General features: G+C 36.5%; 20 protein-coding genes, 1 long non-coding RNA gene and 1 other non-coding gene across 51 annotated transcripts; 9 read left to right on the top strand and 13 right to left on the bottom strand.

The window, feature by feature from the left end:
* The first annotated feature begins 2,315 nt into the window (after positions 1 to 2,315).
* On the top strand, positions 2,316 to 12,274 carry LOC106427725 (NADPH-dependent aldo-keto reductase, chloroplastic-like). 23 transcript variants are annotated; one of them, XM_022699064.2, is made up of 13 exons: positions 2,617 to 2,867; positions 3,368 to 3,501; positions 3,866 to 4,071; positions 4,163 to 4,279; positions 4,368 to 4,422; positions 4,715 to 5,280; positions 9,189 to 9,265; positions 9,358 to 9,445; positions 9,711 to 9,986; positions 10,071 to 10,273; positions 10,875 to 10,999; positions 11,153 to 11,934; positions 12,024 to 12,274. In XM_022699064.2, the coding sequence occupies exons 6-12, from the start codon at positions 5,239 to 5,241 to the stop codon at positions 11,170 to 11,172; spliced, it is 831 nt and encodes a 276-aa protein (XP_022554785.1). In that variant the 5' UTR covers positions 2,617 to 2,867; positions 3,368 to 3,501; positions 3,866 to 4,071; positions 4,163 to 4,279; positions 4,368 to 4,422; positions 4,715 to 5,238; the 3' UTR covers positions 11,173 to 11,934; positions 12,024 to 12,274. The 23 variants fall into 23 exon arrangements, 22 of the variants coding, with proteins under 22 accessions (XP_048608501.1, XP_048608492.1, XP_048608493.1 ...); XM_022699065.2 differs by having other exon boundaries at positions 4,925 to 5,280; XM_048752545.1 differs by having other exon boundaries at positions 3,866 to 4,279.
* A 907-nt stretch (positions 12,275 to 13,181) lies between these two features.
* On the bottom strand, positions 13,182 to 13,883 carry BNAC03G72070D. The gene has a single exon (XM_013868441.1). It carries the CDS (start codon positions 13,881 to 13,883, stop codon positions 13,182 to 13,184), a length of 702 nt encoding a protein of 233 aa, XP_013723895.1.
* Positions 13,884 to 14,077: 194 nt separating this feature from the next.
* On the bottom strand, positions 14,078 to 15,842 carry LOC125584280. The gene has a single exon (XM_048752549.1). The coding sequence runs from the start codon at positions 14,868 to 14,870 to the stop codon at positions 14,118 to 14,120; it is 753 nt and encodes a 250-aa protein (XP_048608506.1). The 5' UTR covers positions 14,871 to 15,842; the 3' UTR covers positions 14,078 to 14,117.
* Positions 15,843 to 19,820: 3,978 nt separating this feature from the next.
* On the top strand, positions 19,821 to 23,815 carry LOC106427759 (serine/threonine-protein kinase ATG1c). Of its 4 annotated transcripts, none has more exons than XM_013868478.3 (13): positions 19,821 to 20,298; positions 20,405 to 20,522; positions 20,598 to 20,656; positions 20,899 to 20,963; positions 21,189 to 21,282; positions 21,351 to 21,431; positions 21,517 to 21,625; positions 21,792 to 21,864; positions 21,941 to 22,302; positions 22,382 to 22,728; positions 22,811 to 23,087; positions 23,182 to 23,252; positions 23,367 to 23,815. In XM_013868478.3, the coding sequence occupies exons 1-13, from the start codon at positions 20,053 to 20,055 to the stop codon at positions 23,625 to 23,627; spliced, it is 2,163 nt and encodes a 720-aa protein (XP_013723932.1). In that variant the 5' UTR covers positions 19,821 to 20,052; the 3' UTR covers positions 23,628 to 23,815. The 4 variants fall into 4 exon arrangements, with proteins under 4 accessions (XP_013723932.1, XP_013723931.1, XP_022554788.1 ...); XM_013868477.3 differs by having other exon boundaries at positions 19,824 to 20,298; positions 22,379 to 22,728; XM_022699067.2 differs by lacking the exons at positions 19,821 to 20,298; positions 20,405 to 20,522; positions 20,598 to 20,656 and having other exon boundaries at positions 20,899 to 21,083; positions 22,379 to 22,728.
* A 223-nt stretch (positions 23,816 to 24,038) lies between these two features.
* On the top strand, positions 24,039 to 26,488 carry LOC106427760 (protein RETICULATA, chloroplastic). The gene is made up of 8 exons (XM_013868482.3): positions 24,039 to 24,244; positions 24,388 to 25,065; positions 25,150 to 25,248; positions 25,338 to 25,558; positions 25,652 to 25,721; positions 25,798 to 25,877; positions 25,964 to 26,028; positions 26,112 to 26,488. The coding sequence occupies exons 2-8, from the start codon at positions 24,535 to 24,537 to the stop codon at positions 26,303 to 26,305; spliced, it is 1,260 nt and encodes a 419-aa protein (XP_013723936.1). The 5' UTR covers positions 24,039 to 24,244; positions 24,388 to 24,534; the 3' UTR covers positions 26,306 to 26,488.
* An 810-nt stretch (positions 26,489 to 27,298) lies between these two features.
* Positions 27,299 to 28,932, top strand: LOC106438181 (protein MIZU-KUSSEI 1-like). Its single transcript, XM_048752550.1, has one exon. The coding sequence runs from the start codon at positions 27,957 to 27,959 to the stop codon at positions 28,689 to 28,691; it is 735 nt and encodes a 244-aa protein (XP_048608507.1). The 5' UTR covers positions 27,299 to 27,956; the 3' UTR covers positions 28,692 to 28,932.
* Positions 28,888 to 31,236, bottom strand: LOC106427714 (mitochondrial substrate carrier family protein B). Its single transcript, XM_013868433.3, has 7 exons — positions 30,788 to 31,236; positions 30,252 to 30,428; positions 29,912 to 30,061; positions 29,720 to 29,821; positions 29,572 to 29,642; positions 29,427 to 29,494; positions 28,888 to 29,298 (listed from the first exon to the last, which is right to left on the bottom strand). The coding sequence occupies exons 1-7, from the start codon at positions 31,004 to 31,006 to the stop codon at positions 29,063 to 29,065; spliced, it is 1,023 nt and encodes a 340-aa protein (XP_013723887.2). The 5' UTR covers positions 31,007 to 31,236; the 3' UTR covers positions 28,888 to 29,062.
* Positions 31,237 to 31,468: 232 nt separating this feature from the next.
* On the top strand, positions 31,469 to 33,113 carry LOC125584281. Its single transcript, XR_007321264.1, has 3 exons — positions 31,469 to 32,418; positions 32,809 to 32,923; positions 32,997 to 33,113. It is a non-coding gene; the product is annotated as an uncharacterized LOC125584281 (long non-coding RNA).
* A 93-nt stretch (positions 33,114 to 33,206) lies between these two features.
* LOC106427746 lies at positions 33,207 to 34,817 on the top strand. Its single transcript, XM_048752551.1, has 4 exons — positions 33,207 to 33,290; positions 33,385 to 33,725; positions 33,799 to 33,919; positions 34,009 to 34,817. The coding sequence occupies exons 2-4, from the start codon at positions 33,682 to 33,684 to the stop codon at positions 34,345 to 34,347; spliced, it is 504 nt and encodes a 167-aa protein (XP_048608508.1). The 5' UTR covers positions 33,207 to 33,290; positions 33,385 to 33,681; the 3' UTR covers positions 34,348 to 34,817.
* Positions 34,818 to 38,669: 3,852 nt separating this feature from the next.
* Positions 38,670 to 41,758, bottom strand: LOC106427705 (protein NRT1/ PTR FAMILY 5.6). Of its 2 annotated transcripts, XM_013868424.3 has the most exons (5): positions 41,391 to 41,758; positions 41,034 to 41,251; positions 40,405 to 40,949; positions 39,307 to 40,181; positions 38,670 to 39,035 (listed from the first exon to the last, which is right to left on the bottom strand). In XM_013868424.3, the coding sequence occupies exons 1-4, from the start codon at positions 41,533 to 41,535 to the stop codon at positions 39,335 to 39,337; spliced, it is 1,755 nt and encodes a 584-aa protein (XP_013723878.1). In that variant the 5' UTR covers positions 41,536 to 41,758; the 3' UTR covers positions 38,670 to 39,035; positions 39,307 to 39,334. The 2 variants fall into 2 exon arrangements, with proteins under 2 accessions (XP_013723878.1, XP_022554790.1); XM_022699069.2 differs by having other exon boundaries at positions 38,670 to 40,181.
* Positions 41,759 to 45,420: 3,662 nt separating this feature from the next.
* On the bottom strand, positions 45,421 to 46,381 carry LOC106427763 (putative DEAD-box ATP-dependent RNA helicase 33). Its single transcript, XM_013868486.3, has one exon. The coding sequence runs from the start codon at positions 46,331 to 46,333 to the stop codon at positions 45,560 to 45,562; it is 774 nt and encodes a 257-aa protein (XP_013723940.1). The 5' UTR covers positions 46,334 to 46,381; the 3' UTR covers positions 45,421 to 45,559.
* A 3,548-nt stretch (positions 46,382 to 49,929) lies between these two features.
* Positions 49,930 to 52,440, top strand: LOC106427712 (phosphatidylinositol:ceramide inositolphosphotransferase 2). Its single transcript, XM_013868429.3, has 12 exons — positions 49,930 to 50,357; positions 50,428 to 50,517; positions 50,683 to 50,769; positions 50,837 to 50,905; positions 50,990 to 51,070; positions 51,139 to 51,210; positions 51,300 to 51,360; positions 51,430 to 51,529; positions 51,628 to 51,723; positions 51,810 to 51,856; positions 51,936 to 52,048; positions 52,129 to 52,440. Exons 1-12 carry the CDS (start codon positions 50,325 to 50,327, stop codon positions 52,201 to 52,203), a joined length of 924 nt encoding a protein of 307 aa, XP_013723883.1. The 5' UTR covers positions 49,930 to 50,324; the 3' UTR covers positions 52,204 to 52,440.
* Positions 52,431 to 54,214, bottom strand: BNACNNG61870D. The gene is made up of 2 exons (XM_013868432.3): positions 53,569 to 54,214; positions 52,431 to 52,788 (listed from the first exon to the last, which is right to left on the bottom strand). The coding sequence occupies exons 1-2, from the start codon at positions 53,946 to 53,948 to the stop codon at positions 52,548 to 52,550; spliced, it is 621 nt and encodes a 206-aa protein (XP_013723886.1). The 5' UTR covers positions 53,949 to 54,214; the 3' UTR covers positions 52,431 to 52,547.
* Positions 54,215 to 60,324: 6,110 nt separating this feature from the next.
* On the top strand, positions 60,325 to 61,045 carry LOC106427772 (heme-binding-like protein At3g10130, chloroplastic). Its single transcript, XM_013868500.2, has one exon. The coding sequence runs from the start codon at positions 60,325 to 60,327 to the stop codon at positions 60,928 to 60,930; it is 606 nt and encodes a 201-aa protein (XP_013723954.1). The 3' UTR covers positions 60,931 to 61,045.
* LOC106427773 (immediate early response 3-interacting protein 1) lies at positions 61,015 to 61,349 on the bottom strand. Its single transcript, XM_048752553.1, has one exon. The coding sequence runs from the start codon at positions 61,347 to 61,349 to the stop codon at positions 61,113 to 61,115; it is 237 nt and encodes a 78-aa protein (XP_048608510.1). The 3' UTR covers positions 61,015 to 61,112.
* On the bottom strand, positions 61,015 to 66,615 carry LOC106427747 (O-fucosyltransferase 19). The gene is made up of 7 exons (XM_048752552.1): positions 65,733 to 66,615; positions 64,766 to 64,838; positions 64,608 to 64,678; positions 64,427 to 64,515; positions 63,505 to 64,347; positions 62,294 to 63,249; positions 61,015 to 61,358 (listed from the first exon to the last, which is right to left on the bottom strand). Exons 1-6 carry the CDS (start codon positions 66,276 to 66,278, stop codon positions 62,991 to 62,993), a joined length of 1,881 nt encoding a protein of 626 aa, XP_048608509.1. The 5' UTR covers positions 66,279 to 66,615; the 3' UTR covers positions 61,015 to 61,358; positions 62,294 to 62,990.
* Positions 66,616 to 76,000: 9,385 nt separating this feature from the next.
* On the bottom strand, positions 76,001 to 76,107 carry LOC125584660. The gene has a single exon (XR_007321570.1). It is a non-coding gene; the product is annotated as a small nucleolar RNA R71 (small nucleolar RNA).
* Positions 76,108 to 83,350: 7,243 nt separating this feature from the next.
* LOC106427710 (ribosome biogenesis regulatory protein homolog) lies at positions 83,351 to 102,825 on the top strand. 2 transcript variants are annotated; one of them, XM_022699071.2, is made up of 9 exons: positions 83,351 to 83,553; positions 84,018 to 84,168; positions 84,319 to 84,370; positions 84,507 to 84,635; positions 84,772 to 84,889; positions 84,963 to 85,146; positions 85,210 to 85,323; positions 85,437 to 85,445; positions 102,586 to 102,825. In XM_022699071.2, exons 1-9 carry the CDS (start codon positions 83,459 to 83,461, stop codon positions 102,688 to 102,690), a joined length of 957 nt encoding a protein of 318 aa, XP_022554792.1. In that variant the 5' UTR covers positions 83,351 to 83,458; the 3' UTR covers positions 102,691 to 102,825. The 2 variants fall into 2 exon arrangements, with proteins under 2 accessions (XP_022554792.1, XP_013723881.1); XM_013868427.3 differs by lacking the exon at positions 102,586 to 102,825 and having other exon boundaries at positions 85,437 to 85,713.
* LOC125584282 lies at positions 95,173 to 98,756 on the bottom strand. Its single transcript, XM_048752554.1, has 4 exons — positions 98,515 to 98,756; positions 98,138 to 98,418; positions 97,747 to 97,804; positions 95,173 to 96,630 (listed from the first exon to the last, which is right to left on the bottom strand). The coding sequence occupies exon 4, from the start codon at positions 96,628 to 96,630 to the stop codon at positions 95,173 to 95,175; it is 1,458 nt and encodes a 485-aa protein (XP_048608511.1). The 5' UTR covers positions 97,747 to 97,804; positions 98,138 to 98,418; positions 98,515 to 98,756.
* A 729-nt stretch (positions 102,826 to 103,554) lies between the features above and the next one.
* On the bottom strand, positions 103,555 to 105,399 carry LOC125582925. Its single transcript, XM_048749385.1, has 5 exons — positions 105,085 to 105,399; positions 104,895 to 105,000; positions 104,629 to 104,757; positions 103,947 to 104,032; positions 103,555 to 103,878 (listed from the first exon to the last, which is right to left on the bottom strand). The coding sequence occupies exons 1-5, from the start codon at positions 105,397 to 105,399 to the stop codon at positions 103,555 to 103,557; spliced, it is 960 nt and encodes a 319-aa protein (XP_048605342.1).
* A 1,039-nt stretch (positions 105,400 to 106,438) lies between these two features.
* Positions 106,439 to 107,116, bottom strand: LOC111203600 (glutathione S-transferase T3-like). The gene has a single exon (XM_022697501.2). The coding sequence runs from the start codon at positions 107,114 to 107,116 to the stop codon at positions 106,439 to 106,441; it is 678 nt and encodes a 225-aa protein (XP_022553222.2).
* A 4,885-nt stretch (positions 107,117 to 112,001) lies between these two features.
* On the bottom strand, positions 112,002 to 116,787 carry LOC106427750 (protein VACUOLELESS1). Of its 3 annotated transcripts, none has more exons than XM_048752555.1 (16): positions 116,665 to 116,787; positions 115,299 to 116,157; positions 114,937 to 115,227; positions 114,710 to 114,849; positions 114,532 to 114,637; positions 114,348 to 114,440; positions 114,156 to 114,245; positions 113,941 to 114,054; positions 113,706 to 113,813; positions 113,523 to 113,596; positions 113,363 to 113,417; positions 113,064 to 113,245; positions 112,811 to 112,940; positions 112,617 to 112,719; positions 112,400 to 112,497; positions 112,002 to 112,300 (listed from the first exon to the last, which is right to left on the bottom strand). In XM_048752555.1, exons 2-16 carry the CDS (start codon positions 116,139 to 116,141, stop codon positions 112,151 to 112,153), a joined length of 2,577 nt encoding a protein of 858 aa, XP_048608512.1. In that variant the 5' UTR covers positions 116,142 to 116,157; positions 116,665 to 116,787; the 3' UTR covers positions 112,002 to 112,150. The 3 variants fall into 3 exon arrangements, with proteins under 3 accessions (XP_048608512.1, XP_048608513.1, XP_048608514.1); XM_048752556.1 differs by lacking the exon at positions 116,665 to 116,787 and adding an exon at positions 116,322 to 116,653; XM_048752557.1 differs by lacking the exon at positions 116,665 to 116,787 and adding an exon at positions 116,609 to 116,625.
* Positions 116,788 to 118,166: the final 1,379 nt, after the last annotated feature.

Here is a 118,166-nt window from a genome sequence, read left to right on the forward strand (position 1 = left end):
TATTTATTAGAATCCTAAATTTCACATTCCAAAAATCCTACTCCACCCCTCAACTTAAAACCCTAAGTCTAGATTAGTTAACCTAGGGGTATAAGTGTCTTTTACCCTTCATTAAAAGTGAGGGTAAAAGTGATTAGCGTAAACATGAAAATTTGTATTATGAATGTGATATTTGTGGCAATTTTCCATAAATCAAGGGAAGTTACCATAAATACCACATTCATAGTACCACTTTTCATGTTTACACTAACCACTTTTACTTTCATTTTTAATAAGGGATAAAAGATACTTATACCCCTAGGGTTAATTAATCTAGCCTTATGGTTTAAAGTTGAGGGGTGGAGTAGGATTTTTGGATTGTGAAATTTAGAATTCTAATAAATATATAAATAAATACTTAAAAATATTAAAAACAAAATTTAAAAATAGTTTCAAACATAATTTTCGATTTTTAAAAATAAATTTTGAAAAAATATAAAAAAAATTATAAGAAATTTCGAATTTGAAAAAGTATAATTCGAAAACAAAAAAAAAATTAATTTTTATTTTTTATTTATTTAAATAATTATTTATTATATATATAGAGAACAAGTGTATTAGAGTCTTTTACCACTTAATGAATAATGTATTTTTGAAAATGTCTATTTAGTAGTGGTAAAAATGAAAAGTGGTACCATGAAAGTGGTAAACATGAAATTTCCTCATGTAACTTCCTATTGATCATCGCTTTATTTTATAATATTTTTAAAAACATCAACGTATAACTTGAGAAATTTTATGAAAATACATGCACATTTAAACGATAAATAAATTTGATTTGATTTGACTTAATTATAATAAAAATAATTATACTTCATTTTGAATTTGAAAGAATATAAGTAACTCAATATACTAACAACATGAGTGACTCGACTAATCCAACTTATATATAAAATCATAGATTTAACTACGATAAGAATATATAATTTTATAAGAATAGTAATTTATTTTATAAATATAAATCATAGGACAACTCAAAATATATTAAAAATAAAAATAAAATATTAACTAACTGTTACAATTTAGTTCTTTTGTAAAATGTATATATATGCACGAGACTTCAGAATATTATCGTTATCTTAATTTATGTAATTTGGAATCAGACACTTTAATTTATTTTTTCTATCTAAGCACAATATATCTTAAGTTATACATAATCTTCATAAAATATATTTACATATCTAAGACAACCACCTAAATGCAAATAAGAAATTAATCAAAACTTTAATATATAGAATATAAAATATTATAGTTGAATTGAGAGATGCAATCCAATTTATTGAAATGATAACTAAATCGACTTTAAAAACAATAAAATCGATTAGATATAACATATATAAAATCATATGTATAATTAAAGTAATAGATATTATTAATATAAATGATGCATACAAATTATAAATTAATTTAACATTAAAAATAAATGATAATCAATTATTATAGTATATTTATTTTACAAATATTTATATCCGTGCGCACGCGGGATAATCAACTAGTACACCATAAGCATCAACACAAACGTATACCATGAGATAACTTTTGTATCGAAACGAGACATTTATCTTTTCAGAAAAAAAGACGAGACAATTTGATATGACTGTCAAGAAATAGCGTGACGGTTATCTTCAAATGGAATGCCAGTAGGACCGTCAATTTTGGGTAACGTGACGGAAATAGCGGCTAAATATATTATCGTAATTCACAGGTGTACACAATTAAATACAGGACAAGGAATTCCAACAATGGGTGGAATACGATAACTTATGAAATAAAGTCAATATTAAAACGAATATTTCAAAGATTTCGGCTATTTTGTGAAATTTGGATAACTTTTTCTTCAAAAAGTTCTACAAATACTGCGATTTTTTTTTTTGCAACTAAAAAAAAAAAAAAAAAAAAAAAAAAATGGTGTGATTTGTTATTAGGTTTTATATCAATGTGTTTCATATTGTTCAAATATTAGATATAACACAGGAAATACAACAATTACGATCAAAAAAAGATAATTAGAGCTACTCTATAAGGAAAAAAAAACTAGAGTTCAACACGGAAGTAAACTCGTGAAATGGTGTTCACATTTAGTTTTATTTCATTTCAAATATGTTTTTTTCATTTCGAAAATTTAATTTTTATGATTTTTTTACTTTAAAAGTGAGGATATTTTAAAATTTTAAATTCACAAAGGTTAACGATATGTATGGATATCTAATTTTTCTCTTTTCCATATGGACGAAATAAAAATAAATAAAAAATATTTTTTAAATATATAGTAGAAAATGAATGAAGCCAGTTAAGTTTTAACTTAAGTAATAGAATAAATAAATATGTAAAAGATCGAAACCTTGTAAATGAATAATGGTCTCTCGTATTTGAGAAAAAGAAAGAAACAGTAACTAGAAGTCAGCTCGCTCAACATCGATTACGAATTACGGCCGCCCAAATAAATGTGTGGACGGAAAAACGTCACTTAAACGATCACAGTGGGGATATCAAAGAGGATATCTAATCGAACGATAAGACACGCCCACGTAATAAACTGTCAATATCTGACTTGGTTATACTAAACATTTACCAAAATACTCAATTTCCCTTTAAATCTCCCCTCTCACCACCTTTCAGTGCTTTCACTGTCTCATCCTTTGACAAATGCTGTGTGCGTCAAACCAAAACCAGAGCTCTTAAACTCTTTAATCGCCAAATCTCTGATAATGGCTAACCCAATCAAAGTCTTTGAGCTAAATACCGGTGCTAAGATCCCATCGGTGGGACTTGGAACATGGCAGGCCTCTCCTGGGGTCGTCGGTGATGCTGTCACCACCGCTGTTAAGGTTTGTGTCTTTTCATTTAGTTTCATGGTTATTTTCTCCCGAGTTTCTTACATGCTATGGTGTGATTAATGAGTTTTATTCGAAGACCATCTTCAACATATTTCTACTTTGTTTCACCTAAAAAGAAATATTTCTATTTTTTTTATAGTAGAAAAACTCTAAAATAAAAATGGATTATACTATATTTTTCTTATTAGAAGAAATATTATTTTTGTCTCTATATCACCTTCGAAACTGAAGATAATTAAGTAATCTTAACCCATGTTGGCAATCGTCATATTGATTGCGCTCAGATGTACGACAACAAAAAAGAGGTAGGTACATAGATGCTTGATCTAGACAAGCTTAGACCACCCGCAACGCGGGCTGTTAAGTGAATCCTTAACATAAATCCTTAAGCTAAAGGGATTATAATAATATTAAAAAAAAATCGGCAAGTTAAGAATGAGTCCTTAATTAAGGGAACTAAGGACCAAATCCTTGATGTGCTGGCGCTACAGGATTGGTTCGGGAAAAGGGTTGTGTTTCGTAAGAGTGAGAAAAATCATTCACTTTCGCGAGCAACTGAAAAAAAAACACGAGACGCAATAAGAAAGGGGATACAAGAGGCGATAAGAGAGCGTCTTTGTTGAAGGTAAATCCGAGCTCTTTGTTCAATTTCTTTCATTCCGGAGTGGATGCATGTTTATTTCATCAGTTTTTAGGGTTCGATTGTTGGGTTTAAATAGATTTAGGGTTTCTAATCGAATTGGGGATTTTATCGGATTAGGGTTTTCGTCTGGGTTAGCTATTTTCTTCTTCTCGATTCACTTGTTTGGTGTTTTCTTCGCGATTAAAGGTTCGGAATTGAGGTGATAATTGATTAAGGGTTTTCGTCTGGGTTTGATTATTTCTTCTTCCATGTTTTTTGAATGAAATTCGTCTAGTTTGATTATAATAGGTTATCTGTTTTGAATGGTTACAATCCAGTAAATCTTAAAAAAAAATTCTTCTCGCAGGTTGTGAAATGGAGGAAGAACTGCGAGATATGAAGGCACGCAAAGCACACTACGACATGCTCCATTTCGTTGCAGATGCGCAACAAGGGATTCCCAAATTGTGCCCCTGTGGATCAATCACGAAGGAATCCGTAGATGAAGAGGATACATATGACTACCTCCCAGGGAAAAGATACTTCATCTGCAAAGACTTCGAGATTTGAAGTGTTATGTCTCTTGCTGTTTGATCAATTGCTGTTTGAAATATTTTTTTTTTGGATCCATTGCTGTTTGACAAAGTTTATTCTTCTTTGGCAGAATGACGGGATGCATTTTAGGCAGCCATGGGTTATGGGTGTGCAACAAGAGGTGGAGAGGCTCAAAATAAGGGTTCACGAGCATGAGAAGCTTCTCAGAGAATGCGACGAAGTAAAGGTGAGTTTCTATGTTAACAGAATCAAAACTTGATAGTTGTTTGTATGTCATTTTAACCTATTGTTTTGTTTCTCTGATGTCTGTTCAGGCCCATGTGGGGATGTTGCTTAGGCGTGTGTCTGACCTTGAGAGAGTCCTCTGAGGTTAGTGTTTAAAGTTACATGTCTTCTTTAACTCTCTAGTTTAAAATTAGCAGTTAGAATTGAAACGGATAGGACTATCGGTAACTTTGTAGTTTGAAAACGGATTTGATTCCTATGCTTTGAAAACATTTACTTTGCAGTTTGTACTTTCCAACTTGGTAGTTATAAATGCACACTAAACCACCATTAAATTTACCGTAACTGCATCTTGCAAAGTAAAATTGCATTTAATTGTCTCTAATTGGAGAGATACGCGGTTTTCCTGGGATACGCGGTTTTCCTGGGATGATAGGAAGCATCGACTGTATGCATTGGGAGTGGAAAAATTGCCCAACCGCTTGGAAAGGACAATATACACGGGGATCAGGAAAGCCGACCATTGTCTTGGAGGCTGTAGCTTCACAAGATCTTTGGATATGACACGCTTTTTTTGGTCCCCCAGGTACTTTAAACGATATTAACGTCCTCGATCGGTCTCCTGTTTTTGATGACATTTTACAAGGTCGAGCTCCAAGGGTACAATACGTGGTCAACGGACACCAGTATGATTTGGCGTACTACCTCACCGACGGCATATATCCGAAATGGTCAACATTTATCCAATCAATCTCACTCCCTCAAGGTCCTAAAGCCGAGTTATTTGCTAAAGTTCAAGAAGCAACCAGAAAAGATGTGGAACGTGCTTTTGGAGTATTGCAAGCTCGATTTGCAATAGTGAAAAACCCGGCTATTTTGTGGGACAAGAGACAAAACGGGATGGCTATACTCAGTTTGATACACCTGCGTTTGAAGAAGTAGACTCGAGTAGGAGTCCACATGTGGATATGTCATATTCTACCGACATGCCTTCAAATCTCGGTAATATGCTTGGCGTACGGAATCATGTTCGTGATAGGCGTATACATGAACAATTAAAAAATGATTTGATTGACAATATTTGGAACAAATTTAGTAATGATGAAGATGTTTAATTTTGTATGTTTACATTTAATCATTTAATAAATGACAATTTATTATTTAAATGTTTTACAAAATTATTAATTTATGATTTCTAAGATTCAATTCAAAAAAAAATAAAAAAATCTAAGAACTCCAAAGTGGATAACACCATTGGACTCACAATTATGATTAGAGTCCTTAACTATTCAAAAAAAAAATTAATTTTTACTTACTAAGGACTCTAATGGTGGGTAACACCATTGGAGTTGCTCTTAGTTCTATGTTAGTGTATCTTCTCTATTAAAAGAGAAGTATCATTTTTATCTACTATTTTGAAGTCTACTAGGTCCATCTATTAAAATATCAAAAACATTTATATCTATCTTAATTACTAAATTAAACATGTGAACCATATCTCTTATATAATTACATTTAACTTAATAATAATCTATATTTACCATTGACCACTTACTCTTGCATACAAACGATTTATTAACATTATTTACTACAAACATTACCCACAAACTAAGCATCTCTCGATTGGTAAACATAAGCCAAATTTAAAAGTTTCTTGAACATGATATATCATATCATTTAGTTCTCGTGGGTCATAACATAAATTTCATCTCATATTGAGTCATCATAATATTAAGTCCCAATGATCTCGAGTTCTTTTAATTATTTTCCCTATATCAAAAGCTTATTCCTTTGTCTGTATCAGCATAGGTAGAAGACGACTGCTCTTAATTTTTAACATCGGTTTAATTGGTTTATTTTCCAATCCAACTGTTTGAAATCAAAACAAAAATGAAATATGTTTAGTCGACTGATATACCAATATATTCATAAAAACAAATGTTTGACAACCACAAATTTTACGGTAACATTCAAATATTCGAACAACTGAAACTTCATTCAAATTTTTAGGAGGAATATTCTTTAGCATCCTTTCCTGCTTCAAAAAAGATTGTCGATTTAAATTTAGGAAATCCACTTTATGATTTCTTCATGATAAGATAACTAAAAAACCAATACTTATAACTAGCTAATAAAAGTGGCAAGGTCTTCTCCTACAATCACGTAAAATTGAATATTCTTTGACAACATACCAGAGATTTTTATTAGTTACGAAAACCCTAAGCATTTTCTCTACACCTATATATATATAGAGCACATCGACATTAAGATCTACACAACTAAACCAAACAAAAATGTCTTCAAACAAGATTACAAGAGCTTCACCTTGGTCAAAAACGTGAAGCCCTATAGAGATGGTTGGCGTGTGCAGGTTAAGTTGCTTCACTCATGGAAGCAACATACCAGTTTTGGTGGTCATTCATTAGAGTTGGTCTTAGCCGATGTCATTGTTTAAGCAAACCAATACAAAGAAACAAAAAATATTCCTTGAAGATAATAACCTAAAATGAGACTGTTTCAACTCAGAAAACTGTAAAAGCAGAATAAACATGGTAATTATGATCTACCACAAAACAATTTGTTCCTAATGCAACGAGAAACAATACAAGCTCTGTAAAAGTGAACAAACAAAACAAAAGTAATGATTCACTAAAATATCACACTAAATATTACCAAAACAATTACTCAGTACAACTGTCAGCAGGCGATCAAATTATATTAACAGTATAACTAGAAGAACTGAAATATATTCAAAATAAAAAACCAATCAAAAAAAAAAATCTATAACCTAAAACGAAACTATTCATACAGAACAGAGTAATAAAAAGTTTAACCTTTGCTTTACTCTTGATTCTGGTTTTCCTCTTCTGTAAATTGATTCAGTTGGTCTTCTTTATCAATATGAAACCCATCAGACACATAGATAATAACAACGTCAATCCAATCCAAACAGCTTTGTTTGCTTTAACATCTTAAGCGAGAATAGGTTAAGCAAGAACATCAAAAGATCAAAAGAATCCGTACCTTTTTCAACCGATTTCACAATGTATAGCACCTTTGGTGACTGGTGAAAGGATTTAACAAGAGATGATTTCCTGATGGATCGTGAAGGATGAAACAACCCCTAACTGTTCCTTTGTTTCTGGTCGATGACAATTTTTTTTTAACGTAACGCTAACTGATTTTTTTTTCATGTGCTAATTAGTTGACCTTTAAAATGGGCCATGCAGTTAAATATGGAAATGGATAATCTGAGACAAAATAGCCTAATATCATTTGGTCCATTATGAGAGTATTATTTTTTTGAGCAAAATGAGAGTATTATTTGTTTCAAAAAAAGAATTTTTTTTGTTTGCTATTAAGAGAAGGATAAATGTGAATTATAAAAATAAATTAAAAAATGTATGCGGTCTGGTTAAAAAAACCTTAAGAATGCTGTAATTGTGAATATATTTGTTATATACAATAAATGGTGATATATATTCATTTGTAAAAATCTAAATTAAATTTCCAACAATATTTTTTCTTAAATATATATATTGTGATCATTTATATAACCATACTAATTTGTACCATTCATAAACAATATATACAAATGATCCATCTCATCCTTGATCCATAAATAATATAATACATCACTTATTTATATATCAAATGATAACAGAATATGAACAATTTACACAAACACAAGCAACTTAAAATTATAAATTAAGATAACACCCGCGCATCCGCACGGGTCCGAGCCTAGTCTATCTTAATTAACATTTTCTACCAGCTTTTGTAAAATACGTTAAGTTTCTGCTATGTATGTATAATTATGTTACACGTTCTGTGATCTAATTTTACAATTACATACTTAGCTTTTTCATCAAAAAATAATTACATAACTAGTTGACTAAAGATGAATTTGAATTGATACATATCTAATTTTCAGGTCTAATGAATATTTTGGTACTTCATATTAATTTTTGTTTAGTTAGTACTATTCTTCTTTTGAATGTTTATTCCTCTTGAAATTTAAAATTTTAGGTATTTGACCTATTTAAACTTTATTATAGATCATGCTAAGTTCTAATATATATGTTTAAACATCTGTTTGACAAAAGAAATTATATAAACATCTAAACTGCTTGTCTCTAGTCCCAGCGCTCTACAGTACACAGCAAGCATGCGGTCTTCAGAGCATCTTTAACCCTAAGAACTCATTAGAAGTTTTAATTTTTTTTTTGTCTGATTTATAAAAAAAACTAACCAATCGCGGGCCGCCACGTGTTAGTGGGGTCCACGAACATTAGAAGAACTCCATCAAACTCGCCTTTTGCAGAAAAAGAGGAAATGATGGATTTTAGTTTTCTGTGGAGCCCACACCCCTTAAAAACCCCTTAGAGCATCTCTAACCCAACTGCATAATTTACTGCAAAATAGAGTAAATTATGCAGTTATGAACAAACAAAAAAAGTTTTACTCCAAATATGGAGTAATGCATTTTTTGTTTGTTCATAACTGCATAATTTGCTCCATTTTACAGTAAATTATGCGGTTGGGCTGGAGATGCTCTTAAGGTGCCTTAAACTGTTTAACTAAACACATTCTTCAACATTGGGAACAATCAAAACATCCTTTTACGCTAGGTTTTACATATGTTCTTCCTTGTTCTTTTAAATATCTTTTAGCAAAGAAAAATTGATTTGCTTACCCATTTGTTAATACTTTACAAAACCTTATTATTTTCTAATGATATTCCAAAGCTTATTTGTTTTCCAAAGAGCACAATCATAATATTAATATGTGTATTGTGCTTGTCAGGGATCTGCGTTATTAATTGTTTTCCTTCTTGAAGCTTGTTGCTTCCATGTTTCTATTTGGTAGCGCCTCCAAGAAATATACTGAAACTTCCTTTTCCTATGCAGATTGGGGCAGCTTTGAAAAAACTGTTTGAAGAGGATGTAGTAAAACGCGAGGAGTTGTTCATCACCTCCAAACTCTGGTATCTTTTGATGTAGTGTAATCTAATGAATATTCCGTGATTAAAAAGCATAGCTCTCTAATCTTGCATTTTCAATTTGTTTATCATTAAAGGTGTACTGATCATGACCCTCAAGATGTGCCAATGGCGCTGAACAGAACTCTACAGAATCTGCAGCTTGACTACGTCGATCTCTATTTGGTAAGCATGCATCATTTCAATGGAAATGTTATGTGATCAAATGTGAACTAAGTCTCATGGGGGTTCGACTAAAAATCAACTAGTAATAAGTAGATTAATTAGCCCATATATTTAAAATATTACTTTAGATCTGATATAAATTCAGATGTGCTATTCCTATATAACATAAATCTTCAAGAAAGTGTTGAAAATTGTTTATAATTTTGCTTAAACCTAATATGTATGAAAGATTAGTCCGTAAAATGTATTTATGAACTTCTTGAAGATGCACTGGCCTGTACGGATGAAGAAGGGTTCTGTTGGACTTGATCCCGAGAACCTTTTGCCTGTAGACATTCCTAGAACATGGAAAGCAATGGAAGCACTCTGTGATTCGGGCAAGGCACGAGCCATAGGTGTAAGCAACTTCTCCACCAAGAAACTAGAAACTATCCTGGAGTTATCTCGTGTTCCTCCTGCTGTTAATCAGGTGGAATGTCATCCTTCTTGGAGACAAGCTAAGCTACGAGAGTTCTGTAAATCCAAAGGAGTTCACCTCAGTGTAAGCATTACTCATCTCACCAATACATGCACATTCTCTATACTTGTGTCTTACTTAATATGTTTTATTGAATATTCCTCCTAGGGATACTTCCCATTGGGTTCTCCAGGAACAACATGGTTCAAGAGCGACGTTCTAAAGAACCCTATACTAAATACTGTTGCTGAGAAGCTTGGAAAGTCTCCTGCTCAAGTTGCGCTTCGTTGGGGACTACAAAGGGGTAACAGTGTGCTTCTAAAAAGCACCAATGAAGGAAGGATCAGAGAGAACTTAGAGCAACTGCAACGGTGATTTTAGATGAGTCCTTACAGTTAATCCTTAGCATTATTTCAATATAATATTATTATTTTGGCTTAATTAGCTAGGGATCAATCCTTCAAGAGGGATTGGAAGGACTCTATCCTTAACACACGTGTCTCTCTCTATCTCTCCTCCCACGCTCTCTCTCGATCTCTCCTCGCTCCATCATCTCCCACCATGATCCTTATCGAAACCTTTTCGAAAAATCCTCTTCTCCCTTTTCGTTTTTTCCCCGTATGACTCAATCCTTAGGATTTTTAGCTACGCTATTGGGGATATCGTGTTTTGTGTGCGTTGAATTGGCAGGAGGGTACTCTGACTTTGGTTGAAATTTTCATATGTGGTCTTGTTTTGTTTTCTCTTCATAAAGTTTTGTCCTTTCTATGGTGAACGTGAAGCTCTTTTTCTGTTTTATCTGGATTCTGTTATCGGTCAAAAATCTCATGAAATGAAATTGCATAAATCTTATTAGGTGTTTGAAAAAGCTTGAATCTTTTATGTGTTGTTCCTTGGAGTTAGGTTGTTAAAGAAATTAGAATTTTTGCTAAGGTTTTTTTTTTTTTTAAATGACTTGTTTGTCTCTGGCAGGGGAAGTGAAATGGCTCTTATCAATTTGGAAGCTCATGTGTTGCTGCTCAGTGGGGGATTCGTCGTCCTCATGTTGCAGTCAAAGCTTCTTTTTATCCAACCAGATTGGAATCTCACCATGACAAGTAAGAGTCTTTAACTTTACCATTCCTTAATTTGTTGAGATTGCTTCTTCCCATTGCATATAATTGCTGTAAAGTGTTTAGTCTTACTGCTTTGTAAAGTTTCATGTATCTGAGAGGCTAATGAAGTTGTCTTTATTTTGATATAACCTTCAGCAGTTGCATCAGCCAAATAAATTGTTTGGGAGCTTCACAGTCGAGTATGTTTTCTTATGGCTCCTTGCCCTTCTTGTCACTTGTAATGGGACAGTCCCGTAATTCACATTCTTGTAGAGGAGCTCGCTTCACCATTAGGCCTTAGGTTGAGTAAACAAAATATACTTTTGAGTTTATGTCGTGGATCCCAATAACTGTCGGAACGTTACGGATGCAGTGGAAGTGAATGGAGGGGTTATTGTGTCGGTGGTGAAGGAGGAAGATTGGTTTAAGAAGCATAGGAGCCGAGTGAAAGTGATTGACTATGGCGAAGCTGTCATCATGCCTGGTCTTGTTGATGTGTAAGTTTGATCTTAAACCACATCACCAAGGACTCGGTTCTGTGTAGTTTCTGCTTCCTTCTGGAACAATGGCTGCTGCTGCTGGTAATCAAATCATGTTTCAATTACTTTGAGTTTCGGTACTTAAACATTGGCTCTTTCTTTGAAAGTTAATTTCCTAGTAAAGTTGGCTCTTTCCTTGACCAATGAAACATGAACTCTCTCTTTTTTTTTGAACTTCATGAATACAAAACGCTAAGGACTCTAATTCAAGTAACACCAATGGACTTGATTCTTTTGATTAAGTCCTTAACTATTCAAAAAAAACACCAAAAAAATTTAATGTTTTAATAATGCTAAGGACTCTAATTAGAGTAACACCATTGCATATGCTCTTAGATGTTTTCGACTGGTCAATATATACCCGATGACTTGTTTGCCAAGTTTTCTGATATTGAACAGGTACGTGTAAATCCAGACGTAAACTTTGTTGCTATGTTCTACCTCTGTTTGATCTAAAAATGAGTGTTATGTATTTGGATTACATGCAGGCTAGATTATTGGATGTTTCGTTCTTTGTTCACGAGACATTGGGCTCTTATAGGTCTCTTGAAGAATTGTGGGATGGCGAGATGTGATATTTCAAATGATCTATTTGTTTTGTCAAATGATAAGAGGTTTTTATGTATGATGAACTTGTCAGTTTATTCATGAATGTTACAGAACAGACATGTCACTACATAAACTTACAACCATATATATTTTCTTTTTGAAGTCTTAATTAAAAATATAATTAATCTAATTTTTCTTTTTGCAATGGATATTATAGTCACCTAAAGTCGAAAATGTGATATTTTGCAAATGGCTGCGACTTGTGACTTTGTGAAGCAATACCAATCAAACCCTACATTCAAGAGGTAAAAAATCCAAACGAGTTATGAAATATCGACATTTGAATCATTATTGTATTAAAACCAAAAATAACGTCAATGACAGCGATTTGCGCAATCATGCGACTATGTGAAACTGAGACACATACATATATGTCTGCATGTAGTGAAGAACAACACCGAAAAGATAGGACACGCCAAGAAGTAAAACCTTGATCAGAAAAGGTAAATAAAATATTCTTCATACGGTACACTCATTATTGGACCGTGTGTGCAAGCCCCTACATTCACATTGCATTATATATATTTACAGTTAAATTGTCTAAATGAGAAATTGAATGCGTCAGTATGCCACGAAATTGAAATTCTGAGAGGGTACTATTCTCACATTGAAAAAATAAGAATCATTAATCCTTCTCTTTTTTTCTGTAAATCTACTTGCTATGAACAAATGCGAATCAGAAGAAAGCAAATCAAGCAAAACTTATTGAGGCAAATACCCGGTTTATATATTATCATGTGAATGAATAACACTATTTTAAACTTGGAGAATTTCAAGTACCTTTACAGTTATAGGTTAACAGAGATCGTTCATTTTAGAATTCTTAGATTTACTAATATGATGTTGTAGTCGAGATCTTTACGTATAGAATATATTAAGTTTAGTGTATTACAACCAGAATCCAAATTAATAACACCGCAATTTTCAAACACTGGATTATGTAAAACTGAGACAAACACATATGTTTTTGCATGTAATGGAAAACAAAACCGAAATTAAGACACATCAACGAGAGAAACAAAATCATCAGAAGAAGATTATTCTTCATGGAAGATATATTCTTCCGCGACCGTCGTAACTACGAATTGAGCTACCACGGTACCAGTTAGAGCTGCTGCTGCCTGGACGCCTTCCAAAATCCCTCCCTTTTTCTTCTTACCCTTACTTGAATCTTTCTTAGAATCCGCTTTTGGGGAATCCATGTTCATGTACGGATGTTGACTTTGATGCTCATGTTGATGTTGAGGATGATAACCACCACCATAAGGGTATGACCCAAAGTGGTTTCCTTGATTATAATGGTGCGGCGACCACGGTGGCTGCACCGCATGAGGGTCATGCAGGCTTCTCTGCCTTGTCAGCGTTGCATCTGGATATGAGGCATGCGTTGGACCGTGTGTACAAAGCGGGTGAGATTCAAAACTGCAGTGCTTGCATTTGTAGAACATTCCTTGGATGTAAACTCGGCAAACATAGCACACACGCGCGGTCATGTGCGCTGGACTGCTCATCAGGTTGAGCTCATGATCAGGCCCGTGCCATGTGTTTCTGAGGGTTGGAAGACACGTGGCGCAATATTCGTGGAGATCATAGTCGCACTCGTTGCACCGGTAGGTCTTTCCTACGCCGTACAGTTTGCAACCATTGCACGTGTATGTGCCAACAACGTTGACTTCGGTCAAGGGATGATTATGCGTGAAATGGTTAATCGTGTGCCGTTTTGGTGTTCCTTGAGACATCCTCACCTGCCGTTTTGGCGTTTTTATGGTACGTTGAATGGTTTTGCAGTGTGATGGATCATGTTCTGGCTATATCTCATGTTGCTTATAAGTGGTGGTGATAACACTTGCTTTTTAAATTTGTTTATTACATTTTTAATATATTTAAAAAAAAAAATTGAAAAAAAAAGCAACCACACAAGAAATAGATAAAAATAAGCATATATAACGGCAGCATGTAAGAGACGTGCCATTTCAGAAGCCGCCAGTAAAGGCATCAGAGACCGGCGCAGCGACAATATTGCAGATAACCCCAACGGTTAGAGCCATTAAAATGCCAAACATTCTTCTTCCTATGCTCGGAGTGGACTCTTGAACCTGACCTTGATGGTTTGTATATCCATGATTGTAATAAGGATGATAATACTGAGAAGGGTGATAATGCGGTTGTGGCCCATAACACCTCTGCTGAATTGTTGCTACTGACGCTGCAGACGTATTAACACATTCCATGTGAACATCTAGCCCACATGGGCCACACTTGTACCGCCAAGACCTGATTGCACCGCTGCAAACCATGCACGCGCTGCTCGCTCCCCAGTGACTCAGCTCTAAATGATGGGCGGCATGAGGCACGTGTCTCACGTGCTGAGGCAGCTGTGTGCAGAGTGGATGGACGTCGAAGCCACAAGGATGGCATTGGTAAAAGAGCCCTTCGGCTGGTTCGTCGCAGATGTTGCACATACGTTTTTCATGGTGCGTTTGCTCTGGTCCTCTAAAGACTAGTTGGAGCTCGTGTTGTGGGTGCATGAAGCTGAAGAGAGTAGGGGGGCACGTAGCGCAGTGTTCGTGAAGATTGTAGTCGCACCAGGAGCAACGGTAGGTCTTCCCAAAGCCAAAAGTTTTGCAACCGCCGCATGTGAACTCGCCATATCCGTCAACCTTCGTTAATGAATGAATATGGGTGAAATGATGGACTGTATGCTGTTCTGGCCTCAACGAAGACATCTCGTAGTTCTTTTTTTTTTGTTCTTGTTCTTGAGAATCGTTTAGATTTGAGAGAATGCGAGGTGCTTTAAAAAGATCTGGTTGTTAGACTACTTGTGTATAAATTTTTGTTTAGACAATATCAAACAGATAATAGTCTTTGTTTAGTTGTGGTTACAAATTTATAAACTTTTGTTCAGTTGTCCAAGAATATTAATTCTAACTCAGTCGTTAGAAACTCTGAGATCGTGGTAGAGTAGTAGTTGACTTTGGCTACTTGACTGGCCATAGTGACCATATATTAATTTATGGTCAATGTAACCACTATTTTTGCATTTTTATATCTTAGGAGTTGTTTGATGTAAAAAAACCTAGGAGATTTGTGTAGAATCAATGTGTGTACAATCTTTTTTGAGTCGAAGACATAAACCATAGCTAAATTTGTTGTTTGGGAATCAGCTTTTACTCCATGGTTGTTCTTATATCTTCCATGTGCTTGTAATTTTGAAAGTTATGATGAAGAGTTTTCTTTTTGATACCCAAAGAACATATTTATTTTATTTTCCTAACAAAAATGTATATATTTGTAACGTTTTTATCTATGTGATAATATATAAATGATTTCTTTTAATCATTTCTATTTAATTTGAAAGCAGGTAATTTCGTTTTAGAACAAATGACTAAATCAATATTTGATTCGATCTCTTTCGTATAGATATAACGCAACTAAACCATATCAATTCTTATTTAAGTTCCCACTAATCTTAACAGCGACATTAAAGATCATTGTCAATTCATCCAAAGTATTTAATTAATACTATGATAGTGGTACGATTCATGCACTTTGCGTGGAATTAGCATAGTTTACACAACTTAATTTTATGTATTATTATTTATTATAAGTTTATTTATAAATTATAAATATATATATATATATATATATTGAATAACTGAGAAGCAAATAACTATTATATATATAATTAAATTGAAACGAGCTCATGAATCAAAAAAATATTCTTATTTATTTATAATCATTTTGTATGGTAAATAAATCAAAACAATATTTTTTATTTATTTTATATATTATATAATTAAAATTTTAAAATATTAACATAGATATATACTATATTTTAATATATAGATCTATTAAATGAAGTTTCTCAATTATATGTTTTATGATTAGTTGTATTTTATTACAAAAGTTTAAACCATTGATCAACATAATTTTTAATATGAAATTTTTAACAGTTTTAATAAATTACACTTATTTTTAAAAGTTCAAAATATAACATATATAAACATCTAAATTTTTATTATATGGTTGATGTAATAGTTTAGTTTATTTTAAGAGAAATTCTTTAAGATAACATTTTTTTAAGTTTTTGTCACAAAAATAGCTTTTAATGAGAAAAATGACCAAAAGAAATTTTATTAAATGGTAAAAGTGCATTTTTACCATACACTACAAGAAAAAAAGCTTTTCTTAGCGGACGAATAACGCTATTTACGGATACGATAGCGGTTTTTGAAGCGTTGTATCATCGTCCGTCATAGTAGCTCATGCACATTAGATAACAGTTTTTCGCGCTGCTATCTTATAGTCATATACTATAGCGTTTGTTTGTATGCAATTAAATATTCTTTAATATCGTTTTTTTGTTATTATTACACTATTGGAAAATAAAAAAAAATATTTTAAATTTTTTTAATTGAATTATTAATAAACTAAAACTGGTTTACATGTAAAAAAATAAACCAAAAGTAAACCAAACTCAAACCTAAACCTATTTGCTAACTAAACCTAATAACAAAACCACGTCGTCTTCAAGCTTCTTAACTCCGCCGCCGTCAACCACCATTTGCTGTTACGACCAAGTCCTCGTGTCTCTCTCTTCTTTCCTTCGACGCCGGAAACGGCGACGGAATCACCACGACTATTCCCACTCACTGTTAAGCTCGTCACATACACAACTGATTAACTGATCTAGACTTAGGGTTTAGAGTTAAGGGGTTGGGTTTTGGAGATAAAGTTTTAAATTTTAAAAAATAAAAAATAAATATTAAAAAATTTAAAATTAAAATGGAATATTTTGGTCATTTTCTTTTTTTGAAGGCTATTTTTGCGATAAAAATTTTAAAATTGCTATTTGAGATAATTGCTCTTATTTTAATATTATTTTTTTAATGATAGAGGATATATACATTGTTATCAAATTTTTATTATCTAATATCATTAATTGTCATATTTATTTTAAATTATATTAAGTAATTTTGTTTTTTGTTTTAAATGTGAAAGACTTTTGTGAAAATTTGATAAATAAATAGTACACTATATTATTATAACGACAGATATGTAATATTTTTATTAACTTAAATCCCTTTTAATATGGATTATGAAAAAAACTTGAGTGTTAACATTTTGAACATTTTACTGTATGTAATGTTACGATTTAAATATTTATAAACATTATTATGTTATATGAAGAAAGATAACAAGATTTGGTCACTACAAGTTTTTGGTACAAAAGTGAAACATTAAGCTTTGGATTCTTAAATTTATTCAAATTAATATATGATTATATATTTCTAAATTAGTTTTATTAATCCTTAAATACTCATGACCAATTTTGGTAACAGTGTTTTAAAATAAGACATTAAATCAATTTCACAAAAACTACAAATAATATACATGAATAATCAACAAATCTTCTGAAATCCTTTTTACAGGAATATATTTATGTACTTATATTTATGATCACAGTTTAAACAGATTAAACTGGAAATCACAGTCACATTCGATGTGATAATATTTGTTTTAAATGTGGGGAACTACACGAGTATGTTACGCATGCGATCTTTGAATGTCCTTCAACGATTTAAGCGTGGGTTCTATCAGTTACACCGTTTCATCCTCATATTTTACATGTGTCCAGCATATTCACTGACATGGATTATTTTTTTTGGTGGAAGAATAGTACCGAAGATTCAGAGATAGATATAGACCCTTGTTTATGAATAATTTGGTGTCTCTGCAAAAAAAGAAATGATAAACTATTTAGAAAGATCGATAGAAATCCGATTAAACTGATAAGATATGTAAAAAGAAAAATCGGCTTAACCCCTAACTTCAGAGCAAATAAACCAAATGCAGAGTTGGTACAACCAACTGTAAACAACATCTCAAGCCTTATGCTTGGAGAACATATGTTTGGTAAATGGATATTGGATCTATATATCGATTTTCAGTGGAAGTGGACGGATATGACTTGATAGATATATCACTTATACTGACCGGGAGCTTGTGGTCAAGTGGTAAGGGGAAGAGTTTGGGATGTCACCACATTTCAAGTTCGATCCACCTACTATGCGAAACTAAGTCACATTTTCCTGATCACTTATACGGATATAAGCTATTGCATTTCAGCCCATTTGAATACCCGGGAGAGAGTCTATCCGTGGGCTGCACTTTCTATCCGGGAGTTAGGTCTGTGTCTTTAATAGACCCGGGTTTAACCATTTTTTAGTTCAAAAAAGATATATCACTTATATAATTTATGGGCATAAAAGAACAGATTTAGAAATGTTACGACGGACAATGGATAGCATATTGCACAATTCAAAATGTCAACAATTTTGGACATACTGTAAAAACGTGATAGTGATGTTAAGAGATCCAAAGGGACGGCCGGATTTCTGAACTAAATTGGAAGAGATACAAAGACTGAATTTTTTTTTCAAGATTTTAGGATTTATCATATTCAAGAAGATAAAATGGAACTGAAGATCTTTTTAAATATAACAACAATAAAATTTCATAGAAATTGTTTAATTGGCTGTTTTATTCAAGTATAATTATTCAGACCATTTCAAGATTAAGTGATAGAATAAAGTTTGACTTAAAAAAAAACAAGGGAAATCACAATATTTTCTTGGAAAATGAATTCTAACAAAAGGTTGTTTTTGCTTCTCAAACATAAACTTCTAAATTATGATAAGAAACTAACACAGACCTCATCCATCATCACCACTGGGGGTGGACGTTCGGATACCCGTTCGGGTTCGGATCGGGTATTCGGATTTTCGGATATTTCGGTATAGGGATAGAGAACCCGTTCGGTTATTTCTGTACTTCGGATCGGGTTCGGGTATTTTAGTTCGGGTTCGGTTATTTTGAATCGGGTTCGGATATTTAGATTTTAAAAGAAAAAAATTAAAATTTTCATTTTTAAGTTTCTTGTATTTAAAAATATGGATTTCGCTTACCTGGTTTTTTTATTTTTTATAGATCGAATGATCAATAGGTTTGGAGATAGTATTTTAAAAACAAATAGATATTAATTTGGGTATTGTTATTAAACTTTGAATGTAACTTTTGTTAATATATTAAACAAAAAGTTTGACATGCATTTTAAATGAATATCAAATCATTTTCTCCATAAATATATATATATATATATATATATATATATTTATTTATTTATGATCTAAAGTATGTGTAACATCAATATAAATATTTTTTTAAAAAAAGAGATGTAAACTAGAAATATAAGGGTAAGTATATATATGTTCGGTTATCTTTGGATATCCATTCGGGTTCGGATATTACTCGTTCGGGTTCGGATATCCAATCTCTTCTAATTTAATACCCGTTCGGATATTTTGCTACTTCAGTTCGGGTTTTTCGGATCGGGTTTGGATGCGGCTTCGAGTATCGGGTAAAGTGCCTCCACCCCTAATCACCACCGCCACCAGAACTCCAAATTCCTCCATGGCCCTCAAATCAGCACCCCCTGTTAAACCTACAAATAATCAACCAACATTTTAACAAAATTCAGTACACATCCAAATCCTCACATAAATCCAAAACTAGTAGTATAAGCCAACAATAACACTAATCAATAATTAAAGTAATTACCCCGATCTTATCATAAATATCATAAATAAAACAGATAAACGACACTCCACGAAGATTCCTAAGAATAAACTTACATTTAATTTCCATCTCTCTCTCTCTCTCTCTCCTGATTAATCCAAACACGCCCAATCGGATCCTATTCAACCCGCCTGGATCACAAACCTCCAAAAAAAAAAGAAGATTCAATTCAATCAAACCGCAGCTTGTCTCCACCTTAATTCCAACCTGAAAATTCTCCGTCACACGATCCTCTCTAGATTCTCGGCGCCGTCGTCGTAGTAAAAAAAAATGTCCCAGTCCACGGCGAGGAGCGGGCGCGTTGTCGGCGACTACTTGGTTGGTCGGCAAATCGGGTCGGGTTCGTTCTCTGTAGTCTCCGAAGCGAGGCACCGTGTTCACGGGACCCACGTCGCAATCAAGGAGATCGCTATGGGGAGGCTTAACAAGAAGCTGCAGGAGAGTCTCATGTCTGAGATTTATATCCTGAGGAGGATCAATCACCCCAACATCATCCGTTTGATCGACATGATCGAGGTTGGTTGGTTGGTCCTTTAAAACATCCAAAGTTCGATCCTTTATGCTTCTTGCTGTTGTGTTTTAGTTCCTTGAGATTGACCCTTTGTTTGAATGTGTTGTGTAGTCACCTGGGAATGTACATTTGGTGTTGGAGTATTGTAGAGGAGGTGATTTGTCTGTGTATATTCAGAGTCATGGAAGTGTTCCTGAAGCTACTGCTAAGCATTTCATGTTGCAGTTAGGTAAACTCTAGGGCGTGTACTCTCTCTGTTTTGTTTTGTTGTTAACAATGTTCTTAACGACTTTCTATGTAACAGCCGCTGGGTTACAAGTTCTTCGTGACAATAATATTATTCACCGTGATTTAAAGCCTCAGGTGTGTTTGATTCTCATTCATTTCAGTGATCTTTTGTGCAGAATGTGTTTTTGGTTGCTGTTGTTAATTAGATTAGTGTGTTATGTGACCTCAGTGTTGATTGAACTTTGAAAGAGTTGTTCTGTTAGTTTCAAATAAAACATGTTCGCTGCTTAATCAGTGGATTATGTTTCTTTGTCCAAGTAGAGATTTCACCTTTGTTGAAATTAATAAGTGCTAAGAATCTTTCCTTCTTGAAGCAGAATCTTCTTCTATCCACAGATGGAAACGGTGCAAATCTGAAGATTGCTGATTTTGGATTTGCAAGGTATTGTAATCAGCTCTCCCTGTTACTAAGATCAAAGAGTTGTGTAATATGTGTCAATTAGAGAAGGTTTCGAATGGGCTCGAGCTGCTTTTGAATGTATATTGTCGAGTTCTAGCCTAGGTAAATTCATTCTTTTCTTACTTCTTAGGGATGTACGCATATTGTCCCCAACTCTTCAGGGCTTTTTAGTTTACATTTGAAACATTCGCACTTTCCTTAATGCAGATCGTTGCAACCAAGGAGACTTGCAGAAACATTATGCGGTTCACCATTGTACATGGCCCCAGAGATTATGCAACTTCAGAAGTATGATGCAAAGGTGAGAGACCTTTCTCTTACAAAGCTATCTAGACCTTTCTCTCTTTTACAATATATCTTTAAACACAGGCAGATCTCTGGAGTGTTGGTGCTATCTTATTTCAACTTGTGACAGGCACAACCCCTTTTACAGGAAACAGCCAGATTCAGGTTTTTTTTGCATTCTCTGTCTCTTACAGATTTCTACGTAAATGTTTTGTCTTCTGGTGTGCCTAAAACGATCTTTTGTTCACAGTTGCTCCAAAACATTTTGAGATCAACTGGATTACAATTTCCAGCGGACTGTAGAGATTTAAGTTTGGACTGTATAGATCTATGTCAGAAGTTACTGCGCATTGATCCTGGTCAGCATCAGACTACTTTCTATCTTTTGCATGAGACCCATATAATAAGCTCTATTCATCTCCTACCTCACATGTCTTATTAGTAAAGAGTAAAAGAGCTTATGGTCCTACTCTCTTTGTATCCAATGCGATTACAGTACATTCTTGAATCTCTTGTCTTTTACAGTGGAACGTTTGACATTTGAAGAGTTCTTTAATCACCCTTTTCTTTCGGACAGGCAATCATATGATTTCTCAAGGTAGATGTGACCGCCTTTTTCTCTCTCTCTCTTTATATGCAAATATTTGTAGCTGATGAGATTATCTCTCCTACAGGAGTAGATTGGGCTCAAGGACAATGGACGGTTTTCTTTCTTCTGGAAGCAGTCCGTCGAGAAACATGGAAGAAAGTTCTCAAGAAGACTGTTTACCCTTCCTCCTAGATGATGATTCCAGTGGACCTGAGGGGAGCCCTTCACATTTGAAAAGGACCTCCTCGATGAAGTCGTCCTCTGGATTTAACATTGATGCTAGAGTTGAGAGAGAGGAAATGGAATCTAGTCCTTTGAACTATAGAATCAACCAGGGAGTGGATAACAATAGATTTAGAAATGAAACACACATAAATTCTGATAGGAGAAACCATGGTGAACCTACAAGACTGACTCATTCGAGACCACTCATTCCTAAAGGAAGAGGTATTTCTATTTGCTAGGCCCTATTAAAATAGCAAAGGTTTCTTGTTTTGGTTTCTCACATATGTCAGTTCTGCAGTAGATGATTCTCAAGACTCAATGGATCAAGACTTCGTTCTCGTATCTGGACCACCAGTGGATTTGCCATCATCTTCTTCGAGTTCTTCAAAGGCTTATAATTTCCCATTCAAGTCTCAGTCTCCTCCTGTAGAGTTAACTAATAGAAGCATAAGTTCAACGGCTCCTATGCCAATAATTGGTGCTACTGGCAACAACGTTGGCCGTTTTGGAAGCCTGGACAGTCAGAGCACTTCTCATGGGTCGCTGGATCTCGGGGATGCTTTTGAACAGCCATCAACTAACAGCTTGACTAGGATCACTTCCCTGAAAAAATGTGCAGCAACAATTGCAGAACTAGTTCATGAAAGGGTAACCAAACTTCACACTGTCTATTATCACCATGGCCTCGTGAGTTTCTGAGTTTCTTTTAATGCTTTTTTTGTTTGCACAGATCAAATCTGACAAATACCTAGAAGCATTCTCGATCCAGTTGGCGATTCTGGCAATTTGGAAACAGGCACTGCACATATGCCATACTCAGGCAATCTCAGGTTTGGAAGGAAGCCCAGGCCAAGATATTTACAAACCAAGAGAAAGTAGCAGCCTAAAAAACGAGCATATCACTGATCTCAGCCATGATGGATCTGAGGAGATATCCTCTCAGATTCAGAGTCAGTTTATCCGGGAGATTGAGCTTGCTGAAGAACTTGCCAAGAGTATCGAACCTGGTATTGTTTTTCCCTTTGTAAAAAATGAAAACGCTTCTGCTCTGCTTTTGTAGTTGTCAAGATCCTAAAAAGTTTTTCACCTACTTGGTTGTAGGAAATGCAATGATGCCTGATGCAATGGAGACTATCTTTGAAGCAGCCCTTGATCTTGGAAAACTTGGGGGAGTAAGTTTTATTTTGCCTTTCCCCAAAAAGCTTGATTAGCAATTCAAATATAAAGAATAAAACAATCAATCAGTGTATGTTCATTCTCATGGTGGCTGTGGCTTTGTTCTGAAGGTTAAGGAGGTTATGGGAGAGATAGAGAAGGCTGGAAACCAGTACTCAAAAGCGGTGCGTTTGATGGTATTCCTTCTAGTGGAAGCACCAATGCTGATTCTGAACCCGCCATTGTCTCTCACAAACTCAGACAGATACCGTCTCAGAAAATATATAGATATCCTCAGCAGAAGATTAAAACATATGCAGTCGCATAGGAGAAGCTCAGGCTCTCATATGCAAGGATCATCATCATCTGCAATGATGAACAAACAATCATAGATTGGTTTCTCCTGTTTCTTGTTCTGTTTTTTTCTAAAGAGAAAAATGTATTGTATATGTACAGCAAAATCATGTATTCTTATTCTTTTGGGGATGTGGAGGGGGACTTTGGTGGATATGATGTGTGAGTTGTGATGGTTGTTGTAACATGTTCTTTGTTCTATATTTGATCTTAATCCCTTGGTTTATTTCTTAAGTAGAATTATGTATACGTTTTTTGATGAATTTTATACACCTTTTATGTATCCAACTTTCATGTTTGGCCCTTTGAAACAAGCTTTTCATGACAAGTTGAAATTGTTATTTTAAGTGCAGCAAAGAAAAACTACAATGTAGAGGCCACACACTCACATATGCCAAGTGAATCATTCAAAGTAGCTTATTCTTACTTTCTTATCTCGTACCTTTTGTTCTTACATTCTTGATTCTCTTGTATCTCTTTTAAGTAGGTTCCACACGTGTGTTTAGAAGTTTCCGCACGTGCAAGGGGCTTGAAGCGAAGTAAATTCATTCTTTGAAGCCGAAGAAAATAAGCGCCAGTGGCCCTAATCACACTCTCTCTCTGTGTCTCTTCACCTTCGCAGGGTCCATTTCTCCTGTTTCTGGCTAGATACAAGGTAAGGGTCTCATCCTCATCCTCATCGATGAAAGTTTCAAGCTTTATATGTTTGGTCTCTTCTTTTCCTCTCATTATCTCGGTTTTGTAAGAAAAAGAACAAAGCTTCTATGCTTGATACGTATTGGGTTTTGTTTATTGCAGAAGCTTGTCTGAAAGAATCTTTGAATGGTCGTTCTTTAGTTTGGGATCGCTTCTTAGCTGACTTATCATCATCAGTCTCGTACTCTCGTTTACTCTCCTCCTTTGGATTTGAGTGTAGTGTTGGTATTTGTCGAATTGTCTGAGGAAATGTCAGGATGTGCAATGAATTTTCAGCTCTCCAGTGTTGTTAAATGTCGTAATGACATCTCCTCGTTGAGGATTTGTAATCGAGACTTTGTGTTTGGAGACTTGGTTAAGGAAATGAAAGTAGCTGATTTGCGGATTAAGGGTACGCAAAGATCGAGGCTTTTGGTGGTTAACATGTCTCAGTCTCCCATTGAGCGGCAATCTGTAGTAGAAGTAGAAAGTGATGTCAACTTAGGGAAAGGCGACAATGTAAGAAACTTGGGAACTGATGAAACGGAGAAGTTTGAAAGTGATGGTAATGTTGGAGATGGGTTTAACGGTGGTGATGGTAATGGTGGGTTTAATAACGGTGGAGGAGGAGGTGATGGCGAAGAAGACTACGAGGAAAAGGAGTTTGGACCCGTTTTGAAATTTGAAGAGGTTATGAGAGAGACGGAAGCTAGAGGAGCCACGCTTCCATCTGATATGTTGGAGGCTGCTAAGACCTTTGGCATCCGCAATTTGCTTCTACTTAGGTACTTGGATTTGCAGGTAGCTACATTCTTTTCTTTCTTTCTTTCTGGAATCAACAGTTTTTAAAGAGCCTGTTTTGAGCTTTGGTTTCTCTGATTTTAGAGCTCACCTGGGGTGCTTGGGTTTGCTATAAGATCATGGTCTATGCTTCGAAACAGAATGTTGGCTGATCCATCTTTCCTCTTCAAAATAGGGACCGAGGTTGGTGAGCAAAGAACTTCATTTTTGGATTTATGTAACACTTTACTTGCAGTGTCTCATGTAAGCATTTGATATTTGCCAATTTTCAGATAGTCATTGACTCTTGTTGTGCCACTGTTGCTGAAGTTCAAAAGAGAGGGAAAGACTTCTGGGCAGAGTTTGAGTTGTATGTTGCTGATCTTCTTGTTGGAGTTGTGGTTAACGTCGCTCTTGTCGGTATGTTGGCCCCTTTTGTCCGTTTTGGTCAACCATCAGCATCTACTGGCTCCTTAGGACGCATGCTTAATGCCTATAATGCGCTTCCAAGCAGGTAAAAAACTTTCCCTCCTTTCTAGAAACATACTCAGTTCTCATATTGCAAACTCAGTTAATAAAGTTTTGAGGATGTTGAACTGATTCTCAGCGTGTTTGAAGCTGAAAGACCAGGGTGTAGCTTTTCAGCTCAACAGAGACTCGCTACATACTTCTACAAGGTAATTAGACTTCACAGTCTCTGTCTCAATCGCTCCATAAAGTTTCTAGCTGTTGGCTGATCAAATGTTTGTTCAGGGAATAATGTATGGTGCGGTTGGATTTGGATGCGGCATTGTAGGCCAAGGCATTGCTAATCTGATCATGACTGCTAAACGGTAACACATCTCTTTCCACTTGAACTCAATTAGAGTCGCATAGTTTTTGGATGTGACTTACGTTTTATTTGTGTGGACATCCTCAGAAGCATAAACAAATCAGAAGAAGACATTCCAGTACCACCACTCGTCAAGAGTGCAGCTCTCTGGGGTATATACATACGTATCTTAAGCTTTTCTTGCCTTCACTTTATTTACTCATTCATCTCCATAACAATGGTAACTTGATGGCAGGTGTGTTCCTTAGTGTTTCATCGAACACACGTTATCAGATCATCAATGGTCTAGAGAGAGTGGTTGAAGCATCTCCTTTCGCCAAGAAAGTGCCTCCTGCGGCTTTGGCATTTACTGTTGGTGTAAGGTTTGCTAATAACATCTACGGAGGGATGCAGTTTGTGGACTGGGCAAGACTGAGCGGTTGTCAGTGAAGAAGGCACTAGCGCTTCTTGATGTATGTCTAGCTTTATGAAAGCTATATATTGATGTAGGCCACTCGGTTTGATTTTGAGATGTGGTTTTACTACACATTTCTGTTGTTATTTCCAATATTACAGAATTTGCTAGGCGCTACTTGAGATGTAAAAGTAATGAATAAAATGGTTAGAAACACATCTTACCATATAGGAATGATCAAAGCATTAAAAGTGTTATACAACACAAACAGAGCAAAGAAACTTTAACAAAATAAGAAGCATGAAGTCTTGTAAGATTGTTTTTCTTGTAAACTAGTCTTGGAAGATTGTTGCAGTGGCTTTGATGGGTCTTCCTGGCTTAAGCATGTATTATGTTTTTAACGGTCTACTAGGTGTTTTCCTAAATAATTTTTTAATCTAATTTATATTTAAAAATAAATTTTATTAAATATTAAATATTTTACTATTTTCTTACTAATATTTAATATATATTTGATATATATTAAATCAATTTGTATAAAACTAATAAAAATGATATAAAATTGTATAATTATCAAAAATTTAGCCTAAACAATATTTATAAAATTTGTAGGTATATAAAAAACTAATGATCTTACGATTAGATATTTAAAATTTTAAAAAATTGTAGGAATTTTTGAAAGCTTTAGTAATACAAATTGGATAATTATACAAAAATAATAATATTTCGATATGAATATATTTATCTTATAGATGATGTATGAGCTATTACCATATTTAAAAAAAGTTTACCAAAAAGAAATATCAATATTAAATGTAATATATGAATTATTATCATATTCTAAAAGTTTGCCAAAAATATAAATCAACATTAAATGAAATTATCAATGTCATATTTTTACGGAAGTCATGTCATCAATTTCAGTAGTCATGTCATATTTGTTTTATGAAATTGATTGTAGAGAGAACATGTGGCAAAATCACTTCGCAAATATACAGGATATCTTGTTTCATTTAATTTGATTTTCTCAAATAACTATACAAATCTGAAACTTATTTTAATACAATTATAATTAAAATAGTTTTTGGTCAAATAAATCCAAAGACCATTTAACATTACCATCGGCAATACTACTAACATATAATTTTGGTCAACACTTTAGTTTATGTAGTCATCTAGCCACCAAAGAATCTCCCAAACTAATCCTTATATGTCTCTATCCTCGTTTATTTTTTACTTTATTTGGATTGTTTCTAATTTTCATAGTTATTGATAGAGAATGTTGTTTATTAAATATTCTTGTTTTTCTTGTTAAATTAAATCATTAAATCATAATAGGATTTCTTTCTTTTTTTCAAAATGAATGACAATCTACCAGTAAGCTTTCGGAAATATAACCAAAACTTTCATTTACTCAAAAGCAAAAAAAAATAATGAAAAAAAATATCGCAATAGAACATTTTCAGAAACAAAAGAAGCTCCAAGATTCACTTTCCACGCGGCAAGTAAAGAAAAATCCACGTGTAATTACAGTCAAACCAGTCAAAGCCACATCACATATTCTCTAGTCTCCCGCCTTTCTTTATAAGAAAGCACACAGCAACAAGAACACAAAAGATTCATCTCTGAAAGCTCCATCTCACCTTTTTCTCCAAAACCTTTGAGACACAAAAGAGAGCATAAAAGATGTCAAAGATCAACGCTCTCCGCCGTTGTCTCCTCCCGTGCATCACACCTCCGACGAATCCAACCACCGCATCATCCACTACCACCGGAGTCTCCAAGAAACGTCTCAGCACTTCCCTCAGAGACGACATCGACATTCAAGACTCAGCTTCTTCCTCCGCCTCTTCCTCCGAGGCCACGTCTTTCTCCGCCGCCGTCGATTCAGGTTACCTCTCCCCCGTCGCGGCGCCGCAGAGACCGTCGAGGACGATGGTGATCGGCACGCTTTTCGGGAGGAGAAAGGGACACGTGTGGTTCTGCGTCCAGCACGACCGTCTCTCCGTCAAACCGCTCCTCCTCCTCGAGCTCTCCATCACGACGAGCCAGCTAGTTCACGAGATGGACTCGGGTCTTGTCCGAGTCGCTCTCGAATGCCCGACACGACCGGAGCTAAAGTCTTGCTCGTTGAAATCCGTGCCGGTTTGGGCGATGTTCTGCAACGGGAAGAAGTCAGGTTTTGCAGTAAGGAGGAGCGCTAGTGAAGAGACAAGGGTGATGCTGAAGAGGTTGGAGTCGACCACCGTTGGTGCCGGCGTGTTGCCATGTGGATCCGGGGATCTTGATGAAGTTATGTATATGAGGGCGAGTTATGAGCATGTTGTGGGTAGCTCTGACTCGGAGTCTTTCCATCTCATTAACCCGGATGCTAACTCGGCTCAAGAACTCAGCATCTTCTTGCTTAGGACATCTTCTTAATTACCTTTTGTAGTATAATGATGATAACTTATGAATGCTTTTCATCAAGTTTGTTATCTTGTTCAGAGATTACGAAACGTTTGTTGCGTAGGGTGTAGGGTCTAGTCGTCTAGAGAGGCTTAGTGTTTTGAGTTCTCAATGAGAAAGTTTGTATGTACTACTCTCATTACACTATCATGTGTTGAGAATCTTGGCATTGTCACAAGCGTGTAAAATGATTTTTGATCAAGAAACAGAGACATTTGTCAAACAAGAACAATACAAAACTGTAATGTCATATAGTGGGAAAAAAAAATTAATGTAAATGATGATGCATTTGAATGTTAATGTTGTTCCTTTCTTCTCCTAAGCTAAAGCAAACTAAAAATGTTCTAAGGAGCAGGAGGACATAAGAGCATCTTCAAACTCTCGTATACCATGAAGGTGATGCCAACGCCAGGAACCACTTTGAAGTATTCAGGCAGTAATCCTCTGTACAGTCCTCTGATTCCTTCTGACTTGAATATGTGTTTGAATGTCCCGAAGAGTCCTGTCTTGTACACCCTCGCTCTTCCACCAGCTCCTTCTACTTGCATTCTTCTTCTCACAAGATCCAATGGGAACGTAGCTACAACGTTATGTGCACTCCAAAAATCAGACAACTTATAGATATAGTAAGTTCCAAAGCTTGAAACTATAAAGAGAGAATGGCTTGGGATCTTGTAGCTAGAGAGAAGGTCAGATGGAATAACAAACCTGTTGAAGAAGCAACTCCAGCAAGACTTCCACAACCAAGACTAATAATCAATGTTGAGTCATCTGGCCTGAAGTAACATTGTAGCATCAATAGGGGAGTGCAAAAGAAGTAACAAATAAATCATAATTAGAGATGACTTGTTACCTATGAGATAGCCAAAATGATTTGAGAGACTCATACGAAGCAAAGTTGATTGCAAGGGTTGGCCCAACACCCTGAACCAAGAAGCAGTTAACAATCAAACACAATTGGCATGGCACAAGAGAACAAAGGAAAGCAAAACAAAGCGTACCAACATGGTAGCACCAAGTCCTTTATACAGACCCAAAAACCCCTCTTCTCTGCATATGGTACGGAAAGCATGCCCAATACCCTGGTAATACATTGCATTTCTCTGCCAAGGATCAAAAGTAACGCATTCAGGACACCGACAGACAAACCAAACGCTGCTCAAATCAAGGGAAGAATAAATAATCTTTCAAACCTGTGCAGCAAGACGTGTCCTAACAAGATCGAGAGGATATGTAGCTGAGGCAGCTGTTATTCCAGCCAAGCCACCACTAACAAAGTGCACAAACGGGCTGCTTCTCGCGTTTCCTAAATAACTCTGTAACACTGGATTCGAATACAAAAACTGCAGAAACCAAAATAGTTTAAGGTCTCGCCAAGACTAACTACACCAATTACTAATCTAAGCACAACTAGAGATCAGTAACTAAGCAGTAGCAGCAGAGTTACTCAAACTTAATTTGGCCATAAAATCATCTTATACCTTCTAGCAACAGAGGATTACAATTCAAGAAAAGGACTAGACAGCAACTCACTTTATTGTATTTCTCATATGCATAGAAGTTCAACGCAGAGTAAGGAAGCCTGTGGGCTACGGTAACAAGATTCCCTTTCCAAAAGGCTCTAAAACCTTCCTCATTGAGAATACGGGAAGCTTCACGCCACAAACTTGGCTTGCCCAACACTGCAGCTTCTGACTGCATGCCTTGCAGCTAGAAAGAGACAACACAAGGCTTTTAACAAACAAAAGTAGACACTATGTCAAGACAAAACACAATGTAACTGACATCAATTACTAGTTTAAATCCCTTGTCTGAAAATTTTCACAAAACTCTTAGCTCCTTAATCAGCAAAGCTCAAAGAACATATTTTTAAAATAAAATGATTTTAGTACAGACTATGTCGAGGCAAAACACAATGTAACTGACATCAGTTACTAGTTTAAAACCCTTTTGTCTGAACATTTTCAAAACTCAGCTTAAAGAACAAATTTTTAAATAAATATCATACTATATGTGTTAAGCACACTGACCCAACTACAAAAAAATAGAAACTTGAGCTCGAAGAAGACCTGAAACAAGATGGTGAGGCGAGCTAGAGGAGCGGTACACGTCTTGCTGAAGGCGCCGGCGATACCTCCGGCGAGAAGATTCTCAACGGTGCCGAAATGCGACTGCGGCTGTTTCTGTGGTAAACTCAAGGTTCCGGCATCCACGACGCTGCTATGAACGGCGGTGGAAGGATTAAGAGCTCCATCCACCGCCGCACCGACTCTAGCCTCAATGTTCATCTCTCTCTCTACCCGTTTCTGGGTTTGCGAATTTGGAATTGAAGGTCACATGAATTGGAGGGAATTGGATTAGGATTGAGAACGGAGAAGTCGACATGGGAGAAGAGGGAAAAGAACAAAGTCTTTGTTGAAACCCTAAAACTTGCTTGGAGAAGGAGAAGGTTATTTTCGTAAAACATGTAGTATATGCGTCACAGTTTGGTTTCTCATTTTTTTCCATTAAAGCATTTTCTCACATAATTTCCACAAATTAACTAATGAAAAGAGTATAATGATAAAAATAATAATAATCTATCCTATACTAAAAGCCAAATATAAAGGGATACTAGCAGGTCCACATCATCAATTATATTTGGCCAATAAGAACATTTCATTAATCCACGCTGGCAAAAGAACTGGGTAGCAGATCTCTTTCTTTCTACGGGCTCTTATGTGATTGATGGGCTTCTCCGGATCGTATTGGGCTGTGTTACCCAGTTCGAATAAAAAAAAAACAAGGCAAGACGGATAATACGAGGCGCTACTCTTCTCCCTCTTCGTCTTCCAGCTTTCTTCACCATCGTTTCTGTTTTCCCAATCCAGAACTCCACAATCAATACTCCACTACCTCTCCATCCATCAATTCTTTCTTTATGATTTCGATTTCGTTTACCCTTACCCTCCTGCTTTATATACTGATTTTCTCTCCTCGGTGCAAACCAAACCCTAAAACTTTTTTCACCTCGATTCGCGATGAAACCGAATGGAAAATCCCCGATGATCTCCGATTATGATGAAAAGGTCATGTTCTTCCGAGATGTTACACCGGGTCCTCACGAAACCCAGCTGCGTTTCCGCTTGATTCATTTCTGGGAGGCTTGGAACCCTCTAAAGAAGACACTTGTTGGCCTTGAGATGCTTCTAATAGATGAACAGGTACTTGATTTCACCGATCGTTTTTATCTTCGTCGTTATTTAGATCAGTTTTTAGATCCCACTTATATGTAGGGTTTTTAGATCCCACCTATATTTAGAAAATTAGTATGAAAAAAAAATTCTCGAGAAACCTAATCGTGGAAATGTCAAATGATAAAATTTTATCAATTTTGTAGAAAATATATATATAAAAAAATTTGATTGGTTGTGTATTTTGTCGCAGGGATCTGTTATCCAAGAATTCGTTTCGCCTGGACGTATCGATACATATTTGCCTAAAATGAAGCCTGGGTTGGTTTACAAACTCAACAATTTTTATGGATCAAGCAAAAAATCGGTGTATCGGGTCTCTGGTCATGCCGTGACGGTGTCATTCTCATGGAACTCTGAACTGTCTGTTTTGGAAGACAGTTCCACCCTTTTTGAAGAAGACAGATTCCGATTTCATTCCTTTGAGGATTTTCAAGCTAACTGCAACCGCAAACGAGACCTCTACGGTAGTCTCTGTTATCCCTCACATGATCTCTTGGTTGCAGTGTTTGATGACTAGATGGGATCTAAATAATTCTTGCTGCTCAGATATAAATGTCGAATTTTGCTTAGAATGTGTTTTAGTTTTCTGAATAATCTTTCTCTACGTTCGTTGTCTTTGTCAGTCTCTGAAATCACTCTTCAGAACAGAGCATGAAAAATGGAATTTACTAATTGTGTTTGTCCCATTACGAAGTATTTTTTACTACAGTCGGGTCTTAGTTAATTTTTAGGGTTCTACGGTAGCATAATATGATTAGGATCTGTTAGCTGCTTCATTACTATGTCTGATTAAAATTAGTATATTACTTATTTCATATTCTTCTTACTTACACGCTTGCTAAACAATGGGATAGATGTTGTTGGCCACATGAAGGTGGTTAATGGATAGAGTCTCATTGAGACCCCAGTCCTTGACGAAGTGGAGATCGCAAGGGCGAGGCATGTGCTGGTTCATCTGCAGTCACACGAGTAAGTTTTTTGTTATTCTTAAAACACCATTTCTCTCTACTTCTATTAACCATTCATTAACGACTTCTTTCAGTGGACCTGTGATGAAGCTCTACCTTTGGGACCAGGCTGCAAGAGACTTCTGCAAGAAATTCAAATCATACGAAAACACCCCCACCGTGTTATTGGTCACGACTGTTAACACTAAGAGTCTAGGAGGTAACGTTTTCTATCTTTAATAAAGCTTTCTTACAGTTACATATCTACTCTTTGTGTTCTTAAAATGGGTTTTGTATAATACAACAGGTAATCTTGCGCTGACTTCAATGTCCTCCTCACGTGTTTTTATGGACTACGATGTCCAACCTACGATCAACTACTTCGGCTGGTAAATATACATATTTGTGTGTTTACAACTACTCTTTCGCTGGGAAACCTCATCTCAATGACTTAGTAGATCGATCCTTATTACTCTGTCTCAGGTTGGAGTCTAACCCACAGAGTGCTGAGTGTGTTAATGCAGAAGTGGTTACTAAAAGGGAAACGCTGACCATAGCAGAAATATTCGACTACATCAAGCAGGGATCTACTAAGGTACCACTAGGTCTACAGATTTCTTAATCATTGATCCAAACCTTTGAGTCTTATATAGTTTTTCGTTCCAGGAGGCTTTTTTTGAGTGCACGGCTACGATTGATGATGTGGTCCATGGCTCAACCTGGTATTACATATCATGCAGGGGGTGCCATACTAAAGCTACGAAAGGCCCAACTTCGTTGATGTGTTCGAAATGTGGGAAAGTCAACATAGATGGAAAACCACAGTACTCAGCTTTACTCTATCCCATTACTTACTCACGTTTTGAATGGTATTAGCTTCTAATTTTTTCATGACAGGTACCGTGCACAGATATCTGTCTATGACAACAGTGAGCAAGCTGTTTTTGTACTGCTTAGGGATGCTGGTTATGAGTTGACTGGGAAGCATGCAGCTGAATTAGTCAGCAGCTATTTTGAGGTAACTTTCATCATTCGGTGCTATCAGTATTAGTAGTCTCATTATTGGTCCTCGAGTTTTAATTGAACCTTTGTAAACGTGACTGTCAGGCTAATGGAAACCAAGGAGTTACACGAGAGGTTCCTATCCCGGAAGCTTTAATCAGCACGATCGGTCAGAAACATAACTTTTGTGTGAAAGTTACAAAGCACAACTTAGATGGGAAGTCTCGATCTTTAACTGTGACCAAGATTCTCCCTCTGGACACTCCACCAGTTATAGAATCTTCGGAAGGAAACCACAACACTGCAGCTGCGGAGGAAACATTTGAGACTGGAACCAGCGTGTGTGAAGCTTCCAAAATCAGTGTGGATTCTGCAGAGGGGAGTCAGAGAAGTTGTGCCATTGATGAGATGGGGGAAGCCAAACGTCCCAAGTGTGGGATGTAGAGCTGTGTTGCACTATTTTACTTTTTACAGATTATTACTCGGTTTCTTTAGAGGTTTTGGATGTGGACTTATATAAAAGAGGTCAATAATTTATGAATTTCAACATAATATGGTTTTCATATTTGGAAGTGAACCTTCATGCATGAGTACGAGGGAAGTTGATAATCACCCCTTTTTCAAAATAAGAAACGTGGTCGTCAATCAATATAAATACTCCACCTTCCAAGAACGTGTTCAACGGCATATATTTAGGAATCATGTATCAAACGAAGATAAATCAATTAAATAAAGTTTCCTTCCAATAACGTATGACCATATAATATATTATGGCAAAATCTTAAGCAGTGAATTCTTTCCAAATACTCCCTTACCAATTTAATTATTCTTCAAAATTCTACAAAAAGGGAACCCAGCTTTTATTTCCCATTTTGAGAAACGATACTGAAATCACCATTGGAGGTGTCTACCAAAGTCTAATCAACGCTAAACTCCGAACAAAACGCCTAAGTGTAAGAATTTTTTGAGCAGTCAAATAAATACATATCTTATTCTATCACTGTAACGAATTATCCGTTTCATTCTAAGGATCGAGAGATAAGAAGAATGGATAACCCAGCTCCTCCACCCCCTTCGCAAACTGCAGGTACCAAATTTTTTACTTTTTTTTTAGTCCAAAACTTATGTATTATCCTATAGAAATATTTTTCAAATCTCCATCACATAATGTTTATGTCATATTGGCCGTTAGATATATAGATATTAGTGACTCTTATACAATTTTATTATCTATGAGTTGTTTTGACCCTCATCGAAAATAGACTCTATATATATATGGCATTTGTTAATTTATTCACTTATAATTTAATCCAAGGATAAACTTAGGGATAATATAAAGAGGTTGAATCATGGTGGAATGGGGTGTAGTGCTGGCGTTATAGCTATAGATATCGCTAGGGTTATTTGTTTGAATATTGTTTTCTTTGCAGTTTATTCAATAATTCATATATATATTATTTTTTGTAAATTCTCCGTTTGCAAAAAAGCATGATTAGACTGAATAAGAAGTCTACTATAAAGATGAGGGTTATTGGGACATAAAATTGCGTAGAGTTTGTGAATTTAAACAGTTATTTGGATATGAAAATATATATGCACTGACTTAAAAATATAATCAAACTTTTGTAAATTGCTACTTCATGAATATTTTCGAATTGTTTTCAATGTGTTTCATTATGTTTCACCAATTGAAGCAAATTTTATTTTAAATTTGAAAACAATACCGATTTTTTATAACATATAATTTGAAAGCTATATAAAACTTAAAACATATAATTTTAATTATCAGTTTTCAACTATTACACGCCTTTTTGCAAAGAGGGTTTTATAATTTAAATAGTTTATTCAAGTACTTTTTATTATGTGAATTTATTGAAGATGAGATTCCGATCTTTTAAAATAACTTCTTCTTATCCAATTTCAGATCCTTTCTTTCTCATGACCCTCAACAAAACTTCTGATCTGCGAAAGACTTAATCTATTTCTTACACTATTTATTTTATTTACTACTTTTTTTGCTTTTAACCAATTGAGTGAACTCGATATAGACCAATTTTTCAGACATATACGAACATACAAAGCTTCCTTCTCAAACAAAAACATTGACTACCAACACATTTTTTAGCGTTCAAACAATCAACACCTTAATCTAATATGATATTCTACTTTAACATTTTCATAGAAAATAACCCGGGCGTAGTCCGGGAACTGACCTAGTAATAATAATATTGAGAAATTCTCGACAAATAAAGAAACTTTCTGACATTTATCGGTATATAAATAATCTAGTCTTTTGTATCTAAAAACTGGTTACATTATTACATAATATTTTTTTGAGATATTTTGGGTGAAATATCTACCAATAAATATGTTTTTACTTTCGTTCGATTTATTTTGTTTTCACTGCAAGTATATTTATGTGTTTCAAACTTCCAATGATCATTTAGAGAACTGTGATTCACATGGTTAAAGGTCTGTGAACAAGACCAAGAAGAAGAATAGTACATATGTGGCTCAAGGCATTTCATATGGCATGTTCTACTTCTAACGGTTAATGTTGGGTTACAGGTTACTAATAGTACTTATGCTTAATTTTTTAATTTTTTAATTTTTGTAAAAGTTTATGCTTAATTTCTAGTCGAAGGTAACTAAAACTTTTTATCAACATCTTTTTTAATTCATCCACGATTCAATGTTTTTACATATGAAGATAGCATATATATAGTAAAAGTTAACTCGTACGTTCCATTAGGGTTCTTACTGGGTCAGTAGTTAATTAAATTGATAATGCGACAAATATTCTTTTATCAACTAGTGATAACGTTGTACAGTAACAACAATGATGAGATACATCATTAAAGTTTGAATGTTCTCGATGGTAATGCGTTTTGATGGAACACATTAATACTGTTTTTCATACAGAGGTTAAATGATAAGAAAATCAACATTATAATGAGCCAGTTTCAAGGCTCCTCAGCGCGCCACATCAGCATTTTGTGGACTCCACCTTTTAAAAAAGTGAAAAAATGTCAAATCCATGGTTCGAATCCGAGTTATTGACGTATAAACACCAACATTTATACCACTAAACTAAAGGATACTTTGTACATTGATAGCCGGAACTAATATATATTTATGAAGGTCGGTTTAATAATGTCTCACAAATAAATAAAATGATTTACAAATCACGTTCTCTATTATTTGCTGATTGATTTGTAAGCTTATTTTTTAAACTCGCTAGCCCATCTATTACATCAGCTTATACATTTGATTAAAGTCTAAGTCTATCTTAATAAACCATAAAACTAGCCCTAAAAAGCCTGCAAGTCGTCAGCTCTTCGTCTTCGACTGAGACCTATGGTTTTCTCAATCATGCGCCTCCCCTCCAATACACAGACGCTACTGTCTAAACTTCTCCAACCAAATCCATGGAACTCTTAGTCTCCCTCTATCTCTTCATCTCCCCCTCTTTACGCACACCATCAAAAACGCTAGCGTCTCATAACTGATACGAACGGCTTCGCTATATATAGGTCATGCTAGATCCAGGAGTCCAACCTCTTATATCTACGAGCATATTTTTTTTTCAATTGTTGAGCATGTCTGTCTCTGATGCTATTGCCGTCCTCCCCACCACCTTCAACGCTCTCCGCCTTTGTCGGTCTTCTCAAGTTTGTTGTTGGCCGTCTCCTCAGCTATTGGGATCCCCGTAACATCAATAAAAATGGTTAATTTATGGGAATCACCCTCCTTTTGCTAGAAGAAAAAGTATCGCCATCTTCACTCTAACATGAATGATTTCTTCCTTCCATATTTCATAAAAACTAAAACTATTGGTCTACGTATTTAACTCTTCTTACCGACAATCTTTACGGACGGCAGCGATTGTAGATGATAGGTTTGAAGTTGTAAGATGGACAGAGGTTCGATCATCTCCAGGCTCTTGCAAACACAAACTTAGAACCCTCGATATAGTTTTATATATTACAATCAAATTTCTCCAACGCCGTACATTCATATTAGCTACTGATTCTTAATTCCATTTGTTAACTTATAGATGTTTGGCCAAAAACGTTTTCTGCTAGGCACTGACCTCAAAAACGCTTCAACAACGACTCGGCTTATGGTATGTTTTAATCTCATTGACCCAAGCCCGCTTTCACATAGTTCTCATGTTTTTATCCATTTGCTCATGCTTTAAGAAAACTTATATAATCTCATACACCAGTACGGTGGTCGTGTACTTGCTTTGTGTGACTGACGATGATGCGGCCCCTTTAGGGGTCTTATGAACTCAGATGATATAACCCAGTTTGTCATGGTGGTCACCACGGTCAGTCCAAAAAATATTTAGGGATAGTCATCTATTTTTTCTCAAGAAACATGTTGATGCTAAACAATTTCTGCTGAATATAGTACTTTCATGCATATATTTAACAGAATAACATCATCTAATATAACACACACGTACAACTGTGTTTCAGACTGCCAGCAGCAACAAAACTCCAGACGTGGATTCCCAATCTATACTACCAGCAGCAACTGTTAGCTACACGGTTCATGTGCCCAGGAGAGCCGAAGAAGTTGATGAAGCAATGTCAAGCTTTGAAAACGAAGAAAATAGGCACGTGAGTGATTGTTTCAAGTCCATCAAACCGTCATCCCCACTTAGCTTATGTGTCAATGAAATAACCATTTTCGTATGTTTTTTCCTACTTTCAACTTTGGTTGTCTTTAATTATCTGCAAACTATTTCCCACCAGGAGAAGAGTTACTTGGTTTTTAAATAAAGGGGAACGTTGGTGGGTCTTTGCATTTCGTGAAAATAAGCATGTCTTTTGCTTCATGCATGAGAACATGTTCAGATAGTTACATGGCATCGACGTTAAACAATGCAACAAAGAAACCAACTAAAATCCAATAGCCACCAAAACAAAACAAAAACTCCAGAAAAGTGACACAAGCACACCATCATATGTTCCTCGGTGGGAATTGGGATGCAGACAACTGAATACAAAAATTATATATGTATCAACTGGTCTTCGTTCACAAAGCGTCCTACACGTAATCAACAACAAACAGCTGCCTTCCTACTAATCCCACCATCTCCGACCCTCTGCTTTGCCAAATAACTGCATGCACCAACACAAGCGTAAGAACAACATAACTAACAACGCTAACACTAAGTAAAACTGAACAACAACATCATACACAAATAACCCCGCGCTTGCGCGGGGCTCGGCCTCTAGTATTTTTAAATTAAGCAGCAACCATTAACCTTTTTTCTTTCTTTTTTAGCAACCATTATCTTCGTTTCCATCAAATTAATATAATTGGATGAAGTCTACAATATGTGATGATCAATGTGAAAACCTCGAAGAAGAAGAAGAAGAGATACATTACTGGAGCATTCTTTAACAAAGTTATTTATTTAGGCAACGGACACGGACGAGTCAACAACGACTTGGTTTGGCTGCACGCTTTTGTAAGGACATCTCTTTGCCACAACAACAAAGACACATATATTAGCAGCGGTTACACCGGCTAGAAACCAGTAGAACCGGTCCAACCGGCTACTGTTCAGGTCCTTCCCGAACCAACTCTTGGCCGAGAAATCATCAGCTAGCGTATCAACCGCTGTGATCAGTAGATTATTAAGGAAGTTAGCTGCTCCCAACACGCTTAGGTAAATCGCTATACCTAAGCTTCTCATGGAATCAGGGACTTGGTCGTAGAAGTACTCTTGAAGTCCAACGAGTGTGAACGCGTCCGCAACGCCAATGACTATGAACTGAGGAGCTAGCCATATCACACTCATTGGTTCGTTGTTTTCACTACGGTCCAGTCGTTTTTTCTCAACTAGAGCTGCAATGATCATTGTGGTAAGGGAGAAAAGCATACCGGTCCCGATTCTCTGGAGAATATTGATGCCTCTTTGATTCCGTGTGACGCGTCTCAGCAAGGGAACGAAGATTTTATCATAGATGGTGAGTGAAATGATCAAGGAGAGAGCAGTGAGGGAGAACATGGAAGCGGGAGGGACTGTGAAGCTGTTGTTACCCGTGATGTGTCTGTCCATGATGGTTGCTTGTTTGATGAAGAAAGTATTAGTTTGTGTAGCACAAATGCCAAAGACTAATGTAGAGAGCCATATGGGTATCACGTTGATGATCAGCTTCGCTTCCTCTACTTTTGTTAACGTTACAAGTCTCCATGGACTCTGTTTCTGAAGATCTAGAGGAGTGTTATCTTCGATTATTGCTGCCTTGTCAAGAAATCTGCAAGAAACAAATAACCGCATTGTTATAACGGATCTGAGAAAGACATACAGATGATAAAAAACATGATAAATAAAAATACAAAAATTTAACATGGTTCACTAAATTGGCTACGTCTTTCGAACCGATTTAAAGCATATCAACACACCCCAGAATCAGTTTAGAATGCACAAAAAATCAGAAATTAACAAACATAGACATTTTTGAGTTCGTTTCTACTCACTTAAGATGCTTTGTGTGGGAGAGAAGCCGTCCAGTAGTAAACTCTGCCTTGGAAACTTCATGAAGCAGAGAAGGATCTGAAGGATAAGGTAGGTTTCTTTTGGCAATGGCCGCGACTATCACCTGTAACATAGGGGTCAAAGGGCTACCAGAAGGTGTCCGGTAACGATAAAATGGTTTTCCAATGAGGAAGATGAGAAGTGAAATAGCCATGATTGTAGTGAATATGATGCCGGCAACACCCCAACCAACCCGGTCTTCGATATAGACAAGGACAGTCACAGACGTTAGGATACCAGCACATAGACAAACGTTCCACCAGTTAAAATAAGACATCCTCATCTTTCTTTCTTCAACATGATCATCATCGAACTGGTCAGCACCAAAGCTCTCAAGGCATGGCTTATGACCTCCAGTCCCTATGGAGATCAAGTATATGGCAATGAAGAAGGCTATTTCGTGTGCTTTCCTAGGCTCAACGCACACTTCTTTATGACAAGGTTTCAAGCCCGGTATGAACCAGGACATTGTTAAAAGGACCAAACCCTGTTGATGAGACAAGAGGAAATAATTAAATATTGTTTTTGGAATCTTTTGAGCTAAAATTGGATCAAAGTAACGTTATATTACCATAAGGTAAATAGTGGTTGCAACCAAGACAGTGGTGTAACGGCCAAGATAAGCATCTGCTACAAAGCCTCCAAAAAGAGGCATCAAAGTAGTGACACCTGACCAGTAGTTCACATTTTTTACAGCCGTCTTGAGATCTTGGTGGATAATTGTTGTTAAGTAGACCACTAAGTTTGTAGCTAAACCAAAGTAACTCAATCTCTCGCTGAACTCGATTGCTGCGCAGTGAATATGGACCAAAAGACTTTAACAAAGATTTACAATTTTGAGCTATTACTATAGCATACTTTCAGTATTACAATTATGTGGTGTATATATAAAGTTTATGTATAAAAAACTAAGTGAAAGTTTTGTTACCGATGATGAAGAGGGCAGCTTTCCAAGCACCAGTTCGAGCCCGAAGAGGAACATGTCCTCTGCTGTCGAGAGAAGAATCAAGAACCCAATTGTGTTGATCATTGTACGAATCTTGAAGTTCTGACCCAATATTATTATGCTTCATCTGTTCAAAGTTAACAACACAATAAAGAGTTGATTCTTGAGGAGTGTGTGTGTGTGTGTGTGAGTGTGTGTGAGAGAGAGAGAGAACTGTGAAGTGATTTGTTTAAGTAGAAGCAAACTTGGTCCTCTATATATAAGCTTAAGCTCCCTGTTTGACTAACTATCATCGACAGTGTTTTATAGATTCTCTGCCCACATTGTCTTATTTTCAGCCACAAATAGTTTTCCATTTTCTATTTTGTTTTGCATGAACGTGGAGGAAGATACGTAAAGGCGAGGTCGTATTCATACAGATGAACTTGCAATAACTCACAAGTGTACGAGAGAATAATAAGAGAAATGTAAAACATAAGAAAGCTCTCAAATGGATTGCTTGTTCAACAACTTCGTCTATTAAAACTTATCTTAACTTCGTATTTTCATCAAATCTAAACATAAAGTGAAACTCCCAAGCTTAAAATATAATCATAAACTTGTTCTTGGACAAATTAAAACTAATTCTCCTTTTTAATATTTCTTATTTTAGAACTCCGAAGATATTCTTACTCTTTTCACAATCATATCTCCAAAAGCCAATATATACTACCATCTTCTTTAAACACTAGACTCTAAACCCACTATGATCGTAGATGCTTTTTTGATCAAAGATCATAGATGCTTTACTTCGATAAAAACAAGCAAAGACGAATACTTAGTCCAATAAGTTGAATGCTTCCTTTATTCACTTGTATGGAATTAATAGATCTCATTCTCTTAGGAAGCTTTTCATTTACTTTACTACTCATCGTATGATCATATTCATACCTAACATCCAACAGTCACAAAACATTAAACGGCAACACATCACTAGATTTCTCTCTATTATAGCTTATGAACCCCTACCTTAACCATAGCTTACATGATAATTTTACTTCACTACACGCCTGAAAATAAAAAGAATATCAGCTAATCATCAATCATCAATCATATAAAAAAGCTTTACGCTTTGTACTATGCTTAATGCTATAAACACCAGTTACTGTACATGTTGCATGACAATCGTTCTCTATCACACATTGCTGTGAAGGGTAAGGGTCAGAAATATTTGGATAAGGTTTATGTGGATGGTTTGGGACGAGAAGACTTCCCTCATAGCATAAAACCTCTAGATGAGATCGTTTTTATTATTTTGACTTTAGTACAAAGTAAAATCTAGATGCACTTGGTGTAATACAGGTTTTTTCCGATTGAATAAATTTTGCATTCATTCGAAAAAAAAAAAAAAAAAAGATAATTCTAAGGTCATGAGACCAATGCAAGATTAGCCTATGATCAGGCATGAAGAAGTTGTCACCGTTCAATGGATTTGCAATAGCTAATCAAAATCCCCACATATCTTCCAAATCTTGTTTATTTTAGACGCTCCAATAGGATTCATTTGTTTCATACTAAACAATTAACTTTTATTATCATGAGTCAACTCATATCTTGTATTGAATGGGGTTTTGTGGCTATAGCTGAGGAAAGTAGATAAACCTTTCCTCGTAGTGCTGTAAGCACTATTGACTGGATCATGTAAAAGCAATACCAACAGTAAAAAAGTAGTGAAAAGATACAGAGAATCTTTTAGCTAGACTTAGCGCAGTTTAGCGTGTAAATGGTCGGCATCTCCCAAAGAATGGTCTATTTTTCATGTGTATTTTTCACCACCTTAGCAAGAAAACGTGTGTTGCCTAGTGAAGTAGGACCACCACTTCAGTGACAGTGAGGTTAGTACTTTAACATGGTTCTCAATGGTAACAAATACTTTCAAACAATTTGAGATTTGATGGAAAATACTAACCTCCACTATGTATTCTCCTATTTCATGAGCGTTGCTCCTCATTGTAATACTAATAGTCTCTCATTGTTATGCACTGCTAAAAACAGTAGAAGTGGGTCACATGCCAACACAAATGGCTGTGAATGATAAGAAGCACCATGCATAAGGTTGATGAGTCAGAACATGTTACCGTCAAGATCTAAACAAGCTAACCAATCAGAGCAGAATACCTAAACGAATAGTAACAATTGCTTATCTTGATATTGGAGAGAAGATCCCACATTGAAAATATGAAAGAGACTTGAGTAATATATAAGGGACTTGGGTCAATCCACTAATCGCCAATTGGTTTTAAGTTGGAAGCCCAGGAAACTTTACATGGTATCAGAGCGGGTCCAATACCCTGACCCATTAATCCGGCCCGGACAGTGGTCCGATCATCCCATTAGCTGAGGGTATTGGAAAGAAGATCTCACATTGAAAATATGAAAGAGACTTGAGTAATATATGAGGGTATTGGAGAGAAGATCCCACATTGAAAATATGAAAGAGACTTGGATCAGTTAATCCACTAATCGCCAATTGATTTTAAGTTGGAAGCCCAGGAAATTTTACACTTGACACTGACTCTAATTGTCTAGCAAGTGATTATCCACCAAAAATAGTGGCGACAAAGTGAATTGAGGATCGTGCGATTATCATATAGGTTTCATCCAATTATTAAGTATGAACCATGCTGAGCGAGAATATCGAAAAAGCTTCAGTATCATGTGAGCAAAACAAGATAGTGCTTTATGGTCATAGCCAGCAATGTATTCTAGCAAGCTACCACAAAGAACAATGGTTGAAAAATAATGAGATAAATTTTCATTGTGGTATATACTTTTATGCATTATTTATGATGGACCTGCTCAGCACTGATAGGAGCCCTAGGGCAAAAAAAAAAATTTTACTCTCTAAAATTTATATACAGATAATGTTTATAATATTTTTAAAATTTAATTAGTAATATTTTGTATATTTTATAATGAAAATAAAACTACATATACATATCAAATAATTTTGGACCCTTTAACAATTTTATTTATTATATTTATAATTTATTTATATATAATAACATAGATTTATAAAAAAATTGGACCCCTTAACTACTATTATACGGGGAGTTCCCCCCCCCCCCCCCCCCCCCCCCCACCCAATGAGCCTATCCAAGTGCTTGCAAAGTCACTGTCAATTGCGAGGAAGGAGACCAAAACATGATGATGCTTCAAACCTACATTGGAAAAAAAAATCATTCACACTGACACAGTAACCTCTCTTGTTATGTAAGAAAATAATTAAGCTATCGTTTAGTCAAATTAAAGACATATTATCTCGACCAACAAAATAACACATGAGACCATTTATTCACTTTTTTACCATTTGAAACCAAATATTAGAAAGGAATTCGTAGCAGACAGCAGAAAGGCACTAGACTTGTTGATCAAACATGCAAATAGGTCAAGAAAGATGGTAGGAAACGAATCATACCTCAAAGATAGAGACATTCACTGATGTGGATAATATACTTTACAAAAGAATGACCTATTACCTGAGAGAACTTTGTTTTGTCCTCTGCATCACTTAATGTTTACTGCAGAATCATCTAAACATGATAACTTCACAATCTCAGTGGCTCAGATGTCTTTCGAAAACTATATATCCGTTCATATCAGCACAAACAAATTTCACGTCCTGGAAACTTAACATACTCGTAAGTATAGACATTTGACAACGGTTATGATTTCGATCAATGATGTCAGTCGCGCAAATGCGTGTTCCTTGAATTCCACTCTAATACAAAAAAATAATAGATAATTATATTGAATAATGACCTAGATCAAACATTCGTTTTGGTCTCTAAAATTTTAGTGGTTAATATGTAAAGATTATGCAGCTCCCAAATTGATTAAGAAAAATATTTGTATTAATCATATGACATTTAGTAAGAACCGGTCCTGGTCCTGATAAAGACTAACAACACTCTACGGTGCTACAAAACCTTATTGTCTTGCAGACACCAACCTGACCTGAGAGGAAGTACAATACTAAAACCGAATGGTTTTGATTGCAGCTCAATATGTGATGAAGGAAGCTGTTACATGTTTTACATACACGTGTTTATGTTCAGACAGACATCATCGCTAATTATAAAAAGACAGCAACAAAGAAACACTAGTTAGAACTAAGATCCAACTTCGTATCTCCCATCGTTCTGCAAAGTCATATCGTATACCTGAGATGATCTTCTTCCATTTCTCGATTTTCCGCCATTAACAACACGATTCTCCATCCTCTTACCTTCTTCTTCCTTTCTCGCCACACCATTGATCAAGACATTCTTCCTCACCCTCCGACCACGATGCGTTCCATTGTCATTGACTCCTTCGTGTTTCCGCGAACCCTCTTCTCCTTCTGACTCACCGGAGCTCGGTAAACTCCGGTACGGTTTCACACTGTGAACAGCATCTTTAGGGAAGAACCTAGCGGAAGGCAAATCATCAACGGCGTCAAACAGCTGCGGGCCATCCCTCTCCGTCCAGAGATCAAACCCGCCCGGTTTCTGAAACCGGTCCGCTAAGACCTTAACCTGCTCGTCGGCGCAAACCGAGAAGAGATTCGGCGGTTTCTGAACCGGTTCCCACGGTCGCTCAAGCTCAGCCACCGCCGCTTTTAGCTCGGCGCGTTTACGCATCTCGTAGATCTGTCGTTCACGGGATAACCTCGCTTTGAGGAGCTGTTTCTGCTTCTTCGCTTGCATCCTCTTCCATTGCCACTTTGAGACGCCGCCGGGAAAGGTTCTTGGGCCGCCGCCCATACGGATGACGGTTGATTTTCGCGGTTGCGGAGAGGGGTTGAGAGATAGGAGAGAGAGTTTTGAGTGGAGAGAGTTCGAGATTGAGGAGGAGAAGGAGATAGGTTTGTAGCCGGAGAGGTGGAATCCGATCATCGCAGCCATTGAAGTGAATTGGTGGTATCCACACCACTGAAATGGTGTTTTTGGAAAAGATAAAATAGTTTTCTAAAAAAATTTGACGATTTAAATGGGCCTGTACTAAACAGTGTGATGGATTTGGATTCAGTTAAGGCCCAAATATGCTGGATATCCCTTACCCGTCGGCCTAACCCACATTCTGAACCACCCGGTCACGAGAAATGTGAGACGGTATAACGAAAAGGCCACCTTAGCACCGGCCTGGGAAAACTACCTCGCAGTTGTAACTCCAATAAAAAGTTTGGTGGAGCAGCATGACGATCTGTTCAGCGTCTACGTTTGCGTTTGCGTTGTGTTCCATGCCGACGTTGTTTTTACTTGGCAACATCTTGTTGGAACTCGGTTTTGACGAAATGGTTTTAGACCATTTTCGATAAGTTTCTGGGCGAATACGTTCGTCGGAATAACCGTGGACACTATAAAATAGTGTAACCAAATGTCAAAAGTGGAATTCGTTTCAATGAGAAATGGAGTTCTAAAATGGGACTCAAATGTACACATTGGATATTGGGTTTGAATTTGGATTTAAATATGTTAGATAGACTTATGTCTAATAACTTATGATTTAAATTATATTCATGGTTATCTTTTATATTTGGCTAAATATAAAAATGTATACCCATAGCGAAATAAATATTAGCATTGATTTGGTCAAAGACACTAATATTATTTTTGCAAGTTACGGTCAATAGTTGAAAGAATCATTCTTCATTATGATTATTGATGACATTTAATACTCCATTCATGCATATAAGTTTTTTGGTTTTGAAAAGAAAAAATCTAAACGTTATGTTTTGTGGTACTCATCTTTTCTATATAAAGCCTCATGGCAATGTAGAATATATACGAACATGAACATGAAACAACAAAAGATTCTTCCATTATGAAATATTTATGCTTATTTTTTATTTTTTGTGTGTCAGAGTACAACACAAAATTAGGATCGATAGATTCTGTTTTTCGGTGATGGTAAACAAAAACAATGCTGCAGTTGTATCCTGGAATATGAGCGCCATGAAACCGTCACACTACGGGGCGTTTAAAGATTTAAGATTAACTATCTCGACTCTCCAATTCTTCTTTATTTTTATATTTCGATATTGAAATTTTAATTTATATTCTTATTATTTTTTACAAATATCAGTTGTGATAGGGTAGTAAAATAAGGTTCTTACACATCTTTATTTGGGGGAAATAAGAAATGGGAGGTCGTTGTCAACTTGTCATATATAGATAGAAATAGGGTCTCCCTAGTCTATCTCCCATCTGAAAGTGTTTCTTCTTTAGGGGAAAGATTGGGTTCTACATATCATATGCTATGTTCATGTTATGAAGAAAAACAAGATTTGCTTGTGGATTTTTTCTTCCACAATCTACTGTGTGTCCATTAGTAAAGTATTTTCATTTTTTTTTTGAAAAACTAAACATTAGCAAAGTATTTGGCCGTATAATTGTAATCAAAATTCGTTTTTAGATTACATTATAACATATAAACACATGTATCCGCAGATGCACATATATCGCTTACTATGTAAAGCATCTTTTATACGTAAAAGTATATTTTCTCTATTAGTAGTTTATCTTATGTATATACATGCATGTATAATTAATATTGAGGATAAACCGACAAGTACTCACTGAGCAAGTGAGGATAAAGCCCGTATTTGACAGACATGCTTCGCTGCTCTGCCCCCTCTATCCACATGCTCCTCCAGATCATATCCCACCACGTCTAATGTTAATCCTGAATTAATATTTAAGCCTTGTAATAAGTTTTTCTTTTGTAGTAGTATTTGTTAATGAAACTTTTATATTAAGTTGCAATTGGGTACTCCTAGCTCTAGTACCCGACATCACCTTCGAAATTTTAAAATAAAGCGTCAATAATGGTTGGTGGATTCTTCATCTCGTGACCATTGACTACTCTTTAGTTTTATAAAATTTTCAGTATTCAGCGATAGACTTTGTTTTCTTTCAAGGAATCTCTATTGGCCAATAGAGCTTTAATCATATATACTGGATATATAATAATTTCCTGATGGAATCATCTACAGCTAGATGTTTTTTTCTTTGAGAAATCTATAGCTAGATGTTGATTCCCATAACAAAAACTATTTTTGAGTACTAATCAACTTGTTGAAAATAGCCTCACGCATGCATGAAAAAAACACATCAAAAGGTTATGATAAGAAATACAGTATCAGTCATCAATCATTGCTAGATGTTTTTACTTTCTAGAATTGCAAGACGAGGGTGAAGAGTAACGAATAATAATGGCAACCCCAAAATGTTACGAGTTGGGTTTTACGAATCCTAATGGGACGATTGATGGATTGACTTTCAATATTGATTATTTTTATTAAGGAGACTTTTATGACTTTTCTTACATGAGTATTTTTCATTTGCTTACATATTCTTCAGTTTGGTTAAAATCCAATAATAAAAATCCTTTAAAAAGTATTTTAAACGATTTCATTTTTTTTCATAAATTTTTTAATTGATTTGGAATAATTAAAACTCCACTACTAGTGAAACCTTACAAATAAGCAATAACATGTTTTGACTTTAATAATCTAGCTATTTAAAATAAGAAAAAGATTAAAGATAAATGTGTTAATTATTGATATCTAAATTTTCCACTTTATTAAATTCCTTCATGTATTAACTAACTTATGATGATCATTACAACTTGACTAAGGTTGTAGATCAATTAAGATTTCATCAATATTAGTTATATTTATAGCCAACATGAAAATAAATCAGAGCTAAATATTTTAGCAATAATATACCATTATTTCCATTTCTTTTAGCAATCAAGCTGATAAACTCATAAATAAAATACATATATTGGAAACTGTTAAAATATGATATTTATAGTGTGCTGTGAAAAAAATATGCTGTATACCATGTACATTACATCTATAACTCGCACCTGATGGGCTAAAAATTAAAATTACATGGTAGATCATCAAGAATTAGCTTGAATGCATGCACATGAAACTGGAATAGTAAATAAAACTGCTTCTTCTTCTTCTTCTTAAAATTATTTAATGTTGCGTTGGTTTCAATTATGGGTAAACACGGAGCGGATACGTATAAAAGAAACTTTTTTTTTGGCATAAATAAAAACTTCTCAATGTCAAAAGTTAAAACCACGGGAATAACAGAAAAAATAAATTAATTTATTATTCGTATAAAAGAAACTTTTTTTTGGGTAAAATAAAAGAGAAATTATCTATGATAGTCATTTTTAAGTTTTGTCATAAAAATAGCTCTCAATAAAGAAAATGATCAAAATAAATTTTATTAAAAAGTAAAAGGTTAACTAATCTAATCTAAACTTAAATTTTAAAGTTAAGAGCTAGAGTTTTGGGATAGAGTTTCAATTTTTTAAAAATACAAAAAAGTTATTTTGGTTATTTTATTTTTTAAAAACTATTTTTGGACAAAAACTTAAAAAAAAAACTATTAGAAAGAATTGTCCCAAATAAAAATACTCCCTAATTTCTCTGGAAATTTTGAATATTATTTTGTTTTTGTTTTAAATTTAAATACAATTCAACCGTTTCTGCGTGTTGAACTAGCTTCCTTTTTAAAACTAAGGGGCTTGGTTTCCTCAGATTCTTCTTTCTTCTACTTGACAATTGACAAACTTTTAATCTTCTTTACACGTTCTTCTTCGATCACTCTCTCTCTCTCTCTCTGTAACGTTCTATTTCGTTGCATCTCTCCTTCTCAGATCTTTGATTGACCGTCTTGATCGTTGACCCACGAATCTGGGTCCGGTTAAAAACCCGACCATTCTCCGGCGAGAAGCTCCAAGACTAAGAATTTACAAAACAAAAAAAGATTGAATTTTTGTTGAGTGTTTGGTTCTGAGGTATGATGTTGACCCAATTTGCTGGGCTCTGAAGTACAATGGAACTGATTCTCACACGAAAACAAGAAGAAGAAGATGACGCTTTACATTCGTCGCGAATCTTCCAAGGTTGGTCTCCTAATTCAGCTTCTGGGTTCTTCAAATTTGTGGCCGATTCGCTACTTTTGTTTGGTAATAGCTATGGAGGAGATTTTGCTCTGAGATAACGACGGAGATAGGTCTTCTCGCTGAGAACTGGAAGTACCTTCTCGCTGGTCTTATCCTTCAGGTTCTCATCTTTAAAGTGTAGAGAGCTTTTTTCTGTTGTTGTCAAACTCTACATTGGATCGTTGTGTCTAATGCTGAGTGTTGTTAATGATGGCTCATGTTTCTTTTGGTATGCCTTTATTGCATTAGACTTTGACTTTGTAATTACACTTTGTTATGTTTGCAGTACATTCATGGGTTAGCTGCTAAAGGAGTACATTATATTCATCGCCCTGGACCCACTCTCCAGGATCTTGGCTTCTTTCTTCTTCCGGTTTGGTCTCACACATCCCACTCAATCTAATCGGATCGGAATACATGTCTTATTTGCTTTTGTGTAGGAGCTTGGTCAAGAGAGAAGCTACATAAGTGAAACCGTCTTCACTAGTGTATTTCTTTCTTTCTTCCTGGTGAGAGACTTGTGTTTTATTCGAGTAGTCTCATTAACATGATTAAATTTTGATATTGATACTCTTTGACCCTTTTTGTTGCAGTGGACTTTCCATCCATTCATCTTGAAAAGCAAAAAGATATACACCGTCTTGATATGGTGTAGAGTTCTAGCATTCTTAGTTGTAAGTGCCCCCTATTGAGGTTGCTCTGTCTTGTTAGTTTTGAAGTTTGTTGATGTTTCTCTTTCCAGGCCTGTCAGTTTCTCCGTGTTATAACTTTCTATTCAACTCAGCTTCCTGGCCCAAACTACCACTGCCGCGAGGTGAAGCAACTGAGATGTGAATACAAAAGGTCTCATGTACTCTAATCAATTAAGCTTCTAATGTGTTGTCACTTTTTTTTTTGCTACAGGGCTCTAAAGTTGCCAGGTTGCCATGGCCCAAAAGCCCTCTTGAGGTTCTCGAGATTAACCGTGAGTCTATCTACATAATTTTTTTCTTTCCCCACACACATTGTCTTTGTTCACATGTGATCTCATCAGCTCATGGGGTGATGTACGGATGTGGAGACTTGATATTCTCATCGCACATGATATTCACGCTGGTCTTTGTCCTCACTTACCACAAGTACGGCACTAAAAGGTAAAAAAAAAGAACACTTTCATCAAACTCTCCTTAGGCAATAGTTCCTTCCTACTTTTGAAAATGACATTCTCTGCATCATCACTGTTTTGTCTCAGGTTCATAAAGCTGTTCGGGTGGCTCACTGCTTTCGTGCAGAGCCTCTTGATCATCGCCTCCCGTAAACATTACACTGTAGACGTCGTTGTTGCATGGTATGAGTTTAATATCACACAAACATTGTCTAATGAACACAAAGATATACTGACTTGTTTGTTTTTTTGATTCTTTCTCCGTTTAGGTATACTGTGAACTTGGTGGTCTTCTGTTTAGACAAGAAATTACCAGGTTTTAATCTCAGAAAATGAAACTCTTATTTTTGGCAGAGACTCGGTTTCTCATTATCTTCTTGTTTCTTTGACTTCAGAACTACCAGACCGGACTACGGTGTTGCTCCCTGTAGTGTCGAAAGTCAGAATGAAAGAAGAGAACCACAAGCTGTTGTTGAATGGGAACGGTGTTGATCCTGCTGCTGACTGGGTAAGCTTCTTTTTGTTCTCCTTTCTAGTCTCTGAAGTCTGAACTAATCACATAATGTTTCTTTCCTCGGTTCTTTTTAGAGACCGAGAGCGCAAGTGAACGGGAAGATAGATAGCAACGGAGTTCACACTGATAACTCTTTGAATGGCGCATGAAACTCAGCACCGGACTTCAGACAAGATCTAATATATGAAAACAGCAACTCAGTGGCGTCACCAAGACGACATATAGGTCTGGAGGTGTGGGTAAATTTTTGTTTATGGTCATTGTTCCAGAAAAGAAGAACAAAACTCATAGATAGATGTATATTTTCCAGTTCCTTGTTTTCCAAGTAATCATCTTTTGTATCTTTGTTGGAACACGTTTTTTAATGTCAATTTTGTTACAAGAAACTGTCTTAATCTCTGAGACTGTTATGCATGTGGTCATTAACATAAATGTTTTGTTTTGTTTATATATAAAAAGAATCAAAATGTGCCTGCGAAGAGCATATAGTGATTCATGAAGAAGATGAATCATGGAAGTGGAAGAGCCATGATATGAAGAAGCCAAAAACCATGCAAGCTAACACTATATTCACCAGTCTCTGTGGCTGCCACCTGTTCTCTATCGCTCCTACGGCCGCCGTTTCCTCACCGCCTCCACCGTTTCTTAACTCTCTCTCGTCCACCACCGTTACCACTACCATTTCGTTGGCACCTCCCACGTTTCGGGCTACCGATTGGCAAATCTCGCATATTCTGTGTTCAACAAATAATATGTTAATCTTCCTATAAATTAACAAGGTTTTGGGTTTTTAAGTTATGTGCATATGATCCACCAACACAGAAAAAAAACAATAAATGCTTAAATCGGATAATAATAAGTTAAAGGAAAAAATACACGCTTAACAAACTGTTTTGGTGCTTAAAGTAATATATAATCCTTAGAATGTGAAACTTTTCTATTTCTATTGTAAAATTAATCATTAAATGAAAAGCCTATTACAGAAAATCAAAGAAACAAAACTTCTTAAATTGATTTGAGAAAAAAAAACAAATCAAGAGTAAAAAGTAAATATTAACAAAATAACTAAAAATTCTAAGACCAAATAAAATTCTAAGACCAAATATTAACAATATTAACAATATCAACAATATCAAAAATATCAAGGGTCTTTCATCATAAAGCCCTCACCAAAAAATAATAATATTTAATTAGAAAGTTTTTCAAAAACTTGAGAGTCTCATACCAAAGCTTTAAAACTTGACATGAATCTGTCAATTTTTTGAGAAATGCTCTAATTAAACATTATTATCTTTTTAGTAAGAGACTCATGTCAAAAGATTTCTAATATGGATGCACTAACAAGACTATTGATCATGTTAATAGAAAAATACTCTAACTGGAAAATTCAAGATAATTTTTTTTTTTTTTGTAACTGAATTCAAGATAAATTTTCTTAAAAAGTAATTAAGAACTCAATAAATAAAAGTAAAACCACTTAACCAAAATAAATAAGCTAAAAGTAGTATACTAACTTGTCGCCTTTGATTTTGAACCAAGTTTCGGCACATTGTCTATGAGCAACAGCCAAATCTTCCTTACACGAACATCCTAACTCTATCGCACCTCCACCGCTCGTTTCCACCACCCCTAAGTGACATATCCTACAGTCTTTCTCCGGCGGCGCCGTCGCTTCACCATCACCATCTTCCATCTCCAATGAACTACTCTTCACCGACGACACTTTCCTCGACTCTCCTCCTTCGTATTCGTACGTTCCTCCCGTCGTAGTCGAATAGAAGTAAGAGTAGCATGACGTCACATCTTCTTCTTCTCCGTCTGAATAATATATGCTGACGTCACTTCGCCGGTGATATCCGTACGCCGCTCCTTGTTCTAAATCAATCTCTGTCATTATTACTAAACTAGAAGATGTTCTTCCCTAATGCCACGGTAACTGAATCGAAAGGCTTTTAAGTAAATGTTTTTTTGGTGGATTTGGTTATTTCCTCCTAATAAGTAACAACTGCGAACATATTTTTTAATTTATGATAAAATGAGTAACGAAAATGTAAGAGGAGTGAGTGATGGTGATGGAGTAGGGAAAAAAAAAGATTGAGAAGAGAGTGAAAGTGAAAAACTGTATTTGTGAAGGAAGAAGATATGTTGTTCAAAAAAAAAAAAAATGAAGGAAGAAGATATTGTTATGGATCAAGATCAAGAATATGTTTTTTTAATAACCCCTTATACCATATTTGCGAAGTGATTTTGCCACGTGTCATTTTTATAATCAATTTCACAAAACAAATATGACATGACTACTGAAATTGATGACATGTCTTATATATTAATATGACATGGACAATTTACATTTAATGTCAATTTATATTTTTGATAAATTTTTTAAAATATGATAATAACTCATATATTACATTTAATGTCAATTTATATTTTTGGAATCTTTTTTAGAATATGAGAATAACTCATAAATCATCATTAAAATAAATATATTCAAATATGACATTATAAATTTCGAAATATAATTTAATTATATATTTTTAAATTATACAATTTTATTACTAAAATTTTCAAAAATGTATACAATTTTTTTAGAAAATTATAAAAATTTAATCATAAAATCATTATTTTCTTATATATCTACAAATTTTATAAATATTGTTTAATTTTAATTTTTGGTAATTATGCAACTTTTACAAATTTATTTAATATATTTAATTAAAATAAATAGATAGAAAATCTATCTAAGATTATAATTTCAAATATATACATGCATATTCTTAAATATAATTTTATGTTTAATTAAATCAAATTTATATTAAAATATTGATATGAAAAAGAAAATTTACAATATTAATAAATTTTATTTTAAAATATAATTTATATTTATCTATTAAAAATATTTTAAATTTTTTTAAAAAGAATAGTGACAGGTTAAAGTGAAACCAGAGAACATGTTTGTTGTGAGTAGAGAGATTCTGTACGTTGGATGGTACAATGTTTACGCGACGTGATCTTACTATGTACACCGTATCCAACGGCTCATATTGCGGGATCAGATTATCTCTTCCAGAAAGTAATTTTTCATAATTGTATCAAGAATCGAAAACCCGATGATGTCCTCGATTCTTGTTGAGAAACTAGCATAAATGGAAATTACGCAGGGGTATTTATGTCATTACGTTATGGAATTTCCAGTTTTGGATTTAATCACGGGCAGGCAGATCTCCATTAGATTGAATTGTACTTTCTACCATGGTGAAATCTACAGTGGGGTATTATGTACTCTTATCGGTTTTGAGTCATCATTTCAAAAGTAGGAGTGGTTGTGTTTCCTTATTAGGAGTCTAATTGAGTCATTAACCAAGGAAGTCATTAATTTCAATATACATTATTAGTCTCAACATCAGATGCATATTTCAATTTTGTCATATATATTTGATTAAAACAGGTTTTGAGCCGAATTATTCTCCAAACTCGAACTACACTATATAATAATTAGTTTTATTTTAAGCATCAATCAAATTTATAATTATATGATTTTTGAGTATTATAAACTTGACAATTTTGTGATATCACTCTCAGATTCTCTTTTTTTTTCTTTTTTTTTTTAAACACGATAATTAATTAATTAGACTTCCAACCAAAACTAGTTGGGGAAAGCAGAGTACATAGCAGATTTGGCTAAGGTATCAGCCATAGAGTTTTGTGATCGCGGAATGAAACTAAAAGAAATGCGAGAAAAACGATAAGATAGAGCCTCGATGTCCCGAATGATTCCGTAGATATCCGCCGAGTGATACTTCGAGGAGAGGGCATTGATGAGTGCCTGACAGTCTGACTTAATGCAGATTAAAGTGATTCCAGCGTCGAGGGCGTGGAGGAGGGTTGACCGGATGGCGAGTGCTTCAGCCATCAGAGGTGATGAGATGTGTTCAAACATACGGGTGATGAGATAGTCTTCTCAGGTGTTAGGATATACCAGCCACACCCTGCTCTGTTCGTGGACGAGTGCCAGACTGCGTCAGTGAAGCAGGCCGGTTCAGTGGTGATCGTGAGTGTCGGTGGTAAGCGAGGATTCCGTGCGATAGGAGGATCAAGGCCTGGTAGTTGCGCTGCATTCCATTCCCGGGCGTTAGCAATGGCTTTGGAGAGAATATCAGTAGGTTCAAAGTTCCTGTTCTCGAAGATAAGGTAGTTCCTTGCTGTTCAAATTGCCCAGATTCTCTTTATTCTTGTTTTTAGACACTTAATCTCATCCGCAATAACTACTTCCTCCACAAGTGGAGATTTATCACAACAACATTTTGGATGTCATATGCCACTAAGATTTTTAATAAAGTTAAAAATGTTACAATAAGAAAACAATTACACTATTACTGTTACGACCCCAGAAAACAGATTAAAATATTATTTTTATGAGGTAGAAAGATATGTCTAACAAGCAAGGAATATCTATTTATTCTTAAAGCCATAGAAATTAGACTAAAAAGAAATAGGAATCTCATTTTCCACGTCAAAATGTTGAAACACCAAAGGAATTAAAGAAACAAAGAGACAAAAAGAGTAAAAACGAAGTTTGATAGGGAAGATACAAAAGAAAAACAACAGTTTATCAAATTGGTGGGTCTGGTTCTAATGGACAAGACATACCTATTATTGTTTCATTTGAATCTTATGTTTGTAATTTTCTTCTATCACAGATATTTAAATAAGTTCATTATCTGATTTGGGAGCTCACAAAAGCATCAAGCTTTGATGATTTGTTATCTAAGGAGAGAATATTTGTCTAATTCTCATATATGATTAGTTAGCAAATTCAGAAACCACTAGACCAATATATAGTTTTCAAAGAGATTAATCATTCATAAATTTCGTTTATTCATATGTACATTTTGTAAACTAGGATGCATATATGAAGGTTAATTTGGATCCCTCGTACGAGTGCATAATGATCATAAACATTCTGCCCACTTTCTTTTATTTTATTTTTTTGACTCTTTGCGGTTTGTTCGTTAATGAAATCGAAAGGGACGGTACAAATAGTTGCTCAGTCTCAACAGTTTCACGTTCAAGCTGGCAAAGTTGTTTATACAAGACCAGAAACTGGACGTATCTAAGATGTTAAGCATAAACATTTGTTCAGCAAACATATTTGGCTGGTGGGTAATCAGTCGGTGACCCAATTCAGATGGACACATTGAAATAACTAAAAAATACTAATCAAATTAATGTTCATTAGTAATCATGTACTTGGTTCGATTTTTCCTTTAATTTTCGCTAAATTTTGTTCATCAAAAACCTATTTTAAAGTGAATCTGAATTTCTCTAAGTGACCATTTATGCTATTTTGACATTAGTTGCTTACCCCAATTAGTAATTATCTTGTGGTGATCATGTTGTTTTCTATTTATGTCAATTTTGATACATGAAAGCTGTCTTTAGCTTTGAGAACCGAGACGATGATTTTGTCCACTACAGTTTTAAGCATCTTTTCAACAACAACCTTTCGTGATCTTCATTGAGCTAGCTTTAGATCGTCGTTTTTTACTTTTAGATGTTTAAGAGGTTGTGGGACAAGATTTAATAGTTCTCCAAGAGAAATATATAACTCAAGTTAATATATGCTAGTTTTTATATATATAAAGAATTGAACTCATGGGCTAACTATATAAATTGCCAAGAGTCAGTATCCACAACTCATGGAATAAACCGGGCATCGTGGTCTGGTGGTAAAGGAACCTCGGCTGAGGTGTCCGCCATCACGACTTCGAGCCCCGGCCACAGCGGATTTAACATCCCTTCCGCTGGGGCGCTGGACCCCCTACGGAGGGATAGTTGAGACTGTGGCTGCCCAGATACCAGAGTTATCAAAAAAAAAAAAAAAAAAAAAAAAAAAACTCATGGAATAACATAGCAAGTTGTAGTTTCAATAAAATAATGTAAGAATATATTGTCAATTAAGAAAGGAGTGGGGTCTATTTACGAAGACATGTATCTGTGATGCTGCAAAGTAAACAACAATGAGAGCGTGAGAATGATCACATAAGTGTGGAGAATAAAGCTTCAAGTACTAGGTAATCGCGTCAAACACATTGTCCACTAATCAAATTTAGAATGTGATCAGCTGGTCTTGTATATTGGTTTTTAGTCCCATTTTGCTGTTGTGTCCTGGATCATCATGCTAATTCATGGCTTGTGGGCTTTGCTTGTACGATCTATATGGCAAGAACGTTACAAGTGTTCATGGTTTGTTGTTTTCTTAAATTATGACAATATTTTTAGAAATGTTATAGGAACTGGAGAAGAAGTGGGTACCCTATGGGACCAATATGCTGTAGATGAGTTCTATAAAGATGATATGTCTTGGCTAGAGGATGATGCTCTTATAGGAAGTGACAAGCTACAATACTATGGGGTTATGTGCTTGTTACTTTTGAGTTTTGACATGTCTTCACGAGTCACCAAGATAATTTGCCTTTTCGTTTTACTAGAAGTATTTCTACAGAAAGCAAATTGAATTTTGATCATGTTTTACAATACAAATACCTGTTATCAGTGACAATGAAAGAAGATCGGATGATTAGTTTATGCTTGGTTACTTGTATTATACGCCACATGAATCTTTTGATAACAGATACAATACTCAATAACATCTTTGAATACAGGACATAATACATATACGGGTTCGTCTGCTTTATGTTGAAAGCCATGAAAAATAAGGACAAGCTAAAGAAGTACTTGGCTTGATGGTAAAGCATACTAACAAAAGCAGTTGAAGATGAAATACCTCGGTTTCTCAAAAAAAAAAAATTGCTATATTAAATAATATCTTACATAGCAAAAGTAATTTAAAACTAACAAACTAAATATTTATTATAATAAGTTTAATATTTTTCTTTTTTATTCTTTCTTTTAAGCAACACAATCATAAAATTAAGATGAAACTTTGGTTCAGTACAAAGTTTGTTTGGTTATTTAACTACTAAAACAGCTAAAATGCTATCAGGTAAACCATAAGAGCATAACAATTAGCTTTCTATAATTCTCTTCATCTAAGTTCATATCCAGTTTATCTAAATCCATGTATGTAAACATATTTTATTATATTGATTAAAATAATATAATTGATAAAAAAACCTTAATTAAAGCAGTAACTAATAAAAATATGCTCTATTATTTTTTACTTTATTTTTAAAGTGGCTGTCGCCTGTCGTATGAGAAAACTTTGGTTCAGTACACAATTTGTTTGGTTATTTAACTACTAAAACAGCTAAAATGTTATCAGGTAAACCATAAGAGCATAACAATTAGCTTTCTATAAGTTTCTTCATCTAAGTCCATATCCAGTTTATCTAAATCCATATATGTAAACATATTTTATTATATTGATTAAAATAATATAATTGATAAAAAAACCTTAATTAAAGCAGTAACTAATAAAAATATGCTCTATTATTTTTTACTTTTTTTTAAAGTGGCTGTCGCCTGTCTTATATATGCGAAAACTTCATTTTGTACAACTGAGGCATGGAACTGCTTACAGAAAACAATTTATAATCACTTGTACATGTTGAACTAGTTAGAACCAACCAAAAGAGTGAAGATTGCATTCTCAAAAACTGTGATCTACATTCTACATTACTGGTAAGGCTCACAAACTATCTAGAAACGTGGTTAGGCTGACTCAAATCAGTCAACTTGGACTTTTCTGTTTGTAACCCTTGGCTGAAAAAAGAAGAAACATTGTGAAGTTAAAACATGATGAGACATGTGCTATGTCTATGTGCAGTTGTATTTAAGAAATTTGCATACATTTTCGGTTAAGTTTAGTTTTGATTTTTAAGATAAAAAAATGTTTGACAAAAAAAACAAAATAAAACGAAATAAGAGGTGTTCGGATATTGGATATTTACGTAATCTGGTTCAGTTTTTGTTTCATTTTTGGTTTTTGGTTCGGTTTAATTTTTGGTTTTGGAATAAAACTAGCCAGGTCTATAGCAACCCATCTAAGCTGCTAACTGCGTGCCGTTTTGGCTTTTCAAAATCTCCAAGACACACGTGCCCTTTTCTGAAACTACCGAGCAAGCATGGGGCCTTCGCCGTGGAAGCAGAAGCTCCACAAGAAACATTAGTGACGAAGTAATCCTCTGAACCACACATACCAGAAACGTGTCAAACTGCTTCTGTCTAAATCTTGGTCATCAAGAAATGTAGCAACAATGATAAATAGCAACCCTATCTGAATACTTTTTTTAAGTAAGACTTAAACAATGGGAATGGTTTTTGGTAAAATCGCTGTGGAGACTCCCAAACACACGGTGGTCAAATCCGGCGACGGTTATGAGATCCGTGAATATCCTCCGGCCGTCGCGGCGGAGGTCACTTACGACCCTTCTGAATTCAAGGGCGACAAAGACGGCGGCTTTATGGTGTTGGCCAAGTACATAGGCGTGTTCGGCAAACCGGAGAACCAGAAGCCGGAGAAGATCGCCATGACTGCTCCGGTGATCACCAAGGAGGGAGAGAAGATCGCCATGACTGCTCCGGTTGTGACCAAGGAAGGAGGAGGAGGGGATGAGAAGAAGACGGTGACGATGCAGTTTCTGTTGCCGGAGGTGTACAAGAAGGCGGAGGATGCGCCGCTTCCGACGGATGAGAGGGTGGTGATTAAGGAGGAAGGAGGGAGAAAATACGGCGTGGTAAAGTTCAGTGGTACTGCGGCGGAGGGTGCGGTGAGTGAGAAGGTGAATAAGCTGAGGAGTGATCTGGAGAGAGATGGGTTTAAGATCACTGGAGATTACGTCCTTGCTAGGTATAATCCGCCATGGACGTTGCCTCCTTTCAAGACCAACGAAGTCATGATCCCTGTTGAATGAGAAACCATAACCAAAAAAAGTCATAGCTTTTGGTCTCAAGAACATGTTGTTGTTCCACTTTGTGTTTGTAAAAGAACAATAATGTATACACAAATGCGAGCTTTTGATTTTTAAATTTCAACAACAAAAGTCATTTGTTCTGACAAGGGTCAACAAAAAAGAAAAGAAAAACTAGTGTGTTTTTAACCGGAGAAAAGCTTAACGACGATGACAATTAAGTTAAAGAGCATGAGGGGGAGCCTCATGTACTGGCAAGCGTGGATGAGACCAACGATTTGGCCTTTGAGAGAGTTTCTTTTGCCGGTTTGGTGTAGCTCCGCGAGGGTCCATCCTTTTGGAGCTAGGAAACGGTCTTCGTTGAGGATAGCTAGTGCGTTTGCGAATAGCAGCAACCCTTCCATTAGCGTCCAGAATCCCATGGTTTCTCTCTGTAAGAACGATCAAGAATCATGAGTTACTTAACATATAAACATACAATAGCTTTATCCATCAATGGTAAATGAATCAACTTGTTAATAACAACAGTATTATAGAGAAACAGAGGACTGGGAACGATTAACAAATCATGAGTACAGAAATGGTTTCTCCAATCCACTGGTGATATTCTATAAAAGTGGTCAAAGTATTTCATCCATGGAAATAGCAAAAGAGAAAATATTGGTTCCAAGTTAACACATTAATGCATTACTGCACTAGAAAGGTACACAAGGCACTGTTTTTTTTTTTGGCCAGTATTGAATGCAAACAACTTCTTCAGGCAACAGAATAGCTTAAACAGATAAAGAGGTTTATCCATCAATGGTAATGAACCAACTTGTAAATAACAACAGTTCTTCCATTGGTGTCCAGAACCCATGATTTCTCAGTGAGAAACATATTATCTATCAATGGAGTTGAATCCACTGGTAATATTCTATGTAAGTGGTCACATATTTCATCCATGAAAATAGCAAAAAAAAAGAAAATCTTGATTCTAAAATTTAACACATAAATAATGAACAACCTCTTCAGAGGGTACAAGGCACTGTTTTGTTTGCCAGTGTTGTTCTTGCAAACAACCTCTTCAGACAAGAGAATCACATAAACATATCTCCATTAAAGCAAGAACACACTTGACATAGTTTTCTGAGCAGACTGGATCCTAATTCTAAGCAGATCAAAGCAGCCGAGATTGTGAGTTTATCATTCCACGTGAGGAAGAGAGCATATCAGACTATCGATATTCTAATCTACACTACGAGTCTATCAAATCGTTAAATCTAATAGAGCAAGCTGCTTGATTGATTGAGCAAAGATCGATGTTTACCACCACAGCTTCGACGGAGAGAGAATCACATGAAGATGGAGGAGAAGAGATACTTACGGGTTAATCGAATGGAGGTTGAAGTGTCGGAGAGATCTCGTTGAAGATGACGAACCCTGCAAATCTGCAATTAATTTGAAATTATATTAAGCTGTGATTTAACCGGGCCGGTTATTTTCGAGGGTTGACCCGGCTTGAAGATGTTCGGTCTGGAGTCAGGACCCCCATGGCCCAATGCTCTGCTCAACCAATAATCTTTAATTTACAAATACAAGACTACCAAGAAATCAGAGTGGCGCAGCGGAAGCGTGGTGGGCCCATAACCCACAGGTCCCAGGATCGAACCTGGCTCTGATATAATCTGTTTTTTTTTTTTTTTTTTGACACAAAGCAGCTATAGACAAAACTACAAACAATTATCATGTATAAATCCATACACCACTGTAAAGGTCACTAATAAGAACAACAATGTGATTTAAATGATGGGACAAAAAGAAAGATTAACACAAATTATACTTCTGTTTGACAAGGATCAATCATATATCTCTATTGGTTTGTAAGTAACCCGTGAGATTCCTAACCAGCTGCTTTGAAGCACAAGAAGAAAATGAAAAATGGTATATCATTGATGCTCATGTATAGTGAATTAGATCCTACAAATTTGTATGGATCTTCCAAGAAACCAGTCTTCTTCTTTTTCCTATATTGTACAAGAAGGCCTACAAAAGTGTTGAACCAATGTCTTGTCTTCGTTCTTCTATCTTGAACTCTCCTTCCATCTATCTGACTCTCTTCTTACACTTGACTTCCAAGGCTGCTCCGGCTGAGACTTGTTACAGATGCAATCTGGTTGCGGGTTCGCATAAAAGTTCTCCTCTAGCCGAGGGAACTCACCAGGAAGTCTAGCATAAGGAGCTCCAATCCTGGCTCCATGTAATCTCTTCACCTCTGAAGAAAACTCATCCCAAGACATCACACCCTCGTCTAAATGATCTATCAGTCTAACAAAATTTAACCTGCCATTTTCACAAAGACAAAATGATCATCTCATCTCAGCAATAGGCAAAACCGGTCCAAGATATAATAACCAAATGAAACATTAGTCTTGGGTCCCTAAATATTTTTTACATTAATTTTATAGCTCCAAATGATTAAACAATTTTTTTAATTAAATTTCTTATTAAATTGTCTAAAGCTCCTAAAACCTTGTAGTTGGTGTCCTCTTGGCAAGAAGTTAGAGAAGAAAATAATTTGTTATTAATGATGCAAACCTGTCTGGATTGATAGTCTTCTTGAACCCTTCAAACCTCCTGTGCCCTTGTACAGCCTTAGCCATATTGCCATCATATGTATACACGAAAACATCGCTTTCTAACGCCACGATGTAATCCAACGCAGCTAAGCGGTTTTGGTATGGCTTAAAGGGCTCTAACTCTTCTTCAGTTGCTAAAGTTGAATGGGAGAACACGTTTGGGTACTCTTCTCTGAAAGCATCCATACTATTACCTCCATAGATTTCACCAGCAACTATGTACACCGTAGTGGAAGATGGGTACCCCATTGCCTTTAAAAATATGGCTGCTTCTCGTGGAGACATAGGGCAGCCACCTTGGATCCTTCTCTCTCTGCTGTCAATCTCTTTCTCTTTCCAATGTTTCACATTGTATCTCATGATCCTCAGCTCTTCAGCTTCTCCAGATGTGAGGTTGTGGCTGCAGCCTGTAAAGGCAAGCATATCTTTCTCATAGCGTAAGTGTAGAGCAATGAAGGGTTCACTGTTGTTTCTTAACCGGTTGACCAAAACGTTTCCAAAATCTTCAATCTCCTTGGAGTAACCTAATGCTTGGTAGTTAGCACGGCATCTCAGCCGTTGGATTGATGGTGGCAAGCCATTGTTGGCCAGGCGCGAATCGGTGTGTGTGAATTTTATCACTTTATATTTTTTCAATAGTGGTAGCATCTCTCTTCTGTAGTAACTAGCCTTGGACCAAGAAACAGGAGCCTTCAGGAGAGGTTTCATGGCTGCATAGCGAGGAGGCAAGTACTCGATGATGTCAACGTCATCTTTCAATACGTTCATGAAGTGTCGCCAGTCAAAAATGTCTTTGAACGTGCTGTAAAATTACAAAGAAACACTTGTTCAAAAACCATAATCTTACTCACATTTGAGAAAGTGTTCTTGTTGTGTAGAACCTGGGGTCAGTCCAGAAAGATTCATGGTCGAGGAGAGGAAGAACAAGAGTTGCATTCATAATCTTTGCTGCAGCAACCATGTCACATATCTACATTTTTCGGTATAAAACAAAGGTAAGAAGAAAACAAGAGACCAAAGATGTAATAAAAAGCACTTGGGAGTTGGGACATTGAAACTCACCCCAGTTCTCATCTGATTCAACCCGCCATTGGCGTGTACTAGAAGGTAACCGTTGGTTTTTCTACGTGCCCCTGAACCAGCCAAAATTTTTTTTTAAAAAAAACAAGAAACTGAAGCTATTTGGAGAATATGAAAATGCAAAGATACCAAGAGCTTACTTGAATGACTCTTGGGACGTGACGCACACTGGCGATAATTGCTGGATTCAGGTTTCTGCCATATCTCCGGAATCTGTAAAAGCACAAAACGACGCCGAATCATGAGAAAAGCTTGTCAAAGTACAGAATAACGACATTGGCTTTGTACGTTACAGAAACAGAGATTTAGTTCACTATCAATCAGTACAACTTAAATGTAACTGAAACAATGTTAAACCTAGTAGTCAAAGTTCATCATAAATGCACTGCTTTGGAACTCAAAAAGATATATATTTTTTTTTTTAACAGCAAAACCCGACCAAGTAAAAACATTAAAGACGGTCATTTCCAACCGATAAAGAGACAAAAGCTCAGATGCCTGTCCGAATGAATAGAAAATGATAATTGCATCGGTTTCAATAATAATTTGAAGGAAAGTCAACGGAAACTATGAAGAAAAAGTGGTGGATCCATACCAAACAACGGCTGCCTAAATTCCATTTTGACCATTTCCTCATCAAATTAATTCTTATAACGAATCTCAGAAGAATATGCAAACACGGATTTTGAATTTGTTAATTTTAATTCTATCATTGACGCAATCAACTGAGACCATTCCCTTGTATCCTACGACCTCTGCCCCCACTTTTTCCTATTATAATTTTTCCCGAGAAAGCGAAAGAGAACAAAACAGAAAACGCGAATTTATGTTAAAAATTCTAACTTTTACCAACAAAAACAGAGGAAATTTTTGAAATTTCTCTTTTTATCAGAAAACTCAAATTTTTGTTTCAATCTTATTTTCCAAGAAAAATAACAGAGTAAAATCAATTTAGTTTTCTGGGTAAAACTCAAGGCTTTGTTATATTCTAATTTTCTCAGAGAAAAAAACAGAGTAAGATCCATTCACTTTTCTCGGGGAAAACTCAAAACTTTGTTTCATTCAAAATTGATCACAGGGCATTGAATGGGCAAAGAAAAAACTCACGGGAAGCTTCTCGACAGCAACGTTCTCCGACATTGCGTTTTGAGCCATCGACCAATCTTCATGTAACGCCCTAACGACAACAAGCTCGTTCAAATCTCTCCTGTGCGCGTGATCAGCAACGCGCCCACTCATAACAGAAACTCTGACAAAGAGAGAAACGACGACGAGAACCATGAGGAGACCCAAGATCCGACGTCCCACGTTTCTCCCCAATCCTTGACCAATCACAGCCGTCCATCCACCGTCGCACAGAAATGGCCACTTTAGTTTACGTGGGATGAGGTACCGAATCTTCGGGTGGTAGTGATGATCGTGGTGGTAATGCGATCCGCTAGACGTGGAGCCCATCGAGGAAGGTGAGGAACACGCGCCGTTCGCTCCCTCGACGTCGTCTAAGTCCGGCGAGAGGGAGGAGATGTTGACTATGTTGCAATACTCGGAGGAAACGGAGGCTCGTTCGGAGGTTGTGGTGGTTTCGAGGGAGTCTCCGATGCGACGTCGTGTGATCGGTGCAACGGCCAATGGGCTAGCGCCGGCCGCTGACATGTTTAGAGAGGGAGGGAGAAAGAGTTGGTTTTTTTTTTTTGGTAAAATGTGTGTTTGAGGGGTTAGTGGTTGATCATGTTATGCCTTTTTTTTTGTATTAGCCACCGTGATGTTCGGTGAAGCTGAGAGGCGTCGAAGCTTTTCTCTAAATCTATCTCTATGTTACCTTTGTATGGTATTTATACAGACGCATATTTATTATGGTTTGTGTGTGTGTGTATTTATGTATGTGGGCCTTTCCCTAATCATTTTTGGAAATATTGGCATCTGATTTGATATTTGTTTCTATAAAAAAAAACTAGGGCGGGTAAATCGGTCTACAGCTTGGTTTCGGTTTATTTTTGTCAAAAAGTTTTGTAATTTATATAAATAAATACTGATTTATTTAGTTGTATAGCTATTTAATATTACTGTATTATTGTTTTAGAATGGGCTTTTATATAGCTATTTAATATGTTTATATCAAATTTATACAATTTAGTTTGGTTTTACACATTTTCAAATTTAGTTTGGTTTGGTTACACAAACTTTTTTCAAATTTGGTTTTTATATATTTTAAAATAGTAAAAAAATTGTCTAATAAAAAAAATCATATTTTTACTATTTTGGTTTTTTTTTTTTGCATTTTTTTCCACTCCTGTCTGTTTTATATGTTTGTTTAAGAGTTTTTTTTTTCTTCAAACTTTAACATTAGAAACAATTTCTCAATGATCTTTAGAAAATGTTACCAAATACATTTGGCTCTTCTGAAAAGGGGTTTCAGTACAACCAAATACATTTGATGTTACACATCATATTCAAATCAATTCTTTTGAACAACTTTACGTAAATCAGCATCTAAATACAAAAGATAAAAAGAGTAATGTCATTCATAAAATGTAGATATTTTTCATGGCAAACTAATTATATTCATTACCAGTTCATAATGTTTGTACATTCAATTGTTCGACTAAAGATATAACAATGTATTAATTAACCTTTTTAATAGAGAAAACACCTTAGTTTAGTAGTGTTAATAAAAAAATATACATCATATCTTATCATCTAAAGACAATCAAAAAATTAAAGCAGAATTTACCAACTAAATGACATTGTTTATTATTATTACATTATCTTGGATATTACTATTTGCATTACCTCACATAACACGACACATGCGCCACGCCACACATGCCGCTCGTTTCCCCTTACTTTGTTTTCCTTAAAAATAATTTCGAAAAACAAATTCCAACTTAGTTGTTATCATTACCTATTTTTAAAGAGAATTTGTACTCCATGCACACAGCTTCTTTCCTATTTACACTCTATACTCTATTTCTCTCCAATTTTCTTCCCCCCATCATTACTATTTTCTCTCAATTCAATGGTATTCCACTCTTCTTATGATATTGAGCTAATTTGCTCTTATTTAAAACTATTTTCCTTTTTTCTTTAGTAACAATTTCAGCTAATTGATTTTGATTAAGGTTAGAAAAAGCTAAAACACTTAATTAATCTTATACTATCATGTTGGCCAAACCTTAGATTTGCCGCCAACATAACAGGACACGTAACCCTCAACCACATTCATCACCCTCCTCTCTGATGCTACCACGTGGATACATTCCAAACACTTTCCGGATCTCAAGCCGGTCGGCAAAAAATTTCAGCATCTTTCTGATGCATTTATGGCCGTTCGATCCGAATCAGACGGCCAATACACGATCTCTTTCGTTCCTACATGTGAACTTGTCATTTGCGACAAGTAAAGTACCATGTCGTTTGTACATTTTTCAGATCGTGTACTAAAAACTATGAAGACGGCATAATTACATTTTGCAAAACGATTGATGTTTAGAGATGTTTTGAACTTTACGAATATTATCATAGTATCTGTATTGTCTTCAGTTTGAGCCAGTGGGGAATGAGGATGTGAACAACACATGTGATGAATGATAGGCTAACAGTTTGTTCAGTTTATAATCAACGCCCGGTACAATAAATGACCTATAAATTTGACTATACTTGCTTTTAATAACGATTAACGAGAATACTGATGGATTAAAAATTTAAAATCAGTCATAGAAACGGTAGAATTGTAGTAGTATTACTTAATGCAAAAATGCAGCTACAAGAAGAAACCGTAGAAGACTTATCTAGTCAAAGTTATAAAGATTTATTTAGTTTCATATGAAAACTCTTGTTTGTGGAAATATTTATGTGATTTTATTTTATGTTACACATTATATAACGTTGAAAAAATGGGTCAAAGTGACACTACAAGAAAACACGCCGAATTCCGACGGAGGTTCCGACGGACACCAATGTCGTCGGACATTTGTGACGGATTTGTGACGGATTACCGACCAAATCCAAAAAAATGAAGTCGTCGGAATTCCGTCGGCCATTTCCGACGGAATTCCGACGAAACAAGGGTCATCGGAATATTCCGACGACTTTTCGACGACATTCCGATAAAAAATATAACCGTTGTAGTCGTCGGAAGTTCGTCGGTATATTCCGACGAATTTCCGACGACATTCCGATTAACAGTAAAGTCGTCGGAATTCCGTCGGTATTTTCCGACGAATTTCCGACGAACCATGTGAGATTGGACAATACCGACGGAATTCCGACGGACTGCTTTACATCCGTCGGAATTTCGTCGGAAAGTCGTCGGAGGTCCGTAAGTAATTTCCTATAAATACAACCCCTCCTCATTCAACTAATTCACACTTCATTCTCTCTTCATTCTCTTTAGTCATAACAATTCCGTGAAAATCATGTCTTCAGAAGTTTATTATCGTTCGTGGATGGATAAACCTCATTTGGATCCGAACACCAATTTGCTTACGGAAGAATACGTTCAAGGGATTGGAGAATTCATGAGGCTTGTTCAACAGCAACCGGATGCAAAAAGTGGTATGTTAAGATGTCCATGCTCTTCTTGCAATAATAATAAGGTTATAAAAGAATTTGATGTTTGGACTCATTTGTATATGAAAGGGTTTTCACGTATTTCACATATGATGCTGGTGTTTCATCTTCTTTTGGTGACGATGTCTACTACGGCAACATAAAAGAAATATTGGAAATCCAATTTCCTGGAATGGTTGGATTGCGTTGTGTAGTATCCTATTGTGATTGGTATGACACCACCCCAGATAGAGGAGTGAAGATTGATGCGTTTGGTGTTACATCAGTTCATTCGCGGCGGAAACTTCAATATTATGATCCCTTCATTCTTGGTTCGCAAGCTGATCAGGTATGCCAATCTATTCATAATTTTTTACCAATATAATTAATTAATGTTATATATTTTACTAATACTGGTATAATTGATATGTATAGGTGTGCTATATCAGTTACCCTCGGGTGACGTACAAAGACGATCCATGGGTTACTGTAACGCAAATCAACCCAAGAGGACGAGTGGATGGAACTTCTGCTGATGATGAACCATTGCAACCAGAGTCTACCAGCAACGCCCAGGCAGTTGAAGATTTGGAAAATGTTCAACTCGTTGAGAATTTGACTGTGTTTGGACATGATGTTGTCGTACATTCAGAGCCAGAAGCCGAGGTTGGGGAGTTTGATGAAGATTCAGAAGATTCTGATTAGTTTTTTTTTTTTTTTTTTTTTTTTAATTGGTCCGTCGGAAATCCCTCGCAATATACCGACGACATAGCGACGACATTGGGTTTCATTGAAATTTGGAAAGGTCGTCGGTATTTCGTCGGAATATACCGACGACATTCCGACGAACTGGACATGTTCGTCGGAATGTCGTCGGTATATTCCGACGAATTACCGACGACATGTGTTTTTATAAAATTTCAATCATAAAAATTTATAAATTTAGATGCCAAAACTATGAAAATAACACATAATAAGTGTTTAGTATAGTATTAGATCGCAACCGTTCAAATATAACAACTCATTAAAATATTTATGTATGCATATCATTGTTTTCATAACATCTCATCTTAACATTATATACTTATACAATCATATTTATATAAGCTTACACTACAAAAAATGTTGTTGTGTAAAATCGTGTTATAAAACATTTTTATTGTTAAATCTTTATGCAAATACTATATATATTATCAAAGATTTGGATTTTGCATTTAGAAACTTGAAATCAACACCCTAAACACTAAGTCGTCGGAATTCCGTCGGAATATACCGACGGAATGTGTCCGTCGGAATATACTAACGGACACATTCCGTCGGAATTTCAATTTGCCCGGGAGAACCAAACCGCTTGAAAATTTTCGCGAATCGGCATTTGGTATATTTTAATTATACCGACGGAATACCGACGAACCCGTGTCCGTCGGAATCCTCGGATATAATAACCCTCCTTCTTCCTTCTTCGTTATCTCCGCGGCCTCTCTCTCTCAAAACGCAAACTCTCCGGCGATTTCTCCCCCTCTCCGGCGATTCCGGCCTTTCTCCACCTCTCTTCACCGGCGAATCCTCTCCTCACCCTCATATCTCTTCCCCAAGCCCCAAATCATGTAAGAATTATCCCAAACCTTCTTTTATATCAATTGTTTAGGGTTTTGGAAGTTAGATCTCGGATTTTAGGTTGTTTGATTGAAAATTTTAGGATTGAATGGATAGTTTAGGATATATAAGTTAGGATTGTTGTTTGGATTGTTGTTTTAGTTTTTTTTGGAACATTTTTTTATTTTTAAAAAAGTTTTTTGATTTTTTAAAACGTTTTTTTTTATTTTTAAAAACGTTTTTCAAGTTTTCAGTAATGAAATATATATAATAAAACATTTTTAAAATTTTTTAAAAATATTTAACAACATTTTTCTATATTTATAAATTTTTTATAATTTTGTATACATATATATATATATATAAATCATGTATAATAAAAATTTTAAAATTTTTATATTTTTTTATAAGTTTCCACTAATAAACTATGTATAATAAAACATTTAAAAAAAATATATAAATATTTAACAACATTTTTCTTCATTTATAAATTTTTAACAACATTTTTCTATATTTATAAATTTTTTATAATTTTGTATACATATATATATATATATATAAATCATGTATAATAAAAAATTTTAAATTTTTTTATTATTTTTTATAAGTTTCTAGTAATAAACTATGTATAATAAAAGGTTTAATAGTTTTTTTTAAAACATTTATAAAACCTTTTGTAAATATATAAATGAAAACATTAAAAATAGAAATGATTTAAAAATATGTTTGATGTATTAATTTTTTTTTTTAGGGCCGAGGATGAAGCCCGCTCCGCAGCCCGTCTTCGACGTAGTTCGGTGAGCAGTTCCCGTGCATCGGGATCGTCTCATGACTCGGTTCCCGCATATATTCCCGCTCCAGCTCCCGCTGCCCCTCACGCTGCCCCTCAACAGGATCCGGGGGTCATGCCGGTTCATCTATTGGTTCAACAACCAGGTTGAGAGCATCTCCCGTTTCTCCAACCCAACCCACGACGAGGCCATAGCACTTGGTTAGTATTTTTTTTATTTGTACCGTTATATTTTTTCCTTTAATTAACTTGCTAACTTGTATTTTTTTTAAAGTTACATCTCCTGTTTCTCCAACCCAACCCACGACGAGGCCAATCCACGACGAGAGCATCTCCCGTTTCTCCAACTCAATCTCAGCCTCTCTCTGATGACGGCGACTCTACGGGAGCTTCAACCAACCTGTCTCTATTGCAAATAAATGAGATGGTTGAAATGGTAATTTTTTTTATTAATATATTTTTTTTTATAATGTCGATTACTTACTTGTCTCTATTTACTTACTTTAATCATTTTTGTAGGCGGTTCCTAAAAGGAAAGGAGGCCGTTTAGTTGGGTCTGCCCGTCGTGCTTCTTCGTATCCGGCATCTTCTTCGCAAGCTCCGTATGCCGATCCCATGATTCTCAAGGAGTTACATGACAAAGATGAACGGATTGGGGCATTGGAGGAGCAGAACACCACCATCCTTTCGGAGAATGCCACTATCCGTTCGGAGAATGCCATTATCCTTGCTGAGTTGGCATCCCAGAAGAAGTTCAACACCGAGATTATGCAGAAGCTAGATCGTTTGATGTCTTCGAGTTCATCTTAGTTTATTTCGTCTTTTTAAAACTTTCGGAATGTTTTTTTTTCTATTTCGGTTTGTATGAATTTTAAAATTTCTGAATGTTTTTTTCCTATTTCGGTTTGTATGAATTTAAATTATATAATATTATTAGTTTTAAATTTCTGATTTTTTTAATTTATTAATATCAAAAAATATATAAAAATGCAAAATTAATTCGTTTTTAAAATTGGTATATACCGACGGACAGGGTCGTCGGAATATACCGACGGACATATATCCGTCGGAATGTACCGACGAACCACATTTCGTCGGAATATACCGACAAACGAGGTTCGTCCGTATATTCCGACGACCATTGTCCGTCGGTATATTCCGACGCCCAATGTTCGTCGGAATACACCGAGGAACACCCTACGTTGGAATTGTCCGAGGAACGTTCTCCGTCGGTACGTAGTTTTTCCGATGAACTCTGGTCTCGTGTGTCCGCATCGTAATATCGTCGGAAGTTCGTCAGAATGACGTTTCTCGGTATTCGTCAGAAAGTCGTCGGAAGTTCTGACGAAATTCCGACGAATTTTTTTTTTCCGACGAAACGATACCGACGGACGGGTTCGTCGGAAATTCGTCGGAATCGGTCTATTCCGACGAATTTCCGACGATTTCGGCCATCAGAATCCCCCTGTTTTCTTGTAGTGTGATTTATATATGCTTTCTTGAAAAGTTAATTAGAGGTCTTGGAGACTTGGGAGCATAAAATGATATGAATATATATACTAGACACGTCAATTCCAAAGAACCTTGTGGTGGACTGATCGGGGGCAAAAAAACACACGAAGAATAATGTTGAAACGGGGAGCGTTATAAACGTAGAAATTTAACGTTAAAAACGAAAAATACACACACACATATATATGTAAAATGTATAGCTACTGCATGAAAATGAATCAAGAGAGATCTCTTTGCTCGGTGTAGAAGGCACGTAACAAAGATATACGTAAGAGAAAACCGGTGCGACTGAGATGATCTTTGCTAGCTGTAGTTCCTTGTACCATCGATCATGTTATCGTATAATTAAGATATGTCTAGTAACTCAGTTTTCACCTTCTTTTTGCTTTTACGAAAACTCTAATATGATCTGTTTGCAATTTAGATTAGTGGACATCTTTATAAACCAACCAAGGCACACAATATATCGTGTGTCACCTTTTTATATTTTAGTGAATTATTTTATAGTATCGTTTAGCATTTCATCTAATAATACACCAATGAAGTTTTAACTTTTAAATCTTTCACAGTGATTTGAAGTACATTTGGGAAAAGGTATAAACTAAATAGAGAATGAAATTCAGTCACATATCTTACGATCCGTTCCTAGATGGAAACAAGTATACTTACTAGTAATTATTATTAGTGGTATAATTGATATCTTGCATATTTACATTGTTTTATTTATTCACGCATGTGCATTTTGATCATAGACTAGGATTTAGCCATGTTTAGGTTGCATTTTGCATACATGAGTCTTTATCAGGTATTGGAGTACCACATGGGGTTCTTGCAGGCATTTGGAGCTCAAAAGAAGTGTTTAAAGCGATCAACGGACGAGCAGCGCACCAGAGTGACCTCACCGGAGCGACGCCGTGAAGTCGCTGTGACACACATCCCGGAGCGATCCAGCCAGAGCGACATGGAGAGGTTGCTCGCGTTTCTATCGTGAGACACCCCTCTCAAAGCGACTTGCCAGAGCGACGCTCCGAGGTCGCTCGCGTTTCCATGGCGAGACGACACAAAACGAAGCCCGGAGCGACCTCTCAGAGCGACCCACTGAGGTCGCTCCCGAAGTCCGGAGCGACTTGTTGGAGCGACACACCAAGGTCGCTCGCGTCCTCTCGTCCGGAGACACCAAAATCGAGCATCCTGGAGCGACCCCTCAGAGCGACCTACCAAGGTCGCTCCCAGCCAGAGCGACCAGCTCAAGTCGCTCGCGTTTTGACGGGGCGAGACACGAAGAAACGCGTCGGGAGCGACCTCCTGGGAGCGACTATGCTAGGTCGCTCCGCGTGTTTGATTGGACGATTTTTATGTTATTTCAGGGGCCTTTTGGTCATTCGTTTTATTGTTTTTAGATTGCCTAAACCTAAGTTAAGTACTTGGAGAGCCACCAGAGAAAAACAATCTTTTTTTTCTGAAGAACAATTAGTAAAACTTCTTTTGATTCAGATTTGATTGTTTTCATCTTGTGTTCTTGTTGATTTCTTATATATTTCTCGACATGATTAATCTGAAATCCAATATGGGTTTAAGAGGAATCATGGAGATTAGTGAGTAATCACCTTTTGAATTCATTGGTTAGGGAGATCAACGGTGATTAGGTTAGTTCTAGGATTTTTTAGTGTAGATCATTCTTGTTCCTTGCTAGTAGAGTATTTATAATGCATCTTATGAGTTGGCCACTCAAAAGTTGATCTTTAGACATTTCCCACCCACAAGGTGTTTGATGAAATGTCTGAGACAACTCTCCTAAGCTTTTAATATACTTTACCAAAGACATTTGTTGTTAAAGGTATTAAGATAACCAATAGACTTGTTAGTAATGAATGCTTTCATATTATTCAACCAAAGACATTTGATGTTTGAGATATGTTAGTAAATGAACATTCATCTAGACATAGAGTTTGTTTAGGATTGTGTCTAAGCTTAAGGTTGATAGTTTGATTGATCGTTTGTCATCCTTAGTTCGAAACTTGATCACCCAAGGTCTAATCCCTATGCCCATGAGTTCTTTTTTCCCTTAGTAAAGAAAGTCATTTCATTTATCATTAATCATTAGTTTAGAAACCTCTTAAATTATCGGTTGCACTTAGATTAAGTGAGTACTTGCATTCTCATTGCTTTGATATCCCTCAGAACTGGTTCGACAATCACTATACTACAACATTTGTCTTAGGAGCCTTGAAAACTCCTAACATCAAATTGGCGCCGTTGCCAAATTCTGAGTAGATTTAAACATTGAGATTTAGTCACTTGCTTGAGACTAAGTCATTTTTATTTTCTTTTGTTACTGATTCTCCTTCTTCACCTCCCTTTACTTTACAGGTGTATGAACTTGAGGAGCAAGGGTCCATCAAACCTAGTTCCAAGAGCCGCAGACATCAGAGTTTTAGAGAGAGAGTGTGCTAGAAAGAGACGAGAAGAAGAGCAACAGTCTCACTTGCAGAGATTGGATACTGATATGGGAGACATACCTCAAAATGATGCCAACAACGTTCCACACAACCAACAGCGAGCAGCTCGACCCATTGGCACTTACGACCGCCCCAACATACATGGTCATAGATTCAGAATCCGAGCACCAGCTGTGGCAGCCAACAACTTTGAGGTCAAGTCAGGACTCCTCAACGTGATCGAGAACAACAAGTATCATGGCTTGGCTCTAGAGGACCCATTTGATCACTTGGATAGGTTCGACAGCTACTGTGGGTTGTCAAAAACCAATGGTGTGTCTGAGGACGCCTTGAAGCTGAAGTTATTCCCTTTCTCTTTAGGGGATAAGGCACGTCAGTGGGAGAAGTCTCTATCCAGCGACTCTATCACTACTTGGGATGAGTGCAAGAGAGCATTATTGGAGAAATTCTTCTCATCCTCAAGAACTGCTAAGCTGAGAAATGAGATCTCCAGTTTCCAACAGAAGAACTTGGAAGGATTCAGTGAAGCCTGGGAGAGATTCAAGGGCTACCAAGCTCAATGCCCACACCATGGTTTCTCTAAGGAGAGCTTGCTGAGCACATTCTACCGTGGTGCTCTTTCTAAGTACAGGGCCAGACTGGATACAGCTAGCAATGGGTTCTTCTTGGGGAGAACTGAGGAAGATGCAGAGGAGCTGGTTGACAACATGGTAAAGAGTGATGCAGTCTACAGTGGAGACCACGACAGAAGCAGTCGAACAGATGATAAGCACACGAGGAAGGAGTTGAAAGCTCTACAGGATAAGATAGACATCCTCCTTGCTGATAAAGCCACACAAGAGCAGCTGCACTTTATTGGTAACCCAAGCCAAGAGACACCACCTGTTGTCCATGAGGTTGAGGGTTTGGAAGGTCAGGAAGAGCTGTGTTTCATCAACAACAATGGTAGCTGGTACAAAAAAGAGCCCAACTTTCAGTACAACAACTACCAACAGAAATCCTATCCCAACAACCAAAAAGTGGTTATCCGCCTCGAAACAACCAGCAAGGCAGCTATGAACCTCAGCAAAACCCCTCATCTGGTTCCTCTGCTCCTCAAGAGAGCAGCACTGACACCCTGCTGAAACAAATCTTGGAGTCTCAGACTAGAAGTGAGAAGCATGTTGGTTATGAGTTGAAGAACCTTCATTCCAAGATTGATGGGAGCTACAATGAGCTCAACAACAAGTTCTCACATCTTGCTTCTACAGTCAAGAATTTAGAGAATCAGTTTGCTTCCATGAACACTCACCAGACTCGCCAGCAAGGATCTCTACCTGGAAAATATGACCAAAACCCCAAGGAGGCCAAAGCTATCACCCTTAGGAGTGGTAAGCAGTTACCTCCTCCAACTCTCACCAGGGATGCTGAGAAACTAGGTGAAGAGGTGGCCATCAACTTAGATGATGAAGTGGTGATTGTTGATGAGAAAATCAATGATGAAATCTTGGAGAAGATTGTGGAAGCCAAGGGTAAAGGAAAGGTTGAGGAAGAGAAGAAAACAATGAATGATGGTGAAGTTCTTGCTCCAGCAAGTGAGAATTCTTTTGTTCCTCCTCCCTATGAACCCAAACTACCATTCCCTGGTAGATTTAAGAGGCAGATGCTAGAGAAGTACATGGCTTTGTCTGAGAAGCAAATGAGTGAAGCTCATGTTGCAATGCCCATCATCGATGCTTTCATGTTGATTTCTCAATACAACAAGTTCCTGAAAGATGTTGTAGCTGCAAAGAAGAAGGAAATGGAAAGCATGATGATTCTTACCCATGAGTGCAGTGCCATCATCAAAAGGCTTGATGTTCCAGAGAAGTTAGAGGATCCAGGATGCTTTACACTACCTTGTGCTCTTGGACCTATGGTATTTGAGAAATGTCTCTGCGATTTGGGAGCTAGTGTCAGCGTGATGCCTTTGTCTGTTGCAAAGAAGCTTGGATTCACTCAGTACAAGAAGTGTAGACTCTCTCTGGTGTTAGCTGATCGTTCAGTGAAGTACCCTGTGGGCATCTTAGAGGACCTACCTGTTAAGATTGGAAGGTATGAGATACCTACAGATTTTGTGGTGCTTGAGATGGGTGAGGAGGCTCAAGACCCATTGATTCTCAGAAGGCCATTCTTAGCTACAGCAGGAGCAATTGTTAAGGTGAAAGAGGCACAATTGATCTCCATTTGGGTAAAGGGCATGTTCTCCACTTTGACATCAAGGAGAAAATGAAGAAATCAACTGTGTTCGGGCAAGTCTTCTACATTGAAGAGATGGGCACTCTTGCTGATGAGCACCTTGAAGAGTTACCACCTGAGGACGACGAGGAGGGAGCATCTCCCTCTACTCATTCCCCATAGAAGGTAACCCACTACTTTCCCTTGTATATACCATTTCGTTTTTGCATATTAGTTTTCTCTTTTTGGGTATCTCTCTCTCCTTGACAACACAGAGATTGTGTCATTTAAGTTTGGGGGAGGTACCAAGTATTTGATCACGCTTGCTTTGATGATTTTGAGTCTCATGCATTGCATTATACATATATCTTTGCATAAAAGAAAAAAAAATCATTTAGTTTGCATCATTTGCATTTCTAGGAGAGTCTAGAGCACATAGGTTGCATTTACTTGCATTGGGAGCAATGATTTGAAATGCCTTGTAAAGAACATTACTTTGCACCTGAGTAGCTTATGCACCTCTCAAAAACACTTGTATGCTTCGAGCCTTGAAGACTTTTCCTGAAACTTGTTGATTGCTGAAACTCAGTCTTTGAAGCCAACTACAACCTTATTTGAACTGAACGAACTTAATGCATCTTGCTCATGGTCCCTTGTGTACTAAGTCATGGATATACACACTTGAGTTGTCACATCCTTTATGCCAATCTTTTTGACAAACTCGAGTGGTACACCATTCCCAAAACCCTTCCCTCCTTTTGAGCTTTCATTATTTGATGAGTGAGGCCTTTTTCGGAAAACCTTACATGTGCATAATGTTGAAAGTATCGGGAACAATTCTTGGTCTTCATTCTTGCTAGATTAGACACTCTATTGTCTAGCTATAGGGGGGGGGTGAGTGTTGTGACTATGGTTTGGAAGCATGAAAAGTTCGAAGGAAAAGAATAGACTCTTTGTGTTTAAATGGATAATCTGTGTTTAAATGGATAATCTTATTGGAATTAATAGATAAACGTCTAGCTCGAGTTTATGAAAAGTCTTGGCCCCCAAAAAAAAAAAAAAATAAAAATAAATAAAAAAAAAGAGAAAAAGAAAGAAAAAGGGGCTAGCAAAGTTGTTTAGAGCTAAGATTTGTTTAGAAGTTGAGAAAATCCTTTATAGATTTCAAAGAAAAAGAGTTTTATGTGTAAAGTATTCTTGGGATCTTTTGGTGAGAGATGGGAATTGGGTTTGACATTGGGAAGTGATTGTGTAACTTGTATGTTTGGGAAAATGGTAGAACAATGGAGATTGAGCATTGTATGCATGAGTTGGTCCCTTTCTTAGATATATTATGTGCAATGTCAAGACTACTTGTTTTGAGAGTAAACCACTTTAAAATATCATGGATTTTGAACCTCTTGACCCACTTGAATAAAGTCTTCCCTTACTCAATCAAATGATTTGGACCAATTGACCATTTGCAAGAATTCACTTGATGCTATGCTTAATGAACTTGAGAGTTGGCTGATTTGCATGTGTGAATGCATGATGATGAGTGTAGGGATGAAAAGAGTTGAATAGGCCTAGAGAAGCTAGAGTATAATAAGAGAGGGTGTACTAATGCTGAATTTAGATGTTGATTTGAGTGCTTTGTGTGTTTTCTTTTGGCTATGAGTTCCCACATTCAAACCTCTCTCCCTATGAGTTCTAGAAAGTTCACTTGAGGACAAGTAAAATAATAAGTTTGGGGGAGTTGATATCTTGCATATTTACATTGTTTTATCCATTCACCCATGTGCATTTTGATCATATAGACTAGGATTTAGTCATGTTTAGGTTGCATTTTGTATACATGAGTCTTTATCAGGTATTGGAGTACCACATGGAGTTCTTGGAGGCATTTGGGTGCATTTGGAGCTCAAAAGAAGTGTTTAAAGCGATCAACGGACGAGCAGCGCACCAGAGTGACCTCATAGGAGCGACGCCGTGAAGTCGCTGTGACACACATCCCAGAGCGATCCAGCCAGAGCGACATGGAGAGGTCGCTTGCGTTTCTATCGTGAGACACCCCTCTCAAAGCGACTTGCCAGAGCGACGCTCCGAGGTCGCTCGCGTTTCCATGGCGCGACGACACAAAACAAAGCCCGGAGCGACCTCTCAGAGCGACCCACTGAGGTCGCTCCCGAAGTCCGGAGCGACTTGTTGGAGCGACACACCAAGGTCGCTCGCGTCCTCTCGTCCGGAGACACCAAAATCGAGCATCCTGGAGCGACCCCTCAGAGCGACCTACCAAGGTCGCTCCCAGCCAGAGCGACCAGCTCAAGTCGTTCGCGTTTTGATGGGGCGAGACACGAAGAAACGCGTCGGGAGCGACCTCCTGGGAGCGACTATGCTAGGTCGCTCCGCGTGTTTTATTGGACGATTTTTATGTTATTTCAGGGGCCTTTTGGTCATTCGTTTTATTGTTTTTAGATTGCCTAAACCTAAGTTAAGTACTTGGAGAGCCACCAGAGAAAAACAATCTTTTTTTCTGAAGAACAATTAGTAAAACTTCTTTTGATTCAGATTTGATTGTTTTCATCTTGTGTTCTTGTTGATTTCTTATCTATTTCTCGACATGATTAATCTGAAATCCAATATGGGTTTAAAAGGAATCATGGAGATTAGTGAGTAATCACCTTTTGAATTCATGGTTTAGGGAGATCAAGGGTGATTAGGTTAGTTCTAGAATGTTTTAGTGTAGATCATTCTTGTTTCTTGCTAGTAGAGTATTTATAATGCATCTTATGAGTTGGCCACTCAAAAGTTGATCTTTAGACATTTCCCACCCACAAGGTGTTTGATGAAATGTCTGAAACAACTCTCCTAAGCTTTTAATATACTTTACCAAAGACATTTGTTGTAAAAGGTGTTAAGATAGCCAATAGACCTGTTAGTAATGATTGATTTCATATTATTCAACCAAAGACATTTGATGTTTGAGATATGTTAGTAAATGAACATTCATCTAGACATAGCGTTTGTTTAGGATTGTGTCTAAGCTTAAGGTTGATAGTTTGATTGATCGTTTGTCATCCTTAGTTCGAAACTTGATCACCCAAGGTCTAATCTCTATGCCCATGAGTTCTCTTTTCCCTTAGTAAAGAAAGTCACTTCATTTATCATTAATCATTAGTTTAGAAACCTCTTAAATTATCGGTTGCACTTAGATTAAGTGAGTACTTGCATTCTCATTGCTTTGATATCACTCAGAACTGGTTCGACAATCACTATACTACAATATTTGTCTTAAGAGCTTTGAAAACTCCTAACATCGATAATATATATTAGATAATGATTTTTACTGATTAATCTTTGACAAAGAGATCAATGCATGTGAGACTCGGTTCATTCGTTATTTAACTTGTTAGATACCTTAAACTCGTGATCAAGAGATTCTCTCTTCACTTGGATAAATTAAGAATAGTTTCAACTTTCAAGTGTTTCACCATTCTGACATGTGGATTCATCCTCTATATAGCGTAACGATAATTAAATAACCAAGAACCTCAAGTTAAGCCATATACCTTTATACTCCAGAGATTGATGAAGTCTCATTCCACATTTAATTTTTTGATTTCAAACAGAACATGTATGTTGGTTCATGTTCAAACACCTTCACATTATTTTTAAGGTTTAGGTCATTTTGTCGATCTTTGTCTCTCATTTTTTCAACCGATTCCAAGACTTATAGAAAGAAGCTGCGCTTTGATATAGTCGTCGACTCGCAAACCAAACCAAACTTTCCAATGGTGCCCATATGCTATTTCTAAACTTTGGGAAGTTGGGTGCATTAAGTATAAACCACTCACTTAGAAACATTAATATAGGGGGTGTGAAAAAACCGTTCCCGAAAAAAAAAACCAAAACTAATTTCTAAGCCTAATGCGGGGATGATTGGTTGCGGCAGTAGATAATCTAGACAGGCAAAATTTAGTTTACAGATATATATGTCAATCAATCAAGTTTTTCTTTCTTTAAAATACTCACATCAAAAATATCTCTACAAAATCAAAATATGTGTCGTAGAGAGCTTTATTTCCAAAACAAAAAAAATAGTGCTTTACAAAATTACAGAAAAATAATCTACAACAAAAAAATCTACAGATTAAATTATACAGCCAAAACGAGACCTCTCTCTCTTCTCTAGAGATAGAAAAATTCTCTCAAAACCCTTGTTCACCGATTCATATCTTTCACAAGGGTTAGAGATCAAGGTTCTTCTTCTTTTTGTTCGATCTTCGGATCGATTCTTTTGTTTCGCTATGGCGATTTTCCTTTTCGCATAGACGACTTTTCTTTTCGCATATGTTGAACAAATAAATGTACCGGCTTCACCGGAGTTGTTTGCTTGTAACTTATGCCCCTTTCACAAATCATCGAGATCCCATGTCGTTTGATTTGGTTCTTCTTCTTTACCGATTACAGACATATTCCTTTTATAAAGGAGTCAATCTTCATTCATCCTATTGGATCCGAGATCAGTGTTAGAGTGAAGTATCCTCGAAGGAAAGGGAGACTGTGATGGTGATTTTACCTTGGTTGATGTAAGGAGGGTCCAGCAGAGTCGGCATCGTTGTATGGTCTGACAAAGAATCCTCACTAAATCAATTGAGTTTCTTCTTTGTTGTTATTAATTGGTATGGATAGGACCTCTGGATTCAAACAACGGCTATGGTGAAAGAATAGAGGTTAAGGAGTACCCGTAGAAGGCTTTGTGGCGAAGAAGATGATATACAGACGGTGGTTTGACGTTGAGAACTGCCGGCGATGGAAAGCTATGTTTTGCATGCTTCATTTAGCCACGTTGCTTGTTCTTTTGTTTAGTGCTTACACGTGTAAAATATTTTGATTATGTGTTGTACTCCTATGCTTTTGGGCTTATGAAATGCAAAGACGACAAAAAAAAATTATACAGCCAAAAACATAAATCTACAGTTCATTCCAATCATCCCTAATCCCTAAGAAGAAAAAATAAGTCCAAAACCTTACTGATTCCCATTATATTGTATCTGACAAACAAAATCAAATGAACTCCAATAATTTTTTAGCTTTTATATGTCAAATTACATATACACAACTATTGATACACATGCAATCAAAAGTTAGAGAGTTGAGGTTTTTTCTTTCAAACTATTTATTTGTTTGATAAATCAGCCAATTTTCTTTTTCAACACAAAACAGTAATTAATTAAACGCTGATAATTACACTTTCATTTTACAATTAAGTTAATGTAACCTTGTGCTAGTATATACTATGTGTTTAAAATTCGAAAACTGAACATTTTCTTATACCTATTTGGTTAAAGATGGTGGAATGGTTAAAGGGTATTTAATCCAAATTTTGGTTAGATTTCAGATTGTATTTTTCTTTTCAAATTTTTTTAATTTTAATTTAAAAGATGTACATGGTAAAAAAATATTATGGTTGGAATCAATTTAATTTAATTTAATCCAAAATTTATTTTTAATTAGTATTAGTTTTTTTTTTTTTTTTTGATTTGGTTGAGTTCTGTATGCAATATGAATCTATATTTAAATAGTATTAAAAATAATTTGGTAGTCAGATTTGTTTGATACATAACCCTTCGGTTAATTTCTCGTTATTTAAATTGGTAGAGAGGAAGGTTTAACTCAAAAAAACATCGCAAAACCCTAACAAAAACAAAAGTCCTTTCTTTCCTCCAAACACTGCGCGACGTTGGGAAGACATGGACACGGAGATGGACCAAATCTACCAGATCGATGTCGGAAATCTTCTCGCTTTCAATCCAAACCACCGCTTCTCTTCTGCTCCTTCTTCAAGGTTCGTCTTTTCTCTCTCTCTCTCTCTCCTTTCTCGTCTTTATCTTCATTGTAGCTCTTTGGCGACGGCGGCTCCTTATGTGATTGTCTAGTTTCTTGACTTTTAATTGGATTCATATGCTTACTTGTTGTAATGTTATCTATTGCTGAACAAAGACAAGTAAAGTTCGCATTTTTCTTTGTAAAGTTTGTTTCTTTTCTGCTGGTCTCCTACAGAAACTTAAACACTGTTTTATGTTTCTCTCTGTATATCTGTTTTGTCTTTATATCAATCCCTGAAGTCTTATTAATCATCCCAAATCATAGGGCTGTGTTCAGCTACTTGTTTTGGCCATCTTTCTCAGTGTTTTGTTAAGAGTTTGCGACTTGCTGTAATTAGGGACCAATGCTGAGTGTCTCTGTTGAGTGCGTTGATTCTGTTTGCTTTCTTTGATTTGTTTGTTTGCTTTCTTTGATTTGTTTTAGAGAGGAGCTTGTGAAGGAATGCGTTACGGAGGGAACAAAACTGGTTCAGGCGATAGCTGATACTCTTTTCAACTTTCCTTCTACTGAGAGTGTTGATGGTCCCCTTGTCCAGTTGCCTCCTCCTACCACCAAACTCCCTAGAGAGAAACATGTAAGATCCTCTTCTTAGTATTGGTTTTTTAAGTTGGCAAAATGAATCACACATGTATATTGTGAGAAGACAACCTGTTTGCATTTTGCTCGTCACTTCATTTTTTGATTGTACTATGAGCATGCTAACCTTCTCCTTTCTCTCTCCCAGCTTCCTAGGCCCAAGCCTCCTACAAAGTGGGAAGAGTTTGCTCTTAAGAAAGGTAAATAAAGCTGATAGAGAATTGGTTTTGAGGATTTCAAGCTTGGTTTTGTTCAGTCTTGATGGGTTGATTGTTTTATAGTTTCATGATAATAATGTGTTTGTTCCTAATTGTTTTTTTTGGTTCTGTTTCTTAGGTATACAGAAGCGCAAGAAGGACAAGATTGTATACGACGAGACCACTGATAAGTTTAAGCGTCGTCATGGTTACGACCGTGTTAAAGACGATAACGATATTCCCATTATTGAGGCAAAGGCATCAGATGGTAAGTCCTTTCTTATGTTTTGTTTCTCCAGGACCTTTCTTAATGAAGCATTTATGCAACTATTGTGATTAAATCTCTTTTGAGTGTGACGAGAAAGATACAGAATTCCATTACAATCTCTTTTGGCTAAGTGCAGAACCAGGAGAAGACCCTTTTGCCAAGAGACTGGATGACAAAAAGAAGAGAGTTGATAAGCAACAACAGAACCGTCTACAGAATTTGAAGTCAGCTGCAAAAGCTGGTGCTTTACCAAGGTATATGTAACAACTTGTTCGCTTGGTATTGCAAATGTTTTTATAACTGATAATCCAAATGGTTTATTTGCAGCCATGTCCAACTTGCTGCAAGTGCATTGCCTATAACAGGCACCAAAGCTCAGCCAAAGAAACTTGGAAAAGAGGAGCTTGGAGATGTGGCGGGTTTAGCCGCTACTTCAACAGCTAGTGGTGGAAAATTCGATAAAAAGTTGCCTGGAGAGAAACCTACTAAGAAGCAAGGCAAACACCACAGGGTACTTCTTCTTCTACCTTCTCTTTTTGTCAGTTTGTCTGATGATTTGTTCTAATTTTTGCAGTATTTACCGGTTGTACCGAGGTATGGGTGGGTTGACGAGGAAAAAGAACAGACTAATAAAGTACTTGGCAAGTTATTATCAAAGCACTCACATGAGATCCTCAATGTTGGAAAGGTAAAAACTGAAAAACCTGTCAGCTCTTTCCTTATGGTTTTGGTCTCTTTGTCTCTGATATGTTTTGTATGTGAAGTTTTTGTGTTAAAGCTGTTGATTTAAATGTCATATAGGCGATAAACATGTACAATGACAAGAAGGAGAAAAAGAAGTCGGGAAGATCAGACAAGTTGAAACCTAAGAAAGACATCACCAAGAAGAAGCCTTATGCCAACAAAGCTAACAAGTGAAGAGACTCTCCTCCACCTTGTTTTATTTACTTGCTTATCTCATAACAACAGATTTTGTGTTGCGTCATCTGTTAAGAGAATACTCTATCTATAATTCTGTTATATTTTAATGTTTTCTGAACACAAAGATTAAGAAAGCAATCTCTCAGTTTTTTTCTTACCTTCAAAGAAGGAAGATCTGATCAGCTAGCATAACCTATAATAACAAAGAGCAAGAGGAAGCCGAAAGAAGCAATCATTAGTAAATAATAGCCAAGGAGGATCATAGTTGTCTCCATCGACAAAGCATAGCTTGGAGTATAATCATAGCTACCAAAGTAGTCTCTGGCTTCCAAGAGTTCCACTCTTTCAAAGTGGCTCCTCGCTAGCAAACCTTTAATGCTCTTGAGGTATATTATATCTAAGAATAATAACAATTTTATTTGAATTTTATTAAGCCCTTCATTAAATAATAGTATAGATCTAAGATAGTCAGTCCATTAATTATAGGTAATTTTAGACCATTTTCAAGTTTTGATCACAAAAATAGATCACAAAGAGGAAAATAACCAAAATGTTTCATTTAATAGTTAAAAAGACCCTAATACCCTATATATATAAAACAATAAAAAAATAAAAATAAAAAAATATTTTATAGTTTTAGATTATATGTTTTCAAATTCGAGCTTTTTATAATTTTTTTTTCGATTTTTTTTTATTTTTTTTTATTTTTTTTTATTTTTTTTATTTTTTTTTTATTTTCTTTTTGTAATTCGAAAATACTTTTTGAAACTATTTTTAAAAATTTTATTTTCAAATTTTTAATATTTATTTTTTATTTTATAAAATTTTAAATCTCAATCCCAAATTTCCACCCCTCAACTCTAAACCTTAAGGTTTGGATTAGTTAACCCTATGGGTATAAGTGTATATTTACCTTTTTAATAAAACATTTTAGTCATTTTGATCCTTAGGATCTATGTTTTGTGACAAAAACTTTTTTAATGCTATCATATAGTATTTTCGTTAGTTATACCCCACACTTGCATAATTGAACAGAATATTGCAAGCCATAATTTAATACTATAATTTCAACAGAATATTGCAAGCCATTACATTTAATGGAATATTGCAAACCAAATTTCAACTCTTTAATAAGCCATTTTAATAATTTAATATATTTCAAATACGTTTATGGATAAATCATCAAACTTTTAAAACTTTATGCAAAATATTATAATTTGTAAAAAGACCAAATTAGATGATAATATATAAATGGATAAACCACATATTTCAACTGCTATGTAAATTTTAAAATTAAAAAAAAAAATTAACTATCCCTCACACACACATAATTTTTTTTCTTTCTATTTTCTCCCATTTCAGAAAAACAAATCTGTTGAAAAGGAAACAATTTTTTTTTTAACGCTGAATAGTATTATTAAGTTTTCTAGGCAAATAGTTCCAAAAAATGAGAACTAACAAAACAAATATAGAAAAAGATACACCAAATTACGTAGACAATTAAGTAAATTCATTTAGAATTTTAAGTAAATCTGTAGTAAAAAGGAAACAAATAGGTGAAAGTTAGGAAAAAAAACTGAATCCTTTATATTATTTAAACATATTATATATATATATATTCATGGGATTATTTGCTGAGTAACCAAATTGACAATGGAAATTAAGAAAATGTCAGTGACTTTATATAAAGAAGAAACTAACATTTAGGACACAGTTGATCTGGTTATCTATTTCCTTTTTTTTTTTTTTTATCTATTTCCCATTTATTTACCCGATGAACGTGTGACATATTTGATGACATAGCCGATAAAAGATATGGACAAGAGTTACCGACCCCCAATGTCTTTAAAACCAGATAAGAAACTGAACCGCATGATTATTTAGGTCACAATTCAATATGGTTTAACAGGATAAAATTGGTTCAATAACATGGTTTAGTATATTTTTCATATATAAAATTAAAAGTACTGTTACCAAATATAATACATAACTAAAATAAAAAAAATATAAAACACAGTAAATAAAAATTAGGTTTTTGTTTATATAGTTGGTTTATGGATTTTTGATATTTTCTTGATTTTTTTTATCAAATTCAATAATTTTGAATTTGAATATAGCTACGTGAGTGGTTCATGGCATATCCAATTATTAGACCCAATCCGGCTATATGACCGGTTCATGGTCGAACATGATTCAACAATCGGGTCGTTCCTTTTAAAAACACTAGTATTTGCATATTTTGTTAGCTATACGGTGTGATTTTTCGTCGTGTTTGCCTCATTGTCTGAGTTTTTGTTGTTACCTCTTATTTACCATAATTGGTCGTTGTTTCCATACTCACCGTTGAGAGGCTTCCAAATATGAAGAAAATTGTGGCTTTAGATGATATATGTGCAGATGAATAAGCCACAAATTGGTAAGAAATCTCTATTATTAGGGTATTGAAATAGAAGTCCTGACCTTTCATCTGTGATTTTTTTATTTGGATTATCTTTAAAAAATTTATTAAATTTACTTAACTTAATTATAATATCTCTATTTTTATTTGAAATACTAATACATATCTTAAATAACTGTCTAAGAAAATCTTTCAAATATCTTTTATATATTTTTAAAATATAGTTTTTCGAAATTAGTTAATTGTAATTTTAATTATCACACAGTATAATTAGAAACTAAATTTTAGTTTAGTTTTGATTGTAAACAAAAATTAATAATCATATAAAATACTTTTAATATTATTGTAATAATAATAAAAAATTAAATTGATTTAACTTTAAAATTTAAAATTTTAAAATATTTTAAAAGGTGTTTTTAAAAAAGAAATATTCATTTTTGTTTCTAATTTTTTTAAAAAAAATTTATGGTATTTAGCATATAAATTATGACTTATTTAATATGTGATTTTTGAATTTAGACCACTTAGAATTCAAACCTTTAAATGGTTTTACCCGGTAAACAATTAATTTACTCATTTCTCCAAATATGAAACATTTTATCTTTATTCATATTGTATATATAAGACTTTAATCTACTGTTATTAATATCTGTGTATTCTCCTGAGTTAAAAACCAATACGGTTTATTTTTTAAACATCTATACTAAATTGATTTAATTAATCGCTAAATATCAAATTCTCTATTATGTAGTTTCAACTTAGTTTAATTTCCACATATATTTCAAATTTAGAAATTAAAAAAATTATGTAAATCAGTATTGTTGCATAATAATGTTTTCAAAATAAATTTTGTTACAAAAAAAATTATAAATTTTATAGAATAATATTTTAAGCCACACAAATAATATTATAAAATTAGATGATATATAACACCAAATTAAATAATTTATTGATATATTTTATTGCATAACCTAAAATATTTTAGTATTATAGAAAACCTGCAAAGTGGTGTGGGTCAAAATCTAGTTTTTTTTATTATATTTAGTAAATAATTATCAACAAGTTTCCACGGTTGCATTGAAAGGTAAAAAAAGCAATATTACATAATATGCATCTTGTACTTTAGTATATTAGATAAAATAGTTAGATGATGTATTCAATGGTGGACCTAGGACCTAATTTTAGGTGGGTCAAACCATGAAAAAAAAATATAGAAGTATAAAATTATTGTTAGGCTGTTAGGTATAAGGACTTCCATATACTCATTCTCGGCAGAAAGCACAGAGAAAAAAAAAAAAGTTCCTGAAGCCTTGTCCATCGTCGTTCTCCTTCTCTTTCTATTGAGGTTCTTCATATCTCTCTTTTTGGTTTAGCTTTTCCTAAAATTAGGTTTTCTATTTGGTGGGTTGGATTGGATGCATTGTTGATTTTGGCAGACGTATGATTTGAAATTTGGTTATCTTAATTACTTAGCAATTAGCATGTAAAATCTGTTCCGTTCCAGTCATCTGTTCTCTCTTTCTATTCTGTTACGTAGCATATGCAAACCCTAACAGCTTGTTTTAGAGAGATTTGTTGAGTATATAAGTTTTTAAAATTTAACGTGCAGCTTTATATTCTCCTAGAATTGTTACTAATATTTGCTGATTTTCTGAGTAATAATCGCACAATATCTCGTAATATATGATCAAGATTATAACTAGCTTCTTGGTTGTGGCAGGTTTCCTTTTTTTTTTTTTTTTTTTTTTGCTTAAAATGGGAGACATCGCGGATGGGGTGTTTGGCTTTATTGTAATTGACATGAACGGGGCTCTCTTTGGAACTCTGAGCGGCACCACCCGTGAGGTCCTTCAAAAGTTCTCTGTTAATCTTCCAAAGATACTGTAACACCCGCCACTTTCAAAATATAATAAATTGATAAAAGCGAAAATAAAATAATAATACAACTCAAATAATAATAATCTTCATATAATATAAAAGTCAATACGGTAACAAAAGGCCTAAAAGCCCAACATCGATAACATCCGAAATATAAAATACGATATAAACCAAAAGTCTGAAATAGGAATAACATAGACGATAAAAGTCCAAAGGCCTAAAGGCCCGATAAAGATAAAAGCGGTAAAAGCGATAGAAGCCCAAAAGCCCAATAGCACCGGTCCGATAATCACTCCTGCTCATTGGTCTCACCTAAAGGGGGAAAGAATGAGGGGTGAGCGACAGGGGAATCGCTCAGCGAGGTATGGGATGCTACCCCGAAGTCCATGGACCCGGACATAGCACTCCGAATAAATATAATTTAATTCTAATGCATGTCAAACACAGTACCTAAAGTACTCAAGCAACAAACAATGGTCCTAGCGAGGTGCGCACTCGCCGCCCACTAACAGGCCAAAACACTACCGAAAAGGTGCTCGGTTCATACACACACCGAAAAAGTGCTCGGTAACACACGCCCGTAGACGATTTATCGACACTTCCAGTCTACAGCTCAACCGGTCGACTAAAGTTGGCTGTGACCTCCATACAATCCGGCATACAGCAGTCCGACTCTGTATCCGTCTCCAAACAAAAACAATCCTAGCTAAGAATTTACATTAAGTGAAACAATCAATGTTGAATCCTCTAACCCCCTAGTTCCGGTTTATGCAAAGAACCTAAAACTAAACAAGCAATGATAGACTCGATTTCACACAGACGGAACACATTAGAAATAAATTATACTTATTCGAGGTCCTAAGCCGAATAAGAGGAGTTCGGGAATAGACCCTCACCTTAGCAACAATAAGAGGTGGTATCTATGAACTCCAGCTGCTCAAATGGACTCCAAATCTGAAATCAGATCGAAATTTCGAGTCAGAACGCCTTTCGAACGGTTTAAAACGGGTATTTACGGGAAAGTCAACTCGCTGGTCAAAGATTAATTATTTAATTAATTAATTAATTAATTAATTAATCCGGTTTTCCCTAACCGATTTCCAATTGATTTTAACCGACCGGTTTAACCTAACCGAATCGAAATCGATTTAAACCGGTCAAACCACCGGTTGACCGAGTCACCGAGTTGACTCACCGGGTCGACTCGGCCGAGTTGGCGAGTCGCCGGCGAGTCACCGGTGTCGGTCACCGGCGGCGTCGCGGCGGCTTACCGGAAAGTCAACGGCGGCGACGGCGGCGAGGCGGCGACGCGGCGGCAGCTTCCCGGCGGCGAACGGACGGTGGTCGGTCACGGCGGCTCCGGCGAACTTTGGTCGGAGACGGCGGCGCGTGGCCGGAACTCGCGGTGGCTCCGGCGGACGGCGGTGGCGCGTGTGGTTCACGCGTGCGCCGAGGCGAATCTTCGGGAGGCGCGTGCGGCTTCGTCCGGGCTCCGTTTGAGGCGTGGTTGGTGTCTACGGCTTCGTCTCGACGAGAGGAACACGATGATGGCCTTGGATGTACGAGATGATCAATGGTTAGGAAGTTATGGGTGATTTACTAAACGGAAACGAAAATGAGCTTAAGAAATGCGGTTTTCGGCGGTTACCTAGGGCGTTTATCGGTGGTGGCAGGCTGAACGTGATCACGGCACACGGTTGCTCCGGCGACGAGCTCAGGTGAGCTTTCTCTCTCTTTCTCTCTTTCTTTTCTCTCTCTCTCTCTCTCCCTCTCTCTCTCTTTCTCTTTAAAGAAGTTGGGGATGGTGGAGATGGTGGGTGTGGTGGGGATGGTGGAGATGGTGGGAGTGGTGGGGATGGTGGAGATGGTGGAGATAGTGGGGATAGTGGAGGTGGGTCATTACAATTCTCCCCCACTAACAAGGAATTCGACCCCGAATTCACATCACCAAACTCTCCAATGACATCCCGAAACAGCTCTGGATAATCAATCCTCATTTGGGGCTCAGACTCCCAGGTATCCTCCTGAATTCCGTCTCCCTCCCAACGAACCTTGATCAACATGGTCATCATTCCACGATCTGCTTTCACTTGGCGATCCAATATCTCTACTGGCTGGCACAACCCACGTAACCCTTTGCCAAGGTTTCTAGGTGGTTGCTGCAAAATGAGCTCTGGCTCTCTCACTACTTTCCTCAAAACGGAAACATGAAATACGTCATGGAAATCTGATAACTCTCCTGATAAATTTAGTCGGTAAGCAACTGCTCCAATCCGCTCCAAAATAGGATATGGTCCCATATATCTTGGTTTAAGCTTCTTTAGCTTCCGAGTCTTAGATCCTCCCTGAAATGTCCTCATTTTCAGGTATACTAGGTCGCCAACTTGAAACTCCAAATCTCTTCGCCGTTTATCTGCGTAACTCTTCTGACGGTCATGGGCTTCCTTAAGCCGCATCTTGAGCATCTCAACTTGTTTGACTGTCTCTTGAACCATGGCTGGTTCTATCTCACGTTGTTCTCCCACTTCCGTCCAACAAAGTGGTGTGCGACAAGGCCTACCATATAGAGCCTCATATGGTGCCATCCCAATACTCGAATGATAGCTGTTGTTGTAGGCAAACTCGGCTAGAGGTAGATACTTCACCCAACTACCTTCCCAATCTAAAACACAAGCTCTGAGCATATCCTCCAAAGTCTGAATAGTCCTCTCTGACTGACCATCTGTTTGCGGGTGATAAGCCGTACTCATATGAACTTTCGTCCCAAGCGCCTTCTGGAAGGCTCTCCAAAACTCAGACGTGAACTTTGTATCCCGATCCGATACAATGCTGACCGGAACTCCATGCAATCTTACAATCTCGCTGATGTAAGTCTGTGCTAGCTGATCAGCTCTGTCTGTCTTCTTAACTGCTAGAAAATGGGCTGACTTCGTAAGTCTATCCACAACTACCCATATGGCATTCTTCCCTCCTGATGTAGTCGGCAAACCCGTCACAAAATCCATAGTTACCATGTCCCATTTCCACTCCGGTAATGGCAGGTTTTGTAATAACCCGCTAGGAACCTGATGCTCGGCTTTAACCATCTGACACGTCTGACATTGCGATACAGTTGAAGCAACATCTCTCTTCATACCAGGCCAATGGTAATATCGCTTCAGGTCCCTATACATCTTGGTATTTCCTGGATGAATAGAGAAACTCGAGTGGTGTGCTTGCTGTAATATCTCCTTTCTTAACAACTCATCATTGGGCACACAAATCCTGTTTCGATACATGAACATCCCGTTGGTTGCTGTATGAAAACCAATACTCTCCATCTCGATCTGCTTACGCAAAGCTTCATCACTATCCTGAGCTTTGCGTATCCTCCATAGTAAGTCTGCCCGCTCTACAGCCTCAGCGCCAACTGACTCTCCCTCTACAGTAACTGCACATAATCTTAGACTAGCAAGTGTCCCAGTAAGCTCCTGGACCTCTTTAGTTCCCGATATATCGCTTCTGCGCCTACTCAAGGCATCCGCCACATGATTGGCTTTTCCCGGGTGATATGTGATCTCCAAATTGTAGTCTGCTAACAACTCCATCCATCTACGCTGCCTCAAATTCAAGTCCGTTTGCGTAAATATGTACTTCAGACTCTGGTGGTCCGTGAAAATCTTCACCTTCTCTCCATACAAGTATGACCTCCAGATCTTTAATGCAAATACAACTGCTGCCAACTCCAAATCATGAGTAGGATAATTGGTCTCGTGAGGACCTCAACTGTCGTGATGCATAGGCAATGACCTGACCTTCCTGCATCAGTACACATCCCAATCCGGTGCCTGACGCATCAGTGTAAACATCATATGGTATCCCTGGCCTCGGGAGTACCAAAACAGGCGCATGGGTCAGCTGTCTCTTCAACTCAATGAAACTCCTCGAGCAATCGTCTGTCCAATCAAACTCGGTGTCTTTTCCTGTTAGCCGTGTCATTGGCTTTGCAATGCTAGCAAAATTTTTGACATACTTTCTGTAGTATCCTGCCAAACCGAGAAAACTGCGGATCTCCGTCGCATTCTTAGGTGTCGGCCACTCTGAAATGGCGCTAATCTTCTCCTGATCTACGGCAACTCCTGCTTCTGAAACCACGTGACCCAAAAATCCAATCTTCTTCTGCCAAAAGCTACACTTACTCAGCTTGGCAAATAACTGATGCTCCCGAAGTTTACCCAACACAATCCGCAAATGTTCAGCATGCTCCTCTCTACTCCGAGAATAAACCAAGATGTCATCTATGAAAACGATCACACACTTATCCAAGTGCTCACGAAACACATCATTCATAAGCTTCATGAACGCTGCCGGTGCGTTCGTCAATCCAAATGGCATCACCACAAACTCATAGTGCCCATAGCGTGTACGGAAGGCCGTCTTCCGCACATCTCTATCAGCTATCGCAATCTGGTGGTATCCCGATGCCAAGTCAATCTTAGAGAACCATGAAGCTCCCTGCAACTGGTCCAACAACTCGTCGATACGCGGGAGCGGGTACTTATTCTTGATGGTCACTTTGTTCAAACCTCTGTAATCTATACAAAGTCTGAAACTCCCATCTTTCTTCTTCACAAACAACACTGGTGCTCCCCACGGTGACGTACTCGGCCTGATAAACCCCTTATCAGATAGCTCCTCCAATTGTTTCTTTAACTCTGCCATCTCAGTTGGTGCGAGACGGTATGGAGCTCGTGAAATTGGTGCTGCTCCTGGCTCTACTTCTATTGTAAGAACGTCCGCCCTAGCTGGTGGTGGCCCTTTTAAAGGCTCAAAGACATCCTCGTACTCGGCGACCACTGGTATATCATGCAGCTTCTGCTGACCGTCCTCCTTAACCATCGAAATGGTTGCCAAAAATCCCTCTGCTCCACTTTCCAATAATTCTTCTGCACGCAACATGGAGACGATAGGAATTTCCCGGTGTGTCTGAATTCCCTCGCAAATGATCTTTCCTCCTTCTCTAGGGATATTAACTCTTGCCTTCGGACAATCCAAGACTACTCGATGTCGCGACAGCCAATCCATCCCAAGTATGACATCGTAGGAGCTCATCTCCATCTCTGTCAAATCTCCGAGCAACTCGACTCCTCCAAGTAGAACTGGTACATCGTGATGAATGCCAACTGCACCCAACTTCTCCGTGCCGGCAGTCTGGATCTGCTTAGCCTTCGGTTCAAAGACTCCCCGAAAAGACCAAGACTGGACTAAGCGCGGACTCACAAAACTATGAGAGGCTCCAGTGTCGAATAAGGTATAAGCTGACTCTCCTCCAACTAAAACCGATCCTACACGAGATTTTTACTAACTACACATGACAACCACGAGCCAAAATACCCAAACACAAACAAGTATGAAAAAGTCACATACCGCTATCGGTTCAACTCCTTGGGAATCTCCAACCGTAAAACACCGTGGAGCGATGGCTAGACGCTTCGGTGGTGGTGGAAGTGCCGCATTGCCCTTCCTTGGGCAATCTCTGATGAAGTGACCTGGCTGACCACAGCCAAAGCAAACATGTGCCGCTGCTGGTGCTGCTGGTGCTGCAATCTGTCTGACTGGTGGCGTATCCAATGGCCTAGCTCGACAAAACTTCGCAATGTGTCCAATCCTACCGCAAGTAAGACACCTCATACACTGCCCACTGTGACTGCGATGGCAACGAGGACATATCGGTAATCCCGACGGGTCCCCTGCTCTCCTTTGAGACTCTGGAGCTTTTCCAGACTTAACATGAACTGCTTTGGCGAGTTCCTTCTCCTCCGCCAAGCCTGCCTCCTGCTCGGCAGCTTTCTCCACCAAATCTCCCAACCGGTGGTGAGTGACTACGCGACACCTGTTACGAATCTCCACTCGCATCCCACTCAAAAACTTTCTAATCAAGTCTTCTTCTGAAATGCCCACTCCTGCAAATCTGCGAAGTTGGTTGAACACAACCTCATACTCCCTGATAGACATCTCTCCCTGGCTTACATGCTCGAACTCGCACTTCTTCCTATCCATCGCTTCCTTCGGAAAGTATTTCCTATCGAACTCTCGAATGAAATCAGCGAAAGTAAGTCTCTCTGGCCCAAAATGGCTCAATCGTATTCCCTCCCACCATATAAGAGCATCTCCACGAAGGTACTGCATAGTCAATCGGAGCGACAACTCTGGTGGACACTCAATAATCTCCAGTTTCCGCTGCAAGGCTAACTTCCAATCGTGTGCAGCCACAGCATCCACTGTCCCGCTAAAATGCTCCATCTCCATGTTTCTCATCTGACATGTCAGCCTGTAGAACCTCTCATTATAAACCGGGTAAACATGAGGTCGCGGTGGTGGTGGCGGTAGATCCTGAACACCATGAGCAAACTGCTGAACTGGACCCTGCTGCAGAGGAACCTGTGGAAGGGGAACCTGCTGAACGGGATCCTGATGATCATGCTGAGCTGGAATCTGCTGATCTTGTTGGACATGAACCAGTGGAACTTGCTGAACCTGAATCTGCGGTCCCTGCTGAACGGCAGCCATCTGACGAGCAACCTCCTGAGCAGCTACTCGGGCGGCCTCCTGAGCGGCCTGCCTGGCTGCTTCCTGGGCAATCTGCTGAAGTGCCTCCTGAGCGGCCTGTCTAGCGGCATCCTGAACCATCTGTCTCAATGCATCCTGATCAACTGGTGGAGCCGCGGGTGGTGGAACTGCGGGCTGCTCATGCTCATCCACATTGTCTCTAACGGCTCTGGCGGTCTGGGCACGTGTGGTTCTTCTCCTTGGCGGCATCTAAAAGGAAAGCGAAAAGTTAACTTACGCTGAACTTTGGATACCAACATTTAAGGAGCAGTGATATCGAACGGAAAGGTGCTATTATTTTTTATTTTCAAAATTCCCAAATCCCCGAAAATATTTTGAAATCGTTTAAAACTGTCAAAACCGAATAAAACCAGGTCTCCAAAAATCGCCATCCCGGGTCGGAGCCGGGACGGAACCCGCTCTGATACCAAATTGTGACACCCGCCACTTTCAAAATATAATAAATTGATAAAAGCGGAAATAAAATAATAATACAACTCAAATAATAATAATCTTCATATAATATAAAAGTCAATACGGTAACAAAAGGCCTAAAAGCCCAACATCGATAACATCCGAAATATAAAATACGATATAAACCGAAAGTCTGAAATAGGAATAACATAGACGATAAAAGTCCAAAGGCCTAAAGGCCCGATAAAGATAAAAGCGGTAAAAGCGATAGAAGCCCAAAAGCCCAATAGCACCGGTCCGATAATCACTCCTGCTCATCGGTCTCACCTAAAAGGGGGAAAGAATGAGGGGTGAGCGACAGGGGAATCGCTCAGCGAGGTATGGGATGCTACCCCGAAGTCCATGGACCCGGACATAGCACTCCGAATAAATATAATTTAATTCTAATGCATGTCAAACACAGTACCTAAAGTACTCAAGCAACAAACAATGGTCCTAGCGAGGTGCGCACTCGCCGCCCACTAACAGGCCAAAACACTACCGAAAAGGTGCTCGGTTCATACACACACCGAAAAAGTGCTCGGTAACACACGCCCGTAGACGATTTATCGACACTTCCAGTCTACAGCTCAACCGGTCGACTAAAGTTGGCTGTGACCTCCATACAATCCGGCATACAGCAGTCCGACTCTGTATCCGTCTCCAAACAAAAACAATCCTAGCTAAGAATTTACATTAAGTGAAACAATCAATGTTGAATCCTCTAACCCCCTAGTTCCGGTTTATGCAAAGAACCTAAAACTAAACAAGCAATGATAGACTCGATTTCACACAGACGGAACACATTAGAAATAAATTATACTTATTCGAGGTCCTAAGCCGAATAAGAGGAGTTCGGGAATAGACCCTCACCTTAGCAACAATAAGAGGTGGTATCTATGAACTCCAGCTGCTCAAATGGACTCCAAATCTGAAATCAGATCGAAATTTCGAGTCAGAACGCCTTTCGAACGGTTTAAAACGGGTATTTACGGGAAAGTCAACTCGCTGGTCAAAGATTAATTATTTAATTAATTAATTAATTAATTAATTAATTAATTAATTAATTAATCCGGTTTTCCCTAACCGATTTCCAATTGATTTTAACCGACCGGTTTAACCTAACCGAATCGAAATCGATTTAAACCGGTCAAACCACCGGTTGACCGAGTCACCGAGTTGACTCACCGGGTCGACTCGGCCGAGTTGGCGAGTCGCCGGCGAGTCACCGGTGTCGGTCACCGGCGGCGTCGCGGCGGCTTACCGGAAAGTCAACGGCGGCGACGGCGGCGAGGCGGCGACGCGGCGGCAGCTTCCCGGCGGCGAACGGACGGTGGTCGGTCACGGCGGCTCCGGCGAACTTTGGTCGGAGACGGCGGCGCGTGGCCGGAACTCGCGGTGGCTCCGGCGGACGGCGGTGGCGCGTGTGGTTCACGCGTGCGCCGAGGCGAATCTTCGGGAGGCGCGTGCGGCTTCGTCCGGGCTCCGTTTGAGACGTGGTTGGTGTCTACGGCTTCGTCTCGACGAGAGGAACACGATGATGGCCTTGGATGTACGAGATGATCAATGGTTAGGAAGTTATGGGTGATTTACTAAACGGAAACGAAAATGAGCTTAAGAAATGCGGTTTTCGGCGGTTACCTAGGGCGTTTATCGGTGGTGGCAGGCTGAACGTGATCACGGCACACGGTTGCTCCGGCGACGAGCTCAGGTGAGCTTTCTCTCTCTTTCTCTCTTTCTTTCTCTCTCTCTCTCTCTCTCCCTCTCTCTCTCTTTCTCTTTAAAGAAGTTGGGGATGGTGGAGATGGTGGGTGTGGTGGGGATGGTGGAGATGGTGGGAGTGGTGGGGATGGTGGAGATGGTGGAGATAGTGGGGATAGTGGAGGTGGGTCATTACAGATACACGGTAGAGGAGGAAAGGCAGCTCTTCAGTTTGCCCAGTTCCATAAGGAGTGTCAGCTTTACATTGAAAATATTGCTGAGCTCGCAACACAATACTACATCAATCCTTTAACAGGTCAGCCTAATGTGACTGGGCTGATACTTGCCGGTTTAGGAGATCTGAAGACTGAGTTGAGGCAGTCGCATATGTTTGATCCAAGGCTTGAGACGAAGATCCTGAAAGTGGTGCATGTATCACTTGGAGGAGACTACGGTTTCAGCCGAGCTATAGAGATGTCATCTGAACTACTAGGAGGTGTACGCTACATTCAAGAGAAGCGTTTGATAAGGAGGTTATTTCAGGAGTTAAGGCTGGAGAACGGGAAGTACGTCATTGGTGTGGATGATACGTTGAACACTCTGGGTGCTATTGAGACGCTGATTGTGTGGCAAGATCTTGCTATCAACAGATATGTGTTGAATAATAATGCAACAGGCGAAACCGTGATAAGATACATGGACAGTGAACAAGAAGGCAACGAAGAGAACTTCAGAGATGGTAACATTGAATTGGTTGTGATGGAGAATACTCCGTTAGTGGAGTGGCTGGCAAATGAACACAAACGTTTTGGTTGTGTCCTAGAGTTTGTTACGGACAATTCAAATGAAGGTTCTCAGTTTCGCAAAGGTTTTGGAGGGATCGGAGGGATCCTTCGTCACAATATTAACTGATGAAACCTCACTTTTTCCAAAAAAATGTACGGGATCTCTTAAATCTTGTGTTCTTTTTCTTTTCTTTTTAGCTTACTTTCCAAAAGGTGTTAACTTTATGAAATAATTCGTTTATTTAAGCATGATGTACTATAGCATAAATTTCGCATAGATATTTCAGCTTGTGGATTTAATTTCAGTCAAACACCGAATGGACTTGATTGCCTCTGGCCCAAATACGTCTTCCCATGTCGGCTCATGTACCTGAAGGAAGAAGGAAGCCGAAGTCTCAGCCCAAGCTATCTCATGGGCAATATATTTTACCAAAGGCAATGTATGTAATTGGCATTTAAACAATGGGCAATACGACGCGACATTATGTACACTTAGATTTTTTCTCCGCGCGATTATGCCTTTTGAATTTATGTCTTGAGTAAATTTTATACATTTTAGAATATTTGTTTTTGTAAACTTATAAAAATATTTTTCTTAATTATGTGCGACTAAAAAGAGTTGAAATATTAAAATATGCATTGTGTCTTTCAAGCAACTTTAAATTTTGGAAAATAGTATTCTACAAATTTGATATAAACAAAACAAATTTTCTAAAATAACTTTCAAAAGATCTATTTAGGCATTCAGAAATATAGTTTCTTAAAAAGTGTCTAACTATATCGCATACATATTTTTTGAATATTAAAATATGTTTATTAAAGTTGTTGTACCTGATATTCGAAACTTTATGACATTCTCTTAGACCAAAATATGTGTTCTAAGTACTTTCCACACTTCACTATCACCAACTCAATGTTTAAAACTAATATGTAACCAGAGACATATGCACTTAAGGATTAATGAATTCATATACCCAGCTGACTTTTAATTTTGTATAGATTTTTTTTTTTTGAACAACAATTTTGTATAGATAATTAACTAAAATCTTGGTTGTTTTTAAGAAATGTGCTTATAATTCAATTTTTGGCACATTGCTTTCTTATTTGATCTAATAGAAAGGATAACAACCTACTTTAAATATTTATATATATATATATATACACAGTAAAAATTCTTTAAATTAATAATATTGGTATTTTATTAATTTATAGAGTTATTAATTTACAAAAAGTTTCCTTTTTAGATTTTTCTATTTTAAGATATATTTTCTATAAAATAAAAAATATTTGATTTTAGTGTATATACATTAATATATTGGTGTATATAAAATATGTCTTATAGAATGCAGTTTTAGATATAATTTTACTAAACCTCGTCTAAATATATTAAGCGTTAAGAAATATAAAGATAATTCAATTATGAATGTTCCGAAACATTTTTACTCAAGTCATCATGAGTACCGTGAAAGAAATGATTGTAATAATCTGTAGTAGTTCTTTACTTCCCAAATGTTGCAATGAATCTACAAATCTGATCAAAACCCGCTGTGAGGACGTGAGGACAGATTTTTTACATGTAGAATTTACTACCTTCTCACAATAAACACCACACAGCCCCCAAACTACAATGAAAGAAGACGTAAAACACTTTCAAAACTTTAAAGTTTCTATCTTCATATATAGAAGATATGTTATATCCCAAGATTTGCACTCAGATGCCTCGGGCTTGGGAAAATCAGAGAAGTGGTTGGGGTAAAAGAGTCTCAGTGAGGCATTTCCGTACTGGTTTTGTCGACCATTCGTATATTGTATTGTTCGTAGACTCTTCCTCTGTTATCTGGCCACCACTATTACGTTTGTTTCTCACTTTTCGGCTGACATAAAATAGAACAGTCAGCAAAACTACAACTAATGTTTTTCTAAGGGAAATATAATATGATTGTACCTGAAACGGACACGTTTGAGGTCGGTAACACCACTGGCTAAGGCTGTAAGAATGATGTAGACGTCAGGCGCATCTTTCTCAACCCATTCATTCTCGTTATGTGCTTCAGTCGATGCTTCTCCATTTCCAAGTACAGGTGTAATGGTCCAATTAGAAAACATTGTGGCATTTACACCATTTTGCTCGCGTTCCCATTTGGTTGGTTTAAGATATTATAAGGGTCAACGCGGCCTGGACTGGAACCAAATGAATCAAGGGACCGAGGAGGCTTCACAGTTTGAGCTGATCGAACAGGTAATATTTCAGCCATGTCTTTCACCTGCATAATTTCAGTGATGCTGATAACGGAGACATAAGAGATCACTCGTACTCGCATAAAGAATATTACTATTTTTGAGCTTTGAAATTACTTATGCGGTAAGAGATATGATAACCCTTCTTTTTTGTTGCCGCACATCTTGTCGTTTCTTCGCTAGAGATTGTAAACGCCTCTTTGAGCTACTTGGCTGTTTTTCCAGCTCAACTTCTTGGAACTGGGCCTTTCTTGTAAGACTGGTAAGAAAAAGCCAGCACCTGCAATAAGATTTTAGTGAAATACATAATCAAACTTATTCATCTGCATGATCTCTGTAGTGGATGATTTTTTTTTAGGATGGGATTTCAAAAGAGACAGAATCAGAATCCTTTGCTCTGTAGTTCAAGTTGATCAAAGCAGACACTGATCTTAACAGCGATTAATATAAGCCGGCTGGTCCATTCTTCTCATGGCTTCAAAGTAATAACCATCCACACAAAGTATGTTTGTGTACTCATCGTCCCCTAAATTCACCATGGTTTTCGAATTTTCCCATGGTTTACATACAACTGCATCATCACTATCATAATTAATGAAAACCATATCGTGTGAAGTGCTAGTAATGAAAAAAAAACGTTATATGATTCTTTACCGTGTTTAGAAGTCATTCTTTTCCAATAACATGTGTTCTTTTCCGTTCATGATCAAGAACTGCTACCATTTTGGGCTATCCAAGGTAAGTCCGGCCCATCTGAAATAAAAATAACATTCTGATATGCGTTAACCAACGATACTTAGTTCTTCACTATCAATGATTACATCCTTACCTCAGATTTAAGGATGTAATCTTGTTCTGTTAAAAGCTCCTTTTTGCTGAGGTTCTCGAAGTGCTCTTTTTTCTAACCCTTCAATCGTTGAATGATTCATTAAACACAGAATATTTTGCTTATGATATATATTTTATAAAGAGTACAATTAAAATAAACATGTACAATGACAAGAAGGAGAAAAAGAAGTCAGGAAGATCAGACAAGTTGAAACCTAAGAAAGACATCACTAAGAAGAAGCCTTATGCCAACAAAGCCAAGTGAAGAAGAGACTCTCCACCTTGTTTTATTTTACTTGCTTATCTCGTAAAACCAAAAAAAAAGAAGATAATTACAAATTTTGTGTTTCGCATCTGTTACTCTATACTTCTGTTATATTTTAGTCTTTCTGAACACAAAGATCAAGAAGAGCAATCTCTCTCAGTTTTTATTTCTTACCTTCAAAGAAGGAAGATCTGATCAGTAATAAGCATAAGTGCATTACCTATAACAAAGAGCAAGATGAATAACTGAAAGCAGCAATCATTAGTATATAAAAGCCACCGAGTAAACAAATCATTGGGGTGATAAATAAATAGTAAGAGCCAAGGGGAGGATCATAGTTGTCTCCTTTGACAAAGCATAGCTACTAAAGTAGTCTCTAGCCTCCAAGAGTTCCGTTCCACTCTTTCAGAGTGACTCCTCGCTAGCAAACCTTTAATGGTTTCAACTTTTAAGGTATATTATATACTATAAGAGCATCCACAATAGTGATACCCATTGTGGAGTCCTTAGGAATAAATTATCTTTTTTTTTTTTTTTTTTTTTTTTAATAGTTAAGGACTCTTGTGAAAAATGTGTGTACAATGGTGAACCCGAAGTTGGAATCCTTAGGAATAAAAAAATATATTTTTTTTTTGTTTAGTGAAATATAATTTTTATATATTGAATGATTACATAGAATAACTTAATATAAAATACTAGAAATAAAATTAAAAAATAATAATTAAACATATAAATATAACAATTAAAAATAAAAACAATAATTAAACATAAAGATAGAAAAATTCCTAAATAAAAACATGATTAAATATAAAGATTACACATAAGAGTGTACATAAGATGATTGAATATTAAAATCCAACATGATCATAAATGACCACCTAATGAAGACTCGCCACTCGTTCTGCTCAAGTATTTGCTCAGTATTTCAGAGCACTCTTTTCTTTCCGGACATACACACATCAATGGAGTAGTTTTCCCATCTCCAACCACATTGAACGCAAATAAGTCTCCTATCTCGCATCTGTTATCGAGACAGAACTTTCTCCAGCCTCTTGTGATGTAATACTTGCCGGTTGATTCGCTAAATTGCAAACTCACATTCCATGAATTTCCCTCTTTGTTCACCAGTATCGTCTCTTTGCATTGTTTGTGCAAAGCAGTAGAACTCGTAGCTCCCACAGGAAGATACTGCAAACAAATAATGTGAAGACACATAATAGATTAAACTATTTATTTTACTAACTAAATTGACTCACAAGTTTGTTTTCTTTTAGATTAGAAGCAGTGACCTCAGCCAAAAAACAGTAGTCAAATGAGAAAGAAGACATTGCCCCGGTTCGTCCTGAAATAAAAGAAACAATTTCCCACAAAACAATCTCACAAAATTAATCCTTAAGAATATTATAGTAATTTTTTATAAATTGAAATTGAAATTTTATTAATTGCATGATACAAAAAAAGATACAATGATAAATATAAAGAAATCAAGAAACACTAATTATTAATCTTCATCACCAAATTTATTCCAAATATTTTCGATTAAATCATTTTTCAACCGTTCATGAATATGCTCATCCCGAAGATCATTACGATTGGGAAACATATTATTCAGCTTTGTAGGCATGTTGGTTTCCACCTGTGAACTTCTGGTGACGTCTCTTTCTTCAAATTCAGATATATCGTACCGCATGTATCGATCTCGTTCATTTTCAACTATCATATTGTGTAGTATGATACATGCTCTCATAATCTTCCCTATCTTTTCTTTGTTCAATGTACGAACCGGGTTTTTGACAATCGTAAATCGAGCTTGCAATACTCCAAAAGCCCGCTCCACATCTTTTCGGGCTGCTTCTTGAGCTTTAGCAAATAACTCTTGTTTTGGAGATTGAGGGAGTTTGATAGATTGGATAAATGTTGACCATTTTGGATATATACCGTCTGTTAGATAGTATGCCAACTTATACCTGTGTCCGTTGACCATGTACCTTACCCTGGGAGCTCGACCTTCAAAAATGTCATCAAACACAGGAGACCGATCGAGGACATTGATATCATTTAAGGTACCTGGAGGACCAAAAAAGCATGCCATATCCAAAGATCTTGTGAAGCAACAGCCTCTAAGACAATTGTCGGTTTTCCTGTTCCTCGTGCGTATTGTCCTTTCCAAGCGGTCGAGCAATTTTTCCACTCCCAATGCATACAATCAATGCTCCCGACCATCCCAGGAAACCCTCGTTTTTCTCCAATATCGAGTAGTCGTTGAAGATCCTCCGGTGTGGGCCGTCGTAGATAGTCATTTCCGAATAACTGTATTATTCCGTCAGTGAAATTATGTAAACAGGAAAGTGCAGTGGTCTCACCAAGTCGGAGATTTTTGTAGTGCAGAAAGACCGAACCTCCCGTTGCATCTCTTCTGTGCTGAAAGAATGGAAAGTTCTCGGATAGCCCATAGACAATACGCAACAATAAATCATTATTCATGCGAAAGCGGCGTCTGAATATTTGTGACGAGAATGTCGCATCTTCGCTGAAGTAGTCATTCCATAAGCGGTCTTGTCCTCCTTCACGGTTTCGTTCAATATAAGCACGGCTCCTTTGGTTACTGGTTTGGGCCTCGACTATGTTGGTGAAAGTATCTTCGAAGATTTCTTCGAAAACTTCGTCAAATCTTTCTTCGAAAACTTCGTCAGATGAAGATGCCGACATTTTCCTATAAAGTATAAATTTTATTTTTTAAAAAAATATATAAGTTAAATTTAGTATAACTTTTTTTAAAACTTTTTTTAAAGCTATAAGTTCAAAGAAGGAATAAGTTTTAATTTTCCTATAAAAATGTGTATAACTTTTTTTTTTAAGTATAACTTTTATTTTTTAATATGGTTTCTATAAGTTTTATAAGTGTGATACAAGTTTTAAAACTATAAGTTTAACACACTAATTTATTTATAAGTTACAGGTTGATTTGGGTTGGTCATACATTTATAAGTGTGATACTTGTTGATTTATCAGTGTGATACAAGAATGACCAACTACTCGACCTACGCCTAGTTGATTTATATGTATGATCAGCTATAAGTTCAACAACAAGCAAGATCAACTACATGTAACTAAGAGTTACCGAGTTTATATGTATGATCAGCTATAAGAGAAGCATGAGGATTTCATTACATGTTACCAAATTTAGAGAAGCAGTAGTAGTTGATTACAAGTTGCTGGAGATAATAAGAGCATTCGCAACTTCCGAGTTACAGCAAAAGAGATTACAACTCCGACTGGTGGAAACTAAGCAAAAGAGATAGCTACCTAAAGACATGATAGAAGGGAAACTTATAGTACATTTCTTAGAACTACCCGTGACTTGGATTCACTTCAGCCAACCGACAAAACACTTTCAGAACCCGTGACTGGGTTCACATGTCGAACAGCTACACCTGAAAGAAAACAAAAGACACTTTCAGAACCCGTGACTAGCAAATAAATAAAGTAATACGACATGTGATACAAATAGAAACTACATCTAACTACATGTAACTAACCTAATACCTTAAATATCATCATAACATCTCAGTCATGAGTTTCAGTTTAAGAGATTCTTCCATCTCGGAGAGAGGATCTTTTTTGGCAAGTAAACGTTCTAGAATCTTTTGTTTAGAGAGCTTTTCTTTCATTTCCATGATGGACTGAAGCTGTGACATCTCTTCTTCCTTGCCACTCTTCTTCCTCTTACCAGCTGCTTTAGCAGCTTTCACACCAACTCACCAACTGGTCTGCTTTCAGGTTCGGCAACATCATCTTCTGTATCAACGTCCACCACTGGTTTGCGCTTCTCCTTCCCACCATCTTTAACCATATAGGTGGTGCACCATTTCTGGTCATGCCTCAGCTCCCTCCACGCATGTTCGAGGCTGAACTTGTGCTCATAAATGTTGAAGAATGAGTCGAGGGCAGCTTTCATCACATCGTCTTCATTCTGACCACTTCTCTGCCCCCTCAACGCCACCTCATAGCATCCAACGAACTTACAAACCTGCTCGTTAATCCTAGCCCACCGCTGCTTCGCTGGACCAAGCTCTCTTGGTACTGTCCCAACCAGTTGAGGGCTTGCGTTGTAGTAGTCAATAATTCTCTTCCAGAAACGTTCAGCTTTCTGGTCACAGCTGACAACGGGGTCTTTGCTGGTGTTAAGCCAAACACCAATGAGGATTTTATCCTCATTAAGAGACCATTTCCTCCTCTTTTTGTTAGCAGACTCGACAGTAGGCTGCACAACAGACTGGACAGCAGGTTGGAAAGAAGACTCGACACCAGGGTGGAAAACAAACTCATCAGGACCTTGGGACCCGAACCAAGCTGGTTCGGGTGACTCAAGATCAACTGAAGATTGACTATACATTAGATTAACAAAGCCAGTTGTGGTATTCATGTTTAGATTATAGGTTTCTGTTACTCTAATAGCAACACAAACCCTTAAGTAACCAATAGAAAGTACGTTCGCATTTAGTTTCGGAGTTGTTAGGCAGATAGAAAGCAAACAAGCATTTACCACCACTCTAATCATACTAATAAGTTCTACACTAGCTACACTTAAACCTAACAAGTACGGTTCTATCAAATCTAGCATTAAAAACAATTAAAGCATGAAGAGATAAGTTTTTTTTTTATTACTGAAACTAGTAAGTAAGCGTGAAACAAGTTACCTGCCAACCCCTTCTCGAGTTCTGACACTGATGTTTAAAACCTCTGAAGCTCTTCCTTGAATGACATAAGATAAAACAGTTAAATTTTCAAATTTTAAATCAAATTAAGTATCTAAATAAGGTATGAAACTTACCAGCCCATAACGATGACCAGTATCACCAACACCAGTACACTAACTCCCTTTGCCAAACCATAGTTAATCACTGATGTCTTCTTAGTTAACACACCCACGATCTTGTCAAGCTTAGCCACCTTCTGGTCACTCTCAAAGAATTGATCCTTCACCATCCTAAGTTGTGTCTGCGTTTCACGAAGCTCTTCTTGAATCGCCACATCCCACCATTTCCAGATGTGGGAGTCTCCATCGTCAACGTTGTTGCAGGAGAAGTACCTCTTTCCTGGATCTTTACGAGTGTACGAGGTTTCAACAACAACCTCACTACCGCAATAGCATGTCCTCGGTATTCCTTCATCAGCCTCAGGTTCTGGTGGGTACTGATCCACTTCTGCAATTATGTAGCTACTCTGAGCTTCATCCCCGTAGAGAGCAGCTTCTGCTTCAAGTAAAGAGTTGATGTCGAACTCCTCTGATGAAGGCTGCGTGTAGCTATAGTCTTGTCCCATGTTCGTTGGCCTGCCCAAAAAACCAGAAACTATGTTAAGAACACATTCACTAGGGAGTTTAAGAACACATTAACTTATATATATGATCAACTAAACAGTTTACTAGCTACACATTAAGCTAACAGAAAACCGTACAAATACGTTTTGAAACCAGAAAAATATAAGCCACAGGAAACCATACAGATACGTTTTGAAACCAAAAACGAATTGAAACCCTAACTACATCGATTGAAACCGAAAACGAAAACCAAATTGAAACCGAAAACAAGTGATGAGTTTTCCAGCTAACTAAATCGATTGAAACCCTAACTACAAACCAAAAGATCCCCAATTGAAAACGATTTGAAAACGATTTGATAACAATTTCAAAACCCAGAAATTTTTGAAACCCTAAATGGAGGAAATCCCCAAATCGATTCAAAGGAAATACGAAGCATAGAGGGAGACGAGAACAACATGGAAGCTAACATATCCTTAAATCTACCACAGAATTAGTTTATTTACCTTTGACGATGGAAGATCGACGATGGAGAGAAATCGAAGATGGAGAGAAATCGCCTTTCGTCAAGAGCTCTGATTTTTTTTTCTAACCTTCGGCCGCGAATGTTTTTTTTTCTCGACATAACCCAACACAACATATCGTCGGGCCAACCATCAGACGCCACGTGCAGTAAGGACTTGATCCTTTGAAGCCTTATTTACGGACTGATCCGTACCGATCCGTCTAAAGCTGAGCCCAATTCATAATTTTTTTATTGTAAAAATGCTAAGGATTTGGGCCACGGACCCGTGACGGACCTCCGTTGCGGTTGGCCTAAGAATCATAATAATTGGATTTGAATTTTATAATGTCCATCATTAAATAATAGTATATCTAAGATAGTCAATCAATTAATTATAACCCCCACACTTGCATAATTGAACGGATATTTTGTTTTTTTTTGAAAAAAAGAAATCAAATTGAACGGAATATTGCAAGCCATAATTTAATACTATAATTTCAACAGAATATTGCAAGCCATTACATTTAATGGAATATCAGGTGGTTGTCCGCAGTTTCGCAAGTATAAAAATTGTATGAAAATTATATATTATGTTTAAAATTTTATAATTTTGAATAATAATCGTAACTATTAAAATAACCTTTTAACTTTACATAGTTTGAAAATACAAAGTCTTGATATTGTATAATCTTTGAAGATTATTGAGATATAATGATAATTCTATAAATTTTAATATAAGTTTCCAAAAGTCTTTTTATGACATAATTTGTGATTAATAAAAAACCGAAGATTAATGAACAAAAAATTATTTTTATAAAACTTTCAATTTTAGCATTATTTTGTCTACCACTTTATTTTATTTAGAAATAAAATAGTTACAAAGTTTTCATAATTTTGTCAAATCGCAAATCACACTTTCTCACACATTTTTGATTTAGTGTTAAATACAACACTCACAATTGGTTAACCAAACAAATTCATCCTTAAATTTTCTCCAATTATCATATTATTTTATCAAACACTGATTCATTTAAAAGTATTATTTTTATTTGGGTATCTTTTAAAATTATTATTTTCATTTTAAAAAAATTACTTTAATACATACCTATTTTAATTAAATATTATTAACTAATTATATATCAGAAAATAATATCTAAAATTTTAAAAAACATGATGTCATTATTTTAGACATATATACTTAATATTAATGTGAGATTCAATAATTTTAGTACATCAAAATAACATGATTCTATATGTATAAAATTTGTTAGAACTTTGTTACCACACATTGTAAAAATTTACTTTACCGAAAAAATACATATCATTATTTTGTAAATCATTTAAAAAATAATAATTTATGTTATATACTTTCGAAGCTGACGCTTCCGGCTTCAGTAATATGAAATTGTACCTATTTTCTATCATTGTTGGATCATCGAGCTTGTTGACCACAACAACCAGTTTAGACAAACCTAAACTTTAGGCGAGCTCAGCACGTTCAGTGGTCCCTCATATCAACTTATCATCATCCCTTATTCAAATGAACCCTTTTGACTGAAACCACCAAGACGCCAACGTTTGCTTCAAGTGATGCATGAATCATCTGCTCTAGATACTCCCTACGACCCTAGAAATAAATCAAAATCAATATGTGGTTGTAACCCAGTTTGCTATGAAATAATCATTGTCAGCCAAATCTGAAAATCAAAAATAAGCGCACATAACCTATAAAACTAACAAGAGAAGAAAACCCGAAGAACTTGGGAAAAAGAAATAGGCCACAACTTGCACTAACTTTGTATTTTAGTTTAGATGTTTAGTTTCTTAAATAAGATAACAACTTTTTCTTTATTTCATCAAATAGTACACAAATAATTATTGGGTTAATTTGCTTGATAACCATAATAGAAACAAAAATAAAAAATATAGCCATATGGATTAGATAATGTAACAAGTAACCATTTATTTACTGTCTAGTAATGATATTTTGTCGATCCTAACCTTTTATTTTATTCCACAGAAATTTTATATATAGAATAGTGATGATCTATTCAAAGTAGTATAGAATATTTCCAAAAAACATATAATTACCACCAAAAAATAATCAAGAAAAAAAGATGGGGTTGTGATATGAATTCAAATCATCTTATATAAAATAAAATATTAGTAAAAATGTCTTTATTTAGAGCTACTCATCTATTTTAGGAGATATATGTATCTTTGAAGAAGTTTAATTATGATACATAGAAAATAATGCAATTAATTTTTCAACTAAAGAAACTATTGACAATTAATTTTACTATTCTATCAAATTTACTTACACTGGCTAAATGAGTTGTAAATATTATTCAAAGAAATTACAACACAAACGTATAAGCTCACTGATGAAATAAGAAAAAAGACAGATTACATGATGTAATCAACACAATAATACTTGGCATGATGTTTCTACTATATATGATGTATTGATAAATATAACGCTATTCTATAAAATTAATATAAAATAGACATGAATATCCTTGTTAATAGCAATTTATACATTTTAAGAGAAATTTATATCCGTTTAAAAAGATTTAAAGTATAACATATGCAGAATAATATGTATGTTTTATAATATAATATAATATGAACGTACATATTATTTTGTTTAGATTTTAGTAGTTACAAAAATAAAAATAATAGTATCAAATTATAGAGATCTAGAATGATTTTGTTTAGATTTTCATCAAATATATTCAAAATATAATTAAAATGAAAAATAAAATATGAGATATGTGGATTGGTAGAAATATTATATCATATGTTTTTTTTTATTTTTAAAACAAATATAAATAAAAAAAAACACCCAATATTATATTTGTAGAAGTGTAAACACATATGATATAATATTTTTTTTAAACTATATATTACAAAATGAAATGTATATATCTAAGAAAATTTGCTATATTTTAATCTTTAGAAAAATGAATTTCTTGCATCAAGTAAGAATAATGGAACAAAGAATATCATTGATATTCATTAATAATTTCTTTACATAGTAACTCGTGGTTTAGATCCTGGTAGTCCAAAACTAAAATATCACACATGAGATTCAAATATAACTCTAAATTAATAGATAATATTATATAGATGGTATATGGACTTTGTTTTATTACACGTTCACTTTTTATACCATTCTCACCTTCATAATACATTTTTTCTCTTACCTTCAAAGAAGGAAGATCTGATCAGTAAGCATAACCTATAACAAAGAGCAAGAGGAAAAACTGAAAGCAGCATCATTAGTAAATAAGAGCCACTGAGTAAATCATTGTTAATAAATAAATAAGAGACGAGGAGAATCACAGTTGTCTCCATTGACAAAGCATAGTACAAAAATAGTTTGTCGCTTCCAAGAGTTCCGCTCTTTCAAAGTGGCTCCTCGCTAGCAAACCTTTAGTGAGGTTTAAGAGCAATTGCTTATGGAATTATATCTTAGGGAGAAATCAATTCAACTTTTTCACATGATTTAATTTACTCACTCACACAATCTTTTGCACTCTCTTGTGAGTTTAGTTACAAAACCAACAAAAAATCTCCAAAAGCAGATAGCAAATGACATGTCGCTGTAACTTGAGGATCACTCTAAAGCTCTAGGAGACTCCTTGGAAAGGCATCTTCAGGGTATCAAAAATAGCATTCTGTGAAAAAGTCTTCCTGAATCTCTCCAGCAATTCTCCTCCATCATTTGCCTGAGCCGCTGCATCTGCCGCTTCCTTAGCCATTCCAATACGAGCATAAGCCTGAGACACCACCACAGAAACAAGGCTCGCAATAAAGGCTTTGATAGATTTAAAACAATATCGAATCCACGAGCACATATGTTTATATGCAGAGCATACCTCGCCTCTTTCAACAAGATCTGACAGCTTGGGGATGTATTTTAGAGCTTCCGCTTTCTCATCTGCATCGATACATGCCTCCACAAATGGACGGAATCCTGTCATGATATAAATGCCAGTTAAAACACAAGATAACTCAAGAGACGAATATGCTTGCCCTTAAGTCTTAATCCCAGACTAGTAGAGGATGCAAGTGTCATAAGGCTGTAAAACTGACCTGTTGGTGGTCTCTTTTCCTTTGAAAACTTCTCAAGCGCTTCCCAGTCTTTGATTGTAGCCAGAGCAAATGTTTTAAGCCAATACCATCTCTTATCAGAAACCTGAAAAATTCAAAAGGTACTGTGGTGAAGATGGCGTTCTTACGATTATTCATCGCACAAGAAGGGAGGAAAACAAATAATCCAATGAGACCTTGAATTCTGACTTCACTTTTGCTGCAGCGCGATTGTTACGCAGGACAATACATGTACGTATTGTATCATTGATGCTTGAATCAACAAAGATAGCCTGCTTCGTACTAGCTTCTAGCTCATGTTGTATCCTAAACCATGTAGCAAATAAAACAACAGATAACAAAATAAAAGGACAATTAGAAGAAGAACAAAGAATACAGAGAGACTGCCTTAGAAGAAAAAGGAGCACACTGGCTTACAATCTCTATTACCTCAGGAGTTTTGCATGCTCCTCAGCAGCCTTAGACTCGAAAGTGTGTTCCTTTGTCTGAGAGAAAAGGTTGCTGGCTTTCTCCATTAGTTTTATCCGTGGACCGTGCAACGGAGATCCTTTACTAGCCATTGGGTTTTTCCCCATATCCCATGATTCTTTCCATAAAAGGAAAGCTACCTCCTGAAACAACCAGCATTTCTTTGATGGTCAACTTCCAACATTTTAACGAACTGGCCTAACTTAGCTTCTGAACAAAGATAAGTAATCAAGGAACAACAACTAGATCATGATACGTACATGAATCTGACCCGTAGATAAAAAGAAATCCTTTAGAAACTCCTGTTTGTGACACCTACAGCAGAAATATTTTTATAACATCGTTAGATACTTACAAAATATGAGCAAGATAATCAAGTCAAGTCTGCTGTCTGCTACATAGAATAAGTTTTCTTCCTACCGTGCATAAGCTACGAACAAATCACGTGCCAAAACTCTGCCTTGGATCATCGCAAAGAACTCCAAAGGAGGCCTCTGGTCAACCCCCACAAATTAAAAACTAGTTAGTTCTTTTTGTTAGCACCAGCACAACACACAGATTTATATTTTAAGTGTAACTTCAAGAATAAACTACTCAACGCACCTTTTGCCATATATGAAATATAACAAGATAAACCAGGTCGGTGTCACCACTCTCAGTTGCTTTCACTAAAGCGGTATCTTCCTCCCCAATGCTTAGTAAAAGAGGAACCTAGAGTTACAGAAAGTGACCACAAAAGATGTGAAACTGTGTTTTTACACTAGTTCATTACTTGAATGCCTTTGTTACTTCTGCATTAGGAATCCTAGCAGAAGGTGCTTATCTAAGATAGACAAACCTGTTTCGTGGAGCGTGGTTCATGTTCAACTAGCATTGCAGCTAACTTTCGACGTCCACAGTTATCAGCATGAGTGGCCACTGCAGCATAAGATATTCCTTTGCATAGTTGGAGCTGAAAATTCAATGTAACATCGCTTCTTTTAAGTCCACGTGTTTCCTCCATCTCTATATACATATCTTGCAAAAAGACTAATAATAAACTAGAATTTGAACCTTATCAAGTAAAATTTCAAGAAGATGAGCATCTGGAGTTGATGCTGAAGCAGTTATCTTTGCACACGCCCAATGCATTATCACCACTTCCTACACGACGCCAATAATTGAAAAATTCACAATCATTCTACGACTCGACAGAAGATAGAAAGAGTGAGTTGCAGAGTGAAAGTAGAACAACATCTGACTTACTTTATTCATTCCTAAGTACTCAGATATCCGGAGAGCAAGAAGGTGGGAATGAGCATTGATTAGGCGACTAATCAAAACCACTGGTGTCAATAACTGCAATCCATATAAAATTCATTAGGAAAGAGTAGCTGCAAGTGTTTGCAATACTTTCTTTCTCGAGAAAAATTATATAAACTGCAAAGACCTTGTACTGTTGAATGCTAAGAGGTATGCCAATATCAGGATCACGAACGGCATTCAGAACCCTTAAAGTTCTACAAGTCTCTTGGACACGGTCACGCTGAAAATTGCTGTCACAGCTCACCGAGCGTTAGTCTCAGAAGTTAGATTACTGGAAACTCAATTTTTTCAAAAAAACTAACCTGCTGAAAGCTTGTCCATAACTTGCCGCTCGTAACAGAGCCCTCTGACGAGTTACATCAAATTCATGGCCAGCAGCATCAATGCAGGATTCAACAGCCTCAGACAGTGATGAACGAATTAGTCTCAAATTTTCATCTGCCTGACAGAATAAGAGCAAATTCAACTTCTTCATCCATATCAAGTAATATTAACTATAAAACATTTTCATTAATAGTAATATAGATACCTTAGCACTTCGCCTGTCAAAATGATCCAAAGCATCATATAGCAACGCTGCAGGTGATGTGCTTCCAATCTTAAAGATTGACTCAGTAGAATCAGGTACTCTTTGCAGAAACTCAAGGCTCGTGTTAGATAAAATCCTCACTCCATCGCATTCTGGGATAAGAATCACAGGTTCATCGTAGAAATAGTGGACTGGATCTCCCAAAGGACCCACCATCATTAAATCCTCATCCCAATAGAGCAGAACACTATCCATCCCACACCACGCCATTTGCTGAGGAGGAAGAGCTGACTAGAAAAAAGTAAAGACACAGATTAAGTCACCACAGTCTATGAGAAAGAACAAAACATATTAATGCACACCTCACAGCTGTAGTCAATCGCAATTTGTTTTGATTCCATGCCAACGACAACAACCCGGCCATCATGAGTGAAGAGTGTAAGGAACTTTCCATTAGGTGATACAATCATCTTCTGCACCGGTCCAATCAAATTCCCATAATCATCATTCTGCATCTCAGAGTCTTCGCCACTAGGCTCATCGAACCTAATAGACTGTGCCTCGTCCTCATCCACAACATAAATCTCATGGCCAACCGCTACCAACACCTCAACGTTCCCAGACATGGTGTACTGAGGCTCCCTCACAGCTAAGCAAGTCGGCTGAAGCATATCGTCTTCTGTTAACCCCGGGACATCAGCAAGCTTATAAGGCTTCATCGTCTTAAAATCCGAAATACAGAACAACTGTCCTCCTTCCGTCAAGCAGACGACACCGTTCCCCCAGAAGACACACTCCACCACATTCTGCTCAAAGCACTCTTTCCCCATCGTCACATTAGGCTGAATGAGCTCGGCGTGGATGTTGTAGCGGTAGATGGTGCCGTCTTGGACAATGGAGATGAGTGTCTGATCATCTGACCATGACATCCCGATGAGGCGTCCCCCAGGGTGCTTCCAGACAGTCTCAGAGAGGAGTACACCTGCTGAGTTGAAAATGCGAAGCTTTCTTAGAGCAGATTCGGCGTAGAGTTGGACAATCTTGGAGTCGTCTCGAATGACTGCGATTGGACCACCGAAGGAGGCACAAGCGACCTTGTTGCGACTTAAGTCTACATGTTTCCATCTCATCTGGTAGATCTCAGGCTTCCTGTAATATCGGTTGTAGAGAAGCTGCCATTCCGCAGCAACAGAGACGTTCGCCATCTTGTTTCGTCAGAACCTGTGAAGCAATAAGCCTCAGGATCATACAAACAGTGAAACACAGACACACTAGAGCTTCAATAAGCCCCAGATTCATATGAATAGTGACATAAACACATACTACTACTGTACTTCAGATTCAATAAGCCTCAGATTAACACAAATAGTGACACACACACGTACCACTAATGCTCCAATAAGAGCGAGTAAGAACCATATAGACTTGCACAACATCAAAAGGGGACTAGAGTAGCAATGAATTGGACTAAAAGGAGGAAACTTTTTAAAAGTTTTATGGACAATTGATCATGTGAAATCGCAATTTGACACCATAGAGGAACCGTTCCGAAAGAGGAAAATTTTCAATTCCAAAGCGAAACACTTTGCAAATTATATGATTGACAAGAGCAATCGAGATCACTAATCAATCAATCTCTTGAGTTGGTCTAAAAGACTTTTAGGATACAAACATTCGACAATGAATCTCCACGATTACATATTCGGCAGGAAGGAAGAAGGGACTTACTTTAGAAACGAAATCCACGATTGGTCTTAAAGGGAGACGAAGCTGGGTCACAATCAAATAGAGAGAGATCGGGAGCACACAGCCTCGATCCTGTTTTTCTTAAAATAAATTTATCAAAATTCCAGGCCTGCAGAAATTAACCGAATCAAACCTGCCAAACCGAAACTAAATTTTTGGTTTTCAGTTTGGTTTAAAGAATTTAATTAATCGATTTTTATAAGAAGTCGACTATCCATTTAGCAATCGGTTATTTCAGTTTTTCTAATCCTGACTAAACTATATCAACTAACCAAAATTAACTGAAGTTATCCAAATCTTCAACCAAATTCAACTACTACAATTCAAATGAAAATTTTCAAACTTTTAATTTTTTTTTTTTTTTTTTTTAATAATCCAGTATCCGACCACTTTGCGTGATCGACTAGCCCACCGGGCCGAAGCCCAAGCCATTACAGGATTTTTAAGCGTCCACTTAAGGGCCCCTGGTTACGCGAAGTGGTCTGGAGGGCGGGAGGCAGCCCATGTAAATACCCCCCGTGGCCGGGGCTCGAAGTCGGGTGGCGGGCACCTCAGCCGAGGTTCCTTTACCACCAGACTACGAGGCCCGGTTAAAACTTTTAATTTACTTAAAGAAAATCTGAACTAAAGTTCAACAACCAGACTAATCAATTCAGATGCATAAGGATGTGATATTAGATTCAAAAATTTAATTGATTTCGAAAGAATTTAACTGATCTTGAAAGAATTCAATCAAAAACATAAATAATAAATTTTAAAGTATTTTAAATATTTTGATGAAGATTTTAATGTATTTTTTTAATTCTTTCATTTTAGATTTTAAAGGAATATACTTTAATTTGATAGAAACCAATTATTTTAAATTTCATGAACTTCTTGAATCTTTATATAAAATGCACAAAGAAGGAACAAAAATTTTACTCACGAAAGTAATAAAAACCATAATCATTAACATATCACTATATAAAGATGTAAATATAAAATTATACAGAATATAAAAAAGTTTGTTCATCAAAACAATAATATATTTTTAAATTGATAACAAACATTACATTTCTAAATCTATCATATTAGATCTAATCTCTCTGATATCTAATTTTTATTCGGCGTCGACGTATGTAACCTACAAATTATCTTTCAATCTTTTGATCACTCTGATACACCTCTGTCTCTATTTGACGATATATCATCTTTTGATTCCAGATCTTAGCTTTAAACCGGTTAGTCAATCGTAAATCTTCGACAATACTACTGGTATTCTTGTCTATGTTTTGTTTTCAAATTTCAATTTGCAATTTGAATCTTAAGAATTGTTTATTTACATTTATAATATATTTCTATTAATTTTTTTTCCAAATACAATTACTATGAAATCCACCAAAATTTGAATAACACAAATATTTAATAGAATTAGAAAATTAGTGAACTAGATAACACATGAATTTAAAGGGGTGTTATTCAATTAACGATTTACAATAAATTAT

Source organism: Brassica napus, chromosome C3 (assembly GCF_020379485.1).
Source record: "Brassica napus cultivar Da-Ae chromosome C3, Da-Ae, whole genome shotgun sequence".
NCBI classification, from domain to species: Eukaryota; Viridiplantae; Streptophyta; class Magnoliopsida; order Brassicales; family Brassicaceae; genus Brassica; species Brassica napus.

What these genes read in the sequence shown, in the direction of transcription:
- LOC106427725 (XM_048752534.1), top strand. Translation starts at nt 2,748, where the DNA reads ATGGCTAACCCAATCAAAGTCTTTGAGCTAAATACCGGTGCTAAGATC. An exon ending in CCAAAGGAGTTCACCTCAGT is followed by an intron (nt 9,987 to 10,070) that starts GTAAGCATTACT and finishes TATTCCTCCTAG; the next exon opens with GGATACTTCCCATTGGGTTC. An exon ending in AACTTAGAGCAACTGCAACG is followed by an intron (nt 10,274 to 10,874) that starts GTGATTTTAGAT and finishes TGTCTCTGGCAG; the next exon opens with GGGAAGTGAAATGGCTCTTA.
- BNAC03G72070D (XM_013868441.1), bottom strand. Translation starts at nt 13,883, where the DNA reads ATGTCTCAAGGAACACCAAAACGGCACACGATTAACCATTTCACGCAT.
- LOC125584280 (XM_048752549.1), bottom strand. Translation starts at nt 14,870, where the DNA reads ATGTCTTCGTTGAGGCCAGAACAGCATACAGTCCATCATTTCACCCAT.
- LOC106427759 (XM_013868477.3), top strand. Translation starts at nt 20,053, where the DNA reads ATGTCCCAGTCCACGGCGAGGAGCGGGCGCGTTGTCGGCGACTACTTG. An exon ending in ACTCATTCCTAAAGGAAGAG is followed by an intron (nt 22,303 to 22,378) that starts GTATTTCTATTT and finishes TCAGTTCTGCAG; the next exon opens with TAGATGATTCTCAAGACTCA. An exon ending in CAGAACTAGTTCATGAAAGG is followed by an intron (nt 22,729 to 22,810) that starts GTAACCAAACTT and finishes TTGTTTGCACAG; the next exon opens with ATCAAATCTGACAAATACCT.
- LOC106427760 (XM_013868482.3), top strand. Translation starts at nt 24,535, where the DNA reads ATGTCAGGATGTGCAATGAATTTTCAGCTCTCCAGTGTTGTTAAATGT. An exon ending in TTAGGTACTTGGATTTGCAG is followed by an intron (nt 25,066 to 25,149) that starts GTAGCTACATTC and finishes CTCTGATTTTAG; the next exon opens with AGCTCACCTGGGGTGCTTGG. An exon ending in TATAATGCGCTTCCAAGCAG is followed by an intron (nt 25,559 to 25,651) that starts GTAAAAAACTTT and finishes ACTGATTCTCAG; the next exon opens with CGTGTTTGAAGCTGAAAGAC.
- LOC106438181 (XM_048752550.1), top strand. Translation starts at nt 27,957, where the DNA reads ATGTCAAAGATCAACGCTCTCCGCCGTTGTCTCCTCCCGTGCATCACA.
- LOC106427714 (XM_013868433.3), bottom strand. Translation starts at nt 31,006, where the DNA reads ATGAACATTGAGGCTAGAGTCGGTGCGGCGGTGGATGGAGCTCTTAAT. An exon ending in TCATTTTGGCTATCTCATAG is followed by an intron (nt 29,495 to 29,571) that starts GTAACAAGTCAT and finishes ATGTTACTTCAG; the next exon opens with GCCAGATGACTCAACATTGA. An exon ending in TGGAGTTGCTTCTTCAACAG is followed by an intron (nt 29,299 to 29,426) that starts GTTTGTTATTCC and finishes ATAACGTTGTAG; the next exon opens with CTACGTTCCCATTGGATCTT.
- LOC106427746 (XM_048752551.1), top strand. Translation starts at nt 33,682, where the DNA reads ATGTGTTCGAAATGTGGGAAAGTCAACATAGATGGAAAACCACA. An exon ending in AACATAGATGGAAAACCACA is followed by an intron (nt 33,726 to 33,798) that starts GTACTCAGCTTT and finishes TTTTCATGACAG; the next exon opens with GTACCGTGCACAGATATCTG. An exon ending in TAGTCAGCAGCTATTTTGAG is followed by an intron (nt 33,920 to 34,008) that starts GTAACTTTCATC and finishes CGTGACTGTCAG; the next exon opens with GCTAATGGAAACCAAGGAGT.
- LOC106427705 (XM_013868424.3), bottom strand. Translation starts at nt 41,535, where the DNA reads ATGAAGCATAATAATATTGGGTCAGAACTTCAAGATTCGTACAATGAT. An exon ending in CAACCACTATTTACCTTATG is followed by an intron (nt 40,950 to 41,033) that starts GTAATATAACGT and finishes TCTCATCAACAG; the next exon opens with GGTTTGGTCCTTTTAACAAT. An exon ending in TCCCACACAAAGCATCTTAA is followed by an intron (nt 40,182 to 40,404) that starts GTGAGTAGAAAC and finishes TGTTTCTTGCAG; the next exon opens with ATTTCTTGACAAGGCAGCAA.
- LOC106427763 (XM_013868486.3), bottom strand. Translation starts at nt 46,333, where the DNA reads ATGGCTGCGATGATCGGATTCCACCTCTCCGGCTACAAACCTATCTCC.
- LOC106427712 (XM_013868429.3), top strand. Translation starts at nt 50,325, where the DNA reads ATGACGCTTTACATTCGTCGCGAATCTTCCAAG. An exon ending in CAAACTACCACTGCCGCGAG is followed by an intron (nt 51,211 to 51,299) that starts GTGAAGCAACTG and finishes TTTTTGCTACAG; the next exon opens with GGCTCTAAAGTTGCCAGGTT. An exon ending in CACAAGTACGGCACTAAAAG is followed by an intron (nt 51,530 to 51,627) that starts GTAAAAAAAAAG and finishes GTTTTGTCTCAG; the next exon opens with GTTCATAAAGCTGTTCGGGT.
- BNACNNG61870D (XM_013868432.3), bottom strand. Translation starts at nt 53,948, where the DNA reads ATGACAGAGATTGATTTAGAACAAGGAGCGGCGTACGGATATCACCGG. An exon ending in TTCAAAATCAAAGGCGACAA is followed by an intron (nt 52,789 to 53,568) that starts GTTAGTATACTA and finishes TGTTGAACACAG; the next exon opens with AATATGCGAGATTTGCCAAT.
- LOC106427772 (XM_013868500.2), top strand. Translation starts at nt 60,325, where the DNA reads ATGGGAATGGTTTTTGGTAAAATCGCTGTGGAGACTCCCAAACACACG.
- LOC106427773 (XM_048752553.1), bottom strand. Translation starts at nt 61,349, where the DNA reads ATGGGATTCTGGACGCTAATGGAAGGGTTGCTGCTATTCGCAAACGCA.
- LOC106427747 (XM_048752552.1), bottom strand. Translation starts at nt 66,278, where the DNA reads ATGTCAGCGGCCGGCGCTAGCCCATTGGCCGTTGCACCGATCACACGA. An exon ending in TGAATCAGATGAGAACTGGG is followed by an intron (nt 64,516 to 64,607) that starts GTGAGTTTCAAT and finishes CGAAAAATGTAG; the next exon opens with ATATGTGACATGGTTGCTGC. An exon ending in TCTTTCTGGACTGACCCCAG is followed by an intron (nt 64,348 to 64,426) that starts GTTCTACACAAC and finishes GTAATTTTACAG; the next exon opens with CACGTTCAAAGACATTTTTG.
- LOC106427710 (XM_013868427.3), top strand. Translation starts at nt 83,459, where the DNA reads ATGGACACGGAGATGGACCAAATCTACCAGATCGATGTCGGAAATCTT. An exon ending in AAAGCTGGTGCTTTACCAAG is followed by an intron (nt 84,890 to 84,962) that starts GTATATGTAACA and finishes GTTTATTTGCAG; the next exon opens with CCATGTCCAACTTGCTGCAA. An exon ending in AGCAAGGCAAACACCACAGG is followed by an intron (nt 85,147 to 85,209) that starts GTACTTCTTCTT and finishes TAATTTTTGCAG; the next exon opens with TATTTACCGGTTGTACCGAG.
- LOC125584282 (XM_048752554.1), bottom strand. Translation starts at nt 96,630, where the DNA reads ATGCCGCCAAGGAGAAGAACCACACGTGCCCAGACCGCCAGAGCCGTT.
- LOC125582925 (XM_048749385.1), bottom strand. Translation starts at nt 105,399, where the DNA reads ATGTCGGCATCTTCATCTGACGAAGTTTTCGAAGAAAGATTTGACGAA. An exon ending in GATGGTCGGGAGCATTGATT is followed by an intron (nt 104,758 to 104,894) that starts GTATGCATTGGG and finishes TTGGTCCTCCAG; the next exon opens with GTACCTTAAATGATATCAAT. An exon ending in GGCATACTATCTAACAGACG is followed by an intron (nt 104,033 to 104,628) that starts GTATATATCCAA and finishes CTTTTATTTCAG; the next exon opens with GACGAACCGGGGCAATGTCT.
- LOC111203600 (XM_022697501.2), bottom strand. Translation starts at nt 107,116, where the DNA reads ATGAATACCACAACTGGCTTTGTTAATCTAATGTATAGTCAATCTTCA.
- LOC106427750 (XM_048752555.1), bottom strand. Translation starts at nt 116,141, where the DNA reads ATGGCGAACGTCTCTGTTGCTGCGGAATGGCAGCTTCTCTACAACCGA. An exon ending in TATTTCATATATGGCAAAAG is followed by an intron (nt 113,597 to 113,705) that starts GTGCGTTGAGTA and finishes GGGGTTGACCAG; the next exon opens with AGGCCTCCTTTGGAGTTCTT. An exon ending in GGAAAAGAGACCACCAACAG is followed by an intron (nt 112,498 to 112,616) that starts GTCAGTTTTACA and finishes ATATCATGACAG; the next exon opens with GATTCCGTCCATTTGTGGAG.